Source organism: Mytilus californianus, unplaced genomic scaffold (assembly GCF_021869535.1).
Source record: "Mytilus californianus isolate M0D057914Y unplaced genomic scaffold, xbMytCali1.0.p SCAF_5, whole genome shotgun sequence".
NCBI lineage: Eukaryota > Metazoa > Mollusca > Bivalvia > Mytilida > Mytilidae > Mytilus > Mytilus californianus.
In genome coordinates this window covers 83912829-84057007 of record NW_026262701.1, presented here as the reverse complement: position 1 = coordinate 84057007, position 144179 = coordinate 83912829, and the positions used below count along the sequence as shown (strand labels likewise).

General features: G+C 32.2%; 3 protein-coding genes and 2 long non-coding RNA genes across 8 annotated transcripts; 2 read left to right on the top strand and 3 right to left on the bottom strand.

Moving 5' to 3' along the window:
* Positions 1-14143: 14143 nt before the first annotated feature.
* On the bottom strand, positions 14144-44493 carry LOC127703221 (NADH-ubiquinone oxidoreductase 49 kDa subunit-like). The gene is made up of 13 exons (XM_052207746.1): positions 44364-44493; positions 41857-41972; positions 38315-38427; positions 36893-36973; positions 32555-32675; positions 31461-31648; positions 26965-27128; positions 21749-21868; positions 21227-21356; positions 19594-19689; positions 18940-19023; positions 15761-15818; positions 14144-14249 (listed from the first exon to the last, which is right to left on the bottom strand). The coding sequence occupies exons 1-13, from the start codon at positions 44462-44464 to the stop codon at positions 14212-14214; spliced, it is 1410 nt and encodes a 469-aa protein (XP_052063706.1). The 5' UTR covers positions 44465-44493; the 3' UTR covers positions 14144-14211.
* An 11993-nt stretch (positions 44494-56486) lies between these two features.
* On the top strand, positions 56487-93035 carry LOC127703225 (tetraspanin-9-like). 4 transcript variants are annotated; one of them, XM_052207753.1, is made up of 8 exons: positions 56487-56649; positions 75809-75906; positions 78880-79218; positions 82179-82286; positions 84345-84518; positions 86534-86617; positions 88909-88983; positions 90319-93035. In XM_052207753.1, the coding sequence occupies exons 2-7, from the start codon at positions 75847-75849 to the stop codon at positions 88978-88980; spliced, it is 837 nt and encodes a 278-aa protein (XP_052063713.1). In that variant the 5' UTR covers positions 56487-56649; positions 75809-75846; the 3' UTR covers positions 88981-88983; positions 90319-93035. The 4 variants fall into 4 exon arrangements, with proteins under 4 accessions (XP_052063713.1, XP_052063716.1, XP_052063714.1 ...); XM_052207756.1 differs by lacking the exon at positions 56487-56649 and adding an exon at positions 61867-61890; XM_052207754.1 differs by lacking the exon at positions 56487-56649 and adding an exon at positions 70709-70940.
* A 5365-nt stretch (positions 93036-98400) lies between these two features.
* On the bottom strand, positions 98401-104934 carry LOC127703228 (uncharacterized). The gene is made up of 4 exons (XR_007982828.1): positions 104776-104934; positions 103037-103084; positions 101413-101637; positions 98401-100181 (listed from the first exon to the last, which is right to left on the bottom strand). It is a non-coding gene; the product is annotated as an uncharacterized LOC127703228 (long non-coding RNA).
* Positions 104935-110183: 5249 nt separating this feature from the next.
* On the top strand, positions 110184-132103 carry LOC127703216 (pseudouridylate synthase RPUSD2-like). The gene is made up of 11 exons (XM_052207741.1): positions 110184-110568; positions 111958-112075; positions 120207-120328; positions 120859-120959; positions 121663-121829; positions 122694-122835; positions 125907-126043; positions 127312-127365; positions 128153-128244; positions 129705-130289; positions 131996-132103. Exons 1-11 carry the CDS (start codon positions 110362-110364, stop codon positions 132068-132070), a joined length of 1800 nt encoding a protein of 599 aa, XP_052063701.1. The 5' UTR covers positions 110184-110361; the 3' UTR covers positions 132071-132103.
* A 7168-nt stretch (positions 132104-139271) lies between these two features.
* LOC127703233 (uncharacterized) lies at positions 139272-139747 on the bottom strand. The gene is made up of 2 exons (XR_007982833.1): positions 139451-139747; positions 139272-139303 (listed from the first exon to the last, which is right to left on the bottom strand). It is a non-coding gene; the product is annotated as an uncharacterized LOC127703233 (long non-coding RNA).
* Between the last annotated feature and the right edge of the window lie 4432 nt (positions 139748-144179).

The window sequence follows — 144179 nt, the reverse complement described above, 5'->3', positions numbered from 1 at the left end:
TTTTTAGTGAAAAACATGCATGCAATTTTAGTCTCAACAGGCTAATATTTGAACCACTTGCTATCCTACAGAAGAAAAGAAAGGTATTTTGTGACATAAAACAGGTACAAAAGACATTGTTAAGTGCTTTTTATACAAATTTAGTGAGGTCTTTATAATGGACTTCAACTTTTATGTTCCAAGCTCCTCACATTTAACTTGATCCAAACAGGGCGTTAGACGATGATCATATATACAACACATTTTGCGCATATTGTCTGAGATAATCTTCTTTTCTGTAGATTCAGAGTTCACAAATGAGTAATACAACTGGATTGAAACATAGAAACACAAATATTGACACATAAAAACCTGTCAGATAGAAAGTCAGAATGCCACTTATGCATCAAAATTGAAAAAGCTATGAAATGCTTATTTTGACCATAAAATGCCAAAATTGGTCATTTTTGCAGAAATTCTATCAAATAAAAGTTTAAATCCTTTAGTTTTATGCTATTTGATAAATTGACACCATCAAATCATTCAGGGAAGTTGCCAAAGTACAGATTCTATATTTCCTGATTTCACCTCTTAGGTCCGAGTACACAGTTATTTCGTAGTGCATTTCTTTTAGACAATAAATGGAAATTAAAAAAATCCCACCTGCGCTTTCTCAATAATATTTTTACAGTGTGTTGTACTACTTTTGGGACAAATTATATCAAAATTATAGAAAACTTCATCGGCTCTAACTCAAAATATGGACAATTTCATGCTAAGGGGGTCTTCAAATCTTTTGACAGCTTCCGATGTGCTAATTTTTAACATTTTTCAGCTGGACCAAATCACTACTTTACTTTAAAATTCATGACCCAAATTTTTTTACAGTGTCATTTCACCCCCCTACTTACTATTTGAGTCATAAAACATGGAGAAATAAATTCGGAAGGGGTATAAAAAAAATCGACAAGTAACACACTGTCCACACTAGGGACTATATTCGTGGACAACGAAAATCAAAGGACGATAACTGTGTACCCGGACCTAATAGGGTAGAAAAAGTTGACCAATCTTTATGAAACTTGGTATGACTAAAGCTTATTAAATTATAAGACTGCTTACAAAGTTTCATGGCAATAGGATATATATTATAGACAATATGACTAATTCTATATTGAACTTTGAGTGTTAAATTTAGACGTTAAAATTGAAAATTTTCAACTATCAACAATTGAGGCTTAAAAAATTAAAATATTGCAAAAAAATACTTTTGAAATGCCTTAATATATAATATATTATGTATTAAAAGCAATAGAGTACTCATTTGATTCATCAGACTTATCATAATTATTAAAAAGTCAAATTTATATGAGCCTGTGGCTAAAAATGGAGGTTTTCCAATGAAGGGGGGCCTTACATGAAGATGTAATATTTTCCAGCAATTTTAAATTTGTAAAGCTTTTTGGTTATAAATAATCCTTACATATGTATTTAATGTACTTTAAATGGAAAGAAAACTTACAAATAACATATCACATTAGCTTAAAAGGGTCTAAGGCCAAGTAAGACTGAAAATAATTTAGGGTCAATTTAGGCCGTATCACATATTTACATTTAAAAATGCATATTGAAGCTATATGAAATAAAATTTTGTGTCTTTTCTATCATTTCTATACTCAGGTGACATGATACAATAAATCTGAGCACAAAAAGACTCTTGCATTCAACTTTTTTTGCAGACAGTATGGTCTGATACAAAGATTTTTCACTTTTTAGTGAAAAACATGCATGCAATTTTAGTCTCAACAGGCTAATATTTGAACCACTTGCTATCCTACAGAAGAAAAGAAAGGTATTTTGTGACATAAAACAGGTACAAAAGACATTGTTAAGTGCTTTTTATACAAATTTAGTGAGGTCTTTATAATGGACTTCAACTTTTATGTTCCAAGCTCCTCACATTTAACTTGATCCAAACAGGGCGTTAGACGATGATCATATATACAACACATTTTGCGCATATTGTCTGAGATAATCTTCTTTTCTGTAGATTCAGAGTTCACAAATGAGTAATACAACTGGATTGAAACATAGAAACACAAATATTGACACATAAAAACCTGTCAGATAGAAAGTCAGAATGCCACTTATGCATCAAAATTGAAAAAGCTATGAAATGCTTATTTTGACCATAAAATGCCAAAATTGGTCATTTTTGCAGAAATTCTATCAAATAAAAGTTTAAATCCTTTAGTTTTATGCTATTTGATAAATTGACACCATCAAATCATTCAGGGAAGTTGCCAAAGTACAGATTCTATATTTCCTGATTTCACCTCTTAGGTCCGAGTACACAGTTATTTCGTAGTGCATTTCTTTTAGACAATAAATGGAAATTAAAAAAATCCCACCTGCGCTTTCTCAATAATATTTTTACAGTGTGTTGTACTACTTTTGGGACAAATTATATCAAAATTATAGAAAACTTCATCGGCTCTAACTCAAAATATGGACAATTTCATGCTAAGGGGGTCTTCAAATCTTTTGACAGCTTCCGATGTGCTAATTTTTAACATTTTTCAGCTGGACCAAATCACTACTTTACTTTAAAATTCATGACCCAAATTTTTTTACAGTGTCATTTCACCCCCCTACTTACTATTTGAGTCATAAAACATGGAGAAATAAATTCGGAAGGGGTATAAAAAAAATCGACAAGTAACACACTGTCCACACTAGGGACTATATTCGTGGACAACGAAAATCAAAGGACGATAACTGTGTACCCGGACCTAATAGGGTAGAAAAAGTTGACCAATCTTTATGAAACTTGGTATGACTAAAGCTTATTAAATTATAAGACTGCTTACAAAGTTTCATGGCAATAGGATATATATTATAGACAATATGACTAATTCTATATTGAACTTTGAGTGTTAAATTTAGACGTTAAAATTGAAAATTTTCAACTATCAACAATTGAGGCTTAAAAAATTAAAATATTGCAAAAAAATACTTTTGAAATGCCTTAATATATAATATATTATGTATTAAAAGCAATAGAGTACTCATTTGATTCATCAGACTTATCATAATTATTAAAAAGTCAAATTTATATGAGCCTGTGGCTAAAAATGGAGGTTTTCCAATGAAGGGGGGCCTTACATGAAGATGTAATATTTTCCAGCAATTTTAAATTTGTAAAGCTTTTTGGTTATAAATAATCCTTACATATGTATTTAATGTACTTTAAATGGAAAGAAAACTTACAAATAACATATCACATTAGCTTAAAAGGGTCTAAGGCCAAGTAAGACTGAAAATAATTTAGGGTCAATTTAGGCCGTATCACATATTTACATTTAAAAATGCATATTGAAGCTATATGAAATAAAATTTTGTGTCTTTTCTATCATTTCTATACTCAGGTGACATGATACAATAAATCTGAGCACAAAAAGACTCTTGCATTCAACTTTTTTTGCAGACAGTATGGTCTGATACAAAGATTTTTCACTTTTTAGTGAAAAACATGCATGCAATTTTAGTCTCAACAGGCTAATATTTGAACCACTTGCTATCCTACAGAAGAAAAGAAAGGTATTTTGTGACATAAAACAGGTACAAAAGACATTGTTAAGTGCTTTTTATACAAATTTAGTGAGGTCTTTATAATGGACTTCAACTTTTATGTTCCAAGCTCCTCACATTTAACTTGATCCAAACAGGGCGTTAGACGATGATCATATATACAACACATTTTGCGCATATTGTCTGAGATAATCTTCTTTTCTGTAGATTCAGAGTTCACAAATGAGTAATACAACTGGATTGAAACATAGAAACACAAATATTGACACATAAAAACCTGTCAGATAGAAAGTCAGAATGCCACTTATGCATCAAAATTGAAAAAGCTATGAAATGCTTATTTTGACCATAAAATGCCAAAATTGGTCATTTTTGCAGAAATTCTATCAAATAAAAGTTTAAATCCTTTAGTTTTATGCTATTTGATAAATTGACACCATCAAATCATTCAGGGAAGTTGCCAAAGTACAGATTCTATATTTCCTGATTTCACCTCTTAGGTCCGAGTACACAGTTATTTCGTAGTGCATTTCTTTTAGACAATAAATGGAAATTAAAAAAATCCCACCTGCGCTTTCTCAATAATATTTTTACAGTGTGTTGTACTACTTTTGGGACAAATTATATCAAAATTATAGAAAACTTCATCGGCTCTAACTCAAAATATGGACAATTTCATGCTAAGGGGGTCTTCAAATCTTTTGACAGCTTCCGATGTGCTAATTTTTAACATTTTTCAGCTGGACCAAATCACTACTTTACTTTAAAATTCATGACCCAAATTTTTTTACAGTGTCATTTCACCCCCCTACTTACTATTTGAGTCATAAAACATGGAGAAATAAATTCGGAAGGGGTATAAAAAAAATCGACAAGTAACACACTGTCCACACTAGGGACTATATTCGTGGACAACGAAAATCAAAGGACGATAACTGTGTACCCGGACCTAATAGGGTAGAAAAAGTTGACCAATCTTTATGAAACTTGGTATGACTAAAGCTTATTAAATTATAAGACTGCTTACAAAGTTTCATGGCAATAGGATATATATTATAGACAATATGACTAATTCTATATTGAACTTTGAGTGTTAAATTTAGACGTTAAAATTGAAAATTTTCAACTATCAACAATTGAGGCTTAAAAAATTAAAATATTGCAAAAAAATACTTTTGAAATGCCTTAATATATAATATATTATGTATTAAAAGCAATAGAGTACTCATTTGATTCATCAGACTTATCATAATTATTAAAAAGTCAAATTTATATGAGCCTGTGGCTAAAAATGGAGGTTTTCCAATGAAGGGGGGCCTTACATGAAGATGTAATATTTTCCAGCAATTTTAAATTTGTAAAGCTTTTTGGTTATAAATAATCCTTACATATGTATTTAATGTACTTTAAATGGAAAGAAAACTTACAAATAACATATCACATTAGCTTAAAAGGGTCTAAGGCCAAGTAAGACTGAAAATAATTTAGGGTCAATTTAGGCCGTATCACATATTTACATTTAAAAATGCATATTGAAGCTATATGAAATAAAATTTTGTGTCTTTTCTATCATTTCTATACTCAGGTGACATGATACAATAAATCTGAGCACAAAAAGACTCTTGCATTCAACTTTTTTTGCAGACAGTATGGTCTGATACAAAGATTTTTCACTTTTTAGTGAAAAACATGCATGCAATTTTAGTCTCAACAGGCTAATATTTGAACCACTTGCTATCCTACAGAAGAAAAGAAAGGTATTTTGTGACATAAAACAGGTACAAAAGACATTGTTAAGTGCTTTTTATACAAATTTAGTGAGGTCTTTATAATGGACTTCAACTTTTATGTTCCAAGCTCCTCACATTTAACTTGATCCAAACAGGGCGTTAGACGATGATCATATATACAACACATTTTGCGCATATTGTCTGAGATAATCTTCTTTTCTGTAGATTCAGAGTTCACAAATGAGTAATACAACTGGATTGAAACATAGAAACACAAATATTGACACATAAAAACCTGTCAGATAGAAAGTCAGAATGCCACTTATGCATCAAAATTGAAAAAGCTATGAAATGCTTATTTTGACCATAAAATGCCAAAATTGGTCATTTTTGCAGAAATTCTATCAAATAAAAGTTTAAATCCTTTAGTTTTATGCTATTTGATAAATTGACACCATCAAATCATTCAGGGAAGTTGCCAAAGTACAGATTCTATATTTCCTGATTTCACCTCTTAGGTCCGAGTACACAGTTATTTCGTAGTGCATTTCTTTTAGACAATAAATGGAAATTAAAAAAATCCCACCTGCGCTTTCTCAATAATATTTTTACAGTGTGTTGTACTACTTTTGGGACAAATTATATCAAAATTATAGAAAACTTCATCGGCTCTAACTCAAAATATGGACAATTTCATGCTAAGGGGGTCTTCAAATCTTTTGACAGCTTCCGATGTGCTAATTTTTAACATTTTTCAGCTGGACCAAATCACTACTTTACTTTAAAATTCATGACCCAAATTTTTTTACAGTGTCATTTCACCCCCCTACTTACTATTTGAGTCATAAAACATGGAGAAATAAATTCGGAAGGGGTATAAAAAAAATCGACAAGTAACACACTGTCCACACTAGGGACTATATTCGTGGACAACGAAAATCAAAGGACGATAACTGTGTACCCGGACCCCATTTGGACCAACTTGAAAACTGGGCCAAAAATCAAAAATCTAAATACATGTTTAGATTCAGCATATCAAAGAACCTCATATATTCAATTTTTGCTAAAATCAAACAAAGTTTAATTTTGGACCCTTTGGACATTAATGTAGACCAATTTGAAAACTGGACCCAAAATTAAAAATCTAAATACACTGTTAGATTCGGCATAACAAATAAATAAATGTGATCAAAGATTTTACAAATCTAATGCGCCATACTGTGCAATTAAAGATTACTTCTTGAAATTTTTCAATATTTGAAATTTGAAAAAAAAAAAATATTTGAAGAATAATTCTTTTTAATTTCTGAAATCTGAAATGAGAAAAAATTGGCCCCCCACAATTTCTTTTTATCCCCCCCCCTTTTTTCCCCAAAAAAATTCTTTCCCTCAAGATATGGTGATAATCTCAATTCAAATTTCCAATGGAGTTGGCAACCATAATTACCCATTTAAATTTACCATAGTGCTAACTTAATCTATTTTATAATAGAATTAATAAAAATATAGTGTCAAATCTTTCATATGAATTTTTTTGTAAAAAAAAAAGATGAAAACATTTGCAGATATTTTTACTGGTCTTCCTTTATAAATATGCATTTCTTTAAACATAATTTAAAAGCAGTGTAAGGGAAGTAACCAAAACGTTGTATTTGGATTACCTCCCTTACACTGTTTTAGATTATCTTTATTGTTCATTAACCATTACTTTATACATAATTTAAAAGCAGTGTAAGGGAGATAATTTCAATGATGTATTTGATTTATCTCCCTTACACTGCTTTAAATTATGTTTTGTACTAAAGTATTTGTCCATTAACCAGGACAACCTTGTTTTTCCCCCTTTTTTGCCCCTAATTCCTAAACAGTTTGAGCCATAACCCCCCAAAGCAAATCCTAACCATCCCTTTGTGGTATGGAAACTTGTAGTATAATTTCAGAGAGATCCATACACCGTTCCACAGTTATTGTCTGGAAACTAGAAAATGCTCATTTTTGGCCCCTTTTTGGCCCCTAATTCCTTAACTGTTGGTACCATAACCCCCAAAATCAATCCCAACCTTCCTTTTGTGGTATTTAACCTTATGGTCAAATTTCAAAAAGATCCATTCACTTAAACTAAAGTTAGAGTGCGAAAACCAATATGTATTCGGACGACGACGCCGGACGACGACGACGACGACGACGCCAACGTCATACCAATATACGACCACAAAATTTTTTTGCGGTCGTATAATAAAGCATCGTTTTCCTCCAATTAAACTTGAGTTCATAAAATTATTTTTTAATTGCATTCTATGAAATGTAGTTTATTGATGTCAGGGTTTTAACAAATCTACATGCTAGTATACATGTTATTAATCAATTACAAGAAAGAAAACATGAAATTTGAAAATTGGAATATTAATTAATTAATCCAAATTCATCAGGAGATATAAAAATTATAAAAATTATATTGGGGTGGAATTTTCTTAATCTAACATTTCAAATGAATTCCTATGTGTGTGGTTACGACCAACTGATACCATACTATGGGTTTTACAATGATATTTTTCGTTTCAAATTAGTAATGCTATCAGCTCAAATATATTAAGCATTTAACTGTGTTCATCATTTAATTTTATTTTCAATCAAATTCTAATTAGCAAAGTAGACATCTATAAACTTGTAATTCAGCCATTTTTGTTGAATAATAAAATTGAGAATATAAATGGAGAATATGTCAAAGAGAAACCAACCCGACCAAAGAGCAGAAAACATCCAGAATATTTACAAAATATACATTTGGTGTATGTTAACGAAACCATTACATTTCCATAATGCAGAAAAACAAACTCTTCATAATAATCAGACAACGGTTTCCTATAGCTAACTCCAGTCTAACATCTGATCAAGGGTATGAACAATTGAACCCTCTGACAATAATACAGGATCAACCACTTTTCCTTATAATTAAAACATTGTTGTGACGTCATTCTATTGTTGTACCCGTTCTTTATTTCAGTGATTGGAGTACTATCATTTACCTATAAGAAACCATTAAGTTACCTTTAACTGTCCAATATTTTTAAAAAATAGCCCTCCTCTTTCTTAAAAATATTGGACAGCTGTAGGTAGCATAACTGATTCTTACGGGTAAATGATAGTCCAATCACAGAAAAAAGAACTATCAATTCCGCAATTTTTTTTCTTTTTTTCTTCATGTGAAAAAAAAATTCAACCAGAGAACAAATGACAATTACAAAAAAAACATTTTATTAAAATCACCTTCCAATACAATAATTTTGTCACTCATCAAAAAGGTTTCTTGAGAAAAAAAATCCCTTTCAAATTGATTTTAACACTACCAATACTTATATCACAGCCATTTTTCTCATGTTTTGGGTTGTCTCCTTTAGCTATAATTCAATTGGTTGATAAAGCTCGTATAAGTCTTATTTTATGTTGCTTTTATGTATTTCTTTTTTCAAAAGATTTATCCTCGTCCGTCTTTGGTTTCAAAATTGACCTCTGGTGTTGCTCTTATTCTTCCTAACATCATTTTCAGCTACAATTAAAACGAAAAACAAATAAAGTAATGCTTCCAACGTTTGGTAGAAAATGTGGCAATACAAGGACCATAAACAACCTAAACCTCACCCTGTGTTCAAAGTGCAAATCTAGAACTTGCTTCATGAACTAGGGGACTTCAATAGTTTTTATAATTTTCAATTCGGCGTTGATTTACAAGTTGTTGTTTTTAAGTCTGATGTTATTGCTTGAATATGAATATAATGCAACAATTCGCTAATAAACGACAATAAATATTGGAAGCAGAATAAAGGAAGACGTTAAAGCAGGTTATCTGTTAAACAAATCAATCGTGTGTCCGATTAGCACTTTGTTCGTAGTGATCGTTTTATGTTATAAAAGAAAATAAGAGAGTTTTTTTTTTTTTTTTTTTGCAAAAGGAAATCGAGACAAAATTATGATTCGGTAACATTAATAAAAACCAAGGGGCATCAATACACAAATAAACGAAAAAAGCGCGACACGACCTTGCAGAAAAAAAAACAGAAAAAGGGGGATATTCAGGTGATACCCTTTTGGTAAACAATAACAGTCATTTGAAAATTTCGATGAACAACAAAAGAATTTAAAATGATTGCAAGTTTTTATTTCTTCATTTGTTCATATTAATTATATATTTGAAATAAAATCGACTGCGGTGCACTCGATATGGTTCAATGTGAACCTGTCTTCACATAATTTTCTTTTTTTCTCATTAACCTAGTAAGAAATAAAAACCCAAAAACAAGAAACTAATAGGAGAGGACTACATTTTGAAATATAATAAATATAAAACTTGCCATTATTAGCTGCTATAACTATATCCTCTTTGTAATTCACACTGAAATCGAATATATCTGAATACACAATTGATTTTAATCCAGTCTGAAACAACACAATCACTGATAACGACATCACTTTCTTCGTTTTTTACATTAAGAATATACTCTCATCGTCTTTTTGAAACACAAAACGCATGTAAAGGTATTCAAGGAAATTATTTAGAGAAGTCCTTGCGCACGCAAAAATCATGATACGCATACGCTGTGTCTTTATCGTCATGTAGCAATACATGTTGTTTACCTTCAGCTGTATTTTCTTTTTGTCTATTGTTTAATCTGAGCTACTGTTTAAAGGGGCCAACATGTAGGAAAAATTTTAATATAAAGAAAGTTTATTTACAAAACAATTTTCACACTTGATGGAAAAAAATCATACCAAAAGTTTGTATTTGCTTGCATTTTTTCACCTTTTTGACGTGTTAAGCAATGTTTTAAGTAAGATATAAGCCTCTAATAGTCCATTCTGTAATATATTGAACTGTCCAATATTTTAAAGAATGGACTGTTATCGGCTTATATCCTTTACATCATTTACAAAATTTGATTCAATATCAGCCTATAAAGGCTGATTTAAAAGAAGAAGACTATTAATTCAGTAGCAAATTGTTATGTCATTTTTATCACATTTTTTCTCACATTATCTCAAAAAGTCAGGATAATGTCCCTTTATAGGATTGCAGTAAACTAAGTAGATGACTGAAATTTTCTTGAAATTTTCTTAATTGTGGCATTTTTAAGTCCTACAATTTTAATAAGTTCAAAATAGGTCAAAAATAGCGATACATGATAAATCAAACTGTTGGCACAGCGATATATGTCAATTGTATTTAAATTCTTAATAGTATACACTAGTAAACCAATATAGAACGGACTGTTTTGAACGCATGAAATTTAAAACGTGTGGTTTTCATTTTTTACAAAACTTTGAATTGTTCGAAATACAAAGGATTTTCTACCAAAGGAAAAGATAAACTCAGCTGTATTTAGCAAAACCTTTCATACTTTTGGTTCTTTTGGTTCTCTTAATATTCGTACTTATTTTTGCATTTTACTTTTTTTATTTGAGCGTCACTATTGAGTCTTTTGAAGAAAAAACGACCGTTTGGTGTACAAAATTATACGCTTGGTATATTTAAGGAGTTTTTTTTATCTGAACAGAACAATTATTTCTAGACATGTTCAGTCTTTTAGTTACTTTTCTATTTATCCACTACGATACATTCAGTACTGTTTAGATATTTCGCTTGAGGTCAAAGAATATCTGTTCAGTCTATGTCCAGACTTTTCAGTCGCGGTTATTTACCTGTACAAAACAAAACTATACTGAATTTTCTGAAAAGGCACAAAACAATACTGGATTAACTGCATGAAAATATCGGGAAAATATCTTAAACTTTTAACAAGGGTTGACATTTTAGTTTCAGGCTTTTTAGTTGATCAAGATCAAATGCCCTTTTAAGACTTAAATTCATTTACTAATGACACTGCCAATGTTAAAATTTAAACAGCAACACTTCAACGTGTAAACAATGCAAAACTATAAAAGACAATGTGCCATGACTGAGAGGTCATGATAAATGACAAGACAGGAAATTAAATATGCACAACTACATACTAAATATCATCAACTTAAACAGACCTTATCACAAACTTTAACAAATCTTTAATGCCTTAAACATCATTCCTAACTTTCTCACTTTGACTTCTCATGGAAGACAAAATCTCAAATATGATGTAATAGTAAAATATATTATATAACCTCATGATCTTCAAGCAAGGATGACAAACGAGAAGAAAATTGTATCATTCAGGACTTAAAGTTAAATATTCAGAAATAGCTCGAGGATATGCTCATCAGAGCAGAACACTATGTAACCTGGAACTATTCTTCGTTCAATTTTAAACCAAACATCTACTCAATATCTTTAACAAGCAAGCACACGTTGAAATGTCTCGTCTGCTTTATTGACCATTGATTTTATATTGAAAGTCTTAAAGATAAAGGTTTTACTTTAAGTATCAAATAAACTTCATCATTTTTAAAGATCTATGACAATGAGGTCAAGGTCAGATAAATCCTGTCAGACAGACATGTACACCTTACAATTATTCCATACACCAAATATAGTTGACCTATTGCTTATGGTGATTGAAAAACAGACCAAAACACAAAAACTTAACATTGACCAATGAACCATGAAAATGAGGTTCAGGTCAGATGATACCTGCCAGACAGACATGTACACATTCCCATTGTTCCATACACCAAATATAGCTGACATATTGCTATTACTATATGAAAAACAGACCTTAACACAAAAACTTAAAATTGACCAATGAATCGTAAAAATGAGGTCAAGGTAAGATAATACCGGGAAAGCCAACATGTACACCTTACAATCATTCCATAAAGCAAATATAGTTGACCTATTGCTTACAGTACATGATATAAAACAGGCAAAAACACAAAAACTTAACATTGACCAATGACTATAAAAATGGACTCAAGGTCAGATGAAACCTGCCAGACTGACATGTACCTCGTACTATCATTCCATACACCACATATAATTGATGTACTGGTTATAATATCTGATAAACGGACCTAATCATGTAACATTAACCTTGATCACTAATCCATGAAATGAGGTCGAGGTCAGATGAACCCTGTCTGGCCGACATGTAGACCCTTTTGATGATCCTATATACCAAATATAGTTATCCTAATACTCATAATAAGTGAGAAATTCACAAAACAAAAAATAAAAAAAATTTCAACCAGTCGCTGAACCATGAAAATAAGGTCGAGGACAATGGACATATGACAGACAGAAAGTTTGTAACCTAAGGTATCTGCATACAAGGTATGAAGCATCCAGGTCTTCTACCTTCTTACAGGCGAGACAAAAATACAGGAAAAGAGACAAAACTCTTATACAATTGGATATTTTTTGGGTCAACTGGCAATACTGTGGTTAAAATAAAGTTAACAACAGTAATAAAGGCAACAGTATTATACCACTGTTCAATAATCATAAATTGATTAAGTGATTAACTTATGTTATATGTAACTAATCATTATACTGATTTAAACCAAAATATAATCTGAAAATCCCCTTCAAAAATTGAAAATGTAGTAGAAAACTGTTTTTCATATTCATTTTTTTTAAGTTCAATTGCCCTGATTAAGTCAACAGAAGACAACCAAGATTAATCTATGCAGTTTGAATGGAACTTTTAATTACACATCTAACAACAAGCTGTGAGATTGACAGCAAACCGGATCCCTGTATGACAATGATATTTGCAAATCTGGACCCCCAAACAGGATCAAGTAAAACAATAAATGAATTTTTGTAAGGTTCAGAAATGGAAAGGCCAAAATCAATCTAAGCATCTCTTTTCGCTACTTGAAGGTCTACAACTCAACAAGGATAAAAGTTAAAATCGTGAAAATCGAGTTTGACCTTCATTTAGTTACGGGAAACAACATATTTAGACTTGGAAAAGATTTCGTCAAATTATTTTCAAGTAATTGCATGGACAACTCTTTAAGTATCAATTTTCGCTACTTAAAGGTCTACAACTAAACAACGATAAAAGCTAATATTATGAAAATCGAAAAAAGATTTCGTCAAAGCGTTTTCAAGTTATTGCATGGACACTGCATGGAAGCTGCCCATCCAGCCGCCTGCTGTACATCACCAAATTAACCTTTGGAAATTCAATTAAAAGTTACACTTACATTAACAGGCTAGGAGTGACCCTGTGATTTCAGCAAGGATGTTTTTGAGATAGAGGGTTGCTGCTTACTAGGAAGCTAATAAACAAAGAGTTTCAAGTGGTGAAGTTATAATCATCACTTCCAAAATTTTACAGACACCCCCACACGTTAGACTGTTATTGACTGTAATGCAATACTGTTTCACAGAGAACCACAGATATCTTCCAATTGTCGTACCTACAATCATGTCCTCTTTTCCTCAAATGTGATCTACTGTATTAGACTTACCAGGTTTGTACTTTCCTGAGCAACACAACGGGTGCCACATATGGTACAGGATCTGTTTACCCTTTAGGAGCACCTGAGATTACCCCATTTTTTGATGGGGTTTCATTCTGCTCTGTCTGGTTTTCTATGTTGTGTTTTGTAAACTGCTGTTCGTCTTTTGATCATTTTTCGTTTTTGCCATTGCGTTGTAAGTTTATTGTCGACTTATGAGCTTGAATGTCCTTTGGTATTTTTTGCCCCCTTTTAGAAGAGAAAAAAATATTAATGAATAAGAGATGATAGTGATGGTAATAACAATGGATAATATGCTCCCTGCATTTAGCCATCAGAGCTTTCAAAAATGAAAACAACATGTTAAAAATTTCACGTGTCAAAGTCCTTTCTGGATTTACCTTCATCAGGAACACTAAAAGGTGATTATTTGACATTGGAAAAACACATAAATCATAAATATTTTATTTACAACATATCTTAATAAAGTCTTCAGAAAATGTCAGTATCTAAAAAGCTATCTGTCTACCTCTCCAAACACAATGTCGAGTGTTCCTGAAAATATAAGGAAACAACACATCAATTAACTGAAAATATTTTATAGAATTTTTTTGTATATCTAAAATTCTTGCGATAGGAGTTTTCAAGCCATTAAAATAGTAAAACAACTTAAATAAAGTTAAATTCATCAAATGGAAAAATCACTATTAAATACCGAATATCCTATGTGATTTTTTCGTCTAGACAGACAATGCAATGTGATTTTATAGGGAATACAAGATTCATAGTAGAGCAGTGAAAGAGACTTTTTCATTATTAAATATATTTTTGGTGGACACTTGTCATTATATCGATTCAAAAAACAAAGCTCAAAGCCTAAAAATGTATTCTTCATTTATTAAAGGGAGGTAATCAAAATTCTCTTTTCAAGCAATTTTATATAAAGTTCAGACAAATATTAAAGCCACAATCAAACCTGTATTAAGCAGTCACTTGTTGGAAGTATCAAAAGTGACCACTCAAGAGAGGTGAACTCTTAAATGAGTGTTTTCAATAGGTAGAGTTATCATTCTTGCTAGCAGATAAATATAAAATGAAGGATACCGGCACTCTTAATTTAAAGAAAACATTCTAAATAGTTAGTATTCATGGAGAAATAGGTCAATGATACAGTTTTCATTAGAAACTGAAAGGATTGGTTAGCAGCAGGTGACCACTGAAACAAGGTGACAGTAATGGCAGGTTTGAATGTATATGTTTTAAAATAAATCATAATATGCTTTAAAATGTCTTGTAATTAAATAAATATTTGTTGATATGAAATAGTTAACATGTTATTTTCTACAAATATCATTACAAACACTGAATAAAGTGAATAAATGTGTTTCTCAGTTACTCTTTCGAGTATTTTTCTATATTTGAATTCTTGGACTAGTTATTCTTTAATTATAAGTTCTGCCAATACTGAATTATAGGAAAACATGTTGTTTTAAGGAGTCAGGTAAAAGAATTATTTTATTAGGAAAAACTCCAGCATAAATTCAGGTCAAATTTGCTTCATACATAAAAAAAACAAAAGTTGTCTTTAATGTATGGTTCTATGTATAACTTTGTTACGAGGTGTCTCAGTTTTTACCTAGGGTGAGGTCACAACACATAAATTCAGATTTTGAGAGGAACTGTCTGATGAGTTTCTGCAAATTTGTATTTATTGGTCATATAAATTATAATATAAACAGTCATTCAAATTAAATGGCAAAAGAGGGTTTTAAAAATTTCAAAGGATATTTTATAAATCTATCATATATCTGCATTTGATTTTATTATCTAATAGCACTTGTTTCACTGAGCTCTACTTGAGATGATGTGTTCACAGAAGATATGGCTAACCCATGGTAAAATCTCATATACCTCATGGGCTTGCAAAAAAATTTCATAAAATAGTCCATGAGATCAAATATTTCTTCCAAGTTATAATTTGTTCTTCCATTATAAAATGTAGAAATGTAATGAAATTAAAGCTTTCTGAAAAATGAATTTCCCAAATATTTTTTCAAACATCTTACCAATAATAGCCACAATATCAGCCAACATATGTCTTTTTGATATATGGTCTAGACCAGCCTGAAATAAGAAAAAATAAATGTGGATAGTGTCCACATGTGGACACAGATGATGCCCCTGCTTGCATATAATATAGTGTAAAGGGACATAACTGACGAACGGTAAAAGTGACGCTTCCCAAATTTGAACTTGTTCTGAGTTTTGTGGTAATAAGCATTGTGTGTAAGTCTCATAACATTTGGTTGAGGTTAACTTAAGTAGAGACGAAACTAAAAATTCAGCAATTTTTCTATTTGTAAACACTCATAACTCTAGAACGGTTGTGTATAAGTTTTATAACATTTGGTTGAGACAAACTAAAGTTAGAGAACAAAATTCAGCAATTTTTATGTTTTTAAAGGGACATAACTCAAGAATGGTAAAAGTGTCGCCACCAAATTTCGTACTTAATCTGTATTATGTAGTAATAAGCATTGTGTATAAGTTTCATAACATTTGGTTGAGGCAAACTAAAGTTAGAAAACGGAAACAAAATATTTGTACTTGATCTTAGTTTTGTGGTAATGAATATTGTGTATAGGTTTCATAATGTTTGGTTGGGGCAAACTTAAGTTACAGAATGGAAACTAAAAAATTTGCAATCTTTCGATTTATAAAAGGGCAAAACTAAATAATGGTTAGAGTGACACTACCTAAATTCAACTTGATCTGTGTTTTATCAGTGGAAGTCAAAATTAAACATTCCATTGTATAAAGCATTGATTGTAGTTGATTCAACTATAATCATGGACAAAGGAAGATAACTTCAATTTAAAAAATTACTTGATATTTAGAAGAAAATAAGAAATTTTGCAATTTTTCCATTTATAAAGGGGCATAACTCTAGAACGGTTTAAGTGAGGCCACCAAAATTCATACTTGATCTGTGTTTTGTGGTAATAAGCATTGTGTATAAGTTTCATAACATTTGGTTGAGGCAAACTTAAGTTAGAGAACGGAAGCTTAAAATTTTGCAATTTTTCAGTTTAAAAGGGGCATAACTCTAGAACAGTTAAAGTGACTCCACCAAAATTCAAACTGGATCTGTGTTTTGTGGTAATAAGCATTGTGTATAAGTTTCATAACATTTGGTTGAGGCAAAGTTAAGTTAGAGAACTGAAACTAAAATTTTGCAATTTTTTCATTTATAAAGGGGCATAACTCTAGAATGGTTAAAGTGACGCCACCAAAATTCAAACTTGATCTGTGTTTTGTGGTAATAAGCATTGTGTATTAGTTTCATATTATCTGGTTGAGGCAAACTCAAGTAAGAGAATGCTCCCACCGCTACCGGTGGGGGGGGGGGGGGCATAAAAACTACGTACAGATGAACAAGGGTAAAACTTAATGCTCCCACCGCTACAGGGGGGGGGGGGGGGGGGGGGGGGCATAAAAAAAACATGTTATACTGGATCTTGAATGATAAAGTTTTCTGAATTTTTCCAGTTTTGTGAGAGTTTTCAAGGAGGAAAATATATACTATCTTCTCAGAGAAGTGAAATATAATAAAGATATTGGTAATAAGAACAAACTAATTTTAATGTCAGATCACAAATGCCCCCCCCCCCCCCCCCTCAAGCGATGCAATTTTCCAAGTAAAATAGGGGCATAACTCTAGAACGGTAAATGACTTGCTTCCCAAAATCTTACGCTGTCTGCAAGTTTTGGTTCTTAGCATTGTGTAAGAGTTTCATAAAATTTGGATGAGGAAATCTTAAGTTAGAGTGCGAAAACGAAAATGGACAGAAAGACGGACGATCAAGGGTAACCCCTAATGCCCCCATTGTCTACGGCAGGGGCATAAATATAGCTGGTATGCACTAAGACATTGAAAATATTGGTAAGGTGCCAAAATTGTAATTCAGATCATAAATTCTGACCTGCTAGTAGATATAAGTATGTCAAATATGAAACAGACATCAGCAACACTTTTGTTATTTTTCATACTGACTGTCACGGCTTATACAAAAGTATGTCAAATATTAAACACACAACGGCAACACTTTTGTTATTTTTCATACTGAATGTCACGGCTTATACAAATGTATGTCAAATATTAAACACACAACGGCAACACTTTTGTTATTTTTCATACTGAATGTCACGGCTTATACAAATGTATGTCAAATATTAAACACACAACGGCAACACTTTTGTTATTTTTCATACTGAATTTCACAGCTTATACAAAAGTATGTCAAATATTAAACAGAATCCATCAAAAACATATGGTGAACATTTTCTAAACACATAAAAACCTTATATTTTAACTTTTTATCAGTCCATAACTTTATAAGATAATCTTGTTATATCACAGTGACATGATATTCTAAAAAAATATTTATCATTTATTATTTACTCTCTCATTTACCAACCAAAGGTCTTTTGTGGAGTTTTGCTTTTTGTCCTTACTTACCTGTATGACAATCTTGAAATAGTTCTATTTTTTTGGCTTCCACTTCAATTAAATACTTGTGTGACAGCTTGATTTTTTTTAACAAGAAAGTGTCTGCTATATACAGGTTTCGATATGATGTTATTTCCCTTGGTGGCCATTTTGAAGGGGTAAACGGTTGATTTTCCTATTTGACTAACCAATTTGAAACATATTGTACAACCAAGTCTGATTTATAGAAATCCTTACCAAATTGTTGTGATAAAACAAGCAAGGCTAATAGAAATTAAAACTGTTCAGAAAATAAGTTTTTCTAATGTCTAGTGGGCAGTATAACAAGTTGAATTTCACTAATTTTTGAAGAAATTTGTGGGTTTAGACCTCCAACATGGTGATAAAAGGGAAGTAACTCTTGCTCAAATTGTGTCAATAGAAACATATTTTTAACCATAATTTTGAAAGGAATAAAGAGAAATTAGTTATTCAGCAATGACCGGCTATAATGAAATAGTAGACACAAGATACCTTTCATTTAAGTTTGCCTAATAAATTGTGGTCTGTTGAAATATCAAATGGATTCATCAAAGAAACCCACAGAAAATTGGAGGAAAAATGAACCAAAAATCAGAAATAAACTCTACCAATGTAACATAAAAAACCTAGCTGTGATGATATAAACTAAATACTCTTGTCAGGACTTACAGTAAAGAACCTTTCAATCACATATTAATTCTTTTAATTACTTACCAAATGAGCAAAGCCTGGAGCTTTAATTTTACATCTGTAAGGTTTGTTTGTTCCATCTGATACCAGATATACACCAAATTCCCCCTAGAAATAGCAAATACAACAAAATATATATCACCTTCTTCGAACACAATATGCCATGAGAAACTGCATACCTAAGTCTCCTTGTAACCCTGTCAAGGCGTGACAATAAAATTGGTCAAATATCCTAATTCAAGGGCAATCACTCCTATAAGGAGTTATCAGATAATTTAGGTGGATATCAAAGTAGGTAGATCTTGACATTCTATGCATTCAAAAAAAAAAAATTCAAGATTTTTCATATCATGGATTTCAAGACAATAACTTGCATTTTACCCTTATTTTTTATTTTCAGCCATGGTAACCAAATTGGAACAGGAACAAAAAACATCATACTACATACCCTAAGAATCATTCAATTCAAGTTTGGATGGAAATTTGTCAAGTGGTTTCAAAGGATTATATTTTTTCAAAGTTTACGATGGTAAATGATGGCCAAAGCTGAAATGGCCCCTCTGTCAGGTTTACTAAATTAATTACTTTTTAAAGGGTTTAATGTTAAATTCTTACAACTGCACTCGAAAAATTAAGAAATATATTTTTCAAACTTATGTTTTCATAGCTGTTCTTTACCTTTGGAGCCTCTATAGCTGTATATGTTGAACCTGGTGGGACATTATAACCTTCTGTAAACAGTTTAAAGTGGTGAATCAAAGCTTCCATAGAATTCTGAAAAGAAAGAATGATGTAAAATGTATAATTTAAAGAAAACAAGAGGTAAAAATTAAATAAAAACAGATTGTGTCTATGGAACAAAAATACCCCCACTTATAAAGATGAAGAGAAATCAGTCAACACAGATCTGTGTTATATGGTGCCCCAAAACATTTCCAAATTTCAATTGATTGGTGGAGGCCTACTCAAGTTCATGCCAGGAAACCAAAAATTGTCTATGTTCAGCTTAAAAAGGGGCATAATTCTTGAAAGACAAAGTGAAATGTGTCAAATTTGACACATATCAGTGTTTTATTCACATTTCAGACTTGTAGTTGTCTTACTCGTTTCATCCTCCTGAAACCAAAATAGAAAGCTAAAGGACATAGGTACAAGAGAAACACTATATCCTTGTTTTGTCACTTGGCCGGAGCATAAAAAGAATTATCTTGCCGGTAGCCTACTTATTTATCCTAAAACTGCAGGACATAACAGATGAATAAAAAGATGTGGATACAAGATTTAAGTGAAAAACTGTTTATCGAATTATCTTTGTAAAGAAACCATGTAAAATGTTTTTTTCTTCCCATAGGTATACGAAAACTAACAAAAAATCGTGAAAATCTGCTGAAAACATACTGTACAGTAACTCTTTCACCGATAGCCGCCCTGACAGAAGCTACTCTGAGACAATGGCTTCCATTACTATTGTGACACAAGTGAGAGATCTTCATATTAAATATCAATAAAAACTTGTCTGTCTGTATTTATGTCTTTATTTTTTTCACTTACACCATAGACACAGCTTGTTCATGTTTTGATAAATTTTTTGTCAGAAAAAATCAAAATTTGCAAATTTTCGGCTTTAAAACGTAAGAAATTCACGAAAATCGACTTTATGACCCAAAATCATAATTTTCTAACCCAATACGGCAATAGTTTGAAAATTTTAACGAGGTTGTACAAATTCCTTACACTGAACGATGTCCATTCCAAGTTTTTTGTAAATAAAACAGCATTTTATGTCAAAAAAGTATACTAGTCTGGCTTCAATTCTTCCAAATTCTTTAAGAAAATTTTTTCCTTCGTTTCAAATTCAAGTAAAATCCGTAAATTTCATCTGATTTTGACACGGTTTTCAACAAACGGAAGCACCATGTTTACACTTTCATCCGGGTATTAAACAAAGAAAGATAACTTGTGTTTGCAATATTTTTCAGCTGGAAATATAAAAGAGGTATTCCGATCCCTGTAAACCAGGACTCATTGTCAGCTGTCTGAAGCGTGAATCCCGGTAAACCGGGATTCGTCGGCGAAAGGGTTAAATCTAGTGAAACAATTTTTTAAAAATTTTCTTCAGTTATAAATATGGATAAAATCTTCCAAGTGAACAACAGACTGAGAAATTGCTTTTGGATTTGTCAAATAGAACAGAAAAATATTTGTCTATTAATTTTAATATAGATAATGACACTGATGAAAACCAAAATATCACAACATTATACCAGCACAAAAATATGCAGTCTTACAATAATTAATTTGACCTAATTACCTTCATTTCAGCTCTGTTTGGAGGACAAACTTTGTTATCATCTACTTTTATTTCTCCACTTGGCATTTTATTTAAACACTGGAGTATAATTCTCAAACTCTGCCTCATCTCTTCCATACGAATCAAATACCTAGTAAAGTGATATAATCATTGTGCAAATCATAGTTCATTCTTTATCAATTATAACATTATATCATTTATTTAAGATATATAGATCTATTAATTATGCTTTCTACGAATGACAGTCCATTACAACAAATATGTTACCATTTATTCTGTAAACCAACTTTATTTTCTTGGATACTACTTTAATGCCTTGACATGTCCAGCCATCTTTGCATATATTTATTTTCTGGTTTTCCTCACTATCTTATTTCAAAACAATAAAATGTTAACATTTTTCTTCTTTTTTCTAGTAAATAGTTAAGAACAGTAATATAATAGTGGTTTTTTTTCTCTCACAAAACAGTGATTTCCCAGCATTCCAATTTCTTTTCTACAGATTATTTTCTAAACAAATACCTGTCCCAGCAATCTCCTTTCCTTCCAATAGGTACATCAAATTCTACTTTATCATAAGCATCATAAGGTTGTACCTTTCTCAAATCCCATTCTATACCTGATCCTCTTAACATGACACCGCTGAAAAAACAAGACACAAATGTTAAACATTATTTTACATTATTTCATACTTTCTTTAAGCAATCCAAACAAGACTGTGTCCATAGTACATGGATGCCTCACTCGCACTATCATTTTCTATGTTCAGTGGACCCTGAAATTGGGGTCAAAACTCTAATTTGGCATTAAAATTAGAAAGTTTATATCATAGGGAACATGTGTACTAAGTTTGAAGTTGATTGCACTTCAACTTCATCAAAAACTACCTTGACCAAAAACTTTAACCTGAAGTGGGACAGACAGACAGACGAACAGAAGAACGGAGGCACAGACCGAAAAAGATAATGCCCCTAGGTGGGACATAAAAACAAATTTTCAACAGTAAGTTTCAAATCACAATCATGCCAGATTAGCATTCCTGCGTGTTGCATTCTTTGACAATAGTTAAAACAAATACTATCCATCAGTCCAACAGCTGGACATTTCATAAAAATCTTTTTTTTTATCTTTTATTTGTTTTCAATAGTCAGGATTTTACAATACTCCTACAATCACCACCTGACTATGGTTTTTGGGGCAAACATTGAAAGTTATATACAAGACTATACATTTTTTTTAAAATTTATATTCATTATCATAATTCAAGAATATAGTTATTAAAGGAAAAAAAAAATAAAAAAAAAAAAAAAAAAATATAGCTGCTCACACTCACACTTTCTCTCACTACTTACACACAGTCACTGCAATCTTACCATTAGTATGCATGTATGTCTATATATAAAGTAATAAAATGCTCCGCAGGGCGCAGCTTGATACGACCGCAGAGGTCGAACCCTGAACAGTTGGGGCAAGTATGGACACAACATTCAAGCTTGATACAGCTCTGAATTTGGATTGTGATTAAATATTTGACACAAAATAGCTTTCTGACACAGAATGAATGTGGTCTAAGAACTTAAAAATTTTAAATTGGACATTCACCTATTATGGTCCAATATCCAAAATCTAAATACATGGTTAGATTCAGTATATCAAAGAACCCCAAGAATTCAATTTTTGATGAAATCAAACAAAGTTTAATTTTGGACCCTTTTGACCTCAATGTGGACAAAGTTGATAACGGGGCCCAAAAATCAAAAATCTAAAAACATGGTTAAATTCAGCATATCAAAGAACCCCATATATTCAATTTTTGTTGAAATCAAACAAAGTTTAATTTTGGACCCTGATTTGGACCAACTTGAAAACTGGGCCCATAATCAAAAATCTAAATACATGTTTAGATTCAGCATATCAAAGAACCCTAAAAATTCAATTTTTGTTAAAATCAAACTAAGTTTTATTTTGGACCCTTTGGACCTTAATGTAGACCAATTTGAAAACGGAACCAAAAATTAAGAATCTAAATACACTGTTAGATTGGGCATATCAAACAACCCCAATAATTCAATTTTTGATGAAATCAAACAAAGTTAAATTTTGGACCCTTTGGACCTCAATGTGGACCAATTAAAAAACGGGTCCCAAAATCCAAAAACTTAATACACAGTTAGATTCAGCATATTAAAGAACCCCAAGAATTCAAGAATAAAACCCCATTGAAACTGATCAAGAAATAAGCAATTTATACGAAGTATCTTCTTTTGCACAATACTGTGCAATTGAATATTTCTTGCTATTGCGCAATACTGTACAATTGACAATTTCTTGCTATTGCGCAATATTGTGCTATTGGATATTTCTTGCTATTGCGCAATACTGTGCAATTGAAGATTTCTTGCTATTGCGCAATACTGTGCAATTGAAGATTTCTTGCTATTGTGCAATACTGTGCTATTGAAAAATACTTATTATATAATAATTTACACATCCTGTTTGGTGTGTATCTCCTACCATATCATTATTATTTGTTTTTAAATATAAATCAGAAATAACCAACTTAAAATGGAAAATTTTAAAAGAAAAAAAAAGGAAAAAAAGAAAAGAAAAAAAATGCCCCCCCCCCCAAATTTTTTGAACCCCCTTATGATTCATCGTCCCCAAACTCAATCCCAGCCTTCCCTTTGTGGTATGGTACCTTTCAGTACAATTTCAGAGAGATCCATACACTTGAACACAAGTTATTGTCTGGAAACTAGAAAAATGCTTATTTTTGGCCCCTTTTTGTCCCCCAATTCCTAAACGTTTCGGGCAATTACCCCCAAACTCAATTCCAGCTTTCCCTTTGTGATATGGAACCTTGTAGTACAATTTCAGAAATATCCAAACACTTACACACAAGTTATTGTCATGAAACTAGAAAAATGCTTGTTTTTTGCCCCTTTTTTGGCCCCTTATTCCTAAAATTTTGAAACAATTACCCCCAAAATCAATTACAGCCTTCCCTTTGTGTTATGGAACCTTGTGGTACAATGTCAGAGAGATCCATACACTTACACACAAGTTATTGTCTGGAAGTTACAAAAATGCTTATTTTTGGCCCCTTTTTGGCCCCTAATTCCTTAACTGTTGGTACCATAACCCCCAAAATCAATCCCAACCTTCCTTTTGTGGTATTGAACCTTATGATAAAATTTCATGGAGATCCATTTACTTAAACTAAAGTTAGAGTGCGAAAACCAATGTGTCTTCGGACGACGCCGGACGACGCCAGACGACGACGACGACGACGACGACGCCAACGTCATACCAATATACGACCAAAAAATTTTTAATTTTTGCGGTCGTATAAAAACCAAATATCAACTGCTCACTATAGTATAACTTAAAGTATAAACGATAATAAATCATGAAAAAATTGTATGTAGTGGGGACCAGAATCTTTCATAAGATGCTGCTCTATTACTTTTGTTTGCAATATAAAATTCATTTGATTGGTATTATTTTATTCTGGATTTAAGTCCTACAAAACTAGGAGCTATATTTAACAGGCTATTATTTAAACTTGGAATTATTTTTAATTATGGAATTTGCATAATTTCTTGTGTTTGAAATTTTTAATAAATTCCATGTTTATTTGGACTTTAATGTTCTGTGCTGCGCACAACACTTTCTATTACAAAGAAGATAGTACATTTTCAATAGAATGTACTGTGCCGCGCACAACACTATCTATACAAAATACATTGTATGAGAAGTGTTATGAACCGCTCAAAACATTATAATACCAAATAAACATGGAATTTATCAAAAATTTCAAGCACAAGAAATTATAATAATTGAAAATAATTCCAAGTTCAAATAATAGCCTGTTATTTCTTAACTTACATCTAAAGATGTAGTTTTTAGCTTAATAATTAACAAATTTATAAACAAAGTTTTAGTAATAAATCCCAGTAAAATTTCCATCTTACTGATGCTGAATTGCTCATCAAATAATTTGATTTTCTGTAAAAATGACAACCAAAAATTGTATGTAACATTAAAATCATAAAATAAATGTTCTATTGTTTCCTCTTCCTCATTACAGAAGGTACATAGACTTGTTTCCTTTTGCTTAATTTTATATAAAAATGTATTAGTAGGTATAATTCTATGTTATATTTTATATTGAAAATCCTTTAAATATGTATTACTACAACATCTTTTCAAAAGGGAAAAATACTTCGACCATTCTGAGATTTCCGAATTTGTTACATCCTCCCATTTCAAAAATTTCTCATATGGGAGTATGCATATTTTATCTACAAGATCTCTGTATACAAATTTTAACTTCTTATTTTCCAAGATCCTTTTAGAAAATGCATCAAAAGGAACAAAATTTTCTAAGTTCAAATCACAATAATCTTTGATGTATTTTTTTATATATTTTGGAATGTTAGATAATAAACTATAGTATTTCAAAAAATTTTCCAAATTAAGTTTTTGTCTTACTTGTTGAAATGTTAATAGTGATTTACTTTGACTATCTACAATGTCCCTTATAAACTGTATACCATATAACTTCCATTTCATATATACAGGATATTCAGATATTGGTATAAAGTTTAGAATATCCAATGACAAAATTTCTGGAACACATAACCTTGTATAAGGATTTGCCATGTGTAGACAATCAAATATGTCTTTCCAAAATGGATTTTTTAAGCAATTAGAAATATCTTTAATCTTATCCTTTTGTAATGTAAAGACTCTGTCACCACCTAACTGTTTTAGTTCTGCTTGTAATAAATTCTGCCAAGTACCATCTGGATTTGATAAAAATCTCTTTACCCAAGATAATTTAAGATATGTACAGAAAGACTGCAAATGCACCATATTTAATCCTCCCTGTGAAAAATCTGCAATAAGAGTACTACGCTTGACTCTATCAGTCTTACCATTCCAAATGAAATTAAAAAACATAGCACTCAGCTCATTTAATTGTGAGTGAGGTAAATTCGGCAGGGCAGTCAACAAATGAATCAGCCTCGGTAATGCCAGAGTCTTAATTACAGTAAAAATAAAAAATCTAACCATTGACAATTCATATGCAAACTATTTACGTTAAAAAATTTCATTCACTTTTTATCCATTCAAATTTTTCGTCTTAGGTCTAAACCTTGCTTTTGCTCTCATGAGATTTATCTGTCTTACTTCTTCGCGAATCCTTATCAAAGGGTTTACTTTTTGAGGAAGTCATCCAGGTAGTCTCAATTGTCTCACTTTATAGTGATTTTATGAAATATACATGATTTCTCTGTATCTTTTTAAGATGATTGTCATCTGTCATGTGACAACACATTAAATGAGGTCAAGAACTTTAGGTTACTAAAATAATTTTCCTTTCATCAAATTATAAATCTCATAAATATTTTGACACAAAAAAAGTTGATTTGATACAAACTTGAAGAAATATTTTTAACATGCAAAAAGCAAAACTCAGTTCAATAAACATGTTGACTTGTAAAGCTAATTACTGGTTGGAAAGAACCAAACTAAAAATGACCTTGCTGTACTGAATCCTCCTCCCCCTGCAATAAACCATATATTGGGTCTATGCAAATAGTATCCTAAAGCTGGGAAACCTGATCTTAAGTATATGTTGCTATCAAAATTATATGGCAACTAACAACTTTTCAGCGATAAGATTTAAAGGTTGTGAGAAACCCTTTCTTTTGATGTATTGTAAAAGTCACCTGAAGCCATAATTGAGGGCATCCTCAGATGAGACAATACCAACATCTATAGTTCTAGTTTTCCAGATCTGATTGTTTGTTAACAGCTGGTCTGTTTCATCAATACGCTGACCAAACTGTTGACACCACTGGTATATATCGTCCATCAGACCTAAAGGAAGATCCTGAAAGATAAATGTTAGGTTGTTTAAAAAAATGCTCTGTGTTTTAATTGTTGATCACTGGAATTGAACTGCTTTTTTTCTTACGTTTGCATTTTAAACATCACTCTTTATTAATACCATATCGCATATCGACTTATGTGAAGCCTGCCAATTAACCGTAGGATATATATTGTGTTCTAATGTATAGGCATTCACAGTACTGTTAATGTAGATTTAGAAATTATTGTGAGGTTTTTATCAATGTGAAAGGGTTAGGATCACAATAATAAGAGTGCACATGCTGAAATGTCTCGCCTGCTTTACTACTATTGATTTTATGTTGCATTGATAGCACTAAATATAAAGTTTTACTACAAGTATCACATTAACTTAAAATGATCTAAGAAAAAAAGTCAAGGTCAGATAAACCAAACCAGAAATACATCTGCACCTTACAATCATTCCATACATTGAATATAGTTGACCTATTGCTTATAGTATACAAAAAATTCTGCAATTTTTCATTTGTAAAGGGGCACAACTCTAGAACAGTAAAAGTGAGGCCACCAAAATTCAAACTTGATCTGTGTTTTGTAGTGATCAGCATTGCATATAAGTTTCATAACATTTGTTTGAGGCAAACAAAAGTTAGAGAACAGAAACGAAAGATTCAGCAATTTTTCCATTTGTAAAGGGGCATAACTGTAGAACGGCAAAAGTGACGCCACCAAAATTCAAACTTGATCTGTGTTTTGTGGTAATCAGCATTGTGTATTAGTTTCATAACATTTGGTTGAGGCAAACTAAAGTGAGAGAACAGAAACCAATTTTGGGATGTACGTACTGATGGACGGACAAGGGTAAAACTTAATGCCCCCTCCGCTACAGCATGGGCATAAAAACAGACCAAACCATGAAAACTTTATATTGACCAATGAACCATGAATATGAGGTCAAGGTCAAAGGAACCCTGCCAGACAGACATCTACACTTTACAATCATTCCATGGATCAAATATAGTTGACATATCAAATATAGTATTTAAGAAACAAACTTTATTAACCAGGAAAAACATAACATTGACCAAGGAACCATGAAAATGAGGTCAACGTCTGATGATACCTGCCAGACTGACATGTACAGGATTTCTGCTGGCGGTCGCCATTTTCGCTTTTTGCGATGATTAAAATTCATTATTGGCGAAAGAATTTGGCCAAAGAAATATAACGATTCGATTTCATCCATCTTGTTTACTTTTTTTCGGGTTTCTCTGACTTTACCTGATGAGACAATATTCATAATTCACCTTGAACTTGTTACGATTTTGACAGAAAATCAACAATCAGCTGATTGCATTTTATAGCTGTAGGCAACAATGGACTAATTAATAAAGGTGTTGATTGTATTCCTTGATGAAATGATGTGGTTAAATGGCGTCAGTTGTCACCTAAAGGATTTATTTACAACTTTGCAATGCACATGTTTGAAGCATAGTTTTACGTCTTCTCGTTTTCTCTTTAACGATGGTCTGGAAAAGAAAACTGTTGTTATGACCAAAACTAGTACTGTTCAAAAGCAAGAAAAATATCCGACTTTAAACTTTATCCTTTAACTTTGATAAAAATAATTGATTTGAAGTGGGTCCAGTACTTTTCAATCGTTTTGGCGTCGCACATGTTTCAAGCCTAGTTTTAAGATGGTCCGGAAAAGAAAACTGTTGCTACGAAGAAATATATTCATAAGTAAGAAAAATCCCTGACGTAAGCCTTTATTCTTCAACTAGACAGGACAATATACATCCGATAAACTTATGGAAGATGCATCTCGTGTTCCCAGAAGTCAAAAATTATGATTTAATGATCTATATTGCAATTTTACAGTATCTTTGGAAAAGTAAATGTTAATGTTTATTCATTACAATGTAGATTAAAATAAATGTGGATAGTGTCCACATGTGGACACAGATAGATGATGCCCCAGCTTGCATATCATATAGTTATAAAGGGACATAACTGAAGAACGGAAAAAGTGACATTACCCAAATTTGAACTTGATCTGAGTTTTATGGTAATAAGCATTGTGTGTAAGTCTCATAACATTTGGTTGAGGCTAACTTAAGTAGAGAACAGAAACTAAAAATTCAGCAATTTTTCTATTTGTAAATACGCATAACTCTAGAACGGTTGTGTATAAGTTTTATAACATTTGGTTGAGACAAACTAAAGTTAGAGAACGGAAACGAAAAATTCAGCAATTTTTATGTTTTTAAAAAGGAACATAACTCAAGAATGGTAAAAGTGTCGCCACCAAATTCTGTACTTAATCTGTATTATGTAGTAATAAGCATTGTGTATAAGTTTCATAACATTTGGTTGAGGCAAACTAAAGTTAGAAAACGGAAACAAAAAATTTGTACTTGATCTTAGTTTTGCGGTAATGAATATTGTGTATAGGTTTCATAATGTTTGGTTGGGGCAAACTTAAGTAACAGAATGGAAACTAAAAATTTTGCAATCTTTCGATTTAAAAAGGGGCATAACTCAATAAACGTTAAAGTGACACTACCAAAGTTCAACTTGATCTGTGTTTTATCAGTGGAAGTCAAAATTAAACATTGCATTGTATAAAGCATTGATGTAGTTGATTCAACTCTAATCATGGACAAAGGAAGATAACTCCAATTTTTAAAAAAATTACTTGATATTTAGAAGAAAATAAAAATTTTGCAATTTTTCCATTTATAAAGGGGCATACTTCTAGAACAGTTAAAGTGACGCCACCAAAATTCAAACTTGATCTGTGCTTTGTGGTAATAAGCATTGTGTATAAGTTTTATAACATTTGGATGAGGCAAACTCAAGTTAGAGAACGGAAACCAATTTTAGAACGTACGGACCGACTTACATACGTACGTACAGACGGACAAGGGTAAAACTTAATGCCCACTCTGCTAAGGCAGGGGCATTAAAAAAAATTGAAGAATTATCATAGACAAAAATGGGGCAAACAAAATTTTTTTGTTAGAAAGAAGGAAAATTTTAAAGAAAAATATGTTTATGTTAGTTGTTAGTTGGCGAAAAAGAATTGAAAGTGGCAAAAATAATATTGTTTTGGCTAAAGAGGTGGCGAAAATGAAAATTGACCCAGGGGAAACCCTGGACATGTAAATTGTAAAATATTTCCATACACCAAATATATCTGACCTATTGCATATAGTATTAGAAAAACAAACCAAAACACAAAAACTTCGCTTACACCACTGAACCATGAAAATGAGGTCAAGGTGAGATGACACCTGCCAGTTGGACATGTACACCTTACAATCATTCCATACACCAAATATAGTAGACTATTGCTTATGGTATCTGAGATATGGACTTGACCACGAAAACTTAACCTTCTCACTGATCCATGAAATGAGGTTGAGGTCAAGTGAAAACTATCTGACAGGCATGAGGACAGTACAAGATATGACCATACCAAATATAGTTATCCTATTACTCATAATAAGAGAGAAATTAACATTACAATAAAATCATTACTCTTTTTTTCAAGTAGTCACTGAACCATGAAAATGAGGTCAAGGACAATGGACAGATGGAAACTTCATAACATAAGTCTTTTATATACAAAGTATGAAGCATCCAGGTCATCTATATTCTGAAATATTAAGCTTTTAAGACGTTTGTTAATGTCCCTGCTGCCAGATCACTATCCCTATGTCGTGCTGTCGCAGGCTTGACAAAAATCAGAATTTGATTAGTGCTTTATATCAGATGTTCTGATTTTGACCACATGATGTGCAATTCAAAAATTGACATGACACCTGCTCACCTTGAGCTGAAATACATTTTAACCTCTTTCAACCTAGTCTTTTTTACTATATGAACAAGAAGTTTCAATTCTTTTCAATGTCAAATAATCCTCAAACAATAAGCTCAGCAGAAAATATCAAAATATTAATGTATCAATAACCTTGACTTTTAATTCATGAGTAAATAAATAACAATTATATGTATTAACAAGTCATTTCTTCTATCATGTCAATATTGATTTCTTATAGATGTTGAAAAAGAAGTTAGCACAAAATATGCTTTTATACATGGAGGTCAATTTTATGGTTTGTTGAAAATTCACTGGTTAATGAATTTGTTTCATTCTTGGTTTGAAAATAAAATTTACCTATAACACACCTCCAGATAAAAATAAACCATGTGATTCAAACTTGAGACACATCTCTTTGGACACGAATAAGTCACATGATACTAACCTGTGCTACACCCGCGGTCTGATGTAAGCTGCATGTAATCTAGCTCCTGACACTTGGATACGAATAAGTCACATGATACTTACCTGTGCTACACCCCCAGGTCTGACGTAAGCTGCATGTAATCTAGCTCCTGACACTCGTTCATAAAACTCCATTAATTTTTCTCTCTCTTCGAATAACCAGAAGAAGGGTGTCATGGCTCCAACATCCAATGCATGTGTACCAATACCCATAATGTGATTTAATATTCTTGTTATTTCACCAAACATGGCTGAAAGTAGAACAATATATACTTTATGATTAGAAACGTGTGCCTTTGGCTAGGGGCAAAAGTCTAGTCAAAACAATCGCCTAAATCTCAATTTTTTTCTTAATTATATTAATGTTCAGTCACCTATCAGCCATGCTAGAATGAAAGTCCAGAAAATATGTTTTTGAACCATTGGATTCAGTGAAAAATCCTGTTTGACTGTGATTTTTCACAGTAACTGTTGATAAGGGTGTTTTACTTTGACTGTATATAACAGGAATATATAGATATAAGAAGATGTGGTATGAGTGCCAATGAGACAACACTCCATCCATACCATTATATACAAAGGGATTGGTAATCCGACTGCAATCATTGCAACATCAGCAATCACCCTGTTTCACTGTGAATCAATCATCATTACCAATATTGATTTCTTACTGTATGCCTTACATGTAATGTATATGTTGTGTACAAGTTGTAATTTCATACAAATTATAATTTGTACAGGGTTTTTGTACAAGTTATCAGTATTTTGACACACACCTTCTATCACCAGGTGATACAAGTTAATCTTCAATAATTATCCAGTTCGATGTTTTACTCACACATTTATATACTTCAACCTAACATTAAGCACTGTCCTCTATGTCATAAAACTACAAAGAAGGACACCTGATTGGTTTAAATTATATTTTTATTTTTTGACTAATACCATATTCTATGTCCACAAAATATATTTTAGTGTTATTATATAAACTTTGTGTCAGTACTATGTGCAAGACTTTTCAACAATTAGGCCCCAAAGAGAACCTTCTCCTTATATAATTATGGTTCGGTCATTTATTAGATTTAGTTTAAAATTGAACATAAATAAAACTGATATTTATACAAATAATGTGTAACAAAAAATTTCATAGTTCTTACTTCTAATCCATTTGGCTCTCTCTGGTACCTCTATATTAAGAAGTTTCTCTACCGCCATTGAATAACATTGTTCACTACACATCATAGACACATAGTCTAACCTGTCAAAGTAGGGTAAGGCCTGAAAAAAATAACATTGCTCACTACACATCATAGACACATAATCTAACCTGTCAAAGTAGGGCAAGGCCTGAAAAATAACATTGCTCACTACACATCATAGACACATAATCTAACCTGTCAAAGTAGGGCAAGGCCTGAAAAATAACATTGCTCACTACACATCATAGACACATAGTCTAACCTGTCAAAGTAGGGTAAGGCCTGAAAAAAAAACATTACTCACTACACATCATAGACACATAGTCTAACCTGTCAAAGTATGGTAAGGCCTGAAAAAAATAACATTGCTCACTACACATCATAGACACATAGTCTAACCTGTCAAAGTAGGGCAAGGCCTAAAAAAAATAACATTGTTCACTACATATCATAGACACATAGTCTAACCTGTCAAAGTAGGGTAAGACCTGAAAAAAAAACATTACTCACTACACATCATAGACACATAGTCTAACCTGTCAAAGTATGGTAAGGCCTGAAAAAAATAACATTGCTCACTACACATCATAGACACATAGTCTAACCTGTCAAAGTAGGGCAAGGCCTAAAAAAAATAACATTGTTCACTACACATCATAGACACATAGTCTAACCTGTCAAAGTAGGGTAAAGCCTGAAAAAAATAACATTGTTCACTACACATCATAGACACATAGTCTAACCTGTCAAAGTATGGTAAGGCCTGAAAAAAATAACATTGCTCACTACACATCATAGACACATAGTCTAAACCTGTCAAAGCAGGGTAAAGCCTACAAAAAATAACATTGCTCACTACACATCATAGACACATAGTCTACCACCTGTCAAAGTAGGGTAAGGCCTGAAAAAAATAACATTAAATACTGTAAATCCATGTCCTTAAAAAATTCAAGAAGAGTGCTTATTAAAAAGTAAAATCACAAAAATACTGAACTCCGAGGAAAATTCAATAAAATGCTTCGCTGGGGCGCAGCTTGATACGACCGCAGAGGTCGAACCCTGAACAGTTGGGGCAAGTATGGACACAACATTCAAGCTTGATACAGCTCTGAATTTGGATTGTTATTAAATATTTGACACAGCATAGGTTTCTGACACAGAAAGAATGTGGTCTAAGAACTTGAATTTTTTTAATTTACCTATTATGGTCCAATGTCCAAAATCAAAATACATGGTTAGATTCAGCATATCAAAGAACCCCATATATTCAATTTTTGTTAAAATCAAACAAAGTTTAATTTTGGACCCCAACTTGGACAAACTTGAAAACTGGGCCCATAATCAAAAATCTAAACACATGTTTAGATTCAGCATATCAAAGAACCCCAAGATTTCAATTTTTGCTAAAATCAAACTAAGTTTAATTTTGGACCCTTTGGACCTTAATGTAGACCAATTTAAAAAACGGGACTTAAAATTAAAAATCTAAATACAAGGTCAGATTTGGAATATCAAAGAACCCCAATAATTCAATTTTTGATGAAATCAAACAAAGTTTAATTTTGGACCCTTTTGACCTCAATATGAACCAATTTGATAGCGGGGCCCACAAATAAAAATTCTAAATTCATGGTTAGATTCAGCATATCAAAGAACCCCATATATTCAATTTTTGTTGAAATCAAACAAAGTTTAATTTTGGACCCCAATTTGGACCAACTTGAAAACTGGGCCCATAATCAAAAATCTAAACACATGTTTAGATTCAGCATATTAAAGAACCCCAAGAATTCAATTTTTGTTAAAATCAAACTAAGTTTAATTTTGGACCCTTTGGACCTCAATGAAGACCAATTTAAAAAACGGGACCCAAATTAAAAATCTAAAAACACGGTTAGATTTGGCATATCAAAGAACCCCAATAATTCAATTTTCGATGAAATCAAACAAAGTTTAATTTTGGACCCTTTTGACCTCAATATGAACCAATTTGATAGCGGGGCCTACAAATAAAAAATCTAAATACATGGTTAGATTCAGCATATCAAAGAACCTCATATATTCAATTTTTGTTGAAATCAAACAAAGTTTAATTTTGGAACCCAATTTGGACCAACTTGAAAACTGGGCCCATAATCAAAAATCTAAATACATGTTTAGATTCAGCATATCAAAGAACCCCATATATTCAATTTTTGTTGAAATCAAACAAAGTTTAAATACTGGACCCTATCTTGGACCAACTTGAAAACTGGGCCCATAATCAAAAATCTAAACACATGTTTAGATTCAGCATATCAAAGAACCCCAATAATTCAATTTTTGTTAAAATCAAACTAAGTTTAATTTTGGACCCTTTGGACCTCAATGTAGACCAATTTAAAAAACAGGACCCAAAATTAAAAACCTAAATACACGGTTAGATTTGGAATATCAAAGAACCCCAATAATTCAATTTTAGATGAAATCAAACAAAGTTTAATTTTGGACCCTTTTGACCTCAATATGAACCAATTAGATAACGGGGTCCACAAATAAAAAATCTAAATACATGGTTAGATTCAGCATATCAAAGAACCCCATATATTCAATTTTTGTTGAAATCAAACAAAGTTTAATTTTGGACCCCAATTTGGACCAACTTGAAAACTGGGCCAAAAATCAAAAATCTAATTACATGTTTAGATTCAGCATATCAAAGAACCTCATATATTCAATTTTTGCTAAAATCAAACAAAGTTTAATTTTGGACCCTTTGGACATTAATGTAGACCAATTTGAAAACTGGACCCAAAATTAAAAATCTAAATACACTGTTAGATTCGGCATAACAAATAAATAAATGTGATCAAAGATTTTACAAATCTAATGCGCCATGCTGTGCAATTAAAGATTACTTCTTGAAATTTTTCAATATTTGAAATTTGAAAAAAAAATAATATTTGAAGAATAATTCTTTTTAATTTCTGAAATCTGAAATGAGAAAAAATTGGCCCCCCCCCTTTTTCCCCCAAAAAAATTCTTTCCCTCAAGATATGGTCATAATCTCAATTCAAATTTCCAATGGAGTTGGCAACCATAATTACCCATTTAAATTTACCATAGTGCTAACTTAATCTATTTTATAATAGAATTAATAAAAATATAGTGTCAAATCTTTCATATGGATTTTTTTGTAAAAAAAAAAGATGAAAACATTTGCAGATATTTTTACTGGTCTTCCTTTATAAATATGCATTTCTTTAAACATAATTTAAAAGCAGTGTAAGGGAAGTAACCAAAACGTTGTATTTGGATTACCTCCCTTACACTGTTTTAGATTATCTTTATTGTTCATTAACCATTACTTTATACATAATTTAAAAGCAGTGTAAGGGAGATAATTTCAATGATGTATTTGATTTATCTCCCTTACACTGCTTTAAATTATGTTTTGTACTAAAGTATTTGTCCATTAACCAGGACAACCTTGTTTTTCCCCCTTTTTTGCCCCTAATTCCTAAACGGTTTGAGCCATAACCCCCCAAAGCAAATCCTAACCATCCCTTTGTGGTATGGAAACTTGTAGTATAATATCTGAGAGATCCATACACCATTCCACAGTTATTGTCTGGAAACTAGAAAATGCTCATTTTTGGCCCCTTTTTGGCCCCTAATTCCTTAACTGTTGGTACCATAACCCCCAAAATCAATCCCAACCTTCCTTTTGTGGTATTTAACCTTATGGTCAAATTTCAAAAAGATCCATTCACTTAAACTAAAGTTAGAGTGCGAAAACCAATATGTATTCGGACGACGACGCTGGACGACGACGACGACGACGACACCAACGTCATACCAATATACGACCACAAAATTTTTTTGCGGTCGTATAAAAAGGAAAGTCCTTAATCACTCACAAACAGAACTGTCATCTTCAGTCACTAGGCATGCTAGGGACAAAGTTTTCACTTGACATATTTAATGACAATAAGAAATCAGATATGGTCACAAGAGTTGAAATTACAAGTTTGTAGTTCCTCATAATGACTGTTGTAGTTTTGTCTACTATGGCCATCTTGCTATGCTACCCTCGTAGCAGAGGAAGATCAACATTGCATGATGCAGAGATGCTGAAAGACACAGGTCAATCCCACATATTTTGGAGAGTATATATACGAAGAAATATTTACGGTCCAGATATAAATACATGGTGCAGTGATCACATTTGTGCATTAGATGAATATCTAAATAATTTTGTTTGAACATATATATCTTATATGTGACTATATTACATCTATAAGTAGTAATTACCTGTGTGTATGTTTTATATTCTATGAGTTTTTCTGTACCTCTGTGTAAAAGTCCTATATGTGGATCACATCTTTCAACAGTCTGAAAATAAAATGTAATGAACTTAAGTAGCCCTCATAAATAAATGTTATCCTGAACATGCATGTAATATTTGTCTCTAGACTTTGCCATAAGACAATACCACAAGACCGTGCCACTAGACGTTTAGCAAACAACAATCTACCAGTATTTTAAGCTCTTTAGACATGTTAGAGATGCCCATCAGAATTTCTTTTGGCCATAAATATTATATATAAATGTAACTATGTTTCAAAATGTTACTGTGCTAAGCAAAAGGCTCAAGATTTTTTAATTGCATATAGACATAATACTTTTTAATGCCCATTGCACCACAAAGGTTATAGTTATAAAATAATTTTAAAAATCAATTATTTTATCTAAACAAATTAAAGCGCTAAAAAATGTACTTCTGACAGTCAGTCAGAGCTCAGACATAAACAAGTTGTTTTTTGTTTTTGACCTACAGAAGTAAAAAAATGTATTTATTATAAAAATGTGTTTGCATTTTCAGATTTATTTAAGTCAGAAAATGACAGACTTGTTTAGGTCTATTTATGTTTATGAAAAAAAGACTTAATTTTAATTGGTGGCCAAAGTGCACCACTTATGACATCATAAACCTGTCTAAGAGTTCACAAGGACCTGAGCTATCTACATTGTATATTTAATTATCTAATTGATCATTTTTACTTAACATAAGATTATTTTCCTCATTTTGTGTGGTTATAGATGGTTGCATTGTAAAGTAAATAAACATTATCTCCGTTTTTTTAGGCTCTTATGCATATTTTTCTTTAGAAGACAAAGCATTGTCCTTCAATGTTGTCATAATTTCATGTAGATGCATGACCTTTTTATAAATATGCTTGGGTCTTGAAGTTGACCAATTTTGGTAACTTATCGACTTGTAGGAGTCAATATTTGCAACTTTTTAATTCTGGTCAAATATTTCTTGCTTAACACTAATTGACTTATTGAAGTCATAATTTGTCTTAAATTAAAGGGAGACAAATCTTGAAACCTACAAATTTAGACCTCTATGAGTCAAAAGCAGATTTAGACTTATTTATGTCTGAGCTCTGACTGACAGTGGGTGTTGTTTGTTGCTACATCTATCATATTTCTTTTTTGTTAATTGTTTTGTACATAAATCATTGTATGTCAGGCCATTAGTAAAGGAAAACTATACTAGAGAATGCAGGGTTGCATAAGAAATTTTAGACAAATTCATGGCATTTTCAGGACAATCTCCTTTTCTGCCCCTTTTTAAAATGAAAAAAATATCGCCATGATAACAATATCATTCATATTTTATAATCATTGACCACTGTTGACAGTCGTCAAATAAAAAAAAAAACTCACTTCTCCATCTAAAACCATAATCATTCTCAATACACCATGAGCTGCTGGATGCTGAGGTCCAAAGTTCATTGTTATGTTTTGTACTTGTTTCTCCAAGGGATGTTCATCCATTACTGATAAAAACATAATAATATGCAAGGTCAATAGGTTAATGGAAAGTTTGTATGGTATAGTACCTGCCACTAATTGTGTAAGTCTATTGTTCTTGTATTGAATCATATTATTAGTAATACCCATACAATATAATCAAAAACAAGCATTCTGAGAGTATTGCATGGCAATACATAGTCCCCCACCGGTTAAGAATTCATTGTACTGGAACAAAATCCTAACTTGATCTATAACTTTGCATGGTGTAAACTAAATACATGTAACAAATATCAAGTCAATATCTTCAAGCATGACGAAAAAAAAGCATTTGAGTGAATTTTCTAAGTCCAAGGACCATAACTCTGCACAACTTGATCTGTAACTTGTCATGATAAAACTATATACCAATTATTAAATCAATATCTTCAAGCATGACAACAAAAAGTGTGGAAAACTGATTATTTGAGTGAATCTTCTAAGTCCAATTAATGACCATAACTCTGCACAAAATCATCAGACCAGAACACAATTTGAACTTGATCTGTAACTTGTCATGATAAAAGTATATACCATATTTCAAATCAATATCTTCATGCACCAAGAAAATAAAATGCTTCGCTGGGGCGCAGCTTGATACGACCGCAGAGGTCGAACCCTGAACAGTTGGGGCAAGTATGGACACAACATTCAAGCTTGATACAGCTCTGAATTTGGATTGTTATTAAATATTTGAAACAGCATAGGTTTCTGACACAGAAAGAATGTGGTCTAAGAACTTGTATTTTTTTAATTTACCTATTATGGTCCAATGTCCAAAATCAAAATACATGGTTAGATTCAGCATATCAAAGAACCCCATATATTCAATTTTTGTTAAAATCAAACAAAGTTTAATTTTGGACCCCAACTTAGACAAACTTGAAAACTGGGCCCATAATCAAAAATCTAAACACATGTTTAGATTCAGCATATCAAAGAACCCCAAGAATTCAATTTTTGCTAAAATCAAACTAAGTTTAATTTTGGACCCTTTGGACCTTAATGTAGACCAATTTAAAAAACGGGACTTTAAATTAAAAATCTAAATACACGGTTAGATTTGGAATATCAAAGAACCCCAATAATTCAATTTTTGATGAAATCAAACAAAGTTTAATTTTGGACCCTTTTGACCTCAATATGAACCAATTTGATAGCGGGGCCCACAAATAAAAAATCTAAATTCATGGTTAGATTCAGCATATCAAAGAACCCCATATATTCAATTTTTGTTGAAATCAAAAAAAGTTTAATTTTGGACCCCAACTTGGACCAACTTGAAAACTGGGCCCATAATCAAAAATCTAAACACATGTTTAGATTCAGCATATCAAAGAACCCCAAGAATTCAATTTTTGTTAAAATCAAACTAAGTTTAATTTTGGACCCTTGGACCTCAATGAAGACCAATTTAAAAAACGGGACCCAAATTAAACATCTAAAAACACGGTTAGATTTGGCATATCAAAGAACCCCAATAATTCAATTTTTGATGAAATCAAACAAAGTTTAATTTTGGACCCTTTTGACCTCAATATGAACCAATTTGATAACGGGGTCCACAAATAAAAAATCTAAATACATGGTTAGATTCAGCATATCAAAGAACCCCATATATTCAATTTTTGTTGAAATCAAACAAAGTTTAATTTTGGACCCCAATTTGAACCAACTTGAAAACTGGGCCAAAAATCAAAAATCTAAATACATGTTTAGATTCAGCATATCAAAGAACCTCATATATTCAATTTTTGCTAAAATCAAACAAAGTTTAATTTTGGACCCATTGGACCTTAATGTAGACTATTTTGAAAACTGGACCCAAAATTAAAAATCTAAATACACTGTTAGATTCGGCACAACAAATAAATAAATGTGATCAAAGATTTAACAAATCTAATGCGCCATACTGTGCAATTAAAGATTACTTCTTGAAATTTTTCAATATTTGAAATTTGAAAAAAAAAATAATATTTGAAGAATAATTCTTTTTAATTTCTGAAATCTGAAATGAGAAAAAATTGACCCCCCACAATTTCTTTTTACCCCCCCCCCCCTTTTTCCCCAAAAAAATTCTTTCCCTCAAGATATGGTGATAATCTCAATTCAAATTTCCAATGGAGTTGGCAACCATAATTACCCATTTAAATTTACTATAGTGCTAACTTAATCTATTTTATAATAGAATTAAAAATATATATAGTGTCAAATCTTTCATATGGATTTTTTGGTAAAAAAAAATGATGCAACATTTGCAGATATTTTTACTGGTCTTCCTTTATAAATATGCATTTCTTTAAACATAATTTAAAAGCAGTGTAAGGGAAGTAACCAAAACGTTGTATTTGGATTACCTCCCTTACACTGTTTTAAATTATCTTTATTGTTCATTAACCATTACTTTATACATAATTAAAAGCAGTGTAAGGGAGATAATTTCAATGATGTATTTGATTTATCTCCCTTACACTGCTTTAAATTATGTTTTGTACTAAAGTATTTGTCCATTAACCAGGACAACCGTGTTTTTCCCCCTTTTTTGCCCCTAATTCCTAAACGGTTTGAGCCATAACCCCCCAAAGCAAATCCTAACCATCCCTTTGTGGTATGGAAACTTGTAGTATAATTTCAGAGAGATCCATACACCGTTCCACAGTTATTGTCTGGAAACTAGAAAATGCTTATTTTTGGCCCCTTATTCCTTAACTGTTGGTACCATAACCCCCAAATTCAATCCCAACCTTCCTTTTGTGGTATTTAACCTTATGGTAAAATTTCAAAAAGATCCATTCACTTAAACTAAAGTTAGAGTGCGAAAACCAATGTGTCTTCGGACGACGACGACGCCAACTTCATACCAATATACGAACACAAAACTTTTTTGCGGTCGTATAAAAAGTGAGAAAAACTGATTTGCCAGACTGATGGATGGACCGAACGACAGACAGACGGAGTACAAACCTAAAGTCCCCTTCGACTTTGCCGGTAGGGGACTAATAAATGTGAAGTACTCAATGGTAATATAAAACAATATAATTAAAATTTGAAAATGTTGTCAATGCTATTACAAACCTTGTTTTTGTCATTTAGAAAGTTTTACCATGTATAGAAAAATCTTTAATAATTATTTGTGAATATGATCCCTTGTAGAAAGGAAATTGCACTAACGTGACTTGCAAGATGATGCAGTTTAATTTTCTACTAAGAATAATATTCACTCATATAAGTGAACTTATTGCTCTTATACTGGTGAATGTAATTCCTTGCAAAATTACATATTTTGGAAACTCCATAAAATATTTGAAATTTTTCTCATACAGATCTTTAAAAAAATAATTAAACCAAAAGATGTTTTTCATACATGTATGTGGTTTTATCTGTTATTTTTTTGTACATTAAATTAATTTGCAAACCTGTAATTTCTGGATATACCCAGTCAGTCTGTTTCTCATTAGGAAAAGCAACTGGACAAAGATATTTTTCTAGATAATCCTTATCTGGTGTCCATACTTTTCCCCCTCTTTCTTGTCTGGAAAAAAATGAAAGAAAAATATAAGAATACATTTGTATTAATCTCACTGAAAAGGACATGTCATGCAATAGTATTTCTGAAGACACATAACATATGATTTATACTTCTAAACAACTCCATTGTATTAAAAGTGATGTTAGTGTGGAATTAGTGTTAACTCTATTGTATTAAAAGTTATGTTAGTGTGGAATTAGTGGTAACTCTATTGTATTAAAAGCGATGTTAGTGTGGAATTAGTGTTAACTCCACTGTATTAAAAGTGATGTCAGTGTGGGATTAGCGTTTCAGGAGGAATACCTCTGAGTAATTATATTTAAAAAAAAAACAGATGTCTGAGAAAATTTGTTAAAGCCAATAAAATCTGTATGAATGGACACCTTTGTTAATTTTATTTACAAAAGTAACTTATATAAGAAATAGTTTTAATAAGCCTCATTTTCAACATTCAATGCAACTTGTATAGGTAATTTTGAAATTTATTTGTTTAAGTAATGCCTGACTGTGTATTTGACTGTTTATTGGTCATCTTACTGTCTCTTAAATCCTATAGAAATATCATAGACTAAGCAACAGTTTAGGAATATGACAGTTGTTTTCACTCATTCTGTTGGTTGATAACGTTCGATTTCATCAGTTTTTATTGACTTCCCCCTGTTTTTAAATACCTTGGAGTTCGATACTTTTGTTATACTTTTTTAAAAACAGAACATTCAAATCTTGAGAAGGAAGGAGCTTAAGTGATGCAGAAAATTAGTATGCAGAAGACTTGAAGCTATGCTAATTTTGTTACTATGGTCACGTTTTGGCTGCAAAATTTGAAAATGAATTACCTTTTCATATTTGGCATGTTTAGTAATGAATTGAAAGAATAAAATATTTTTCATAAGATAAGCACATTAAGGCATAAGATAATACTTGATTAGTTCTGGAAGGTTATTGTTGCAAGATTTTTTACATTTATCATCAAACTTTTAAGTAATCAGATTTTACAAATTTTCATGAAATAGAATGCTCTTTTAGATGTTTTATGAAAAATTCTTGATAGGAGTGTAAAACCAGAATCAACAGCTATGTGGTTGAATTTCTTAGATGACAAAAATCAAACCTTCTACCATTTATGCTCCCATTGGATGCATATTTAAGCAGTTATCAAATTTAAGCTGTAGTCTGACATCCCAGGCTTGTGATACATTCCATTGAAAATATATATTTGTTCAAAGTTTGTTTTGAAGACTGTTAAAGTACTGAATGTGCAATACCAAGTGTATCATAAAATTGAGAATGGAAATGGGGAATGTGTCAAAGAGACAACAACCGGACCATAGAGCAGACAACATAATGACTTTACTATAAATAAATTATTTATAATAAACAAATAATTTAAAAATTGTATGTTTTCGAATATTATAAATATAGTTGTGAAAATAAATAATCAGTCCTTTGCTTTATTAAAAATGAAAATGAAAAATCTTGCTTCAATAGTGCAGAAAATAGATAATCTGTCCTCTTAGTTTACAAAAATAAATAACCGATCCAAAACAAATCCTCCTGGCCCCCCCTCCCCCAGAATATCAAATGGTTGTCCCCTCATAGACAGTCGGTGAGATCCGATCTATTTTAGAATTTGATTAGTCAAGAGACTTTTTTCAATCAGCCAATTAAATTACATGTATTATCAATTACATATGTAAATGTCTGGATATTGTACATGTAAACATTGTTTCATTGTATGTAACAAAGTACAGACACATCTTCATGACCTTGTTAAAATCTCTCAGGGAATTTTTTCCTACAAGATTGGGTCATTCAGGTTGTTTGAGCGTAGTTAAAATACAACCTGATTCCAGTTTATCAGAAAAATTTCAAGAAGTTTCAGACACTTTGATTTCTTAACATTTGTTTCTAGAAACAATTAAATTTTCCTCCCTTTATCATGTTTATAACAACATGAACAATAAAAACCATGGCTGAAACGACTTTACAAAGTCATGAAAGTATAGCAAACTGGCAGAATGGCCAAACGACTGTGGTCGAACTGGCAGCGTGGCCTTCACGTCCTCCATCGATCAGAAATTCTGCAAGATAAAATACAAAATGGCAATTGGTGCAGCTAAGTCAGTAAGTGTGATTTTTGGGTCAAGATTTGCAGTTTAAAATTATAAAGAAATCAGACAAGCACCCCAAGACATGTTGTGTTATGTTTGACTTATGGTTATGAAAATTACCAGCCCACCTCGACAGATGTGTGACAATCTCTCAGTAAGTTTCAAGATGCCTACTATTTTAATGCAAGTTTTGTTATGAAATATGTGATTCAAGGACAAACGTTATAACGTCATGATACTTGTAACTGCATGCAAGAACTGAGTTAAAATAACAGCAAATTACTGTGCATAATAAAGAGGACTTGTTCTTGTCAGCAAGGGCTTCCGACATGCATTGATAACTGCTGGAGAAGCCTTTCGTAACAAGCTTCCCAGCGCTGCCATTTCGGGTTTTGTAATTCCGGAAGTTGTGTGTCTAATAGTAAAGTGTAGATTACGTGACTTTTACTACAGTGAAGTGCTCATTATAGTTTACATCCCTGTCTTTCACCTGTTATATTTTCTTTTCACGGAAAACAAATATAATTCAACAGACAATTGTTATATCACATTACTAAAATTATTATATCAGTCTTTAATATGTTGTATTTTGTATAAGGGATCATTTTTTTCCTGGATCCTAGTTTCACATGTTTCAGGACACATTAATTAATATTAGAGGGTCGAAATGGGGGTACCTTCATAACGAATAACGGTTAAAATTCTTGCCAAATGACGTTAACGGTAATTTGTGGTGCATGACGGTAAAATGTACTCTTTCTTTTAGACGATAAAACAATCGACTGATTTTGACGAATCACGTTAAATTTTCGGTCCAAAAATAACGGTAACGACCTCTGACGAATCACGATAATGATATTTTGACGAATCACGGTAAAATTATAACCAATTTGACGCTAACGGTAGCCGAAAATGACCGTTTGACGCATGACGGTAAAGGGCATTACTACCCTCATATTATGATGTTCATTTTACTACCATCATGTAACATACTGGTTGTACTGTAGATGTTTGATATATAGCCTGGTTCCACAGATTAGTAAGGGTCATATTATTATATATGTCATTTAATTTGAGTTCGATCATAGAATGCTATAGTGAATAATTAGTTACCAGGTTTTATGAATATTGACACTCGTTTATGAAGTACGATACAATACGCTTGGTTGATTATAATGATTTACTATTTGATACGACTTATCAAATGCATGTATTTGTATTTAGTAATATATAATTGCAAGTTTATATATATTATGATCATGATGAACGGTAACTGCATTCTTGATACTCAGTATAGTTTATTGTATACGGAATAGAATATAATATACGATCTTTACGAACAGTATTTATATTCAGTGTTCTAGTATAAGAGTTTAATAAGACTGCATGTGATATTGATAAATGTTATAATCATATATATGCTATTGTTATTGCAGGGTTATTTTCCTACGTTAAATTGTATATGTATATAACAAAGTGATGTCAAAGAACCCTAGACTTGTCGTTTATGGAATCCCCGTAAAACAAGATTATTATATAATTATAATTACATTACATTTCATTATAATACGTTATTTTGATTGGCTAACAGCAATCTCGCGACATTCTGAAATTAATCTTCATTTAAGAATTGGATGCTTATTTTTGTAAATTTATTGGGGTGTAAAAGCATTGACCGAAGTACATTTTGTATGAAGCGCGGAAGCGCTTCATTCTAAAAATGTGCGCACGGTCAACGCTTTTACAACCCTATAAAATAACTAAAAGAAGCATTCAATACCTATAATTAAATTTGTTTGCTAGGATCATGAAAACACGAGTTTTTCATTTGTTTACCTGTGCACTTCATTGTGGAAGCTCGTGTCGTCGTGAATTTTACATTTCATTTTGAAATGAAGGTTGATTTTAGAATGACGCGAGATTGCTGTTAGCCAATCGAAATAACGTATTTTAATGAAACATACATGTAATGTAATTATTTCAACATGAAATGTAACATTCATGATGACACGAGCTTCCACAATTAAGTGCACAGGTAAACAAAAGAAAAACTTGATAAAAATCGTGTTTTGATGATCCTAGCATAAAAATGTAATTATAAGTATTGAATGCGTCTTTTAGTAATTTTATAGGGTTGTAAAAGCGTTGACCGTGCACACATTTTTAGAATGAAGCGCTACCGTGCTTCATACAAAATGTACTTCGGTCAACGCTTTTACATCCCAATAAATTTACAAAAAGAAGCATTAAATTCTTAAATAGAGTTATCTCTCTTTATTCGTTAATTTAAGCCGCAATCTTTCGTCTTTCGTCTTTCTGAATCTTATGTATCCTCCCATCCCCTGAAATCGGCCATTACCTCAAAAAGGCCACCATTTGGAATCCCTAATACGTTTTCACGCTTTCATGGGTTCATTGGATATTTGTTGTCGAGGACGTAACCATGATCTGCTAATTTGCCACCCCCAGTTTTTGTTGGGGTTCGTGTTGCTTAGTCTTTAGTTTTCTATGTTGTGTCATCTGTACTAATATTTGTCTATATTTGTCTTTTTATTTTAGGCCATGGCGTTGTCAGTTTGTTTTCGATCTATGAGTTTGACTGTCACTCTGGTATCTTTCGTCCCTCTTTTGCAGATACAGAAATAGAACGTCTACCATTCTGTTTGCATTGCACAGCGATATCATTCTAATTTGAATGAGATTTAAGCAGACAACTGATATGGAGTTTTTAGTTACAACCTCTTTAATTACTAGTAACTTCTGACAGCCAATTATTTCACGATCAAAACACTGCAGATGGGATAGCTTTTCACAGTACGCTTGTTTAGTTTCTTTGCATGCCATCGTGGGTTTTTTTGCGCAATATAGTACGTAGACCAGTAAAAATATGTTTTATCCTTCGAAAGTGTTACATTCCTTACATATCGTTTTAGGTTACGTGGATCTAGCGCAATTGAAAAATACAAATGAATGAGCAATCGCAACGTGTCGGTACTACATTGGGCATATATATTTTTTTCGGCAATTTATTCATTTTGGGGGTTTGATTTCTTAAAAAATAATAATCTGCTATAAATCATGATAAGTGTGCTCATTATTCTGTATGTTCCCAGTGGCGCAGCTATGCGGAAGCTCGGAAGCCAAGGCTTCATCATCGTTTTGTCAAAAACAAAAAATCATAATAAAAAAAAATAAAAAATAAAAACGAGCTAGAGGTATGAGAGAGAGGGAGAAAGTGAAGGGGGAAATAAATTGGCACTGTGCGGTTAAATAAACAATTTCTTTGAGGAACAATATATATTTTTTCACAAAATAATCCGACTTGTATCAAACAAAAATGCTTTTGACTACACCTTAACATTCAATATTTTTAGTTAAATTTGTGGGTCTAAAACCCTAAAGTCCAGGAGCTTCCGGGGGCTTCGCCCCCTGACCCCCTACCAGGACTTTGCCCTGGACCCACTGGGGGCCTTGAGCTGCCTCCAGACCCCCTGCCGATTTGGGCTTCACCTTCAACATTTGTCTAGCTACGCCACTGGTTCCTGTCCCAAGTCAGGGGCCAGTAATTAAGTAGTTATGATTGGCTGCTGTATATCAATTTTTAAGTGTTTTTCGTTTATTTTTCTGTACATAAATCAGGCCAATGTTGTTTTTTTCTTGTTTGAATTGTCTTGTATTCTGTCGTTGTTGAATGATCGTACGATGAACGTTATAGTTACTTAAATCTACGTCATTTGGTCTATTGAAGATAGTTGTAAAAGAATTTGCGAAAGATACCAAAAGGACATCCAAACTCATAAGTCGAAAATAAACTGACAACGCCATGGCTAAAAAAGAAAAAGACAAACAACAGTACACAAAACACAACATAGAAATCCAAAGACTTAGCAAAACGAACTCCACAAAAAAACTGTGGGTGATCTCAGGTGTTTCGGAAGGGTAAGCAGATCCTTCTCCACATGTAGCACCCGTCGTGTTGCTCATATCAGTACAAACCCGGTGACAAGTCTATTTCGGTAGATCACATTCGGGGAAAAGGGGATGGGATTGTAGTTACGATAATTTGAACATATCCGTCATCGCCAGTGAAACAGATATTCCATAGCGGTCAACCAACTTGTGATGGCGTCCGTATAGAGACGAAGGGATGATTCCAACTTCACCACTTGGAACTCTTGGTTTTAAAGCTTCCTTGTGAGCAGCAACCCTCTATCAAAGAAATCATGATAGGAAATACAAGCCTTGGAATATCGTATCAACTGGAAGACATACGCAAACGCTGCTGGAATGTTGCTACATAGAAATAGAAAGTTCACAATTGGGAAGCTGAAATGATCTCTTTTGTCGTAAAGTTTTATTTTCAACCGACCCTCATTGTCAATTTCTATATGTTAGTCAAGATATGAGGCAGACTTAACTGTATCTGTTGTATCCTTTATCTCAAGTTCGATGGGTAGATGCGTTCAACACAGTCACCAAGTTTTTGTTTGAATCAAAGTTATTTTTTACAAAGTACTATTCATCCCTCCCTAAGACAAGATACTTGTATCTACTTTGGCCATTCTTTTTTATGAAACAAAGCAGAACCAACTCTTTCAATTTGTCTTTTAGTTCAGTGGCTGTCGCATGTTACTGTATATCTTATTTGTTTTTCATTTATTTATTCGTTTGTACATGAATAAGGCCGTTGATATTTTCGTTTGAACTGTTTGACATTTTGTCATGTTTAGGCCTTTTATAGCTTGCTATGCGGCATGGGACTTGCACATTGTTGAAGGCCGTACGGTGACCATTAGTTGCTAACATCCGGCGTTTGGTCTCTGCATAGGTGTCTCATTGTCAATCATACCACATCTCCTTACTATACGTAGATAACAGGCCACAACCATAAGAGAAAAAATATATATATATATATGGTCATGCGACAAAAAATGAAAAAAAGTCTTATTTAATTTGAGAGTAATGGAAATGTAATATAAGATGCGTAAAAAAAGTAATACTAATGTCGAAAGTCTCGACGTCTCTTATGTAAATCATAGCTTTACTTTGAATACTTTAGAAATTTGGTTTTTGTTCAGATGTGTGTGTCCTTCCTATAAATATACAAAATTTACCACTTCAATTGAGATTGTCCTTTCAAGTCATCTTTTAACTAATCATTTATAATTTTTGTATAAATCGGAATAAAACATAATGTTGCTAGAATTTCCAAGTCATACATAAAGTTGCGATACTGTGACTTATATTCGACAAAAAGCTCGTCAGAGCTTGTGTTTGAAATGTTTGTCAATATGCCGAATCAAAATTAAGTTTTACTTTCTTGCGTATACTAGTGAATATGAAATACTTTTTAATAATGATTCTGGTGTGAAATACAATCAGGATAAATTGGCCTTTGACCTCTTGACGGTAACAGAGAATATCAAAAGTCAACAGTAAATACCATTATATAGTTTTAAATTTTTGTTTAGAATAAATTAAATTTAATTGGTTCATTTAAATCAAATCAAAAAGCTTCACTAACATTTAACAACTATTCTTAAGTGGAAAGTTCTTTTAAATTGGTTGAACAGGATGCTTTGATTTAACACTGATAGTCGTTAAATAAAATGGATTTATTTTATTGATGACATCTATCCTACAGTATGTATCCCTCAATCCAAGGAATAAAATGTTCACCACTTTGATAATTATAAATAGAGTGCGTATTTTGCTTTAGGGATACCTCATTAAACACTCGACTCTCTTATTTCAAAATATGCGAATTCGGGAATGAGAAACCAGTTACACGATACTTTTGGTTAGTATATTACTTAGAAATGTAAATTTAATATCATTTCCGGTAATACTTACAACTTCTTTGTGCAATTAAAGGAAGTACGACTAATGTATGGTCATACATATATATATAGTCAATAGGTTTACCAAAATAAACATCTGCAAAGATCTAAATTCAGTAATACATATAACAAAGGAGTCTCTATAAAATGGCCGAGCATGCATGAGGAGAGAATTGATTATTAATTGCAGGAGATGTGGGAAATACGTTAATGCGACAGCAACTTAACGACACAAAACACAAAAGTCGTCTAAAGGTCAACTTAGTTCTTCAATAGACAATTGTCTATAAAAAGTGTTAAGCTCTAAGTCGTTCCAAAAGTTTGGAAACTTTGTTAACAAAGACGATTTGCCATCAACAAACCAAACCCCTATAGAACAGAATTAAAGGGAAAAGGGAATAAAATTGAAAGGATAAAAGTAAAGACAACTACTGACGAGTTTCTGACCTGAAACAAATATAACATATTCCAAGGTTTATCTTTATTTACCAACAACATACCCTCCCTAATTGCATCGATTTCCTTCCCATACTTTTGGAGTTTTTGCAAAAAGTACTCCTCAAAATTTGTGAATTTTGAATAAATTTTTCCACAATTATATTGCAACAAAATGGTATGCACATCAACATATTATGTACAACAGCTGTGTAATATTTCGTTGGTTTCTGTATCCAAACTCTTGAGTAATTGCGTTAGCAAAAATTGTTGACGGACAGATGGACGGACGGACGGACGGAACAGATGGACGGACGGACGGACAGAACAGATGGACGGACAGACGGAACAGATGGACAGACGGACGCGGATCCTTAATTTTGTAAACAATACACTAACTGCAGTTGCAGCTTATTGATGAAATGTTAACCTAAAAGAGTTTTGGTGTTTATTTTAAGTTTTATCAGATCTACAAGCGTCAATGTATTTTTTCCCTTTTGCCACCATAATGATATCCTTTGAATGCCCCCTGTTGATGGCACATACCGAAAAGCAGTAATCACAATATACGTTTTACCTTTTGCATAAACATATGTAACATTTTATGTGTTATTGAAACAATCGAGTTAGGCCCTCGAGCAGACCTTGACATGGGAAAACAAACCATCGAGTTCGATTACAGTTTCTGAATAGAGAATTTTGTTTTACCTTACGAAAATATTACCGCTACATCATGCAAGATGATAAGTATGGCATGGTATTGGTTGCAAAAATTTGATATTTTTCATTTAAATGCAATATTTTTTATCTAATTGGTATAATTCTTCATTTAAATGCAATATTTTTTTTATTTAAATGGTATATTTCTTCATTTAAATGCAATATTTTTTATTCAAATGGTATAATTTTTCATTTAAATGGTATATTTTGTTATTTAGATGCAATATTTTTTATTCAAATGGTATAATTTGTCATTCAAATGCAATATTTTTTATTCAATTGGTATAACTTGTCATTTTAGTGCAATATTTTTTATTCAATTGGTATAGTAGTTTTTTTATTTATATGCAATAATTGCATTATGGGAAATTCTTTGACGTCACAAGCTCAAATTTGCAACAACGTTTGTGATTGGTCGGTAATTGTTTGGATTTCTTCCCTTTCTTTCTAAACATGGGGTCAAACATGAGTGACCAAGAATTAAAAAAACGCGTCGGAATATCACCCCTCTAACTAAATCTGGCGTTCGTGCGAGTTCGTGCACTGGCTGTTAATGCCAATAATGGCCAGGTCGAGCAAAAAATGCGAGTGACAAGTAATAATAATTAATTTGACAAACAACTTGTTCATGGATAGAAACAGATACCTGCGTGCATGGCAAAAACGCCTCCAATGAAAACCCTTTCTGAAGAAACTCCCCTACAGTCTACACATTGAAATAAAAAAAAAATACACAGACAATTCGGGATAAATTGGAACCAGTTACTAACCCATGTTACAACACTAGTCCTATGAAGGCGTGAACTTCATATTAAGCGCTCACATGAGGGTCTATAATATGGGTTTTCAGATTAGAGAATATAATAGACAAAAAAGCATAGAGAATAATGGTGTGCTACAATATAAAGATATAGAGAGTAATATAAACAAAATAAAGAATAGTGAAAAATGGTAAACAAAAATAATATATAGAAATTTTGTGCATAATTTTAGGAGAAATTATTTCTTGAAAAGATCTTCAAATAAATGTCATAAGTCATGATATGATATGTCAATAGTTTCAATACATGAATTGATTTATTATTTTGGAACCTATTGATTTCGTTAATGTATTAACATCAAACATTAGCTATTTACGTATGTACATGTCTTTCGGCCATTAAGGAGGTTAAAAACTAATACCGTATAAATTGACAAAAAGGAATGTTCAAGATCATGTATATATTTATCTCATTTACCATTTAATTTTTACAAAGCTTGTGTAACGTTACGTTCGTCATATACAATTTATCGAAACAAAACAGTTCTTTGAAAACATTTTTTTTCCACGGAGCAGCATGTAGGATTGGTCTATCAGTCAAGAAGTAAAATTATTTTTGTATAAATATTTTTTTATACAAAATAACCCACCTGTGAATTGATAAGTATCAATTAGTTTATCAATATAATATACGTCATACAAAATAATGTTAATTAGGGGAAAGATACATGGAAGTCATTTAAAACCCACAAGTCAAAGAAAGGATCACCACATTATTGCGAACTAATACAAAGACGAAGATTGAGCAACACGAACCCCACTAAACTTAATCCGGAGTGAACAGAGGGTTCTCTGGCCCAGAAGTACAAGAAGTTCCTGTTCTACTAGTGACATCTGTCGTGCTTCTTAAGGCAATTGAACACATCCGCTGATAAGTTGGACGAGGTGAGAAAAAGAGCCAAATAAGTGGAACATATACGTTTTTATCGGTGACACATATATTTTATAACGGCCGACCAAATCATGATTGTATCTGTAAAACTTTCAAAGTGATGACTAAATATGTACACAAGTGAAAATAAATAAGCGAGACTTGGAAAGGTGAAGTTGAATATCCCGTCATAAAAAAAATCTTACTGGCCCCCACCAGAATATCAAATTGTCGTCCTCTAACACAATATATGCTACTTTGCGGTTTGTGCTTACATCTTGCAGTTAACATGAAAAGTGTTCCTATGATAACATTCCTCTGCAATGATTGAGACTATACGTTTAAGAAGCAAACATTATACAACTTTTTCCAGCATTTAAACTAGAAAGTTTAAAACAGGACAGACAAAAAAAAATCTAAGATCACATTTCATGCAATCTTTAGCTTATCACATAAAAAAAACTACTGTCAAAATGTATCTTTGGCGAAGGTCTTATCGGTAATAATTTTCTTCGGTAGAGTTTTAAAATGAGTTATAATACCTTCTGTAAGAATGTTCTGAAACGATAAAATTTCTTTATTTTGAGTTAAATTAAGCTATTTCGAGAAAACGTACTATTGCCTTGCGGACAATACTGCTGTTGTCAGTATTATGCATTTGACCTGTCAATCACGTGTTATAACTAAGGAAGCACGGACGCATTTTAGTCAAAAATATTGTCCTCTTTGGGAAATAGGTGTCATTTTATCACAGGTTCCCATTGCATATAATAACAATTTCATTAATTACGCATTAATTTAGGGTAATTTATTGATAAAATTTGCTGTCTTTTTTTGTTGTTTTTGTCTATTATCTTGAGAACTATACTAGATGGAGTCAACTCTGAATAACAACAAATATCAATAAGACAATATCTGCAGCCAAATGGTCGAACTTGTCAGTCGCCTTATTTATTCTTATAGGAATTATTGCCTTTACATGACGATTTTCTTCATTTTGCCTATTATCTAGAAACTATAGAGAAATGCTTAACAGCAATAAGGACCAGCAAGACATGATCTATTAATTATTAAGCCAACATTGCCGAAATCATCAGTCAACTTCTTTATTGTGTTATTATTGGCCGCCTTCAGTGCCGATTTGTATCTGTTTTGTTTTTGTTTTTTGTTTTGTTTTTGGCCAACTATATATAGTAGCTAAAGTGAAACCTCAAAAAGAAAGCATTATCAATAAGACAAGATCTAGTAATAGGTCTCATAGCTGAAATTGTCAGTCCACTTCTCATAGAGTCATTGCCCTTAAATGATGATTGTTTACGTATTTATTGTATTTTTTTGGGAAAACTATAGTAGAGAGAAACTGTAAAACAAATATGATCAGCAATAAAAGAGAACTTTTGTCATGAATTATATTCTGGTCTTTAATGTTGGAGAGTGGCCTTTAAAGATGCACATAGATCCAGGCGAGCGACACATGCTCTTAAGAGTCTCTAGTTTACTGTTGTGTTACATATACTATCAATTAAATTTCTTTATTATTTCATTTTCTCAATTGTTCTAATTAACTACCAACAACACAATCCAACACTGGATGCTATAACTGTGTCAACCTTCTTCTTGATATAAGAGTAGAGTAGCTGCACATATTAAAGATCAGAGTACCGAAGGGCACATATAAAAGAGAAGAGTAGTGAGCGGCACATATAAAAGAGAAGAGTAGTGAGCGGCACATATGAAAGAGAAGAGTAGTGAGCGGCACATATAAAAGAGAAGAGTAGTGAGCGGCACATATAAAAGAGAAGAGTAGTGAGCGGCACATATGAAAGAGAAGAGTAGTGAGCGGCACATATAAAAGAGAAGAGTAGTGAGCGGCACATATAAAAGAGAAGAGTAGTGAGCGGCACATATAAAAGAGAAGAGTAGTGAGCGGCACATATGAAATAGAAGAGTAGTGAGCGGCACATATAAAAGAGAAGAGTAGTGAGTGGCACATATAAAAGAGAAGAGTAGTGAGCGGCACATATAAAAGAGTAGAGGGGTGGCACATATAAACTGTTTCCTGCGTGATATTGTCTTTGTAATAGCGACTGAAAATAAAATAATGGAGGTCACAAAATATTTAGTAGCCGTACTGCATCTCCAAGTTTACTTTTAATATATTGAGTGAGTTTGGCTAAGTCAAACAAAACATTATATTTAAACTGTGCACATGTTGATGCACTTGAAACACAATCATTTAAAATTAGGTGTTTAATATCGAATTGCCTGAACTAACGTTTATTAATCTTCACTATTTAAACGCGTTGGGCTCATATTTTATGTTAAAATGTTTATTTAAATTTTTAATAAAATGTATATACCAGATATTTTGTCATTCTATACCTATAAAAGTGATTTTAAGTGGGTATTTGGTAGAAGGTATGGTACACACATTTTCGATCATACATTGTATAACGCCGTCTTATACTATATTATAATAGATTATCTTTTAATACAACAATAGGATTTCCTTCATAATATTTGATATTGTGTAATTGTGTACATCCACATATAATTGGGTCTGGATGGGGGTTCCTCGCATCTGTATTCTTTATTTTTTTAGGTAATCTTTTTCTCGATTTTTTAAATGTTTTGCCCATTTTTCTCTATTCTTTATCCCTAATTTTTTCTTTTCTTTCTTCTTTTTTTGCCCATTATTCTCTAATTTGTAAACCCCATCCAGACCCTCTTCTATATAAAATGACGCACTCGAACTATTATAATGACGACTCACATAAGAAATCAAACCATAGTTAGGCCCCAATTGAAAATTGTATTAAATGTAGTATATTAATATCTTAATTCAAAATCTATTTATAAGATCACTATATAGTACGGGATGTTTATTATATGATTGAATGTCAACATTAGCAAACCCTCCTGTGACTCAAGGGGATGGTACTAATTACGTTACTTAAAGCACATGCATGTAGGTTTTAAACTACGAAATAAAGATTTAATCTCGGATTTTTGCTATATCAAAAAACCAAATACTGCGGAGTAATAACATATAGCGTTATATCTAATACATAACACAAATAAAGAAAGATATAGTTACTTTCCATAACACATTTTTTGATAATAAAAAAGAAACTGACATTATATTTGATATATGTAACGGTATATACTAGTCTAGTATATTAATACGAAGCACTCGTAATTGTAGATCGCACGGCTGTCAATTTTGACCCCTCCTTACACAAAGACAGTAAAATAAAGTTGAAAAACTAGGTACAAAAAAGGAATGTAATGAACTTTATCTTTTTAGCAACTATAAGCTAGGAAAATAATTTGGAACACGCGTTTCCAAAACCGGACCCGGATGATGAACATGATGAACCGTCCTCAGATATATATATACACACACAAACAAAAAGATATCATTAAAACCAAAAATAGGAATGCATTACATCCCCTAAAAATATTAATTTAAAGGATGCTGGAGGTTTTAAAATTTGCTTTGGCTAAAGTCACAATCTTTTTACTCTGACACTGCGTTTCGTAATTATTTATATAAATGTACTGATAAGTATGTGAGCTTGCATTTAAAATTGAAATTAAATGTAAATATACAAGGAAAATAAAAGCAAATATAAACTCTGAAGATATTGATTTCTGATTGAAGAATACTGACCCATTGTGACAGGTACGTATTTTAAATAAAAGTGATCGGTATAGTTTCATGACGTAGCCACTGAACTGAAGAGGGAAGATATATTGATCTTTCGTGGTAAACGTCACTCTTGCATATCCTGATTTATCAATCCGTGAGATTATTGACTGCGGAATTAATAACATTCATTGAAGGATATACACATATAAAGAAGAAAACAATCAAATTAAGGTAAAATAAAATCATATTTTCATATGTACATGTATTTACTAGATATTTTTCTCTGTTAAACATGTTAAATGATATCAAGGATGGTTTTTTTCTTCAAAATGTCTAATTAAGATAAAGGACGATGATAGCTTTAGATTTAAAGTGAAATAAAAATCTATAACGAAGATCACTGATAGTTATGGCTAACGGCATGGGTCATGTGATACAGGTGTTTATCCACATATGAGGAAAAATAAAGAAAAGAAAAAGGTTATTCAACGGTATATATTGTTCAGGCTTTTCCCCTCATTTTAATATAAACGTAACATAATATAACATTTTCATTACGAATGACGAACGTTTCTGAAAAACTCTCTAACAGGTACCATTATTCCAGACCAAACATATGCCCGGGGAGCCAAATACTGATAGGAGTTTTTTAGACAACAAAAGAACCTTTACAAAACAGCTAAAAAAAGATTAAGACCCAAGTCAGGAGCCGGTAATTCAGTGGTTGTCGTTGGTTCAAGTCTGTCATATTTGTTTTTCATTAATCGTTTTGTAATAAATCAGGTAGTTTAATTTCCCATTTGAATTGTTTCCCATTTTGTCATATCGAGGCCTTATACAGTGGAGTATACAGTACGGTTTTGTCATATCGAGGCCTTATACAGTGGAGTATACAGTACGGTTTTGTCATATCGAGGCCTTATACAGTGGAGTATACAGTACGGTTTTGTCATATCGAGGCCTTATACAGTGGAGTATACAGTACGGTTTTGTCATATCGAGGCCTTATACAGTGGAGTATACAGTACGGTTTTGTCATATCGAGGCTTTATACAGTACGGTTTTGTCATATCGAGGCCTTATACAGTGGAGTATACAGTACGGTTTTGTCATATCGAGGCCTTATACAGTGGAGTATACAGTCACGTGACGGTTTTGACCACTGCATGGCCGTCTCAGAATCTAAAGGACTAAGGGAAAGGGTAATTTTATTGTTCGTACCCCAAACTGAAATCAATGTTAACCCATTGGTTGAATATCCACTGAATATGACATTATTAACTAATTACAACGTTTAGATGTACAATTTTGAAAATATTACCCAGAATGCAGTAGATTCTGAAACAGCGAATTGTTGTCAGAAGACCTCACTGTGACGTGCTTGTCATTTTGACACTAGTGGGTAGGTGTTTCATTGGCAAACACACCACATCTTCTTGTTTTTACGTTTTTATGTATTATTAACCACTGAAATGTACGGTTTTCCAGAGTCCATTTTCAAATTATCGATAGTTTTACCAATTAAAGATTATTTTTGCAAGAGAAACAACTCCTAGGTAGAACAAACTGTATCTATGGCTATACAAACCTTATGAAAAGGGCATGTTTTGATGTGTACATGTTTTTTTATTATCAATTATTCTACCATTCTTTTTTTTTACCATGAATGTGTAATGCGCTTCCGTAGAAAAAAGTATTGTGTCAATTCCGCACAATTGGTGCTTGGCCAGTATAGACAGGGATTTGGATTGACCTTCCTTGATTGTTTCCACTTACCCTTGAAAATCTTCCGTTGGAAACACAATCGGTAATTAGAAAATTGCAAATTAAACGTTGGAAATTGTGTTTGTTTTACATTTTCCTCCGAAGCAGTATTATGAAGATAAAAATAATTTCAAACAGACACCTATATCAGTCAAAATTAAAATCACGAACATGAATATTAGAAATGATTAAAGTTCAAATGTATATAAATTAAAGTATATTTATCGAAACTTGAGATATTAAATGCTAAATTTTGAAATTAAATTAAAACTTGCATGTTGAAACTTATTAGATTTTTTTAACATCAATATTTATATACATGCGTTTTGAATTGTAACTTTGATAAATGAGTTAAGTACCACGTGATTGACTTCTCAAAGGGCGAACTCTGTCTAACTGGGATGTTTTGATCGGATCGTTTAAATTCTTCTCACAATAATTCAATTAACTCTTATATTTAGTTTAAATTACCATTTAGAAAACGGCCTGAATCTAAAGAGTCCATAGAAATTGATTGAAAAGGTACACTCTAAAGAATCACTTTATATTGACAACAATCTGAATGCACAGGTTAATAATTCAAGTTCGATTTGTTGCAATTGGAAAGTATTTTATATTCAGACGTCATTTGCAAATAATTGTAAAAGTATTGTAACCATCTGAACAGTTAATTTTGCATAATAATGATAAATTAGATCACAAATGAGGGCCTGGATGGGTTTACAGAATAGATAATAATGGTCCAAAGGTGCAGAATAAAGCACAAAAAAAGAATAGAGAAAAATAGGTCAAAAGAATAGATAATAATAGGATAAAAGAAAATGGTATAAAAGTTAAAGAAAAAAGAAATTTAGTTGACGTCGGCCGATGCAAAGTATTTCAATTTTGCGCGTAGAACTACTAAGCACCACCGAATCACATTTTGGCCAAAAAGCCACATCCGGTTGTCTTACTGATTACAAGGTGATGCTTTGTATCTAGAGTTTTGTGTATATGTACATGTTGATTGGTTCTTTATTTTGAGTTTTGACTGTATGCATATAAAATTTAAATCCGTTAGCTGACAATCTTTATACACAGGTCTGGTCTTGACGACAATCCCTCTGCAACTAAATTTTAAAAACATATATGCCCTTCATTGTCAGCGCGGGTACAGTTAAGTCCTACACCGCCTCGGTGGTGTCGTGGTAGTGTGTTCGCCTGAAGTCGAGTGCGGGAGGTCGTGCGTTCGAACCCCGGCCGGGTCAAACCAAAGACTTAAAAATTGGTATTTGCTGCTTCTCCGCTAATTTAAGCACGTGGCAATGAAGAGTAAGAGCAAAGACTGGTCGCCGGGCTCGGAGTCAGAATAAAGTGTCCAGGTAAGGTGACATGTCTTCCTGCGGACTGTTACCTTGTGAACTAGCACGTTTTAGATTTTCAAAAATGGCCTTCAAACTACATGTTATAAAATTATGAATAGAAAAGTAGTTAGATTTTTAATGCCATTTTATAGATAAAACCAGAGGATTCCGAATACAAAAAAGTCAAAACCAAGCCACACACGACATATTCAGAACAAGAAAACGTTGATGTTGTATCTTATTGAAACCTGCAAGTGTGATATACGTTTTACGTGTCATTTCAAGCTGAAATCACAGGTCAACCCCACCCAGACACAGTATTCTGATTCCGAGCTGACCGTGCCACTAGTCTTCGCTCGTATTCCAAGGCTTATTATCTCTTGAGACTACTATCACACATTATAGTAGTATCATTCATCTCGTGGTTAAAATCAGCAAATACACATTAGAACCCTGTGAGTAATTGAACCTAAACGACACTTCCTACTCTGGTAGAGGACAATACCACGTGATCACAGAGGAACGGTGCCAGTTTCAAGAGTATTGAATTTGAGCTAAACATTAATTTGGTAATTGAATTCTTGAGAAAAGAAGACACATGACATATTGATGATTATAAGTAGAAAAGCTATTTCAATTGAGACTTGTAAGGACTATTCATATATTAATATATATGTACATGCATGTATACATATTTGTGTGTCACGTGCAGTTATACCGTGACGGTTATTTTGCTGTGTAGTACTCTGCGTAGTACTAGTGCACTCGTGTCACAATCATATAGAAAACAACATAATTTGACATTTATTGTGTTAGAGTCGTCAACCAGTGAATTTATTTCATTGAAATATAAAATATTGCCAAATACAATTATAAACCGTGACAAAACCATATAAAATTGATAAAATAAGAATGCAGGGCTCTGAGTTGTTTACACCTACGCGATGATAGTCAGACCATTTCCCTAAAAGTTACTGTTTATAACAAAATACCTATAGTTGGAAAAATGATAATAATAGATGTAAAAAAGACGAAGTAATAAATACTATTAGTAACCGAAGGAGGAACTATATATCTAGACTTTTTCCTTTCACATTTGTTTCATATTATCGACACTTCATATTTTAAGATTATTCGTATTCTTTCTCGTTATCGTGGGTTTAACATTTGACCTGTATAAAAATATTTCATCGCTGTATTGTCGTAAAATTTATTCACCTATTTGAAGCTCAGCCTTTATAATGGTTCATTATTCTGCTTCCTTGTTTTGCTTGAAATTTGATTATATTCTATAAATATATATAATACAAATATTTGACCCTAGTTTTTGAGAATAATAGTTTCCTTGTTGCAGAATGATTTAGGCGTTTTTACCGTTCATACATGTACCTTATAATACCTTTATTTTGGCAATGTTCTTTCTTTCATCTTTATTTCATATCTTTCGAGTTGAAATATTACCCCTGTGACTTAGTTTTGGGGTAATTATTTTTGGAGCTATATTGTTGATTGCCATCTCATTAAAGTCATTTTTTTTTAATAACCAAAACATTTTTATTCTTCTCTTTCTCTTCCAAGTGAAATGATTTATTTTAGTCTTAAAGATTTTGATTCAACAAACAAAAACAAAACAAAAACAAAGTAAACCTACAAGACAGAATAGTATATTGTTCAGACTATAACAAAGGGGGTTACTCTCTGGTTAAATCCACACAAAATGTTTATAGTAATATATGAAATTATGCACGCAGAAAATTGAAAATTGAAATGAACTGGGTAAAGGTCAAAGAATTAAGACATTCTTACAGTTAAGAATTTGTATCTATTTAGATTTATCAAATTAAGTTCAATGAACATGAATTCTATTCCATTGTTTTATTATAATGCTAAGACAGCTCTTTCTTATTTACGGGCTAAATATACATCGTTGAGCCCAATACATATTTAGCACATATTTACAACTCCTTGTCTAATCAAATTGCCTGAATTAACCTTCTAAGTTTCATAGTATTTACTTTTTCCGTGTACTAAGTAACTAAGTAACTATACACGAATAACCACAAGGACAGCCCCTCTCACTAAATTTCATAGCATATACCTTTCTATTGACTAGCCGTTACTTAGAAATTATCGAGGTTCATTCATTTTGTAACAGTGAAGTAACATTTAAAAAAGGAATCAGTTTTTTGTTTAAATCATTGTGATCTAATGACATTTGGATATTTTTTTAATTGTGTTTCGTCACAGACTAATTTAAGAACTGTGGTGTTATAAATGTGATTTATTGGTAGACAGACAAAATTGAACTTCAGAATACTCAACAATAAAAGCTGTTATTCCGACTTCTGGTAACATATCCTTAAAGGTAATGGAACTATCTAATCTGTGGATCTTAAACGGTTTTCACTATTCTGTTTTTTTTTTTGTTGTTTTTTTTTTATTGTTGCTTTCAAAGCTTTTCTGGAGTGTATAGCTAATGAAGACTACTCCAGAAACATGCGCCTTGCCAACGGAAATCGGTATAATGAGACGTGACTTTAGCTCACCTGGCTTATAGGTTTCCCCACCGTCTTTGATTACCCAGACCTTCAGAATAGTTGGTTACAAATAATTTTCAGTCTGTTAATATGTCACCCCGTTGGTAAAAGGGCGGACATATTGTTATTCTACGATTTTACATTCCACAATTTTTTGTCCAGCTTAGTTCTCGGAGATGACTTGACAAACATTGGTAATATGCACCATAATTTGCATCCCCATGTGCAGATGTGCATTTAGGGTTTGAAATTTTCAAGATGGCCACTGTTACCATGGAAACGGCAAAAATTAAAAAAAAATCGAAAAGTGTTCCAAATTTAATGAAATTTTCAGAAAAAAATAATTCGTCATTCTAAGGGGGAGACATCCATCTTTAGAACTTTCAAAATGGCCACCGTTACCATGGAAACAGTCCAAATGTGAAAAAAGTAAAAAAATCCTTAATTAATTCAAAGTTAATCAACCGTTACAGATACGACTCCAAAACACATAACCCTGAATTGAAAGTATGCACTGTAGAATTGGTTGCCGTTGGAATTTTTAAGATTGCTGCTGCCGTTACAATGAAGATAAGGCTAAAAGTGTTATATTGACCCATATGGGATAAAACGTCAAAGTAACATTTTCTTACAAATTGTAAGATCAAACCCGGTTGAATGTTATTGAAATGTCACCTGTCTTTGAAATTTTAAAAATGGCCGCCGTTGCCATGGAAACAGCAACGACGTGACACTTCGAAAATGCATAAAAACACCTCGTAAATTTCAGTCAAAGTTCAGTAATCAAGTGTATGTGCATACGATCGCCTACGACCAAATACAAATCTGTACTGCTAACATCTTCTAGAATATGGTAGAAGAAAAAAAATATCACAAAATTTGATTTTACTCTATTCAAAAATCGTGCTTTGAAAAAAATCGTCACCAATCTACCTTAAATGAATGAAAACTGAATCGAGTAACAATTACTAAACACGTGCGTCCCGCTTGATGTTCTGACCTAGAAAGGGAGAGATACAAGCGTGCACTTGCATTAAAGTACACATCCGGGATTCAAAATACCTGCTAAAATATACGTGTAATTAATTGGAAATGATAAAGTACATATCAAATGCATGTATCGTGTGATCCGCGATCAACCATCCGTTACCTTTTAAAGAAAAAAATGAACAGTTAGTAATGTATACACATGTTGTCTATTCAAAGTTCCCCTCTAAAAAGAATATAAAAGTCCACGGTAATATACTCGAGCATCACGCGACGCCACGTTCTTCCTCGCACGCTGGTCCTTTTTTTAGATTCAAAAGATTTCCCAAACGATATTAAGGTCTCAAACTTTAGGAGATAATTGCTTTTTTTCTACGGGAAGAAAAAAAAGGGGGAGGGGGAGTTCTGGCATGTATAGATGTGCTATTTGACTTTGGTATATTCAAAATGGTTGCTGCTACTGTGACAATGTCTAGTACGGTATGACATCATCCGCTATTGCTTGCGATAGCAATTTCTAGTTAAAATTATCATTGCAACTTGCTGTTTAAACACTTAAGAATATATTGTGAAATTAGGGAATGTATCTCCCTCATTGTGAAATTAGGGAATGTATCTCCCTCATTGTGAAATAAGGGAATGTATCTCCCTCATTGTGAAATTAGGGAATGTATCTCCCTCATTGTGAAATTAGGGAATGTATCTCCCTCATTGTGAAATTAGGGAATGTATCTCCCTCATTGTGAAATAAGAATGTATCTCCCTCATTGTGAAATTAGGGAATGTATCTCCCTCATTGTGAAATTAGGGAATGTATCTCCCTCATTGTGAAATAAGGGAATGCATCTCCCTCATTGTGAAATTAGGGAATGCATCTCCCTCATTGTGAAATTAGGGAATGCATCTCCCTCATTGTGAAACTAGGGAATGTATCTCCCTCATTGACATTGCTCTGTTTCCTTGTCCATGTCTGACTATACTTTTGGTCCTTTTCTCTTAAATCAGCTAATGGGCGGATATAAAAAGTCCTTGGGGAGGGGCTTTAGAAAAAAAATAATTTTACAACGTTTGTTTTAGGTTTTTTTTCAAATATTTTTGCCTTGATCATCACCACAGAGATTTAACTGCGATATATTATTTAATGTTATTAAACATCTTTAACCATGTGAAACACGAAAAAGACAATATGTAACCGTTCACCGTGTGGTAAAAACACTCAGACATTCGTGGGAAAAGATGGTTATCGATGATTATGTAATGTTATTGATAAAGTATTTATAATAACGGCTACGCATTAACGAAGTTTGGTAGATTTTAATTAATTGATGGAGAAAACATTATTTAACAAATGAAATAAAAAATAGTTAGGTAACGTTTCAAAAGATTGATAACGACCGACGTCTATATATATTTTAAAACGCAATATCCATGCATGATCTATTTTCTCGTTAGAGAAAGGGGACCATTAGAATAAGTGATTCAAATGGAATAATAATTTTTAAAAAAACCAATCTCAAATTCGAAAGTAAGCTTTTTTTGTATCACAAGACTTTACCCTCAATGCTCTTCAAATTCGTACTTTATTTGTCATTTCAACTTTTTTTATTCGAGCGTCACTGATGAGTTTTTTGTGGACGAAACGCGCGTCTGGCGTACAGAATTATAAGTCTGGTATCTTTGATGAGTTTATTTACATATTTGGAGAAGAATGAATCTGTTACTGTGGATGTCTGTGATTTCAGTGTTATGTAAGATGTGGAATATATTTCTCGCCTGTTCAGCTCAGTTTTAATCCGAACATTATGATTTCAAGATAGAATGAAATGAATGTATTGTACCAATCAACAATATTTTAATTACCACCATTCGAGCAAACCTTTCAAGTATACTAATAATCACAATCTTCAAGTTTTGAGTATTTTATTCACAAAATGCTTCAATATAATATAACATCCTTGTAATAAGAGTGGGATATACTGGCGTTAAGGGAAAAGCAAATGTACATGTACATGTACTAAATTTCACTGAAAGAATCTATTATAAATCATAGAAACTCAGCCAAACCTCATTCGTAAATGCGAAATCAGGTACATGCAGTACTTTAACCCCCTCCATAATATATCCATATCTTAATTATCTGGTTCCCTGTACCAAATTGAAAGAAGAAAAAAATTGAAAAACATATATGAAGCAGACGTCGATCTATACTATCCTCAATTAAAAATTCTGAGAGGTTATATTTAATTAAACTTAATAATAAACACAGTTAAAACGATATTAAATACACCAGGATGATTTCTGAGCAATTTGCTCAACTTGTCCTATTCAAGGATTTGTATAGTATCATATTAAACTAAATAATATGGACAGTTTAAATGTCTTTAAATATCCCAGGATGATTTCTAAGCAATTTGCTCAACTTGTTCCATTCAAGAATATTAAACTTAATAATACGTAAAAGTCATTAAATATCCCAGGATGATTTCTTAGCAATTTGCTCAACTTATTCCATTCATGGACTTGTATCATAGGCGGATCCAGGGGGGCCCTGGGGGGCCCGGCCCCCCCCTCCTTTCGTGGGAAAAATTTGGTTGATTATATAGGGGATCACTGAAGCGTGACTGGAGCGGGCCTTCCTTAGGTCAGTCAGCGCTCCCCCCCCCCCCCCCCCCCTTACAGAAAGTTCTGGATCCGCTACTGACAGTATAGTAATTGTAATCTCGTTATACAAATCCTCGTTCTAATGAATAAATAGCAATACTATCTCAAATTCGTAGTTGCATGTATTATATGTTATATTCAGTTTTTTAAGCTTCATTGTGAGATATAATTAAAATGCAATTGATCTGTTCATAACCAACATGAGGGTCTGGATGGGGTTAACAGAATAGAGAATAATGAACAAAAAGTGCGGAATGAAGGGCATAAAATATAAAGAATAGAGAAAAAATAGGAGGGAAAATAAAAAAAATAGAGAATAATGAGGTGTTAAATATAAATAACGGAGACTATTGGGCAAAATCTATAAAGTATAGTGAAAAACGGCTGAAAAATTAAAGAATACAGAATTGAAGGACCCTCCCTCCAAACCCTCCAACATTGATCGTCTTTACCATGTAAAGATGTTTGTTAGTATTGCTATAAACACACTCACCTGACGAAAGATAATTGATTATGTCTCAAGATTCTGTATATTTCATTTTCTGAAGTCTTGTACATTTCTAGAAGAGATCTCAAAGGAGATTGATTTTTGCGGTTTAATGAGGACATTTAGATAGCTTGACTGGTTTTGTGTTCTATAAGATAACAATAAATATCAAATGGGAGTTGACCAGAGAGAGAGAGAGAGAGGGAGATAAAAGATATGGCGGTGTATTGTTAGGTGTCAGACCACCAATTCAAAATCCCTATCTATTCAACCAAATTTTGCAATTTTCACAGCTTACTTAATATTTTACCTTATTAATAAGTGTAACTTCATAGAAACCAGGTATATCCTGAATTGTACATGTATCACCTTTGTACATGCCAATTTTCAACCCATATTTAAAGTCTTCTAAGAAAGAACTGCCTTTCAGAAGCCAAGTACTACTGGAAATAACCCCTGGTTTTCTGGAAATCTTTAATTAGTATGTTATGGAGAGCAATAATCCTCAATTTTTAAAACAAACTCATAGACAAGTAAATTTTGGCTCAAAATGGTCTAAATATATTTCTCTTTCACCAAAAGTTTTATTTCTGCAAATTTGTTGGTTAGGTTAAGTAAACAATGACATCAAAATCACTATTTTTTGTCAGAGTAGGGCTACTTTTACATACGTTCTAAATTGGAGGGAAGAAATTGGTGGTCTGACACCTAATATTTTAGTCTATTAACATGATGGTTTATTTGTTAGTTGAAATTGGGCTTTAAACTAACGTAGCTTTCTGTATTTGCGAGCACTCTCATATCGACACGTTGTTTCTTTGTGGTTTTTTTTCTTTCTTTTTTTTTGCTTTTGTGCTTAGTTCAAATATGATGAGTTAAGACTTTTTGGACTGAATTTTACAGATTGTTATTATGTTGTGTGGTTACACCATTGTGATAGGTAAGGGAGGGTAAAGCTCTAACAAGCATGTTTAATCTTGTCACTTTTTTGTGTGTTCCTGCTCAAAACCAAGAGCCTGTAATCCCAGCATTTGATGTTGCTTGCTGTCTGTCATAGTTGTTTTTTCGTTTATTGTTGTCGAGCCTGCGACTTTTGTCGCAAAAGCGAGACATATCGATCCTACATATTCCGTCGTCGGCGTCGTCGGCGGCGTCCACAAGTATTCACTCTGTTGTTCTATAAATTTCAAATTTTAATAACTTTCTTAAACTATCCTAGATTTCTACCAAACTTGGACAGAAGCTTGTTTATGATCATAAGATAGTATCCATAAGTAAATTTTGTAAAAAAAAATCCTGTTTATCCGTATTTTACTCATAAATGAACTTAGTTTTTCTGCCAGTTAACATTACATTCACTCTGTGGTTAAAGTTTTTCAAATTTTAATAACTTTCTTAAACTATCCTGGATTTGTACCAACTTTGGACAGAAGCTTGTTTATGATCATAAGATAGTATCCAGAAGTAAATTTTGTAAAAAAAAAATCCTATTTATCTGTATTTTACTTATAACTGGACTTAGTTTTTCTTCCAGTTAACATTACATTCACTCTGTGGTTAAAGTTTTCAAAATTTTAATAACTTTCTTAAACTATCCTGAATTTGTACCAAACTTGGACAGAAGCTTGTTTATGATCAAAAGCTAGTATCTAGAAGGAAATTTTGTAAAAAAAAATTCCTGTTTTTCCGTATATTACTTATAAATGGACTAAGTTTTTCTTCCAGTTAACATTACATACAGTCTGCAATTAAAGTTTTTAAAACATTTATTAGATTCATAAACCATCCTGGATTCTTACCAAACTTGAACAGAAGCTTCTTACAATCAAAAGATAGTATCGAGGAAAGTTTTTAATAATTATTTCCTATTTTTGTTGAGCCTGCGACTAACAGCAAAAGTAGGCGAGACACTGGGTTCCGCGGAACCCTTACGAATTTTTTTAGTATAAATCAAGCCGTTAGTTTTTTCTCTTTTTAATTGTTTCATATGTTATCATTCTGTGCTTTTTATAGCTTACAATACGATAGGGATTTGCTCGTTGTTGAAAGTCGCATGGTGACCTGCAACTATTCACACATTTTGTGTGTCTTTGATCTTTAATGGCCAGTTGTCTTATTTGCAAAAATAACATTATCAGTTCAAACTTTATAGCTATAGAAATCAACCTATATGATTTGTGACTAAAACAAACAAAACATAGCAGAAATATTTAAAGTATAAATGACGAGAAAAAAGCATGTACAATAATAATAAACAAACTAATTAATACATATATATGGTATAATAGTTTATTATTCAATCGTGAACCCCTTAATATTAATGACTGCTTCATAAAGAAACCTATGATTTCTACTTGTGTTGATGGGCAGAGAATAAATTTCAGATTAGCATCATTATTTAGGTCATTCAATTTTTATGCCCCCGCCTAAACGGAGGGGGCATTAAGTTTTACCCTTGTCCGTCTGTCCGTACGTCCCAAAATTGGTTTCCGTTCTCTAACTTAAGTTTGCCTCAACCAAATGTTATCAAACTTATACACAATGCTTATTACTACCAAACACATATCAAGTTTGAATTTTGGTGGCGTCACTTTAACCGTTCTAGAGTTATGCTCCTTTATAAATGGCAAAATTTTTCATTTCCGTTCTCTAACTTAAGTTTGCCTCAACCAAATGCTATGAAACTTATACACAATGCTCATTACCACAATACACAGATCAATATTGAATTTTGGTGGCATCACTTTTACTGTTCTAGAGTTATGCCCCTTTACAAATGGGAAAATTGCTAAATTTTTCATTTTTTTTCTAAAAATATCAATGATGTCATTGTTCAAGTAATTTTTAAAATTGGAGTTATCTTCCTTTGTCCATGATTATAGTTGAATCAACTACAATCAATGCTTTTATACAATGCAATGTTTAATTTTGCCTTCCACTGATAAAACACAGATCAAGTTGAATTTGGGTAGTGTCACAAAACATTATTGAGTTATGCCCCTTTATAAATCGAAAAATTGCTAAATTTTTAGTTTCCGTTCTGTAACTTAAGTTTGCCCCAACCAAACATGAAACCTATACACAATACTTATTACCACAAAACTAAGATCAAATACAAATTTGGGTAGCGTCACTTTTATTGTTCTTGAGTTATGTCCCTTTATAATGTTGTATGCAAGCGGGGGCATCATCTGTGTCCATGGGGACACATTCTCCATTTATTTAATACAATTTGCGTCATTTAATTTTTTAATAAAAGCTGGTTTTATGGTTGAGTTCCTGCAATACAAAAAAAACTCAAATACATTGCAGGACTGACACAACCGGTTTTCCGTTGGAATTTTCAGGTTGACATTGAAATAAGTTCCCCTGAACTCTTCCATCCAAAATTAAGACTGATGTTAAACAGGAGGTATATTTGGCTGTGCGGAATATATGAATACACAGTCACGTTCGTTAGGAATGGGGACGTGTTGTAAAGCAAAAAAAAAACACCTCTTTTCCAATGGCAGTCTAAACCCAATTTTCATCCCTGTCGACCTACTTTGCAGATTCCCCCAATTTTATTTATTGTTATATTGTTCTCGTTTTGAATATGCATGAAATATATTCCACAAAACTTTCAGGAAACACCAATCAATTCCTTCAACGTCCTGAAGAGTACTCCAAGTTTCTTCTCAATTTTTCTGACATATAGATAAGCTGTTCGGATCAATTTAGAAAAATGAACATTTGCGTGGAATATACTATATATATCTATACTTTTACTGCCATTATAAGTTTAAGATTTAACTCGTGAATGTATGTAAAATTTTCGCATTGATCTTATATAAACATACTAATTTGACACAACAGTTCTGCTAATTAACTTAAAAACGTCTAAGCTTTCTCATTTCATTTTGCACATTCAAAATTATATTACGAAAAAACTAGCAAGATTTTCATGCCTGATAAAATGTGTTTAAATAAAGTGTTATTATTATATTCACCGTTATTGATAATAAATATTGCCAGAGTTAATTTTTTCAAACACCATGCTGATTTTTTATGTATGTATTTGTTGGCATACCGCATTTATATTTCATTTAGATATTTAATTTGATACAGTTCAACTGCAGTATACCATTTACTCAATTTCAATAGAGTTATATGTGGGAATTTATAGTACATTTAGAATTTTAAATAATATAAATTGATGTTTCGTAATAATATTAAGACTAGCTGAAAGACCGTATCAGTGGAATATAATCTTCATGATAAAATAAAACCGTTCACCAAGTAAGCAGACGAGTCTTTTCATCTTTTAAGTATGCACTCTTAAGTGTAAACTTTTAATAAAAATAACCCAGGACCTTCAGTGGAGGTATAACTTTCTTTTCACCTTTCTCACGGAGTACAAATATTAAAATAACTTTTATAATTTCCAATTAGTACCGTTTTCCGTATAAAATTCTTGATTAGTTGACATGTTATTACATGTTATAAACATGATATATAATTTTTTAACAAAGGTGGTGTTGACGTCTCCCTTACGTAAGGAAGTGTTTTCAATGAAAAGATATATGAACCGTTTTATCTACAATATACTTTAAAAAGAAATTTTGAATATTTTTTTTCTAAAGAGACACAATTAAATTTTGAAATAACTAATGTAGTGATAACATCTACGGTGTGTGTTAAAACAAAAACAAAATATATATGTTTAGAGGAAAAGTATTTCAGAGATCGTTGGATACATATAATGTAAGTAATTTTTTTATATATATATCTGTTATATTTTTCGTTAATTGTGATATTTTGTTTGAGTTGATTACGACATATTATTTTATAACATTGTATGCTTGAATCGTAGGGGTTAGTTCTTTAAATTCGTGTATGTAAGTATGAAAGCAGAACGTTCTATTAAAACAAAACTCCGTCTTAGGGTTTCTATTGAAAATTTTACCACTTCATTTAAGAACGAATTTTGAATTAGACGTGTGTGGTGGTGTTGTGTTAACATTTTCATGTTAACTACCAAACGGTTTTAATAAAAAATACAGTCCATGCAACTGCAGTTTACCGTTTTTAACACTAATTAAAAGACTGCTCTTAAAAACATATAGACGTACAAACAAAGGCGTACAACAACGAACAACACATGGTTCAGATAGCCTGATTTGGTACAGGCACACAATCTGGTTGAGACCATTTAGATGTATAAACTTAACAAATTCCCTTTTGGGTATCTAGACCTTATGTCGTAAAAGTAAACCCCACAATACAATAAAAAAAACAACCTGCATAGCGCAGCTACCAACAAGATGATCACAAATTTAAGTATAGTTGTGGGTATTTTTCTTCTTCTTGTTGACAATTTCACAGATATGTGAGCTATTGCCATCACCAGTTATCTGACCTCGTCGTTGTCATCGACAATTATATTACACTCCAGACTACTAGTACAATCTTTACGGTCTTTTTGAATGATCTGAAAACTTTTACAGAACTTTTCTGGGAACCAGAACTCAACATTTTTGTTGTCAAAATATCATCTCCAAAAATATCATAGTATCAATAATTTTTGTGCCCCCCCCCCCCTCAACCCCATCCCCAACCCCCCCCCCCCCCCCCCCCCCCAAAAAAAAAAGAAGTAAAATACTGGATTACCGGATACATATAATAAGCTACAGGAGGTTTTTGAACAGAGAATATTTATCTTTGTTGAAATATTGAAATATTTTATCACAAGTTTCGTTTCTATACTGGGGCGTTACTACAAACATATACAAACTAATAAATATATCGAAACAAATGGAGTTAGCGATAAACATATCCGTGCTTGTCCACCAAATGTCAAATCTATGCAGCTCAATCAAACATGCACAATCTTATGTCACATAATTATGAAAAAAATATTTTGAAGATATAATATTTTCTCTGTCTAAATCTAACCAAATGTGCTAAACGTTTATGTTAAGAAAGCGCGTTCTCATATTTGACACAAGAAACAATTTAAATGTTTCTTTAATCTGGCGAGTAGAAGTACTTTAAGAGTATGGGTATTGGTTTTCTTGTCCTTTGTTTCTGTATGTATATCATCGATTGATAATGAATGATCATCTTGCCTACGTATTAAATCATGTGACCACTGGAAAATACAAATATTAGCACAAACTAAAGAATATGACATATTTATTGAAACTAATCATAATAAAGACTCATTTTGTAAGTTCTGGATTGTTTGCTCGATTGATAAACTACGAATTTATTGCTTTTATGATATAATACATCGTGTCCTTGTTTGCAATTTAGAACATTTGAGACACTTTGAAGAAGAAAAAAGAAACTAGATTTCTTGAAATTTAATTGTAACAAACTGTTTTCAATAGGACACGAATGGCGATAAGGAGTCAAGTTAAATATTTTGTTTAATATATACCATCATAATCTAAAAGAACGTAATTGGCTGCGCTGCTGGTGTATAAAAAGGGGGGACCGGGGTGACATTCAATCTTGTTCAAAATATAACTGACTCTTACACCAATATCATACATTTGATCCTTTATGATATAAAGGTAACACTAAGGGTACTAGAAAGTGCAGATCAATTTATTTAAAGTTTTATGGATGCAAATATCATTAAGGACAACACAATTTTTATTTGATTGATTTGAATTGCCATTTTTCGAAGTTCGATCAGATTCCATGGAAATGTGAATGAGAATTAAAATATATCGTCGATCATGCTGTTGTGTTTCAATTCATGTCAAATGCAATGTCAAGTAGTACATGCTGTGTGGTAGAAAGCGACATTAAACGCGGTGTACTGAATGCTAAAGCGTATTAGCCACAACGTTGTCAACTCATTACGTTTGACGTTTCCATTGCATATAAATCGTACATTTATGAAACCGTGTAAACATAACACGATGGTCGTTCATTTTGTCCCGAAAGTAAAATTGAAAAGATAATATTTTTAAAATCACATTATAGTCGTTCGTCAACTTGTGTCAACATAACATACGTAAAACCCGCTACAATCTATTTGTTTATATACTATAATCAAACACGAAAATATTTTTAATTCATATTTTTAGCTATTTTGATTTATCAGACGTCCATTTCGTATAAATACTTTAAAAAAAAACAAAAGAAAAACAAGGAAATGAAATATATATATAAAAAAAAATCCGTTACAAGTATAGACTGACAAACAAACATTTTGTAAACATATATTTCAAAACAAGGCCAAACATGTTGGGTAGTGGTTAAGTTAGTTAAATTTAAATTCATTTGGTAAAATAGAATATTTAGAAATCTAAAAACAAAAATTGGATAAAAAGATGAAAAAAATAACAGAAAAAAATAGAAAAAAAAACATGCATTGTTTTATCCGACGGATGTATGGAATTAAACATAGCAAGAAGCAAGGGCGTAACAGAACGTATGTTTTCTCAATGTTTTGTTTTGGTGATTGAAATAAAGCAGTATGTTTGTTGGATAATATGATCATTATCATTGAAAATGTGGTTCACTTACAATTTAATAATAATAATACAAATGTACCTGTATATATCAAAACGATATGTTATCCTTTATAATCTTATCAACAGTTTTCTAAATATGAGTATGAAGTTAACACAACTGAACTATCTCGCAACAATAATTCCAACGCTAAACGATTGACGATTTTTCTAAACCATGATATAAGAACATCAAGATAAAAGTTTCAATATAAATATCTATGTGTCTAGTAACAGACTGTTTTCCTTCCTTATATTATATAATGTTAATCCTTATTGCTTTTTCATGTGGAGTCAAAACTTTTAATTACTTATACCAAACATATTGGAACTTATTTTGGAAGTAATATTTGCAAACGAGTTTCAGATATGTCATTTTAATCGTTTTTTTTTTTTTGCTTAATAACTTTGATATTGATGGATATAACGAATTGACTTCTTACACTCGATGACATTTTATGAATTCATTTACAACTGCTCTTTGCTTTGTTGATTCGATATTTTGTCTCTGCTAGATTAATTTTCATATTTTGCAATGTGCAATGTATGTCTGTCTATCATAAGACTCCTTTTGTTAACCTATAAATGTCTTTTTGATTGTCGCTGAAAGAAACAACCATCTCTGCCCTTAAATAAACAACAAGAAACACCTGATAAGTACCTCATCCCACTTACAAAAAAAACCACACGAACAAAAACAACAAATAAACAGAAATCAACATACACACAAACCAAAACAACAAATGTACAGAAACAAATCAACAAACACCAAACAAATAATCAAATAGAAAACAAACAAATGCGACAACAAAATGCCGCGAAAACTAACAAATACCAAAGAAACAAAACAATGTAAAACTTCCTGGTGTTAATTAATAGTATACAGTATATGTGTTCAATCAAGTTCATCGGGAAGTGAAATAGGACCATGCTGTCTAGATTTATCTGATCGTGAATACACATTAACCATTGATTAATCCTGGGAACAGTATATCTATATATGTCAATATATATGTTCCTGATTAATCCAAACAAAGTCAAAATAAGGCTTTAATAGATCTGCGGAATATTGCAAGGTTTAGTTAATTAAAACGATAAATAATAAATTAAAAGTATATTGGTAATTTGATTTGTATGCGTATCGTGGGTTGAACTATGACATATGGCAGGTACAAAATATCTAGAATCTTCATTCGTGTCAAATAAAAAAGTATGCTACAAGACAAATGGAAGTTTTTAACGACCTTGACTACAAGGGGCAATTAGTCTTACATATATTCTGATGCCGGAAGTTAACAAAAATCGGTACAACCAATCAACGATGATGATTAAAATCTATCGAACATGTATGTCGTAAATGGGATCTTACACTTTTCATTCTATCAAATACCAATAAAGTATCTTTATGATTAGATATCACGAAATATAATTTTTGATTCCAAGTAGTCTGTCCATAAATAAATTTGTCTTTTCATAAAACCACAATTGAGGTAAAGTCAAGTGCCGGATGTCATGATTTTAATGAGATCTCTTATAAAATTAAAACTTTAAATGTATTTTGTAATATCTGTACTTTTTTTAGACATAACCGTCATCACAGATGGTAATATAATTTTACTTTTACATTAAATTTCTCTTTATCAGATATTATGTCAATGATTATGAAATCGACATCGATTTGTTAATGTTGTTAATGTAACTATATCTTTTGTTGTACACCTGTAATTGGTATTGAACAATTAATTTTCCACAGAAATCAATTTTTCCAAAGTTGGCAAATATTCTATTGATTTACCATTTTATTTGTTCGTCTATCTGGAACTAGACCAGAGTAACACTCGATATTTTTAAGGCAATTCAGAAAGACCGACAGCTAGTGCAAAAAAGAATCAGACGCGTAAGATTAGATTGAATTTGTTGGATGTAATTGCAGCAAGGCGATAGCGATAAACTCGGTTTCACGCTTTATGGACGACTAGGCTATAAAGATAAATTGACATGCTGAAAATAATAGTGAACGTTCTGCATTTGATAATTTCTAAATGTGGATGTAGTTTTTCATTATTGGGAACCTAAGTAACTGTAATTTACATGTTATTTTTTCAGAAATAATAAAAAACAGACAATACGCTTAGACGAAGACGATGGGTTGTTTACTTACAGTCGGTAGAATATTTTGTGTTGTCGTCAATTTATTGTTTTTGGTAAGTAATTGTATTTACTTTTGGAATTAAGATTTTCACTAACGTAGTTACAACACTAACATATTAACGTTTAAATTATACTGTTTTTTGTCGAGCCTGCGACTTTTGTCGCAGAAAGCTTGACATAAGGATAGTGATCCGGCGGCGGCGGCGGCGGCGGCGGCGGCGTTTGCTAACTTCTTAAAAGCTTTATATTTTAGAAGGTGGAAGACCTGGATGCTTCATACTTTGTGTATAGATGCCTTATGTTACGAAGTTTCCATCTGTCACGACCTGGTTTCATGGATCAGTGAACAAGGTTAAGTTTTGGTGGTCAAGTCCATATCTCAGATACTAGAAGCAATAGGTCTAGCATATTCGGTGTATGGAAGGACTGTAAGGTATACATGTCCAACTGGCAGGTGTCATCTGACCTTGACCTCAATTTCATGGTTCAGTGGTTATAGATAAGTTTATGTGTTTTGGTCTGTTTTATGCAACAGGTCTACTATATTTGGTGTATGGAATGATTGTAAGGTGTACATGTCTAGCTGGCAGCTGTCTTCTGACCTTGACCTCATTTTCATGGTTCAGTGGTCAAATTTAAGTTTTTTGAGTTTTGGTCTTTTTTTTCTAATACTATATGCAATAGGTCAACTATATTTGGTGTATGGAAATATTTTATGATGTACATGTCAGTCTTGCAGGTTTTATTTGACCTTGAACTCATTTTCACGGTTCATTGCTCAGTGTTAAGTTTTTGTGTTTTGGTCTGTTTTTCTAATACTATAAGCAATAGATCAACTATATTTGTTGTATGGAAGGATTGCAAGCTGTACATGTCTGCCTGGCATGGTTCATCTGACCTTGACCTCATTTTCATGGTTTATTGGTCAATGTTTAGTTTTCTTGGTTAAATCTGTTTCTTGTATACTATAAGCAATAAGTCAACTATATTTGGTGTATGGAATGATTGTAAGGTGTACATGTATATCTGGCTTGATTTATCTGACCTTGACCTCATTTTCTTGGATCATGTTAAGTTTATGTGACAGTTGTAATATAGCTTTATATTTAGGACTATCAACATAATATCAGTGATTAGTAAGGAAGGCGAGACATTTCAGCGTATGCACTCTTGTTTAGTGTAAAAATAATCATTCACGACACGAGTTAAACTTTTTTGTGAACTTGTTTATGTCTGAACTTCAGAATGATGACGGGCTTTCAATAAATTCAATCACTGTAGAGAGGAGTTTGCTAATATGCCGAAATTTGTCAATGGCATCCGATTCCGGAAGTTTACTTATTAATTGATTGATTGACTAATGTTTTTTTAACGTCCAGTGGCACTTATTTAATGTGTATTCATAATGAAGGGCGGGAAACCTGGAGTTTTACTCGCAAAACAAGGGTCTGCTGGATAGGGGTAGAAATTTTGCTTTGCAGCAGGTAACCTTCGGATTCCTCAAAAAGTCGTTGCCAGGTTTCGTTAAATACATCAAATACAGTTGACGAAGTACTTATAGCACATTGTATCTGAGACACTCAACTAAACATGAAACTTAAAAGTTTACCAATGAACCATGCAAAATTTATGTCGAGTCCAACAAACCTTGTCAGAAGATCGATATGTACACTTTACAGTCATTCTATATACCCAATATAATTGACATATATTGCTAATAAAACAGGCACATTCACGTGATATTAAAACTATGCAGTATTATGCCGTCATTGATCTGTGATAGGGATAATTTGTGTAAATTGTGCATCTTTATTTGAAACTATTTAAAAGGATTAGTTTTCTTAAATCTGATATCTTTATTATCGTTTTATCTAAATCATTTTATTTGCAATATTTGTCCGTCAAAGTAATTTTATTAACATGTAACGATTTTTCTTTATAATTCTATTTGTAAATAATAGATAAAGTCACAGCTTTGTATAGTTCTTAAGTTTTCTTATGTAAAGAATAAATTATCCTTAAGTCGTTTCAATTAGCGCTATTAAGTCTTAAACTCAAACGACAGATTTTTGTAATATTCTTTTGTTAATCTTTCAAGTGCTAATTGTATTATTTCATTGTCATTCGGTAATCTCATTTCTATTATTGTAACCATGTAAATGTATTCCATCCTGAATCAATAAATTGTTAACTACTGCATAGGACTTGTGTCTAATTCTACAAGTGGAGTTCAAGCGAGTATTCACAGTCAAGTGACTAGATCCTAGTCTATATCGTTGGCATCGCCAACATCTGCAACCGATCGTGGGTTGAAGCTCGTTATCATCATCAATCTAGTAGCCAGTCTCCCGGTTACAGATCAATGAAAATGAGGTCAAGGACATCGGACTTCTGCGGGATCAAACATCTCAGACCATAAGGCATCTACAATAGTAACATGTGCAAGATATGGATTATTTAGCTCTTCTACCTTCTGAAATAAAAAGCTTTAAACACTTTTGACTGCAAGTTTTTACTGGTGGAGGATGCCGGAGTACCCGGAGAAAACCACCATCGGCAGGATAACTGGAAATCCTAATCAATTAAATTTGGAGCCGAACGCACCTTGCCACGAGCAGTGTTCGAACTCACATCCTCAGTGTTGACAGGCTATAGTGATAACTGCAGGTGACTACTTAGAACACGTTGTCACCAGGGCCCCTTGATACGTTGTATAAACGTCACTGAAACAACAGCAAACACAACCAACCTAAGACATGTATATATACGTCAACATTTGATTTCTTATGTTACACATGAGTCAATACCATATGCCAGGCTCTTAATTTTTAATTAAATTTGTGAAATTTTGAAGTTTAATGAAGTTTCAAACAATTTTGAAAGGAATGCGCATTATGAGTATTCCATATACTGATTACCGTATTTAGAATAAGCATTAATTATTGTCAAAAATATTAGGTGCAGTCAATATTTTTACAAGTAAATAAATGTTATCTTGATATGAAAGCATTTTTTTAATTCTTCAGATAATTGGACTAATTCTATTTGCTGTTGGACTTATTGTAAAGTTTGGGGACAGTTTACTCAAATCATATTATCAACCAATCATAGACTCTCTTGAGAAGTCATTGCAAGATGCAGGATATTCAAATGCCACCCTCGACTTCAGTTTATCTGACATAGTTGGAAACCTGGCTCTTGCTTTCATCCTCACTGGATTATTTTTATTGATATTGACTATATTCGGACTTGGTGGGGCATGCTGTAAAGTAAAGTGTATGCTGATTATTTACGTTGTGATGCTGTCAACCGTACTTGCAGGACAAATTGTATTCATCATAATCTTTTACGCTAAACAAGAATTGGTAAGTATTTTAATCATACAGCTTAAAGAGCTATTGTTGCTGCTTCAAAAAGCAAAAGCTATTGTTGCAGCTTCAAAAGCTGTTGTAGCAGCTTTCGATAGATAGATTGGTTAATATTGGGAAAAATCAACATTTATCCATTTACATCAATCCTTACATTTGCATCATCGAAAGACTTTATTTGCACAGTATATCTATCTCTGAATCTAAATATATATATATTTTGTTTTAATACCGACCGTACGAGGGTTTTATAGCCGGTCAAGGTCGTGTTACACTCCTGTAGACGTAGTTGTTTTAAGGTAGATAGGGTGTCTTCCTCCATCTTGGATTTTGTAATACCTGAAAACAATCGGTCTAGATCTTTAATAGAATGTGCAAATTTTGAGAGTAGTAGGTAATTCATGTGTAAGAATTTTCATTTCAATATAGAAAATGACATGTTTTATCATATTTATGGTTGTATTTTACAAAAAACAGAAAACTTTTGTTTGATTCAATTTTTTCCAACTTTGCCACATAAGGGGAGGCAACTCAAATGTAAGGGCAGATAATTCAGATAAAGGTACTTTTACAATAGAATGTGTTAGGAATTTACCTATTTTATTATACATGTAGCAAGAAAACGGGTCCGGTGACCCCATTTTTTCTTTTTCTTATCTGAAAGCATACTATTAAAGCTATCTTCTCATATTTTATCTCAAAATTCTATGGTGTAGTTTTCGTTTTATGGCAGAAAATTGGGTTTTCCATGCATAATCTATACAAAATCTGTTAATTTTGAACAACCTGTAGCGTGAAAATAAGCCCCGTGACCCATTCTTTTTATCATTTTTTTTTTAAAAGCTTGATATAAACTACATTTTGGCAAATTATTAAAAAAATCTATGGATTATAATTTAGACACCCCATCTACCTTAATCGATGTAAGGGCAATTGAATTTTAACTGGAAACGGGGGCTTATGATTGGTTAAAATCAGTTTTAATTGAAATCAATCACTGATATCAAATACGGTATATAATTCTAAGTTTTATAAATCAAGTTACAGACATTTGATTATATTTTTAGTTTTTTTTTTTATATAAAATTGTAATCCCTTCTCACATCTCATATCTATAATAATGCATAAGCCCCAGCTTTCCATTAGTGATCTTGAATTTACATAACTTTTAATGACATTTAATGATAAATCTATTCATTATAAAAATAAGATTCCATCAAAAGTATAACGCTATTATGGGAAGCTTATTTTTTAATATATATTGTCTTCGAAATTACGCGCAGTATACATTTCAGCAACTTGCATTGTCATTAGCGTACTGCTTTTATAGTCATATCATTTGATTCTAGTATTTTCAATGAATTCGCACTTAACACATTTCTTATGCAACAACAGTCGTTTTAGATAGAAATTATGCGACAATCAATTAAGTCATAGTCTAATGCAAAAAGAATAAGCAAAGATCGTTTAAGAATGATTTCCCCACAGACCGTTGTCTCTGAATTTTTTTTACATATATACTTAATAGGCAGTTGCTATTTGTCCGGCTAGCCGGACGAATAGTACCAGGACGTTTTGTCCTGGCCAATACAATGCGCAAGTCACTATTTGTGTGTGCGTGAAATATAATCTTCAGCAGCACCAGGGGGTCGCAAATTATATATATGGACATTAAAAAGCAATGTTTTGCAATCCTAAATTGTTAGGCCCCAATCTTGTAATTGGTAATTGAAATTTTTGTTTTCTTCATATATAGTCCAATGTGGACAACGTATATAATTAGAAAAAAAATCATATATATTCCATATTAATTTCTTTATCTATGGCTTCAAACTGTAAGAGGGAAGAAATTACTCCGGTAAAACAAACTTGGGTCGTGATTGACTCATGCATTTTAAGTTAACGTAAGGATATGGTCTAGTTGTAAAAGGTACAAATTATTATGTCTGAAGCTTTCAAACAGAATTATAGACCTCCTCAACAAAAAGTTATCCATATTTAGAGTTAGAGGTGGGAGATTTTTTTTATAATGTCCCCCCACAAAAGTAAACAACACTGTAAAAATCTTATTAAGAAATTCCAGGTAGGATTTTATTCTATTTACGTGAGGGGATAGGGTGCTTCTTTTCCCAAATCCCTCTTTCTTTTTTTTCACCAAATCCCACCTTTATTGTCCCCTCTATTTCATATCCCCACTTTTTATAATTCTATATCTCACATCCCCACTTTTTGTAACCCCCCCCTAATATCCCACTTCCAAAAAGCCGTATAATTCCTCTCCACTGAGTTCGCGGGCTATTTGCAAGATTCATTTTCGGAATATAATTAAATTTTATTAAGTTAGACATGCCTTTGTAAAGGCCTTTCTCAATTACTCTTGCTCTTCCACCATTTATACAGCTATCATGAGCGAGTCGCATAATTTGATAAATTTATAGTTCTCTGACCAATAAACTTTTATTTTCCCTTTTCCTTGTGATTTCAATTATTTTTGAGTCCTCTTTATAAAATTATATCATTCTTTGAAGTTCATACTATCATATTCGCTTGTCAAATTCTGAAAACTGGAAAATTTATCACAAATATTGATATCGTCGTTTTCTGCCATGATCTAAAAATTGAAAATCAGTGATCAGATTACATGCAACCCCCTGGTGCTGTTGAAGATAATATTACATGCGATTCCGTTCGTACATAAAATGACATGCGCATTGCAATGGCCAGACAAATAGCACTAGCACATTCGTCCGGCTAGCCGGACAAATAGCCACTCCGTACTTAATATTATATTATGTTATAGAATTAGATGTATAGTTAATATTGTTTTCCATTCGTTCCATTGGTTGATATAGTCTAACGTTTGCTTTAATAAGTATTAATGGACTTCCCCTTTTTGAATTTTCCTCTAGGAGTTCGTTTTTGTTTTGTTAATACCTTTTTTATTCATATGATTTCAGATATCTGATAAAATAAAGGACAATTTGAAACCCGCTATCCAGACAGATTTCCAGGGTTTGAATGGAACCAATGTCGTATCTCTAAGTTGGAACTTTGTTAATCAGCAGGTATGAATATGTACTGCATATTTAATCTCGGAATGGGAAACATAATATTCATCTCAGTTCATCCAGTAATTGTATAAAAACGTCAACTGTTCGATTTAATGTCGCTAAATTATTTTTCCAAATTTAAAAAAAAATGCACTTCTGATCAGTTTAAAATTAAATTAAAACACCAATAATGAAAAAAGATTTATTGGTAAATACCTAGTTGTAAAATGTGAAATCTAAGTATTCAAGGTAAATTTACTTTATTGATTATTCAACATGAAATCTTCCCGTTGGTCTTAATAACATTTATAGCAATTGAATTACGTTACTCCATTCTTTTGATTGCTATAATGATTCAATATTTTATATATTACGTTCGTTAATCAAAAGGTTTTTCTGAATACCATATTTTATTTACTTCTAATATACATTGTGACATTTTGGAAAAAAAAAGAGAGAAGGAGGTGCAAAAGACAATAAAATAAATCCAACATAAATCGAAGACAAACAGATGTGTGTAAATAAAGTCGACCATGCTAGACCCTCATGGGTAGTCAGGGTCGTTAAACACTCCCGAGTAGTATGCAAATGAATGATATCCGGGTGCGTCTTTCACCCTGTCGACACTCTTATATTTTAGCATGGAAAATGGTCTTGCCTTTCTCGGACTGCATTTGACGTCTTGGAGATGTACTGATAGACATTTTAGTCTGGGCATACATGGGTTATTTATAAGTTGCAATGGAAATTTGAACTAGATTTCAGTAACTGCGAGTACTATTACTGTTATTTGATTTGGGCTTAGAACCGATGCAATCAGTCAAACCCTTTCGCACTGATCTGATTTTTACATTTGTTCTTATGCTGTGTTGTTATGTTATGTTATACATGTTATACTACTGTCCTTGGTTTGGGGGTGTTCACAAACATGTTGAACCCAACTACATATTTTATGCTTCTGTCCGATTCGAGTGGTTGTCTTTGGTGTGCTATTGTTGTTTTTCGTTTATTTTTTAAGTATAATTCAGGCCCTTAAGGTAGATGGGGTGTCTAAATTATAATCCATAGAATTTTTTAATAATTTGCCAAAATGTAGTTTATATCAAGCTTTTTAAAAAAAAATGATAAAAAGAATGGGTCACGGGGCTTATTTTCACGCTACAGGTTGTTCAAAATTAACAGATTTTGTATAGATTATGCATGGAAAATCCAATTTTCTGCCATAAAACGAAAACTACACCATAGAATTTTGAGATAAACTATGAGAAGATGGCTTTAATAGTAAGCTTTCAGATAAGAAGAAGAAAAAATGGGGTCACCGGACCCGTTTTCTTGCTACATAATAAAATAGGTAAATTCCTAACACATTCTATTGTAAAAGTACCTTTATCTGAATTATCTGCCCTTACATTTGAGTTGCCTCCCCTTATGTGGCAAAGTTGGACAAAATTGAATCAAACAAAAGTTTTCTGTTTTTTTGTAAAATACAACCATAAATATGATAAAACATGTCATTTTCTACATTGAAATGAAAATTCTTACACATGAATTACCTACTACTCTCAAAATTTGCACATTCTATTAAAGATCTAGACCGATTGTTTTCAGGTATTTCAAAATCCAAGATGGAGGAAGACACCCTATCTACCTTAATTGGTTTTGTCGTTTGAATGATTCACAATTTTGTCACTCCGTGGCCTTTTATAGCTAACTGTTAGGTATTGATTTTGCTGATTGTTAAAAGCCGTAGAATGACGTTTAGATTGCTCGAATGTACTTCCTGTGGGTTTGATGGATAGTTGTCTCATAAGCATTCATACCACATCTCCTTATTTTTTTATAAAGCAAGGGTCAAAATAAGACCGACGAAAAGACAAACAACAGTCCACAAAACATTACTCAGAAAACTAAAGATTAAACAACAAGAACCTCATAAAAACCTGGAGGTGAACTCAGCTGTTCCGGAAAGGTAAACAGTTCCTGCTTTACTGGTGGTACCCGTCCTATTTTGTTTAAAAAAGAGAAGATATATTTTTTTACTGAAAAAAAATAACATTATTCATTATATTTTAGGTGAAGTGTTGCGGAGTTGATAGCTACAGTGATTTTACTGGCGCTTCTCAGTGGATTATAAATTATTCCGGTTATACATTACAGACCCCGCTAAGCTGCTGTAAAGAACTTCCATCTTCTGGTGATTTCTCGTGCGCATCGTCACCTACAGACGCTACTAATTATTGGAAAACGGTATTCTTTTCTTATACGTGCATTGGTATACGTTTGAAATATCTAAACAAATACAGATTATATAAACGTGTAGCGATTATGTTGTCAAGAAGATATAACTTCGAATAAGAGTTTTATATATATTTTAGAAAGATTTGTAATAAATCATGTCAGTACTGACTATTCGGTACTGAATACTGAACTGCTGATATCCTTGGGGATACAACACTTTATAAATTATGCGTTCAAAGAGCTTTTATTGATTTACCTTCATCAGTAACGCTCAAAGCAGAATATTTGAAAGCCAAGGATGTATAAGAACCGAAAAAGTTGAAAATGTAATTGTCTTATCTTATTACACTGCTTAGGTTAAAAGGACGAAATTATTGTTAGAATATGCTTCATCAGGTTTTTAAAGTACCACTGAGTTGCTACATCTCATTGACATATTCCTCAACTATGTTTACATTCATTGACATACACCTCAACTATATTTACATTCATTGACATATATTTCAACTATTTTTACATTCATATATCATATACAATCTTTTGTCTACCATGGTCTCAAAATTTATCCCACGTGACTCACCAACATCAAGCTTTTAACAGATCTATTTAGATTTTGTTTTTTCCCGTTCGCCAAACTTTACATTGTCCCTCAATATTCAAAGTATCAAACATTTTGTCTTTTGATCTAATTTAATGTAATTTTAAATCGCCTCTAAAAAGTCACAATCCGAGGAAGCAATTCGGTTAATCATTTTTGTCGAGCCTTCGACTTTTATCTAAAAAGCGAGACATAGCGATCCTACATTCCGTCGGCGTCGTCGTCGTCGTTGTCGTCGGCGGCGTCCACAAATATTCACTCTGGTTAAAGTTTTTGAAATTTTAATAACTTTCTTAAACTACCCTGGATTTCTACCAAACTTGGACAGAAGCTTGTTTATGATCATAACATAATATTCAAAAGTAAATTTTGTAAAAAAAAAATTCAATTTTTTCCGTATTTTACTTATAAATGGACTTAGTTTTTCTGCCAGGAAACATTACATTCACTCTGTGGTTAAAGGTTTTGAAATTTTAATAACTTTCTTAAACTATCCTGGATTTGTACCAAACTTGGAAAGAAGCTTGTTTGTGATCATAAGATAGTATCCAGAAGTAAATTTTGTAAAAAAAAAATTCCACTTTTTCCGTATTTTACTTATAAATGGACTTAGTTTTTCTGCCAGGAAACATTACATTCACTCTGTGGTTAAAGTTTTTGAAATTTTAATAACTTTCTTAAACTATCCTGGATTTGTACCAAACTTGGAAAGAAGCTTGTTTGTGATCATAAAATAGTATCTAGAAGTAAATTTTGTAAAAAAAAAATCCATTTTTTTCGTATTTTACTTATAAATGGACTTAGCTTTTCTGCCAGGAAACATTACATTCACTCTGTGGTTAAAGTTTTTAAAATTTTAATAACTTTCTTAAACTATCCTGGATTTGTACCAAACTTGGACAGAAACTTGTTTATGATTAAAAGCTAGTATCTAAAAGGAAATTTTGTTAAAATTTTGTTCCATTTTTTCCGTATTTTACTTATAAATGGACTTCGTTTTTCTTCCAGTTAACATTACATAACAGTCTGCAGTTTAAGTTTTTATTTTAAAACATTTATTAGATTCATAAACTATCCTGGCTTTTTACCAAACTTGGACAGAAGCTACTTACAATCAAAAGATAGTATAGAGAGGAATATTTTTATTCATTTTTTTCCTCATTTTTGTTGAGCCTGTGATTAACAGCAGAAGTAGGCGAGACACTGGGTTCCGCGGAACCCTTACGAATTTTTTTCGAATGTGTTTAGATCAACACTTAAGTGACTATTATCATTAGAGATTTACAATAAAACAATGGACAACCTTATAAACTTATACTTCTAGTTACACATTTAACAACAATTTTACTATATCCTATTATTTTTCATGACAAAGAAAATATTTTAGGATTTGATTATATTTAACAGTAATCTTTTATGTTTTCAGAGTTGTTTTGACGAACTGTGGAATAAAGTAATAGGCAATGTTGCCATTACAGCAACGGTGTTGGCAGTTGGGGCGGCAATTCAGGTAACTAAATACCATATATTTGAAGAATCGTATATCGTCGTGTTTGTTGTAACACCCAGAGGATTTTCTGGAATAAAGGAATATGGTCCTCCATTGGTCTTTTTCCTACCGGCAGTAAAACCTTAGTTAAAAGAAAACGTCTGTTTGGTTGTGCTGGATACATAAATACGTTTTATTCACCTCCTGGCAGAATAGGGACAATGCACCGTGTAGATAGAGTGTTACGATCTTTGCACGTTAAAACCCTCGCAACGGTTACAACTCTTTTATGGGTCCAAAGGTGGCCTGTTGCAAGGTTTAATTTCTGTCCCTATTCACCTATACCATCATTTTCCAGTGGCGTTTCAAATGTCCCGTCCATCATCCAGGTCAACCCCTTTTTGCAAGACCTACCTATTGAATTTATTATAAATTTGTTCTCGTCCTGAGCATGCATGAAATATTTGCTACTGGACGTTAAGCAAACAACAAACAATCGATGTTGTTACTAGTTAACATCAATGTGCGTGTATACTAGACTATATACAAACACCAACAGAGCGAAAAACAACATTACCAGTACAATCAAGGACGCCCGAGGTCAACTTTGTCAACACATTAAGTATAATGAATTTCGGTCGATAAAAATTGTATGGTTAATGTCATAAAAAATTGATAGGTACACCAACAGCTAAATCACATAAATCTGCTTTCAAATCAATATATCAAGCTCTGCGTTTAAAACGTGCTGTAGGCCTTCTATGACCTTTAAAATCTAAAACATCATGATTCCTGCGGAAAACTACCTTACAGTAGTAAATGAATTTTATTTCTTATTGGTCATTTTGATCTTAACATCATCTGAAAAGTCTGAACAATAAATTATTCAGTCGTGCTCAGTCTGTCAGTCAATTTTTAGACTTCAGTACTGTTCAAAAAAGTCTCTTACAGTCAATTCAGTACTGTTAAAACAAGTCTTTTATAGTCAATTCAGTACTGTTCAAACAAGTCTCTTACAGTCAATTCAGTACTATTCAAACAAGTCTCTTACAGTCAATTCAGTACTGTTCAAATAAGTCTCTTACAGTCAATTCAGTACTGTTCAAACAAGTCTCTTACAGTCAATTCAGTACTGTTCAAACAAGTCTCTTACAGTCAATTCAGTACTGTTCAAACAAGTCTCTTACAGTCAATTCAGTACTGTTCAAATAAGTCTCTTACAGTCAATTCAGTACTGTTCAAACAAGTATCTTGCAGTCAATTCAGTACTGTTCAGTAACTTTTTAGATAAATCAGTATGATGTTGATGTGTACACGTAAATAACAACTACTGAACAGTGTAAACAGAGCATGAACATATCTAAATTGACTGCGAGCGAAGTGTCTGAACAGTACCGAACTAACCGTAGTGGATAAGTCTGAAAATTGTCTGGAAGACTGAAAAATTACTTGATAATTTATTGTTCAGTCTTTTAAAAGACCTAATAATTGGCCTTTTTGATTTGGAATATAAAGTGCAACTAGCAAGCAGAAGGTATACCAGAGGAACACTACGACTTAAAACAATTGCACGTTTCCATTTGCGCTTAAAGGTGTTCCCAAAATTTACGTATTCTTTTTTAACTGATGTGCCAACCATATTATAATGTTTTAACCATGAAAATATCATTCTGATCTTGAAATTAACTATCTTAATTGAGACAAATTAAAATTAGTAAAATTTCATTTGAAACTTTTCTGATATGGGTGAAATGGTGGTGCATCACAATAATATTTCTTTTTTTTGGGGGGAGGGGGGGGGGTTCCACAATGGGGACAAAATTACCTTCCTCTTTTCGAATTTACTACATAAATTACATAAAAGAGATTCAAAATTATCCATAGCTGAGTGTTGGATGGGTCCTTCAAATATGCATTCTTTAATAATTGTTTGAGCCATTTTTCTCTTTTCTTTATTAATTTTGCCCATTATTATCTGTTTTTTATATTTTGGCACCCCATTATTCTTTATTCTTTATTATTATTTTTAGCCTGTTTTTCTCTATTCTTGATATCTTTTTACCCTTTATTCTGCAGCTTTTGACCATTATTCTCTCTTCTGTAAACCCTACCTAGACCCTCATAGCTATCAAGTTCTTCCATATTATGACTTTATAATGAATAAAATGAGATGTTGAAGAATTCCTTTTTTGTTAGTACATTCATTAAGGACAAATTTTAGCTCTGTATTTCTTTATATAGTAATACCTAATATGCGTTGACCGATTCTATGTAGCTTCAGTTTCATATTTATTTTTATTATTCATTTACAGCTTCTATTAATTATAGTAGAATTTGTGATGTTTATGGATGTAAGAAAAAACAAAGTAGACATGAAAGGATGATAGGTAAGTCAAATAAATTATCTTATTTTGATCAATTATATACTTACAATCACCAATAAGGAGTATGTCAATGCCTTGTAAATTTTATTAGAAATTACCTAGATTTACAACACCATACTAGTTCAGAATAGACACGTCTTGTATCCGACATTGATAACTCCATAAATGCGAGCCGACTGGTTCATACTGTGTAATAGGACTCCAAATATCGTTAAAAAGGGCCTTTGTTAAGTGAAGCGAATTTAAGGAGCGACAAACATATTTTTACCGCATGAGCTTAAAAGACATTTGAATATTCAATTAAAACTTCGACCTGATAAAAATGTAACTTTTCCCTTTATTTTTGTTTATAAAAAATGTACACCAATAAAAACATAAATTCAAGGGTAGGTTTAGGGAGGGGGCTCACCGGGCATGCGCCTATATATGTATACCCTCTTAAATCGAAATATAGCATTTGTTTACATAAAAAATGTCAAAAGAATTTTCGTTAATTGACAAAAATAAAACTGTTGTATTGTATTGTATCGTATGACAATGAATGACAAACAAAGTTCTGAATTGTCAGTTTCCGATAGAGAACATGAAATGGAACATATAAAAGTAAACACTAAAAAAGATATAATAACATAAATACCGAGCTCTAAGGTTAATTCAAAAAGTGACAAAGACAAATGCTCGACTATTTCAACCAACGGAACGACTCAAAAACAGCTATCAAATTCCTGACTTGGAACATAATCTTGGGTGTTGTTCAATGTCAGGATTTCCTTGATAGAGGACTGTTGCTTACAGGGAAGCTTTTGAACCAAGGGCTAGTATAGTTAAAGACATTAATCTTCGAACGTGGATTTGGCGCCATCATGATTTAGTTGATTGTTATGAATTATCTGTGTCACTTATTATCTTAATATGTTCCTATTATCGTGACCACCATCCAAAATCACCGATTGCTACTAAGGAACGGGTTTTTACTAGTCATGACCAAAATTACAGGTACAACTTGTTGATAAGGAACTGCTTACGGCCGATCTGACCTCATTGGTTCGTTTTAGTGGGCTCTTAATTGTTGCTTAACCTTTAATATTCTATGGATTATGATTTTGGTCAGTAGTTTCTTTACATCTTTTTTTCATTTAGGATTTTGGTATTGATGACAGATCTTTGATGAATAGACTTTTTAGGACTTTAGTATATGGAATGAACATGCACTTGCATATCATTGAAAGTCGTAACATTGACCTCTAAATGTCTTTTTGGGTTATTGTGTTTATGAGGTGTTGTCTCATTGCTCTTATCAGCACATAATTTATTCATGATCTGTATTTTATATTTCAGAGCTTTATCAACCAACGATAAGAAGAAAAGCTGTGATATACAGATTATATACAGTTCATTTTTGTATTTGTGACATAATAGCTAGGTTCATTTCTCATCAAATTATGATTCAAGGATTCTTGAATGCCTGTATATAGTTTTCAAAAAAATGCAATTAAGACGATCCCTGTTCTCGGGTGATGTTATCATGCATGTGTTTGCATAATCTAAATTATAAGATGTCTTACAGTGAAAAGAAGAAAAATGTTTACCTCTAAACCTTTTATGCATATATAAATGTAAGTTTTGTCCTTCATTTTTATGTCATTATTCACTCAACCTACAAAACTCATAAATGCAGGTTTACAAATTATTTTCTGCATTAATTGACATAAACACAAGTATGTAACAACTAAAAAGTTGAATCTAAAATGGTATACATACCTGTCCTACTAAGATTGTAGGAAAGACCATTTTATGGACGTCAGGATTTGACCTTATTTTTACGGAAATTCGGGATTTACACACTTATCAGGACTCAGGAATCAATTAATATTTTTCGGAACCCAGTGAAAGAATGCTTTATTTTTGGAGAATTCAGGATTCAGCATTATTTTTTTCTGGACTTCGTGATGAAATCCCCTTCTATCCACCCTAACCGAATTTAGAGACTGGTGTTGATGTCTGAAACTACAAAATGGCATATTTGTTTGATACATTGTTCTTTTATTTTGTTTTATAATAATTAATTTTGCTTACCTAACCGAGTCTTTATCACTTTAAATGGACTTTTCGTACCAAGGGTTATATCCACTCAGCAGTAAGTAACAATATCATTGTTAGAAAACAACACGTTGATTCGATTCAATCTGTCATAATTAGGATTAAAAATAGTTACTTTGTTTTTAAAATGATATTTGAGCACAGTTGTAGAAACTTTTGAAATTGTCGCGAGAAGGGCACTAAATATACATTCTAACCCTAACTTTAGTGTTCATGGGTTGATTTTTATAATTTAATTTGAAGTCTTACGGCATTTAGACTGTTGCAGGAATTTATTATTTGCTGAAAAATTATGTTAGTTTTACAAAACATTAAGATGCCTACTTTCGCATGCTACATTGACCCCCGTATGTCTATTTTGTTAGGTACATTGAAGGTAACCCCCAAAAATGCTGAAATTATAGAAAAGTTATCTGACCTAATAGTGGTCGTTCTGTTATAAATTTGATTCCTGATGTCTCCAGTTTGTATAAATTTATGCTACCAAAAACAATTGATTTCCCCAGTGACTGTTGTGAAAAAAATTCCTTTATATATATAGTATTACTTTTTGAAAGTTACCCTTTAGATAAATGCTTTTTCTAACGATACATTGCTGCAATATTGTGTTACAAGTTTTAGTTATTATAATATATTATGATCTTTTAACATTACTGTACATCATTATTTAATTTGTATATATTATATAGTTTTTTTTATCTGTAAAAACAAAGTTTCAAATAATTACGCATAAGTTGATTTTGTTTTAAGCATCATTTTTTTTTATTGTTGACACTGTCTGATATTGTTACATTTCAATGTTTGTAATTCGTGCATTGTCTGCTGGCAGACATCATATATAATACTGTTGTGACTCTCTCATCCATTGTTACAATTATTAGCCTTTAAAAATATTTTGTTCTATAAATGTTGCTTTGTTACTAACTTGTTTTACCTTGAATTAGAGCTAATGATGAATGATACTACATTCATGCATTTTATTTACACATGTTTTTCACATATAGCTGTTTTTGATAATGCTTTTTTCACATGTAGCTGCTTTTTATAATGCGAGAACATTGAAAATGTTTTTAGTTTTTGAACAATTGATTTACTAAGTCCTTTTGTCTAGTAGTCAGCACTTCTTTGTTGACATGAACTATCATTGATATGGTCATAATTACAAATTAACTCTATACAAAACAAGAACTTTTCGAAATACTAAGAATAATCTACCACAGAAATAGATTACCTTAGTTGTATTTTTCAAAACCTTTCGGAATTTGGATCCACAATGCTCTTCAACTTCGTTCTTTATTTGGCCTTTTTCTTCATTCGAGTGTCAATGATGAATCTTTTGTAGACGCAACGCGCGTCTTTAGTACAAAATTTTGAGCCTGATATCTATGACGAGATGACGATATCCATGATAGAAAATGAATTGCAGATATATGTTAAGTATTCGCTTTCACTTTGTTAGATCCTTCGTGGATAGTTGTCTCATTTTCACTAATACCTCATCTTATTATAGAAAGACTGATGCACATCCATTTTAGTGTACTACGAATTGATGTTTGTTTTCACGAACATCCTACAAAATCGGGTTCATATCAGTTTAGCATATTCTTTAAACATGTTAAATCTTGTTTGTTTAATTTCTACTTAAAGCAAATTTCATTCAATTTAACCTTGTTAAAGTTCCAGTCTACTTTGTGTTTTTGAAAATAGATGTTTTATATGGTCAATACATATTTTTATGGACAATAGGTGATGTGATGTTTGCGTCAGTGAGACACCAACTAAACAACGCAAAGAAATAAAGGACATTTGGAGGTACAATGCTGTCTTTAGCAATAAGTGTCTTTACAACATCTAAATCGCTCCGAATATGGCCAGTTTATTAATATTGGAAGGATGATAAAAGATCTGCCATCATGATACTATAATAAAGTATGGATTTACAGTTTTTAAATTTGCTTTAGAGTTCGGTATTTTTGTTATATTTTATACTTTATTATTGTCTTTGGTGAGTCTTTACATTATAACAATAAGCCAAAATAATTCAAAACGACAACCACTGGCTTGAGCCATACACATACGGAATGTGTGGGGATAAACATGTTTGTGAGTGCTCTAAGCTCACAATAACAATGGATAGTTCTAGGTGAAACAGCACGGTACTGTAAATCCAGTCGGAAAGAGCTTATCGCATTACTAATAGATAGATACTGAAGCACAAAAACAAACACAACTGTAATTAAGACAAAAGACACAAAGTGCGGATCTTAATGTAATCGCAGCTACTGAAAGCTATCAACAATTCATCTCCCTTTGCCAAGTTCGAGTTTAAACTGTCGATAAAATTCAAACATGCGATATATTGATCGACTTGAATTTATCAACATACTGTATATTAATGGTGGCATTTTATTGTTATTCTTACTTTTGATCATCTCTGCATACATTTTGGGATAACCGGTATATATAGTTAAATAGGAGGTACTTCCATCTTATGATAACATCTTTTAAGAATATTATCTATACAAAAAGCTAACAAATACTTTTGTAAAATTACTGACAAGCAAAACCTAGGATCAATAAAATGTTAAGACAACCCAAGGGCACATCGAGATAAATGTTTGATAATATGGCATCGAAAAATGTTGGCTATGACATGTATTTCGGGTGATCTACGTAACACTCTCGATATATATTCTGACTGAACAAGGAGAAAAATTAGTATTTCAAAGTTAATTACACCTTATATAAGAATGCTGGATTTTGATTGGTTGGTAGCCAGTGTATTTTTCGCATATTCTAACCTTTTTTACTCATTTCAAACGAATTTGCATGTTTTTCACCACTGCCGGTGAATTTGCCTCAAATTCCCCTCTATGCCGTGGTATTTGCCATTTTGGATATTTTTTTTTACCCTCGCGGGCTTCTTCCCGCCAAAATCATTAGAATATGACGTTACATCAAGACAGCGCTAACGCGTATAAGTACATGTATAATTCCCACGGTATTATGATAGTCTCTACTTATCCTCAAAATTATGCATAAACATGTTTATGGGTTTCAGCTGACTAGTAAAAAAATATTTCCTTTCACCAGTACAGAGAGTTTCAATCAAAATCTATTCGGTGTAATTAAACAGATATATCATGTTAAAGAGGGGTATTTGCGAAAAATACCAGTCTTGGGACCAAATTTCCCTTGCCTAGCGGTTCGGGAAATTTAACAGTCCCTCGACTGGTATTTTTCGCAAATACCCCTCCATAACATGATATATCTGTTCAAAATATACTATGACTTAAGATCAGTTTATGTTTGTTGTCCTATTCCAATGACTTTCTGGTTAAGCTTTATACGAATACGAAGTGTTAATTGACATTTGCAGACTAGAAAAATTTGAATAGTTTATCATATCATTCTTATAAACATACAAATAGAAAACTCGTATCATCTGAGGCTATCACATTTCTTATATTTGGAAGAATTCAGGCAGGAGTCACCAATGTTCATTGATCAGTAAAGAAGACATTAATAACATTGATATTATAATCAACAGAGCTAATACCATTGAACGTTATGTATTTTGTGGCCTTAATCGTTGTGAGAGGTCGTAATATGTCATCTTTTAACGTATGTGAAATTGTTAGTTGTAGTGGTAATGGAAAGTTTAAGGTCATTGCTATTTTTTTTTAGATTTAAAGTCAACTACATCTGCCAGTGTAAGATCAGCTGATCCAAAAATTTTCTAATTTATATTTATGGTCATTTTATGTAAATGTTATCTTGATACAATTTTGAATTTTTCGAAACACTAAGGTTTATCTACCAGCAAACAAAGATCGCCTTAATTAATGGTATTTGGCACTTTATCTACCAGCAAACAAAGATCGCCTTAATTAATGGTATTTGGCACTTTATCTACCAGCAAACAAAGATCGCCTTAATTAATGGTATTTGGCACTTTTTCTGAACATTTTGGTTAGCAATGCTCTTCCACTTTGTGTTTAATTAAGCTTTCTAACTTGTTCTGTTCGAACGCCTCTAATGAGTCTTGTGTAGACGAGACGCCCATTTGGCGTAACAAATTATTACAAGCCTGGTATCTTTAATGAATGTGTGCTGATGCTATAGTTCCTTTTATCTGATATTCGTATTTTCCTCCACCAAGCTATACTGAGATGGAACATTAACACAACATTAGGAAATATTCGTATTTTCCTCCACCAAGCTATACTGAGATGGAACATTAACACAACATTTGGAAATACGATTCAAACTGTTGATCGGGATGCTTCAATTCTTCGAAATCTACATGAAGGATTATAAAATCAAAAAAACAAATTCTAAGGTAAATTGTTATCCTAACTTGATTGAAATTATAGAGATTTAATCTGACCCTATGTATTACATATGTTATGGTAGCAGCAAAATAATTTATAATCGTAAAGTAATTTATTGTTCATTTATTTATAATATTGTTGACAACAGTTGTTAGTTGCAACAGTAGAATGTTCCGTGAAACTTTACATAGAAATATGAAATTGACTTCCCATAAAAATAAACAATCTTTCTTTCCTAATCATCACGTAACAAACAGTTCAAACCAAATTCAATAGCACATACCCCATCCGTTTAGAAACTAGGAAAACAAGATTTCGTCGTAGTAGTAATTGTCAATGTGTAAAAGAAGACAGTAACATCGTATGGCACTGGCTTTTGTTTTCAATCGAACGTCGTCGTCTTTCTCAACGGACACTACTGATTTTAAGGCAGTGCATCAAAACAGATGTTTCGGGTCATCTTTTTCATGGTACTGAGCCTGAAGTCCAAATTTGGGTTTTCTCCAGTTCAATTTCTAAAAGGCAGTCTCATAAGTATCACGATCAATGTACCCAAAAGATTATTTGTCTGATTTCGCTAATTTGTCGAAATTGTTTAATACTGATGGGTCATCGAATGAAACGCTTTCTGAACTATTTTCAGCTATGATGACAAAAAATTGGAATTCTTCCACCCTTTTGCTAACTGTAGAATTAAAGTTTTACATAATAGTACGTTTTTGGCTTTCGAGTACATATATTTGAAGACTTCAATGCTGAAGTGCCGATTACGTTTAATTGAATTAGATGTTTGCTTTTTGCATTTGAGAAATCTTTCTAGTTATTATCTGAAATTTTCTAGTGCAAGGATGGCGTTGAGTGTTTTTAAATATCGTAACATGAATCAAGTAGATTTGACTTCCTATTTTAGATTTTTATGATGAATACATAACTGCTGATTTATTTTCATATATCGGTAATATATGTGTGAAACTAATGGTATGAAAGAATAGCGGCTTATACTTGAAATGATCGATGGATCTTGCCTACAAAGCGTATAATGTAAAACTGTCTTGAAAATCTTTATCTCAGTAAAAACGATTTCGATTATCACCAAATATTGATAATACCATATCTAAATATGTTTGTAAATATGAAAAGATTAGAAGTGTTTTATATTACAGAAAATCGAAATAAACAAATTCATGCCGATGGTTACCGCAAATCTAAAAGGAAAGTAAGGGCTTTGAACAACTTTATGAAATTGATAGCCGAATGTCAAAATATCAACTACAATCGACTTAAATGGAGAAGTTATTTTAATTTGTTTATCAATCTCACTAGCAGGTATAAACACATCTTTTATAGAAGAGTATACTGGAGTCCAAATAGCATAACATTTACCGGTATAAAAAGTATACAAATTGTCGATTTTACTAGATCAACATTTTACGACTGTAACTACACAAATAAATAGGTTACAGAATGTGAAAATATTGTATATATGTCAGATTTCAAATGTGAAATTTTGAAGTATAAAATTCTTCATTCTTGTGAAAACTTGGTCAATTAGTAATGCAAAGTTCTTTACTTGGTGTTGGTTTAAAATATGATACCAGCGGTTTATTTCACAGAGGATGAAAAGTTACAACATATACACTTTACAGGAACATCTTTTCGACAAAAATTTTATATTTTTACATTTTAAAATTGTTTAAAAGGCTTGTATGCTTTATTTTCTTTCCTCCTATACATTTCTAGGAATATGATTGGTTAAAAGCGACCGCGTGGAGACCGTGTATAATCCATATGGGGTTAGTAGGTGTGGTTTATTTTAATACACGGTTAGTAATGGTGTAACGTCCTTTCACGGCGTTGAAGAAAAATCTGAAACGCTTCGCCCGGATACTAGATGAAGAAATTGATGATGAACGAGTGAAAGGAAAACACATTAAAAGCTAACAAGTTGTTATTGTTGGCATTTGTTTTTGTATAGACCAATGGAAGTAGGTTCTTTATATTGAAGACTTGATCACTTTGAATAGCCACTAGTCTAAATGCCACATGTTAAGAAAGTCGATAAGATAAATTCGTTACATAGTTTGCAGTTTACTGACCCCATATATATTGTATTAAGTCACTAGCACACTATGTTACTATTAAAATAAGAAGGAAATTTGTTCAAGAGTATTCCAATGAAGATTTCGATATTTGAAAAATCAATTTGCTAAATCTTAAAACAAATGAAATATCTTACATGAAAAATACAGAAATCAGTGATATTGAACGATATAACAAAAAGTCCAGAATTAGTAATACATGTACATGGAAACCCGTTTGTATGTAACTTTAATTCTTCAAAATTTGTTGAATGGCTATTTATCACTTTATTACAAGTAGTTTAAAACGGTAATCATTATTGTGTCTATGTTACAGACAATTTCAAGAGTTACAAATTCACTGTACTAATGCTTAAATATGCTTATGTATTGGAATTCTATATCCAGTCAACCGTGACCAAAACGATAAACTACTAGAATATAATGCTCATGTAGAATACAAGTACATCGATTACAAAAGGGTTGTTGGTCCTTTGCAGTAAATTTCGAAAGGTAAGAGAATTGTTAAGCTTATATTATGTCCAATGGCTTTCCTAAACGACATTAGGTCAGTTCGAGCTTGATAGGGTATCGAATATTAAAGAGTAAGAAAAGTTGCTATTAAACATAAATATCTGTAGAAGTAGGGAAAATGCCGAATTGTTTACGACTTATATGGTATAAGCTTATTACTCTCGATGCAAATGATACTATTCGATATACAAAAGCATCAAAATTAAAAGAAACGCATGTTTTCTGGAAAAGGGTGAAGAAAGCTATGAGGCGTTGATACTTCTTTGTTAAGTTATTTTTTGTAATTGTAATATCTTTTTCCCCTGAAAATAAAAACTATCAATGCATATAATTTGTAAGGAAACCAATATTTTCGAGTACATTTAACTCAGTAATTCGGTTTTTGACTGTTTAGATTTTAATTGAATCAATTTAATATACATGAAATAAATAAAACGGAATACAAACAAAACATGATACATAATTATTTACATATGACAGTAATATAGGTATTACATGAACTGTGCATTAATACTGTTAATACTGAGATAAAGTTCATGTATATCGTTCCTTTTGTCATCCCTACATAACGATGAATAAATGTCATGAAACAGAAGTTCCTTTATAATACAAAATCCAGCTAGAATAAATATTCTGGAGTGTTATTTCCCCTGGAATAAATATAACAGTAATTGTTCCTAACAGAATAAAGAGTATGGAATATTTGTTCCAACAGGAACATATATTATGGCATTGTTTATAACAGTTTCCAGGAGAAATTATGTTAGGCGGAACACTATACATTGACACCCTAACTATTGTAATGCATATATCGTATAAATATGCTTATATCCGTAATATTACTTTAAACGTAAAGAGGGAAGTTGATACAGTTTTAAATACAAGTGTCAGTTTTGTAATTACGAGATACTAGTATTGTGTGTGTGACGATTCGATAATTTCATTGAAATTGTCTTTCGTCTTCTGATGTTTAAAAGATGGCATTTTTGGTAATAAATATCCAAATTAGTTTTATCATAAAGCTCGGATAAATGCGCATTAGGGAACAATAAAATTAACTGTCAGCAATATTAATTCGTTCAATACAAAAATTTACGCATTTCATTGAAACCTGGTAACTTTGCCAACCATAAGTGAGCAAATTTACAGTGTTGTTGTATTTTCCTTGAAAAAGGGAATGTTGCTTAATAGTTAAGACTAATAGTATAAGATGTTGAAACTATACTTTTTCCAATTATTCAGACTTGTTGCGAATTGTTTATGTACAATAAGTTTACAGACGTTGGACGGCGGAGACCAGTACAGGAAAAATATTATAATGACAATTTCCACATTCCACAAGTAATGAATTTGTTTTTCGCTTTGAGTTCACAACATTACCCGTATTTGAAATAAATTTTTCGATCCATTATAGTCTAAAGAATTCCTTTGTTGAGGTAGTGTAGGGAGAGACAATATACTAACCTTATCTTAATGATATCCTTTAACGATACGAATTTGAAGAATATTGTACAAATTGTCATTTCAATGTCTGCTGATTTTGTATCTCAGAGCAAATAAAATGTTTAATTGTCGATTTAGAAGAAAACATTACACCCATATTGAAAGAATTAACATTTATTCTTCTCTCTTAAAATGAAAAACGTCAGTTCTCTAACTACTTTTAAAAGGATTTTATTTAAATATGGATCACATAAATATGATTATAAATTATGTCCTGTTTGAGAGAAGACTGTAAATAAATGATTTACTTTCATGTTGAGGGTTCGTCGGACATTTTGACGAAATTTGATCACTTCATAACTTGTGTTTCTTGCCACTTTGATACTTAGAGACTTATATATTTGAATGCATGTACTTCACCGCTATACGTAATTTACGACTGTGGAATAATGGTATTATGGAAACTGTGAAAAGTGTACAGTCCAGATACATAGTATGGCTATCCTATATTTTAAATGGAAGTACAATATCCCATGATAGTTCGCAATACAAATGACTCTCGTATTTTATCAATCTCCGCCAATAAACATGCACACACCACCAAGCAAGACAAAGGAAATCAATCCTAAACTGCACATGGCCAATGCAAATTTCCAAACAACATCGAGACACTCTGTAGAATTCTTATCTGCCGAAGCACCATATACCAACCCTGAAAATAAGAAATGACACATTACTTACAATTTTTTATTCATCTCATGGATACACAGCTATTATGTATTGTTCTATCATTGATGTTGTCTTTAGGTTGTTTTTTTTAAATTTAAATGCAGTTGGGGGAGGGGTAGTCATTTGTCTATTCTAATCCTGTCTGTTCAGTCATTTTCATCAAAAAGCATGGTCGCATCTCTCTTACTTTACATTTAAGCCACACTTCTCCAAAAACAAAAAGTAAACTAGCTCTGATACATTCCAAGGGATATATTTATTTCATTTGATTCTACATCATTCACATGTTCCAAAAAGCATGGAAATTAAAATTATTTGTAATGTGGGAAAGTGTATCATGAAATTATATATATATATAAATATATTACTAAAAGCAAATTTGTATGTATGATTTATTTATAATTCAGTCCAAGATGTTCTCAGTATAAACAAATGTGGCGTTTATTTATTGATATATTCAAGAAAATCGACCAATTTTTACTGAAAGGAATATTTTTTTAGACCCTCGCTGAACAATCATTACTAAAGACCTTGCAAATGTTAAACAGCAATTGAAATGAAAGGTTCGTTGATAAATGTCTTACTTTTTACTTTTTTTATATACAGTTTTACTATATGCGTTCTTTTACCAATTTCATTTTATGCATTGAAAAACAATCTTATATTTTATCCGGTTTCTTTAGTTATAATATCTTAATGTTCTGTTCTTTTATGGAACTTCTAGATCGTGGCATCTTCTCCCTTGAATCACGTGTGTCTTGAATCACTTGCGTTGATGGCAGATTTATGAAAGTTGCTGTTAAAATTAATTTTTTTTAAACCAATCAATTAAAATATTGACACTTGGCAATTGTTGAAGATCTCTAGATGACTTTTTGATTTTGATTTTTTTGCATTTGTGTTGCTTTCTCGTTGAAGTATACCCCGTGTCTTCTTTTATTCATATTTCTGAAATTAATATGATTTCATTTAGAGGGTAGTTTTCAATTGAAGCAATTGTTCTGGCAATGAAAATATTCATATTTTGTAAGTTGTTCATATTCTAATCGTGATTCAATGTTTTCTTCATGCACTTTCATTACGTTAAAGTGGTGGAATTTCTCACAGCTGTATTAAAATTTTCATTTGAAAAAAAGCGCTTCCACATTTTCAGAGAATACCTGGTAGTGTACTCCAAACAGCATTATAATATAATATTTTTCTTATTAACATACCAACAAAGACAAAAACGAAAAACACAAAGGACAAAGCTCCAGTGATTCCATTGACACACTTGACTGTTTCCTTGCTCCCTTCACACCGAAAACTTTTGTAACTACTCCAGAGTGTGTTTGAGAAGAAAATCATGACAGCATCAAACAAGCCAACCAGTCCGGCAGCTAACAGAAAGAACGGTAGTCTATAGCCTTCGTGGGGACAATCCGAAGCATATACTTAAGCTAAATATCAAAAAATGAAAGATTATCTTTTTTCTTCTTTTTCATAAAACCTTACTGCATGTCAATGAATATGTTTTAATTTGTGTGGTTTCAAATCTATTTATTAGGGAATTTACAATTTCAGATTATTGATTATTTTTTTAATGTGTTTTTACTTTCAATTCTTTTCTTTTTAATTGTGCTTGCTGAATACACACATGTCGTTCCTAACTTGAAACCACAAACATATATACATACTTCAGTGGTTGTCGTTTGTTGATGTGATTCATAAATGTTTCTCGTTTCTCGTTTTTTATATAGATTAGACCGTTGGTTTTCCTGTTTGAATGGTTTTACACTAGTATTTTTATGTTATGCTGTCATAGATATAAGAAGATGTGGTATGAGTGCCAATGAGACAACTCTCCATCCCAGTCACAATTTGTAAAAGTAAACCATTATAGGTCAAAGTACGGCCTTCAACACGGAGCCTAGGCTCACACCGAACAGCAAGCTATAAAGGGCCCCACAAATGACTAGTGTAAAAAATTCAAACAGAAAAACCAACGGTCTAATCTATATAAAAAACGAGAAACGAGAAACAATATGAACAACATCAACAAACGACAACCACAAAACATCAGGTTCTGACTTAGGACACGTGCAAACAAATGCAGCGGGTTTAAACATTTTAATAGGCGCCAACCTTCACCCTACCTGAAAAAATAGTGTAACAAAAACAAGAGAACATACACTGAACGAATAAATTTGATCTATGACACAATGTAAATACAAAATAAATAAAACAAGGGGGTAAGTTATAAAACAATATCAGAAAGACAACCTTATAAAAATAATATACTCGTATATCATCATATTTAAAACAAAGTATAAGAAGCCATTTCTTTAATTGAAGTGTAAAGAACTTGAAGTAAATGGGTCGAATAAAACTGAAATAACACAACATTTGCATGTAAATTTTATCATTTCGGTTACCTTCTTTCATTTATAAGTCGAATTAAGACAATCGAGCTGAATATGCAATCAATTTCATCTCGTTTTTACTACATTTTGATTTTGTTTTCTTATTTGAAGCTGTAACTAGCTAGACATTCATTAAGTCAAATCGGAAAAAAGTCTTACCTATTCAATGTGGAAAGAGGTGCTTGAAATATAATTGAAATATCGGACATGTAGCTATAGGGTTGAAACCCGCGACTCTTATAATGCGTTGATTAAAATATGTCATACAAATGTGCACAAAAGTTAGAGGATGAATTTGAAGACCTTTCCTGGAAAATAAGTCAAAAGATTCAATCGAAAATAAAAAGTAAGATGGAATAGTCCGTCATCGTAAAGAATTGTGGTATCCTGTTAGAGGAACAAAGGCTCCGTTCCGTGTAGATCTTTGATACCTTACCCACAGCTATACTGGATACAGAAAAACAAAACAGCACCAGAGCTTGAACTAAAACGAAATATGAAGTATTAATAGTAAATATGTAACCATTTACACGAAGATATAAAATATGTGTTACATGAGGACAAATGACAAATCAAACAAAACAAATGACAGAATAGACAAGAAACTAATAACAAAAATATACATTTTATAGGTAACAAAATGGTTATTATGTGTCAATAAAATATGATCGAGTTGACAGTGCATGAACTTCAAATTTCAATTTTATCATTTATTAAAATCGATTTCCTTTATACCCGGTATTACATATTACATTCTCGATATTTAATATGACGGAAAGTAAATTAGGTTTTTCCAGATTTCCATGGAGATACCTTTTTATTTTCTTCTGATTACTTTATTTTCTTCGGCTACTTTTTTTCTGAAATGTCGCTTTTGTTTTGCAACACGTCGAGCGATGTGTTTTCATTCGAATATCGATCTTTCGAAATTGTGTATTTACTTGTAAACACTTTGTTTTAAAACTCACTTTTTGTGATATTTTGATATACATGTATTTCTAGTTTACAAGTTTACAAGTATCCTGAAGAATTGAATATTATAAAAAAAAAATCTGTCTTGATCACCATGATTGTTCGACTTTTTGTTGAATATTTTGTCTTAGATCAAGGCGACAGTATTTAGCCGGTGTTCAAATCTCGTAAATCAATGAAGAAGAGACAAATCAAGGGAACAAACAAACTCTGAGGGATTCTCATAAACTCCAAAGGGAGAGAGACTGAGTGCGTCGAGAGGGTAATCCACCCTCAGTCATAAAATGTCACACTTGACAATTGAGAATAGGACACAGGCAGTAAAATCAAAGATCAGACGACTATACTGGCATCTAAAGATTTAAGAACACGTAAACTTGTGTCTAGTGAGACATGTAACACAAGCCCAGGTTGGTCAGGCAAAACAGTAAAACAACAACAATAATCATTGTTTTACATGAAAGTATACCCTCCATTAGTTATGTTGGTATCAATAAAACATTTAAGAATTGAATGCGTATTTTTATAATTTTATTGTGACGACCATACTATAAATGTGAGCACGAAAAACGCTTTTACAACCATATAAAATCTAAAAAAGACGAATTCAATTCTTATAATTACGTTATTTTTTAATTAATGTCATTAGCCTAAATCTGGCCGTTAGTTTAGTTCAATTGTACGTTTTCACATTTGTTCATACGGGGACTTTTTAGCTTTCCGCTATACGGTTTGGGTTTTGCTAAATGTCACAGGCTAGCGAGATTGATATAAAGATATAAGGCCAAGATGTGTAACACAACTATCCACCAGAACCCAAATGAAAAGGATGTAAACACAGTACAGTTCATAGTACGACGGACTATACGGCTTTCAACATTTAGCAAAACCCAAACCGTACAGAGGAAAGCTAAAAAGTCCCCGTATAATAAAATGTGAAAACGTACAATTGAACGCTAGACTCAAGCTTGCAGCCACTCGCTAGCAGCCACTCCGGTAGCAGCCAGCTTTCAGATATTATAGACATATCTGAAAACTGGCTGCTAGCGGAGTGGCTGCTAGCGAGTGGCTGCTAGCTTGAGCCTAGCATCAATCTCATGTATTTTTGTGTGATTAACATAAATAGCTCTTAACAAAAAAAAAAATGTTTTTTATATACTGTATCATTTATTGTTGAAAAAGATATCCACAAATTCTACCCACCAAACAAAGCTTTCCTCCAACATTCTCCAAACTGACAGTAGTCCGCCATACTACATTCAGTTCAATAACTGACCGTCAATCTTATATACTTCCTAGTTAAAGTGAATTCTCCGAAGTAAACATTGGTTCCAAAGAATGCATTTAAACAAACTTTATAGATTTAAATAACTATAACCATTAAAATTCAAATACCGTTCTAAATGTACTCATATGATATCGATTGGTATACATACACTATAATTAAGTATATTTTAACATTGTATGGGTGATAAAGAGGGTTCATTAGGAGGGGATTTATTCAAAATGAAAGAACAAATGAAGAATGATGTTGTGAAAATATATATAGACAATTAACTGTTAGAGAATTTTGATGGAGTTTTAAAACAAAGAGCATAATAAATAATTAAGTTCATAATATTGAAATATTTGATGCCTGCAAATTAAATACAAACAAAAAGTCAATCATTATGGCTTCATAAAAACAGCGGTATAAAAAATGACAAACGCTTATAGACTGACATGTGTCAAATCTATTGAACTTGTTTGAATAGGTCAACTGTTCTGCATTTCAAGATTACTAGGTACGGGTCAATAAATGGCCCAATGAATTTCCAAGTTTTGAAGAGGATGAGAACTGAAGGAAGTTTGCACTAGAGCCTACATTATTGTGTATTATATGTGTCTGCTTGCACTGGCCAAAAATAAATGTATGTATAACTGGAAAAAATCGAATCATGAAATAAGAAACATAATATAATTGTTATTATTATATTGATTCTGAAACAATAAACTGGCCATAGAAAATGACAAAAAAATCCTCATTCTCATAATTCTACTGGCTACAAGAATCATAAAATTATAATTTCACTAGACAATACAGAAATCTTTCTATTTTCGTTTCCCTTCTCCAACTTTAGTTTGCCTCAACCAAATATTATGAAACTTATACACAGTGCTAATTACCATAAAACACAGATCAAGTTTGAATTTGGGTGGCGTCACTTTTACAGTTCTGTAGTTATAAAATTGAGAATGGAAATGGGGAATGTGTCAAAGAGACAACAACCCGACCATAGAGCAGACAACAGCCGAAGGCCACCAATGGGTCTTCAATGCAGCGAGAAACTCCCGCACCCGGAGGCGTCCTTTAATGTCCATTTATAACGTTATGTGCAATGGGGGCATCATCTTCGTCCCGTGGACACATTCTCCATTTATCTTATCATAATTTGGAGAGATCAACTTTGTACTTCCAATTTCAATATAAAAAACTGAGCAACACAAACCCCAGCAAACTGGGATGATCTCCGGTGCTCCAAAAGGGTAAGCAGATCCTGCTCCACATGTGGCACCCGTCGTGTTGCAGCACCCGGTAATATGTCTAATTATCTGCCCTTAATTTTAAAAGGAATTTTTTTTCTGAAAATTGTAATACACTTATTGACACTTAATTTTTTGATAGTTTAATCTTTTAATTTCAAGTTTTAGATGATTCTGTTGTATATTGAATGATACTTGCAAAATGTTTTTAAACTAAAAAAGTTTTTTTTTGCAACATACCCATAAGGTATTCTCAGAAAAAGCAACCCGATCTACCTTAAGGGTAGTCTTAGGTGAGTTACGCCACTGTGTAAAGAAAAATATTGTCCTATGAAATATTGTCCCCCAAGACAATATTTCATGACTATATATCATCAAATATTGTCCTCATCTATGAAAAAATGTCCAGAGAAGGACAAATTTCCATTATGAAATTTTGTCTGTGTATAGACAATATTTCATAGATGAATACTATGAAATTTTGTCCTTTTAAAGGGAGGTTATATTTTGTGTATATTGAGACAATATTTCATAGACAGATTGACATGAAATTTTGTCTTCACGAAAGGGAGGTATTATAGAAAAGGATATTACAGTTACTCCTGTACCCCAAAAACGCCGTTGCAAAACGATTCGTCAATCTAGTATTTACGAATACTACTATTAGAACATTCAATTTTGAACATATATAAAGTGATTGTCAGTACATAACTTATATCTATACAGTATAATGTAGTACAATGGAACATAGGTAAGACAATTCTTTAATATATTTAAAACCATTTATAAAGTATCTATGCAAATTTGAAACTAGCTTATGTCTAAAATAAATATTTGTTTGAAATATAAAATATATACTTGCTTTACAAAATAATTTCAGTTATAAGTCTAAATATGTGCATGCTTCATGCTTGTGAACTGTTTTTAATTTTGTAATAATTTGATTAAGAAATATTTTCATGGACAGTATTTCACAGTGAAATCATGATTGTCATCAGAGACATATAATACAATTGTATTATATGTCTCTGTTGTCATGGACAGAATTTCACAGTGAAATAATATCATATAGACAGTATTTCATAGTGAAATATAGTCATGGACAGAATTTCATAGTAAAATATTGTCCTGAAGGAAATGACAAAATTTCATGGACAAGGACACTATTTCATAATGAAATATTATCCTGGACAGTATTTCATTATGAAATAATGTCTACGGACAATATTTTATATGAGGGGGCGGACAGGGTAAAGGGAGACAGGGAGAGAGGGTGGGAGAAAGGAGAGAGGGGGCGGGAGAAAGGAGAGAAGGGGGGGAAGGAGAGAAGGGGCGGGAGAAAGGAGAAAAGGGGGTAGAAAAGGGAGACAAAAATGTATATGAAATCTATTAAAATTTGGCTGGAAAACAATTATTTTATTAAATTAGTTAATAAAAAGCTTCAAGAAAGTGCTATAATAAAACGTAAATTAACAAAAATACCTAACTAGGAGGAAAATTAAAAACGAAAAGCCAAATGGCAAAATCAAAAGCTCTTACACATCAAACGAATGGATAACAACTGTCATATTCCTGACTTGGTACAGGCATTTTCTTATGTAGAAAATGCTGGATTAAACCTGTTCAGTTTTATAGCTAGTCAAACCTCTCACTTGTATGACAGTCCCATAAAATTCCATTAAATATTATAGTAACGGAAACGACCTATTGTCACTAATTCATAACGATCTCTTATATACCAAGATGGTATAAATACTAACAATTTCCAGGATTTTATAGTGAGTCCGATCATTATAGAGTCACATGTCATCATCCTTGTTTTTTTAGATAAATTGCTTCAAAGTTGACCGATATGCATAGAATTTGGCAGAAAAAAGATGACGTTACTGAATATAAAGTAACGTTATTTTTACTCGGAGGTATTAAAAAAAATATGTAACGGGATCTGTATGGTGTTTGTTATTTTGTTTTCATTTCCCCTATCTGGTTTCCTAAATTTCCTATTTATTCTACTAGAAAAAAAATCTTAATCCTACCAAACTAGACAAAGGTAATGCCACCGCTACTTCCATGCATGGATAAAGTGCTTCAAAAATTTGATTAAGTAAACAGTGATTTTCAAGTACAATTTGAATTGATTGATTTGAGGCTGCAAAATGTCCGGTGGCAAATATTTCAGGCATGTTCAGGACGACACAATACAATTTGAAAACTGTATTCAAAAATACAAGTTCAACATTCTGTCATTCTGTCATTTTTGGAAAATTATACAATAAAAAAATCCTGAGAATATACATGCATTCTCTACAAGTAAAACACTAGGCGCATTATAAAAGTCCCACTTTGAAATTGTACACCGTAGAAGCAGTAAGTCGGACTATGTGCTTTACGTGCCTTTATATATTTTCAAAATGCCAAATTTAGCAACCTGTCGTTTAAAAATAAAACTGACAATATGCGCACTTTTGGTATATATATATACTAACACTGTGTACATAATGTAAAGTTGAAGCTAAAATAGAAATATAGCACTAAGAAATAAGTTGTGTAAACCCTAAAGCTATATACGAAGTGAGAGACGGGCGGTCAAATGGACACGGGTAAAACAGTATGCTCCCGGCATTTTGTCGAGGGACCGAAATATGTATTAAGCGTATTAAGATTATGTTCTATTTTACAAGGCATTTGGTGACAAAATATATTTTTGAATAGTTCATAATGGAATGTAATTGGGAAATCTCTAGTGTACATCAAGTCCAACGCAAACAAAAAAACACACTCATCCCTTCATACACACAAGTGTAAATCAACATATGAATCTAAATCGAGAGAAATAACATTCCTGTACACAATCGGCGCAAATGAAAGAAAAAATCGGCGCAAGTGAAAGAAAAAATCGGCGCTAGTGAAAGAAAAAATCGGCGCAAATGAAATGCAGATCGGCGCAAATGCAAAACGACACTTTTGTGGGTTTACCTTCATCAAAGCACCGATTATTCATTTATTGTTGGCCGCTGTTTTTTTAATGAATCGTGTGATTGTAAATATCGAGAAATAATTTGTTTTGAAATCGGAATTGAAAGAAAAATATATAATGGGATCTGAATGATCTAATTTTATTTCGTCCCAATGGGTGCACATTAAGTGTTGACATCCCAAAATGTCAAGCCTTTGTTAACTTTTTCCACAATCCGAAGTTGCTGTCCCGTGTAAAATGCGCTTATACGATTACAGTGTTGGCAATTTATTTTTTACAAGCTTTACATAGCATAGGGAAAGTTGTGCGGCAAAATAACCAAATTCAAAGACAATTTAATTATTCTTCTTTGTTTATCATTCCATTCTAACAAACAATTTTATCATTAGCTGCTTGTACTATGCATTTTAGCTAAATTATATCTATTTTGCAAGCAGCGTTTTTCGGCAAATATTTTCAAACGAATGGGTTTCTTAACGAAATTGCACAAATAGTGACACAAAATTCCTCGTATTTTCACACATTATCCTGCGTTTCTATAATTTGGATTTATACTTTAAAAAAAATCATCAGGAAACGGCGTGCATCAGACTAACAAATTCAATGCAAACAGACAGCTTAACAGTCAGTGAAAAAGTTATTGAGGTTTCTTGAAGCAGAAGAAACAACACTTCTGTCTTGTGGAAGGACAAGACGGGGACGAGCCATATAAAACAAGACATTTGATCGATTTATTTTAAAATGAGCTTCCTATACATAAGTTTTTCATGTTTTAGGGCGGGAGACAAGAAAAAGGGGACTGGAGAAAGGAGAAGAGGGGCGGAAGAAAGGAGAGGGGGCGGGAGAAAGGAGAGAAGGGGCGGGAGAAGGGAGAAAGGTACCCCCCTGTCCGCCCCCTCTTATATGAAATGTTGTCCGACAAATATTTCATGTTACAACTATTTATCCGTTTCAATATTGTTAAGATCAGTGATATAAAATCCATGTATTTGATTTCTTTTCTCGTTCTATGTAGGGTCAGACCGTCTCCTGATCATGATGAAGATTTGTAAATTCTTGCTATTCCGTGATGAAAGGATTCTGTGCCGAAAAAGGTACGGGCCGAGTTGGTATCTAAGTTATGTCCCTTCCAAAATGGATGCGCCCATCACAATTTCATAGAGTTTCAGATTTTAAAATATTTAAGCACATATTGCTGAATAGTGATTTATAACCACAAGCACAACAAGGCTGGGTTATTTTAAACTAACACAGACGACTGAATGTTTAGGCTCTTTCAACTAACGTGAATGAAACTTGTATTTTCTTTATGCACATTCATAAATGGAAAGAGGAATACTTCAACTGTATTGTTAAATTGCATAAGAAATCTTAAACAGTCAGACACATTTATATCAACAATGTCAGATTTAACAGCATCTAAGCAAACCACAGATGAAGATGGTGCTATCCCAGAACCTGTTCTCTCCAAAAGAGCACAAAGAAAGCAGAAGAGGGTAAACAGATGTTTATGTTAAACAATCTGATCAGGGGACAACAATTTAATATTCTGGGGCGGGTCAGGAGGATTTTTGTGGTTTGGTTGAATATTCATTTTCATCTGCTGCTAAGACTGCTTATTTTTTTCCAAGGCTTCGTTGCTTGATAATTTATTTTCACTTTTGTACACAATTATTTCCTGCATTTTGTGTTGTAGAATATTCGTTTTTATCCTGTCTTGGGCAAGATCATTTATGTTCAGTTGTTACCAAGCCAGGATATTAATTTTATAAATCTTTATTGCCTCTATCAGCAAATCAAATGGTCCTTCCCTTAAGTCAGCATGACTGTTAGTATAAAATTGAGAATGGAAATGGGGAATGTGTCAAAGAGACAACAACCCGACCATAGAACAGACAACAGCAGAAGGTCACCAACAGGTCTTCAATGCAGCGAGAAATTCCTGCACCCGGAGGCGTCCTTCAGCTGGCCCCTAAACAAATATATATACTAGTTCAGTGATAATGAACGCCATACTAAACTCCAAATTGTACACAAGAAACTAAAATTAAAAATAATACAAGATACATGTATTAATGTAGTAAAAAATATTATAAAAATAAAATTGATTACATAAAGGTTTATTATCATTTTTAGAGTGTTTTAAGTATGGTAATGTATAATGGGGATTTTGTTGCATTTGAGAGATTAAGGCAATTTGAGGTTCCTAGGTGTTTATTGATGTACACCCTCAATAAAGTCCATCTCTTTTGTCTTGATTCCAATATCCTGAGTATAAAATATATTAAAATTGCTTGTCATCAGTGGTTGTAGTTTGTTGCTGTATATCATAATTGTTTTTACACTTATTGTTAAGTTCTGAAATCAGGCTGTAAGGTTTCTCATTTGAATTGTTTTACTTTATATTTGTCATTTTGGGGCCTTTTCAAATACTGGTTATATTAATGGTGATAATCATGAAATTATAATGTTACTTTTAGTGTCAAATGTACATCTTTTGGAATATCATTCAAGCGAAACTGAAAAAAAAAATATCCCTACAACTATCATGACTATGACAACATACACATAATACACTTTCACAAGTGATGCATACGAGTAGAGATGTATATCATCATGTTGATGATACACTTTCACAAGTGATGCATATGAGTAGAGATGCATATCATGTAAATAGGACAGTAACTTGTAAAATTTGAATTTACCAAAAGAGATCAGACAGCACAATAGTCCAATCATCCTCTTTGCAAGTGATCATTTCTAACATTAAATTATACATGTATCATTGATTTTTTTTCTTTTTATACATGTGTATTTTTAATATACATGTATGTATGTAGTGACGTTGTACATAAAACAATTTTCTCATTATTATATATTTTTAGCTTTTTGCCAAAGAAAGAAGAAAAGAGATGAAAAAACTAACAAAAGGATTAACAAATAATAAAGATCCAGGATTTGACAAAAGCCTGTTTGATGCTGCAGAGTATTATTTTGAAAATGGTAATAAATTCATACCTATATATATAATATACTTGTGTACAAAACAGATTTCCACATTCATCAGTGTTCACCAAAGAATGAAAATCAATGGTGGGGATAGATGTCAACAATTCACAGAGGATGTGTCCTGTTTGTTCACATTCCTCCTTGGGCATGTTGGGCGTAAATTTGTCTTTAGAAATTTTAAATACATCTTTATCAAATTGCAAAATATGTATATTTATATCAAGGATAATAAAACATAACAACACAGTAAACACAATTGTCATTTTGAGGTTAAAGTACTCAAAAATATGTCTAAGATGTGGTGTTTAAATGTTTCTACTGTCTATGTCTTCATTCAGCTCACCATGGTCTTGTCTTCTGTTGGTAATGTTGTACCCGCAGTGGAAATTGGAATAACAAACAATATGGTAGGGTTCATGTTACTGAGTCTTTAGTTTTCTTATTTGTGGTACATATACTATTATTTGTCTTTTGATCGTTTTTTTTTTCTTGGCAGTTTTTTTCGTCTATAAAGGGATCATAGATTTATTCTAATGAGCAAGCATGCTCAGAGCTTGCTGGGAGCTTTTTAACATGTTTAAGTAGGCTCTTCTCAGCAGTTAATGTGACAATAATTATCATGATCCATTAAGATGTCAATCAAATCTACACCACTTCTATGATAAGGAAAGTAGAGCATTATAGAGGAAGCTCCATAAACACCATAGGCGGATCCAGGGGGGGGGGGCTTGGGGCCCCCCCTTTGTGGGAAAAATTTGGTTGATTATACAGGGAATCACTGAAGCATGACTGGAGCGGGCCCCCCCCTTAGGTCAGTCAGCTGGCCCCCCCTTATGAAAAGTTCTGGATCCGCCACTGAACACCTGTGTAAACATCTGGTCTATTCAAATACATTTTGCATGAAATTTTACAAAACTATAAAATAGATTAGAAATTCTTCAACAGTGCTGTGTAATGCTTGGAAAGAAATCTCAAGTCTCCACAAAAGTAAAAGTCAATTAAATATTTTCTTATTATATTTAATAATCATTCCTTTTTTTATAATAACAAATTCTCAAATTTTATAATTAGATGATATGATTTAAAAATAGTTTATATTATATAATATGCTACATAAAAGTTATCAAGACACAGACAACAGTCAGGTGGCGATACCAAACAAGTAATTTTTTTTAGTCACTTTTATCAGTATTTTTTGTTTTTAACAAGAGTGCACACGCTGAAATGTCTCGCCTACTATACTAACCACTGATTTTATGTTGATAGTCCTACATTTAAAGTTTTACTACAAGTATCACATTAAGATTTATGATCCAAAAAAATGAGGTCAAAGTCAGATAAACCAAGCCAGAAATACCAGGGGCGGATCCAGCCATTTATAAAAGGGGGGTTCCTAACCCAGGATAAAGGGGGGTTCCAACTATATGTCCCCATTCAAATACATTGATCGTAAAAAAAAAAAGGGGGGTTCCAACCCCTGGAACCCCCCTCCTGGATCTGCCACTGAATACATGTACACCTTTAATACAATCATTCCATACACATAATATAGATAACCTATTGCTTATAGTATAAAAGAAACAAACCAAACCATGGAAATTCTATAGTGACCAATGAACCATGAAAATGAAGTCAAGGTCAGATGAACCCTGCCAGACAGACGTGTACACCTTAAAATCATTTCATGCATCAAACATAGTTGACCAATTCCTTATAGTATCTAAGAAACAAAGTTAACCAGGAAAACTGAACATTGACCAATGAACCATGAAAATGAGGTGAAGGTCAGATGATACCTGCCAGACAGACATATACACCTTACTATCATTCCATACACCAAATAAAGTTGACCTATTGCTTAAAGTTTAAGAAAAACAGATCAAAACACAACAACTTAACATTGAGCAATGAACCTTTAAAATGAGGTCAAGGTCAAATAAAACCTGCCAGACTGAAATGTACATCGTAAAATATTTCCATACACCAAATATAGTTGACCTATTGCTTAAAGTTTAAGAAAAACAGACCAAAACACAAAAACTTAAAATTGAGCAATGAACCGTGAAAATGAGGTCAAGGTCAAATAAAACCTGCCAAACTGACTTGTACATCGTAATATATTTCCATACACCAAGTATAGTTGACCTACTGCATACAGTATTAGAAAAACAGACCAAACACAAAAACTTAATATTGAGCAATGAACCTTGAAAATGAGGTCAAGGTCAAATAAAACCTGCCAGACTGATATGAACACCGTAAAATATTTCCTTACACCAAATATAGTTTACCTATTGCATACAGCAATAGAAAATCAGACCAAAACACAAAAACTAAACTAAAACCACTCAACCATGAAAACGAGGTCAAGGTCAGATGCCCCTGCCAGTTGGACATGTATACATTACAATCATTACATACACCAAATATAGTAGACCTATTGCTTATAGTATCTGAGATATAGACTTGACCACGAAAACTTAACCTTGTTCACAGATCCATGAAATGAGGTAGAGGTCAAGTGAAAACTGTCTGACAGGCATGAGGACCTTGCATGGTACGCATATACCAAATATAGTTATCCTAATACTCTTGATAAGAGAGAAATTAACATTACAAAAAATCTGAACTTTTTTTTTAAGTAGTCACTGAACCATGAAAATGAGGTCGAGGACAATGGACATATGACAGACGGAAACTTCATATCATAAGGCATCTATATACAAAGTATGAAGCATCCAGGTCTTCTACCTTCTGAAATATTAAGCTTTTAAGAAGTTAGTTAACGCCGCCGCCGCCGGATCACTATCCCTATGTTGAGCTTTCTGCGACAAAAGTCGCAGGCCTGACAAAAATTATTTAATAACTCAATAGTTATTTAAAATGTCAAATAAATCATGGACTAAATGTAGTTTTTAAGAATTTATATAGCATTTCATGAAATAAAATTAAGTATTTATCCAATTTTAGATGAGTATAGAGAGGTTACTTTAAAAAATAATGACAAAAATATTACTTTAATAAATTATTTTATACAACTTCAAAAAACTTTGTACTTAAAATTATTTAAGGAATATATGTAATTGCTTTTGATTAAGATTCAAATTATAAATAACTTCAAGTCTTAATTAAAGGTTCCATATCTAGTTATAACTGTCTATCTCTAAGATTTTAAGGGGAAATGATATTTTAAAAGCCCCAAGAGGCCAATCTTTGACCAAGAAGTGTGACATCAGAAAAGTAATTAGTGCTCGTTGAGGATTTAAATAGTTTTACCAGTATATTTCATGGGGAAAATAACCAGATGTCTGTGAAAATTTGTTAAAGCTAGTAAAACCTGTATGAATGGACATCTATAAAAATAATATTAACAGAAGTTACTTATTCATGATATAGAAGTAATATTTGAAACAGCCTCGTTTTCAACATAACTTGAATAGGTAATTTTGAAAATTACTTGTTTAAGTAATGCCCCTAACTAAACAATGGTAGTATGTTTTTTTTAAATAGCAAACTAAGTTCTTTTATAGAAAATTATGGCTACTTTAAGAAAAGTTGTAATTCATTAGTGGAAGCCTGGTTTGAGGGGGTAATACCACCATTGTTTTCCCTCTAGTGCGTCTCTCTTTACTTGACCTTTTTTTTAATTGTGCAGATTTAGCTTTGTTTTTACTGTAGAATATAGTATATTTTTATTGCTTTGAAACACCCAAGAAACATGTTTACAACTAAAAAAAACTTTTCTGCAATGAAATGGAGGGTTAATTTCAAACAAATGTCAAATTAAATGAAATATAAAAAAAGATCAACCCTTTTTCGCATGAAACTGAATGTACTATGTTTTGGTAGTATGGTTGTAAATCAATAACCATAGTTTGTGTCTTTGATGACTTTTATGTTTCATTTTATATAGTATAAATTTAAAATATATTTATATTTTAAATATAAAATTTGAGTGTTTTTTTGTATCATGTGTATTGAAAAAAGAATGATAATTATTAAGAAAATGTTTTAAAATCATTTTCTTTCTGTGAAGACTTGATACCAAGCATTGTACAGTAATATTGAAGAATTTCTCATCTATTTTATAGTTTTGTAAAATTAATGCAAGATTTGTTTGAATAGACCAGATGTTTACACAGGTGTTAATGGAGCTTCCTCTATAATGCTCTACTTTCCCTATGCTATAGATTTGATTGACATCTTAATGGATCATTATAATTATTGTCACATAAACTGCTGAGAAGAGCCTACTTAAAAAGCTCGGAGCATCCTCCGAGCATGCTAGAAGCTTCCTCGTTAGAATAAATCTATGATCCCTTATGAGTTTGAATATCCCTTTGGTATCTTTCGTCTCTCTTTTGAGTGGTCTTAATCTTATTGTAAGATGTGAGTTATATCATAACTGATTGAAGACCATTCCATTGATTGTTAAGATGAAGGACAACAATAACAGACTACTCCTTTCATACATTTGTACATTAATGTTAAAAAATAGAATTATACCTCATCTTTTTAACCAGATTTTCGAAGGAAATATCTGTTATTAAAATGTTGATGTACGGCGGGCGGGTGGGCGGATCTACGGCCGGCTGCCAAACAGTGTCAGCACAATAACATGAAAACACTTTAACAAATTTTTTTCAAATTTAAATATGTTGTTTCCAGGGACTTAATGAAGGTCTAGTTCAATTTTCAAGATATTAGTATATCTCCTTTGTGAGTTATCGCCATTTTTAAAATCCAAAAGTGGAATTTTAAAATATTTTACTCTTGTTATCTTTTTTATGACTAAGCATAATGTCTTATCTCACAATAAAAATTGGAGTGACAGATTTATTTGAAAATTATCTATTTCCTAAGTGGTAATGATTATAAGCTATACTATTTGACATTTTGAAGTTAATTACATTATTAATTATTAATTAGATCTGGGTTATATCTTAGCATATAATATCATTGGAGTGACAGATTTATTTGAAAATTTTCTGTTTCCTGATAAGATCTGTAGGACTGTATATATAAAGTTTGAAATTTACTAGTAGGACTGTATAAATGAAATTTGAAATTTACTGTTCATTATTAGACATTTTGTAGATAATTAAGTCTCCCTAAACCATATATATTCTTACCCCCACCCCTTTTTCAATTTGAGAATGTGCTTCTATCTTGTAAACGGTTGAGATCCCCACCCATAAACCTGATATATTCTTGTATGGGACAATAAAACAAATCAAATGCAATATTTGGGGAGTCCCCTGGTTCACCACCACCCCCCTACTTTTTGAAAACTTGTAAACGGTCAAGATCCCAACCCTGAAACCATATACATTCTTGTATGGGACCATAAAACAAATCAAATGGTCACCCCCACCCCCTCCTGTTTAAGAACTTGTAAACGGTCAAGATCCCTACCCCTAAACCATATAAATTCCTGTTCGTAATTTCAAGAAGATTTGAATGACATACAGGGTCAATCCATAGGCGTCACTAATGCATATCATAAACCAATTTGTACTGGACATTGCCCAATGTCAAGCGACAATGGGAATGACGAATTATTGGAGCTTTGTTTGGGAGACTTCGTAACAGCATTCTGTTACAATTATTTCTTGTTACTGATATGTTTTGTATATTTTGAAATGACATTGTATTAATGATAAATAAAATTTTGGATTTTTTTCTTCTTTTCTTTGTCAAATTGTTTGTAGAATTTTGTGGCAAGTTTGTTTGTTATTCTGTAAAAACTAATTTTCTGAATGCTATATATATATATATATATTTTTTGATGAAGTAAACTCCTTTAAAAACTAAGCTTATATTGTCTATTAATAAACATATATTTAGATTTCTGATTTTGGGCCCAGTTTTCAAGTTGGTCCAAATTTGGGTCCAAAATTAAACTGTGTTTGATTTCAACATAAATTGAATATATATAGGGTTCTTTGAAATGCTTAATCTAAACCTGTATTTCTTTTCATTATTAATAAGATAATACCACATTGAGGTCCAAAGGGTCCTAAATTACACTTTTGATTAATTTCATAAAAAATTGAATTTTTTGGTTCTTTGATATGCTGATTCTAGCAATGTTTGAGTGTTAAATCATATCTAATTTTAGAGAACTTAGTCATCACTGGTTGTTGTTATTATATTATTGATTATAATTTGAAAAATTGCATCATATCTTATTTTAGAGAACTATTTATCCAGTTTGAGTTATTTCCCTTTGCACAGAAAATATTATGGATAAAATTAACCTGTGTTTCATTTCAACACAAATTAAATATATATAGGGTTCTTTCAAATGCTGAATCTAAACCTGTATTTAAATATTAGATTTTTGGGCCCAGTTTTCAAGTTGGTCCAAATCAGGGTCCAAAATTAAACTTTGTTTGATTCAACAAAAAAATTATTTATGGGGTTCTTTGAAATGCTGAATCTAACCATGTATTGAGAGATTTTGGATTGTGGGCTCCTTTATCAAATTGGTCCACATTGAGGTCCAAAGGGTCTTAAATTAAACTTTTGTCTGATTTCATCAAAAATTGAATTCTTGGGGTTCTTTGATATCCTGATTCGAATATGTACTTAGATTTTCGATATTGGACCATAATAGGTATTTAAATATTTCAGTTCTTAAACCACATTCATTTTGTGTCACAAACCTATGCTGTGTCAAATATTCAATCACAATCCAAATTCAGAGCTTTTTTAAGCTTAAATGTAGTGTCCATACTTGCTCAACTGTTCAGGGTTCGACCTCTGCAGGAAAATCCGGTTTGCTGTCACTCTGACAGCCTCTTGTTATTTTTATATTACAAAAAAGGTCATGACAACAGTCAAAATCATGTTTCATTAGCACTTGAAGAGAGTTCACCAGTACTGTAAATTTTAGAAGAAAAAAATTCTAAATTCTAGTCAACATGCATATTTAAAGTGCTGACTTATTGGATAGATATGATGAATCTAGGACAAGCATTCAACAGGGGTGTGGAAATGCTATGCCTGATTCGCCCGACTCATTTATTTGAACAATCAGACAAGTAAATTTTTTGATCTAGGTTGCCTGTGGACAAGTAAAAAAAATACACTGGACAAAATTCAATTTAATCAAAAATATAGAATTATTTATTAAGATGTAATAATTTATGTAAAAGAAACCAATGATCAACACGTGAAAAACATATATTTAAGTCAAAACATCAATGTTCATGAAGACAAGTATTAAAAAACCTGGAAATAGATCGATAACCAAATTAAAAAAGATAAGTATGCGAAACCAGGTCTAGTAAATATTGAGTTATTTTTCTCCATTGACCAGTGATTGTTGATTAGCTTTTATCCACCATCTAACGGAATTTTTCATGGTTGAGTTTTATTGAGATGGATTAATACTAGCAGCGCACAAACTAGACCTAATCACAAACTAATACATTGTTGATGCCGCCGACGCCGGAAACAGCATACCTATGTCTCGCTTTTGGACTCCATCAAGCGAGACAAAAAAAGGAAAACACAGGTGGAGAAAGACCAGGAATACGGCAACGAGAATTCCATATGTCGTAGCTTACAAATTTCACCAGGCTTTCCAGTGAAGAAACCTCTGAAAATAAATTAAATTGTTGCACAATTTGTAGGAAACACTAACAACTTGCTGATCAAAGTCTTACTCAATTGTTGGCAAATTAATAGATAGAAGCTTAAGGGACACTTTGGTGGCCATCAATGTTCTGTAAAACACCAAGCTTGTCAGATGAAAGAAAACAGTAAAAAAAAAAACAGGTGTCTGGAGAAATGGATAAAACATTAGTTGCCTTCTAGATTTTTTTTAGTTGTTTTGCTTTTGGGTGCGGTCACTTTGATGTTAACCCCATACCTCATTTTATTTATATACATGAAAAAATATCAGAAACGTCATTTATATTGCGATACAAAACAGTAAAAGATTCATAAAAGCTTTGTAAAAAACTTCAATATTTATTGTGAAATTTAGGGCTAGTAATGTTAACATTTTTCCGGACAAGTCAAATTTACAGTTTAACCTGCCTAGGGACAAATGTTTCCACACCCCTGTTCAGCATGTTCAATTGATATAATATATTAGATAAATTTTATATTTTAGGTTTGAGAAAAGTGTACCCATACTATTTTACATTTTCATCATATTGCAAACAGCGATGGAATGGTAAAACAGTACTAGATATCTTTACTAACGACTTTCATGGAACAGAAACAGAGGAATACGTAAGACTTCATAAAAACAGATGTACTTCTAATTTAGATTTATACTTTAATCTTCATGTACTTTTGTAACATAAGGGAGTAAAAATCTTTTTTTTATACTAATGACTCACATAAATTAACATCATTCATCCTTATAGTTACCAATTTCAGGTAACACAATATGCATTTTTTATTGCATAAACTTTATTATTGCCAACCAGAACAAGTTTCTTGTATAATAACAACTTTGGTATAAGGCGAGTCTATAAATAAATCAAAGATAAATCTTCTTGACCAAGTCATATTTGTATACTGTAAATTCCGAAATTATTGCGTGCATTTATTATTGTGATTTTGTCATTTTAGACTGAAATTTGATTTTAATTTTTACGATATTGAGAAAAATCCCGTTTAATTCGTATAAAAAATTCAAAATGCGAGTTTAAATTATTGCGATTATAACCCTGTCGCATTTTTCGCAATAATAAAAACATCGCAATAATTTCTGAATTTACAGTATTGTAATTTACTATGTTATTATTATCTTAAAGATTGATGCTATTGAGAGTGGCAGAGTAAAAGTAAATGGTAAACCAGTATCAATAGATTACAAAGTTAAAAATCATGATTTTCTGGAACATACTCTTCATAGGTAAATTATAATAAGAATGTTTTTAGTTGAATTAATACTTTCTGATCACAGTTAGAGAAGTTAGAATGATCAGGAATTGACACATGGAAAACACAATTTATTCAATTTAAACCTCAAGCATGAGTACCATATGTTTTACAAGAATTAGAACATAGCTTTCTTTACAAAGCAGGAAAAATATTGAAACTTTAGAATCTATGATAAATATAAGATAGGGACCTTATTTCAAAGATTCAAAGACAAGTTTTCAAAATTGCTTTTTATCATCTACAATACTGCATGAATTTCTTCTGAAATTAGTTAAAAATTGAACTTCAAGATGAATTGGTCATAAACCAAAAGTATACCTTACTGGAAAACTAAGTTTTCACTCTGTCTTGTCAGTAATAATTACTTCCTATTACAGAGACTATCCATGGCCTTAGATAAACAAAATCAAATTGAGAATGGAAATGGGGAATGTGTCAAAGAGTTGGGACAGGCGCAAACATGCGGTGGGGTTAAACATGTTTTGTGAGATCTCAACCCTCCCCCTATACCTCTAGCATATATATACAAAACTACATATAAAATGCCATTAATTGCCAAACAATGAATGTTATAATTGCATATTGTCATTGTATAACAAACATAACAGCAGGCTATGGTACTACATCATATCTATAAAAGTTGATAGGTTTAATCATAACTCTATTATTTTCAGACATGAAAACCCTGTTAGTGGAAGTCCACTGAAGATTATACATGATGATAAAGATGTTGTAGTTATCAATAAGCCACCTTCCATTCCATGCCATCCCTGTGGAAGATATAGATTTAATTCTATAGCCTTTATATTAGGCAAAGAATATGGATATCCTAATCTTAGAAGTAAGTTTTTGTATGTTCATGAAGTCATGTCACATAAATATTGCACTGTACTTTTCAATACAGAAAAAAAGAAATAGACTATGGGATGCTCCAGATTTAAACACTTGGGGTAGGGGGTGGGAGGCACTTTTTTAGACCCCAACCACCATAATATAAAATTTTCATGTTATTTATGATTCTTACATAATTCTAAAGAAAATGTAACCACCAACAATTTACTAATTGGAGTGCCTCCCATCCCCCCATATGTTTAAAACTGGAACAGCTATAAAAAATAAGCATGTCTTAATTTAAATTTAAGATAGTAATCCTCTTATTTCAATTAGATTCAATTATATTTGTTGGTATCAAAATTTGTGGATTGAGAAAAAAATAAATTTCAGTGGATGTTTAATTTCATGGTTTTGACAAATTCAGTACAAAATTGAAACCTAATATTTTAATGAAAGCATAAATGTGTATATCACATTTACACACAAAAATTAGAACCCAACTATAATAATGAATTCACAGTACATTATGTACTATATTTTATTTGTAACAGCTCAATTGTTGTAACATAACAAAGAAAAAAATAATCTTATCATGCTTGCTTGTGCCACAATAAAATGAAAATAATGTTATGATAAATACTTAAAAAAGAAAAAAGAGATAAGCAACAGAAGAAATGAGTTAAAAAAAATAAAAAAAATGGAAAGTTTGGACCTAAAATTTCATCAATTTCTTACCATGGTGTACAGGGGACCCAAAACACTTATATTTTTACTATTGATATGACTGAATATAGAGAAGTTTCTTTTATAAAAACAGCTTGCATAATTATTTATCAGTGGATTAACTATATGATTAATTATCTTGTTTCAGATATTTATAGATTAGATCGCCTAACGTCAGGTGTTTTAATTTTAGCCAAAACACCAGAAAAAACGAGGCAACTTGAAGATGAAATATTTGGTAAACATGTACAAAAGGAATATGTTTGTCGTGTGGTGGGAGAATTTCCACAGTAAGTATAATGTTTTGGAAATGAAAATGAAGATGCATTGTAAATAATTTTGATGGAACATTCCTACTTCCCAGTAGTTAGTGTCTTTCCTGTTTGAATTAAAAATGGAAAATCTGAAATTAACAAATATGAAAGTCCTCAGTTATATGTAAAAGCTCGTTTCGAGCCCATAAAGTCACATTTGTTATATATTGCTCTCTCATTCATATCTTTGTATATTAATGGTCAAGTTAATTCACATTTTCTACATGGATTTTTTAATCAAATATAATTGGTCTACATCATCCCTAGGTTATGAACAAAAGAAGATGTAAAGTAAACTTCAATAAACAGCAACCTAGTGACAAAGATAAAAAAAACTTAATTTCCTTTTGATTTCTTTCAATTTTTCCTCTATTCAAAAACATTGGTATCTACAAAAATAAATCCACAGTAGCATTAGAAATAAGAAAATGAGGTATGTCCTATGATTGCCAATGAGACAACTCTCTGCCAGAGACCAAATGCAGTAGAGGTGTAATACCACCAAATCATAGTACATCACATCCGGTTGCATACGAAAATAGGTCGAAAAAAAATATTCCCTTGAATTTGACAGTTGTAGGTAATTGATCCTACATTTCATTGCAGTAAAACGTTTTTGAATGTTACATGGTTACTAAAGCTTGTACACAGGTTAAAAAAGGGGAAAAATTTGATTGGTTAACTTCCAGTGATGGTTATTTTCTTATATGCAATGAAATGTTATGTGAAAACCTTAATATAAGGTGTAATACCACCATTGATTTTCCCCTATTAGTCTTTGTTAAATTTGCACTTTTCAAAAAATTGTGCAGAATTTATCTTTGTTTCAAATAAAGTAATACTTGGCATGAGTAAAGATTTATCCTGTCCAGTACTATAGAAAAAATTTCACATAACATTTCATTGCATATAAGAAAATAACCATCACTGGAAGTTAACCAATCAAATTTTTCACCTTTTTTAACCTGTGTACAAGCTTTAGTAACCATGTAACCTCAAGTTTCCAAAATATTCTATAGAAACCCCAAATAAAGAAAAAATGGTGCTTTGAAATACCCAAGATATATGTTTATGACTCAGAAATGTTTTACTGCAATGAAATGTAGGATCAATTACCTACAACTGTCAAATTCAAGGGAATATTTTTTTTTGACCTATTTTCGTATGCAACCGGATGTGACGTACTATGAATTGGTGGTATTACACCTAAAGAAGACTTTTTTGTTAAATAAACTGATTGTGACTTTTTTCCTTTGTAATACTGGTTATTTCAAGCATTCCTGTCAAGTTTTGTCATAATCAGTTCAATAGTTTGAGAAAAATCTAGTATAATGTAAGACGACATCTACAGCGATTCGAGCAAAATTTCTTCGAAAAATCCAAACCAAGCCGCATCATGATAGAATATAGTGTGGACCAATAAATGATCAAATATTTATCTCATCTGCCTACAAACAGTTGAATATGGTACAACAGATGACTTTAGGATGATAAATACTACTAATGGACCTCTTTGTCTTCCTTATAAGGTCTCTTTTGGTCCATTTATACCTCTCATTTCCTCAAAATTTCTACTTTTTAGGCCAATAAATAAAAATTTTGGGGTAACTTTCACTCATTTATGATAGAAATGTTATTATAAATGATTAATTGAAGTATTCAAGCTGAATGAACTATCCGTATAAAAGTTTACTGTCTCCAAGGAGGTTTCAATAAGTCCTTACGTAAAACTTAAATTTACGCCGCGTTCCAGAGAGGGACATAAAAAACTTCTCTTTTGGTGAATAATTTGTTGTTACTGCTTTAAAAATAATTTCATTTACTTAAAACTATATATTTATGAAAGTATTTCTTATGAAAAATTTTCTAGTATAGCAGAATATAAGAAATAAGGAGAAAAAGCTCCCCAAAACTCTAAATATGGCTTGTTCTGTCAACTAATATTCATGGTAAAGTCCTATTTCAAGGAAATTTTCTCATAAAATGTATTTTGGAGACTCAATCCACTCAGAATATTTCATTATTTGTAATATTTCACTTAAATAGCAAGAAATTTTAACACATGAGAGTACTCACAAGGTCAAAGGTGCATGTACAGCTTCCCATAGAAGTAAGCAACACGTTATAAGAACATTCTTCAAATTATATCAAATGATCAATCCTGCTGTAAGTTCTAAATATTATACTTCAAATAAAATACAATCCAATTTAATATACATGTAGCTTTTTTGCATAAATGAGATAAAAGATAATGGTGAACAAACTTTTTAACTCATTGTAAGTTCTGTAAATGGTCTGATCTGAATGGAATTTTTCATTTTGTTCTATTAAATAAAACAATCATCAGACATATATGTAATGATTTCATGTCACTGTTTAGATCCCTATCAGATTGATACATGCATTTATGAATATAAATAAGAAGATGTGGTATGAGTGCAAATGAGACAACTCTCCATCCAAGTCAAAATGTGTAAAAAGTAAACAATTATAGGTCAAAGTACTGCCTTCAACACCAAAAGTCTGTGTTACCCTTATTCAAAACTGTAGAGTTCTTACCGTCTGCCAAACAAGGCCAAATAAAATACCCATATTATTTTTTATCTGCCTGCATCAATGATTTTATAGTCATTTCAATTAAGACAAGAAAAAAAAAAAATTCAAATCTATATATAATGAACAAAATGTTGTACAATCCAAATTCATACATTTGAGAGATTTTAAATAACACAAACTTTAAAAAAAAATGCCTCGCCCTGTTTTTTTTGCCAACAAGATAAAAAAAATGTGCCACCTGTTTAAAGAATATGTTCTTAGATTATTTTTGTGTGGCCTAGTATGGCTACATTCATTTTAAAAGCTATAGCAAATAGAAATCAAGGGTGGATCCAGCCATTTATAAAAGGGGGGTTACTAAATAACCCAGGATAAAGGGGGGTTCCAACTATATGTCCCCATTCAAATGCATTGATGGTAAAAAAAAAAGGGGGGTTCCCTGGAAATTCACTGTATTTTTTTTGTAATTTTAAATGCATATTTCTTTTCAGAGAAGAAATAATTTGTGATCAGCCACTTGACTTAATCAGCCACAAAATTTCCATGATGAGGGTAAAATCTCCTGGCAAACCAAGTAAAACTGTCTTCCAGAGATTAAGTTATAATGGAAAATCCAGTGTTGTCAGATGTTAGTTCAGGTTTAGTTGATGTACAATGTATTAATTTGTGGTGATCATTTTGTTTCATTAGATAAGAAATGGATCCATACTACATGTATTTGACTAGACAATTATGCCAGTCTCATCAAGTGCTCCTGGGGCAGGCATGGATATCATCAAAACAAGATGAAATTACATCTACTATTTTATGCTCACATATATATAGCATTAACAAATTATTGTGTTCATTAAATATTGTGAATATTGAAGAATGAACAAATGTGCAAGATCAGTTATTGCGATTTCAGGAAAATCTGCATGCAGATATACATGTATGTATCAGATATCTGAATGTGAGTTCTAAGTATTGCGATACTCAACTAGCCGCATTATTTGCATTAATAAAAGCCTCACAATCATTTTTGAATTTACAGTACATGCATGACATGTTTGAGGTTCTACTTCTTAGCATGATGCAATCTTAATAAGTTTGACTATAGTCTGGTAGTGATAAGTTTTGACTTTTAAAAAGGATAGATATTTTCTGTCAGTTGAAATGAAATGGAACCCATTTAGGGACCACATCAAAAGTTCAATGTAGGATAAAAATCTTAATTCACATAGATTTTTCCTGGATCCCCCACCCCCCTTGTAACTTAATCTGGAAAATATTGATTAACCAGTAAAGGCGAATTTTAGTGTTGTTTCCTAAACAATGATTGATTGTTGCTAAATGTCCAGTGGCAAATATTTTTTATACTTCTGGATGAGAACAAATTATCAATACATGAAATACGTAGGTCCTGTAATAGGGGACGAATTATAATCCTAGTATTTTTTATGAGTTCCCCGCCCCTTCCCCTTAAATGACTATCCTGTATAATTTATTACCTTTTATTTTCATGAAAGGTCCAAACACATTTAAGATTGAACTTTCAAGCAACCACCAATAAATCAAATCAATCATGTGTATTTCTTTAACCTGAAAAATCAATGAAGGATAACAAAACCCCCTAACTATGTGAATTAAGTTTTTTATCCTACATAGATCTTTTGATGTAACTGTATTATCAAAACACAGGTTGTAAGTTATCACCAATATGCATACATTGTCGGAAGATTTAAATATATATGGACAAGCTTTAGAAACAGGAAGAACAGATTATATGGTAAATAAAATAGTTAAGAATAAGGGTTTATATTGCTGACATTGCATTCATCAGGCATATTTTGAACATTTGGATAAGTATTTTAGGATTTATTAATCCTTTTTTTCTAATTAAAGCATTTATTTCAGGTTTACCTTATACAGGAAGGACACATCAGATAAGAGTACATCTGCAATACCTAGGTAATACTCATAGCAGAAATTCGTTCATCAGTTGAAACAAATCATTTTTCTCATAACAGAATACAAAGTAAATGTCTCATTTTAACTGAATACATTTTGAATGCTTCCCGCCATTATCAATTACAATCATGATAAGCGTAAATCCTGAATTCCTGTAAAAATAAAGGCAGACGTTCTGTAGAAGGTACTTCTGCCTCTCTATAGTTATTTGACTGTCTGCACACACACAGATTACATGTCTATCCTAAGTCAATTGTGAATATAACAGCTAAATAAGTAAATGAATGGATTCCATACAACATTTAGTCTGTTAGATGGTATTGTGTACCTGTCTCATGAATTATTCATTAATCAAAAAGTAATATGCAACAATCATTGTTTTTGAAAAATCTTTAGAATACCGAATTCATTTGTGGGCAAAATTTGGAATTTCAAGTTTACTGTAAAATCCAAATTTAATCCTGTTCCAACAAACAAGGCATGTAATTTTGATACAGGAACAACTGATTTCTATTTTCATCTTAGAAAAATACTTAGAATTATTTTTTAATATGAACTACACATGTAGAGAACTTGTGCGGTAATTTCTGTAAGATATTTTAACAGTTTTCAACAGCACATTACCTTTCCATAGAATTGCATAGAGAATCTTGTATAATATATAAATTATCCTCACTAGATTTTTTAGCTCTAAATATCACAATTAAAGTTAAACAGGAAATGTTGTTTCAAAATTACTAAATATTCATTATGGAACAAGATCATAATGTTACTATTTTATTTTCAGGATATCCCATAGTAAATGACCCTTTATATAATAGCCCAGCATTTGGACCTAATAGAGGAAAATGTGGTGAATTCTGGAAATCTGATACAGAGGTTAGGTCTGATGTGAAAACAAGCTAGTTACAGACCTATCAAATATCAATGTGCAGCATTAAGGGCCTATATTTTATTATCTCAAATGATAGAATTGGAGAACTTCACATTGCTTAAGAAAGCTTAATTCCAGAATTTTTTTTCTGCGTTTTTGAAATTGTGATAACCAGAATTTGCTTTCAAATTTATCTTTTTTCAAATCTGAATAGATTACATGTACTGAATTCAAATTCAAGATATGTATACACTGTAAAATTGGGCCTTAAATTACTGAATTTGCTATCATTATCTCAAATATTTACTGCACTTTGGAATCTGTGAGCATCAATTTTTAATTCATATTTTAAAGGTTATGTTTGATAGGTTTCCTTCAAATTCCTATGTAATGGAATGAAAGCAATCATGTAATAGGCTCCCTCTTTACTGCTTGAACTAGATGTTAAACCTCTAAATCTGTATTTGATATAATAATTCCTTATTGATACTCAGTGTTCTCCCCAGGGCCTGTTAGCATCATGGTAATGTGATGCTATATTTCTTGAATGTGATGCTACATGTATCTGAAGTGGTTTTCTTATAGATTGTGTTATGGATGTGATGCTATAATTTTTAGAAACAAGATGGTATTTACAAATTTCCCTGTTTACCAGGATGCTATATGACATATCTGGGGAGAACAGTGATTGATACAATGTATGATTTTCATATTAGTATGTTCACTTTTATGAAGTGTTCTTGTTTAAGAAAATGTGTGCTTAGAGAAATCATACAAATATCTGAATAAACTCAGAAGTCTTTTATTGTCGATGATTTCGTCTTTTGTATCTTATGCACATACAAGAAAAAGTTTGTAAATTGTACAAGTTTCACGGGTGCACTTGGCCCTCAATCGCCTGAAGTTGTCAAAATATATATAAATTCTAGAATTTGTCCAGAAAAAGGTGTAAATAAAGACTGTAGATTACAAAAAGTTTGCACCTTACTTGAGACAAGATACCTGGGCATTGACCTCCTCATTCACCTATTTTCTAAACGAGTTGCTCTTGTTAGAATGAGTAACAGTCCAAATCTGAGGAACTACATGTACGTAAGAAACATATGACACATGGTATTTGTATAAAAGTAATGAAGGATCTAGACTGGTTCAGTTAATACCTGAAACGTAGTCCCGGGAACCAGGATATGAAGGATCTAAAAATAATTATATTATCTCAACCTGTATTTGATACATATAAACCTCTTATGAAATTTTGCCTGAAAAATAAAAAAAAAAAACAACAACATACTAATTGTTAGAGAAAACTCATTGCTTTGTTCAAAAGATTTATGTTATTTGTAAATGTCTTCACAACTTCATTGCTTCATATAAAATAGAATAGTTAGAAAAGCAAGTTGTCACATTCGGAGTGCTCATGTTCTTACTTGGATAACAAATAAAATTGGATATGACTTTTTTACAGATTACAGATGAAATACAGAATTTACATAGTGTTGGTTTATGGTATGATGGAGAAAACCCACTATATCATAAACGATTAAATGAAATAAAAGAAAGTCAAGGTAATCAAGAGTCCAAAGAAAAAATAGAATGTATAGACGGTGATGTTAGATGTACAGTGTCAGAGGTGAAATCTGGAATGGGAAGTTCAGAAAGTGAAACAAGAAACGATTCTATTAATAGTAATACAGAGGTGGATAGTTCAGAACCTCGGGAAAAGAAAGCTAGAATTGATCATACAGAGACAGAAAAAAAAAGTAGAAACAGTGATGAAGTAACAATCCAAGAAAAATCTAATGGTTCAGAGTTCATATCAGAATCTGGATTAGATGATGATAAAAATAGAGGTGATAATTCTGAGTCACTTGACTGTAATAGAGAGATGTCATGTACAGCAGCTAAGGATGATGTGGAGAAAACAATTGTTTATCAGACTTTTGATGAATCAAAATGGATTCCTAATGAACACTGTAGTAGCTGTAAGAGGAATTATATAGATCCTGGACCAAAGGATCTAGTCATGTATCTTCATGCATTGAGTTATAAGGTAAACTGTTTAAATAATTTCTAATTATACCCCTGCTCCGAATAAGGGGGTTTACTATTATACCCATGTCTGTCTGTATGAGCGTTTGTCTGTCATATTTTTCTCTACAAATAATTAATTCCTGAAATTTGCTATCCAGCTTCATGTAAGATTCATCACTCATCAACTTCCATTTAACCAAATACCTATATTTCCTAAGCACAGTGGCCATATATGAAATATTTTATGAGGATAAATTACCTGAATACCTGCCATAAAATTTTCGGATTTTAGAAGTTTGACATGTCCCAGTCTAACGATGATCGTATAAGACTGAACCAAGGCTTCCAAAACGGTCATATATTCCGGACATTTGTATAATGTCCGGTAAAAGTCCGGCTGGGCAAAGCACGAAACGGTCATCTACTTTTTATTTTTCAAGGCTTTCTTAAGAGACGGTCATTTTAACATAATTCGCGATCTTTTTGACCCAACCTTTTGCCTTTAACAGCCACACATTTCCGGTCATAAAAGTGACATGATCATTAAGTACTATCAAAACAACCCCTACTTAATACCTTCTCATTTTAATCAAGGCTAATTAGTTGTCGAACAGCTGAAATTTACCTGTTCAGGTGCCAGGTAAACTATTTTGAACCGGACATTGATCGGTCTATTCAAAGTTATTTTCTTACATTTCACCGGTTTGCATCTAATTAATTTAGTCAAAAAGATTTAAATTATCAGAAATACATTTACAAATAAGATTTGATGAAAAAATTAAAGAGGTGAAAATGAAAAATCGTCATAACTACGTTGTTTGAACCAGAGACATGTCTCTGTTTGAACTAGTACACGTGTGCGCATGTGCATGTGCGCAGGTGTAAAATTTAATTATGCATCCTAATTTCTTTAAAAAATGCTTAAATTGTCATTGATACCTTTATCTCACGTTTATTTCGAATATTTTCTTGAAGAAATAACGTAGAATGAGCTACATACACTCATTCATGCTTCGCAAACGTACACAGAATTTACTTATCCGTCTCTGGTCCATGTTTTACCATTGTCAAGATAACATCCGGTTTCAGATTTAAAAACGAAAGTAAAGTTTTTGACAACGTTATTTTGCACAAATAAAGAGTCTAAGGCAGATATAAGTACGCTGATGTTGCACACTTCGGATGATGCACTGCCAATTTAACAGTTTACGTCAGAACTTCGAATTTCAATCAAAGAAAGTTTAATATAGTTTTTTTTTAAATATCAATCATTGGGAAGGCCAAAGCGGCAACTGATTACCATAATTGCCTTTTGTTTATTTAGTCTTAAGGGATTAAAATCGGGATAATATATAAAATGTCCGGCTGGCTAAAAATAATTTTGGAAGCCCTGGACTGAACCTGTATTGTACGTTGATCTTTACATTCTTTAGATATCTTCTGTGTTTTTTTGTGTCATTGGATTGCTGTCTCATTCATGCTCTTATTGACACATATACATAAAAACATCTCCTTTTACTCATGATATTTGATTTGTAATCAGTAATCAAGAACAAAATATTCTTTTAATGCATATAAACCATAAGTTGTGATATAATTATTATCTATACCCTAAAACAGTAAAAAGAAGTAAAGCTTTACCTATGTACATTTGTACAGTGACATTCATACTATTTATTAAGGAACTAATTACTAAAATTTGTATTTTGGTGGTTTTTATTTCAGGGATCAGACTGGGCGTATTGTACAGCATTACCAGAATGGGCTAAAGAGGACTGGGTTGATGACACTTCTTTATAACATATGCTATTTTAGAATAAAAGAAATCTTCTATACAAATTTTATTTATAACCCTTATGCAGTTTTCTCCTTTTTATAATTCTGTCCAACATGTCCAAATGATGGGGATATTGTTTTTTTTTTCTGTCTGTCTGTGTGCCCATCGATCCATGCCTCTGTCTGTATCATATTTCTGTCACATTTTACTCAGCAATTACAAGTTATAGCTTTTTCAAATTGATATAAGATCAATAAGCTTCATCTGGTTATGAGATATACACCATGGGGAATATTTCAGTACCTTCAATGTTCTACTTCCTGATGACGTAACATATAAAGAACACATCTTTTTGCAGATCAGTGAAAAAGTTTGTCTACATATTGTCTAAAAATCATTAGAGGAACAAATTCCACCACAGAATCTTATGCAATACGATATTTCTCCACTCTCAACAGTTTAATCTACAACATTTGAACAGATCAGCAAGCCTCATATTTTTAAATTGAAAAATTTAAATATAGTATCACACTTGATGTAGGAGAATCTATAAATATTTTAAAATGTCATGTACACATATGAAATTTTTGTACAATTCATAGCTTCTTGATGTTAAAATGAAACCAAGCTTCATCAGGTTGTGCCATACCATGTGACATGTTTTCAGTTTCTTCATTGTTGTACATCCTGTTTCCTGAAATATTGTACATGTATCTTAATGTCAGTATTTATTGCAAAACAGAGTCAGCAATATTGAGTGGGGGTATAATTAGTGAGCAATATCTCGAAGTTTATCTTGTTATCTTTGCCTCACTTTTACAAAAATCTTCTCCTCTGAAACTACTGGGCCAAATTCAACCAAACTTAGCCACAATCATCATTGGGGTATCTAGTTTAAAAAATGTGTCCAATGACCCGGCTCGCCAACCAAGATAGCTGCCATGGCTAAAAATAGAACATAGGGGTAAAATATAGATTTTGGCTTATATATCTGAAACCAAAGCATTTAGAGCAAATCTGACGAGGGTAAAACTGTTAATCAGGTCAAGATCTACATGCCCTTTTGGCTTATATCTCTGTAACTAAAGCATTGCGAGCAAATCTGATGGGGTAAAATTGTTCAGCAGGTTAAGATCTATTTGCCCTGAAATTTTCAGACAAATCAGAAAACCTGTTGTTGGGTTGCTGCCCCTGAATTGGTAATTTTAAGGAAATTTTGCAGTTTTTTTGTTGAGCCTGCGACTTTTGTCGCAGAAAGCTCGACATAGGGATAGTGATCTGGCGGCGGCGTTAGCTAACTTCTTAAAAGCTTTATATTTTAGAAGCTAGAAGACCTGGATGCTTCATATTTTGTATATAGATGCCTTATGTTACGAAGTTTCTGTCTGTCATATGTCCATTGTCCTTGACCTCATTTTCATGGTTCAGTGACTACTTGAAAAAAAAGTCAACTTTTTTGTTATGTTAATTTCTTTCTTATTATGAGTAATAGGATAACTATATTTAGTATGTGCTTACCTTGAAAGGTCCTCATGCCCGTCAGACAATTTTCATTTGACCTCGACCTCATTTCATGGATCAGTGAACAAGGTTAAGTTTTCGTGGTCAAGTCCATATATCAGATACTATAAGCAGTAGGTCTACTATATTTGGTATATGGAATGATAATAAGGTGAACATGTCCAACTGGTAGGTGTCATCTGACCTTGACCTCATTTTCATGGTTCAGTGGTCAAAGTTATGTTTTTGAGTTTTGGTCTTTTTTTCTAATACTATATGCAATAGGTCAACTATAAATGGTGTATGGAAATATTTTATGATGTACATGTCAGTCTCACAGGTTTTATTTGACCTTGACCTCATTTTCACAGTTCATTTCTCAGTGTTAAGTTTTTGTGTTTTGGTCTGTTTTTCTTCAACTATAAGCAATAGATCAACTATATTTGATGTATGGAAGGATTGTAAGATGTACATGTCAGTCTGGCAGGTATCATCTGACCTTGACCTCATTTTCATGGTTCATTGGTCAATGTTAAGTTTTCATGGTTAAGTTTGTTTCTTAGATACTATAAGCAATAGGTCAACTATATTTAATGCCTAAATTGATTGTAAGGTGAACATGTCTGTCTGGCATGGTTCATCTTACCTTGACCTCATTTTCATGGTTCATTGGTCAATGTTAAGTTTTCATGTTTATTAACGACTGTTTCTTAGAAGCAATAAGCAATACGTCAACTATGTTTGGTTTATTGAATTATTGTAAGGTGTACATGTCCTAAGTATGAAATCATTCAAATTATAATGGCATATTGTTATTCTAAACTGTTTCCCAAAATTGATCGCCCTGAAGATCATAAAAACAGTTTATTAAAATAAAGTATGTCAATAAAGGTTTTGATTTTGTAAATATTGCCGGTATTTTTAACGACCATTCTGTTAAAGAACAAATTCCGGGATATTTTGATAATACTGAGCTCCCTCTTATTTGTTATATTTACAAGAAATCTACCCGGAAATTTGTGTTTAATTATAGCCAATTGTGTAAAGATGTTAATATCAGTGAAAATACACCTACTTCATGTAATTGCAGTAATTCCGAATACATTTATGGACCCATTTCCCATGTTATAACAGGAGATCTTAACATCGTTCAAGACCGAGAGTTGAAATCATTCCTCAGTAAAGGACCTAAATATCGTCTCCCGTCAATTATTAATTGGAATGAGTGTCGTAATATCATCCACGACTCACTCCATACTTACTGTTGTATAAAACGGGAAAAAGCTGACAAAAAATCTTTGGACTCTTTTTTTAATTCAGTAATGAACATAGTTGATATACGTATTCAACATTTTAAAGAACATTTTACTCTTAACAATAATCACAATAAACCTATTTCTCGTATCAAACATAAACTAAAAGAACTAGCCAAGGAATTTGTTTTTGTCCCGGCCGATAAAGCTGCTAATAATATTATTATTGTTTGACGTAAATTTTACATTGAGGTTCTGAAAAAAGAAATCACCAATTCACCAACATTCCAACTGACTCCATTTTCAGAAAACGACATCTGTAACAAACATAAACTTTTAGCTACCGCTTTACAAGCAGAACCAAATACAATGAAAGTCCCAACTATGTATTGGCTTCCGAAGCTACACAAAACACCTTACAAATATAGATTTATTTCGTCTTCAAGCCATTGTTCCACTACTAAATTGTCTATTCTTCTTACCAGTACACTTGGTACAATCAAAAACCTGATAATAAATTGTTCAAATAAGGCCTTCGAAAATAGTGGAATTAATTACTTTTGGAGTGTCAAGAACTCGTTGGAAGTACTTGATAAATTACATGCATATATTGGTGATTTTGAATCTGTTCAAAGTTTTGATTTTTCTACCCTATATACCACATTGCCTCACATTCTCATTAAGAAAAAATTCACACACCTAATTAAATGGGCATTTAAAAAGTCAGAATGTGAATATATATGTTCAAACTCTTTTAGGTCATTTTTTAGTAGCAATAAACAAAAAAACTATGTCAATTGGACATGCTTTGATACTATATATGCCCTTGAATTTTTACTAGATAACATTTTTGTTCGCTTTGGAGATTCCGTATATCGTCAGGTTATCGGAATTCCAATGGGGACTAACTGTGCACCACTTATTGCGGACCTTTTTTTGTATTGCTACGAGTTACAATTTATGACAAAAATCAGCAAAGACCCATCGAAACAACATCTGATACACAAATTTAATAATACTTTTAGATATTTGGATGATATTTTGGCTCTCAATAATGACGACTTCGGTATGTATACTAAAGAAATTTATCCTGTTGAACTTACTTTAAATAAAGCTAATACTAACAATGACCACTGCCCTTTCCTCGATCTTGATATCTATATCATTTATGGAAAGCTTAATACTGAAATATATGATAAAAGAGATGATTTTTCATTTCCTATCGTTAATTATCCATTTTTAGATGGTGACGTTCCCTTGTCACCATCTTACGGTGTTTATATATCTCAACTTGTACGATTCGCTCGTGTATGTAACAATGTTTTAGATTTTAACGAGAGAAATTTATGTATTACTGAAAAATTATTACACCAGGGTTTTCGATATCACAAACTAGTCAAAACATTTACTAAATTTTATCATCGGTATAAGGACATCATTCGTAAATATAGCTCAACATGCAGACTTCTTATACGTTCAGGTATTTCACATCCAATTTTTTATGGAAATATTCTTTATAAAGCACAAAAATGTCAGTATTCACCTCTGAAGCTAACAAAACCTTTAAATAGACTTATTAAGAAGGGATATAGTTACGATACTGTTGTCAGGTCATTAAAGATTGCATATTTTGGCGTTAATATTGATTCACTTATAGGGTCTTTGCATCGGCACTAAACACATTTATTTAAAAACCAGTTGTTGGCATGACACGGGTTATGTTCTTCTCATATATGTTATGATGGTATGATACTAAACCCCTAACGGGAAGGATTGTGCCTGATATTCATATGATGAAGACATAATCTTTCAATCAGTTTAATTGAAGTCTGGAGCTGGCATGTCAGTTAACTGCTAGTAGTCTGTTGTTATTTATGTGTTATTGTCATTTTGTTTATTTTCTTTGGTTACATCTTCTGACATCAGACTCGGACTTCTCTTGAACTGAATTTTAATGTGCGTATTGTTATGCGTTTACTTTTCTACATTGGCTAGAGGTATAGGGGGAGGGTTGAGATCTCATAAACATGTTTAACCCCGCCGCATTTTTGCGCCTGTCCCAAGTCAGGAGCCTCTAGCCTTTGTTAGTCTTGTATTATTTTTAATTTTAGTTTCTTGTGTACAATTTGGAGTTTAGTATGGCGTTCATTATCACTGAACTAGTATATATATTTGTTTAGGGGCCAGCTGAAGGACGCCTCCGGGTGCGGGAATTTCTCGCTGCATTGAAGACCTGTTGGTGACCTTCTGCTGTTGTCTGTTCTATGGTCGGGTTGTTGTCTCTTTGACACATTCCCCATTTCCATTCTCAATTTTACATGTATTTCTCGTTTGGTTTATCTGATCTTGACCTCATTTTCTTGGATCATGTTAAGTTTATGTGTTACTTGTAGTAAAGCTTTGTATTTAGGACTATCAACATAAAATCAATGGTTAGTAAAGAAGGCGAGACATTTCAGCATGTGCACTCTTGTGGTTATTATCTTGAATATTATTATAGATAGAGATAAACTGTAAACAGCAAAAATGTTCAGCAAAGTAAGATATACAAATAAGTCAACATGACCAAAATTGTCAATTGACCCCTTAAGGAGTTATTGCCCTTTAAAGTCAATTTTTAACAATTTTTCGTAATTTTTTGTTATCTTTTACAAAAATCTTCTCCTCTGTAACTACTGAGACAAATTTAACCAAACTTGGCCAAAAACATCATTTGGGTATCTAGTTTTAAAAATGTGCCGATGACACCTCCTGCCAACTAACATGGCCGACATGGCTAAAAATAGAACATAGGGGTAAAATGCAGTTTTTGACTTATATCTCTGAAACTAAAGCAAAAGTATAATGGTTGCATTATTTCATGCATCAATTGTAAACAAAAATATCAGGTGAGCGACACAGCTCCTTGGAGCCTCTAGTTATTTTTTCCTGTCCCCAATTAGGAGGCAAAACTCCTACATTTGCTTTGAATTTACCCCATAAGATTAATGTCCTTCAGATTAGATCAAAATCTTGTTCCTTGAATCAAAATTAAATCCAAAATTTTCCACCAAAATGTTAAATATCTGTATATTATAAATATCCATAAACAACATGATAAAAGTTATGTTTATTTTAAAGCTACTTAAAGTTAAAACATCTGAGCACAAAATAAACATGATACAAGTCACTTAAAGCCATAAATTATATTTTTTTAAACAATAAATCTTTAAACAAAATTTATAATAATAATACATGCATCTAATGTTATCAATTTGAATGACATGTTTGTTCAGTGATTAGACAAATAATTTGTAAGAATAAGAAGTTTTGTCTGAAAGAAGGTTGTTATTAAAAATATACTACAAAGAAAAGTAATTTGGAAGGCAGAGGCAGAGTTAGGGGGCCCAGGGTGCCCGGCCCCCTCCCTTTTGTGGGAAAAATTTGGTTATTTAGGAAATCACTGAAGCATGACTAAGGGGGCCCCCTCTTATGGCAGTCAGTGGAACCCCCTTATGAAAATTTCTGGATCCGCCACTGGTAGGAGGAGGTATTCCTACTAACCTCTTGTGCATAGATAGGTACTCACTTTGAATTATATCAGATAATACTAATGCCAAGGTGTTTGTGATTACTTTTAAAAAAGAATACCTGGTATTTGCATCCAAAGTTGTTGTTTTTCATATGAATAATTTAATGACTGACTATAATAACTCAGATGTCTTACTTACCACTTACATTTTTGTCGAGCCTGCGACTTTTGTCGCAGAAAGCTCGACATAGGGATAGTGATCCGGCGGCGGCGGCGTTAGCTAACTTCTTAAAAGCTTTATATTTTAGAAGGTGGAAGACCTGGATGCTTCATACTTTGTATATGGATGCCTCATGTTACAAAGTTTCCGTCAGTCACATGTCCAATGTCCTTGACCTCATTTTCATGGTTCAGTGACTACTTGAAAAAAAAGTTAAGATTTTTTGTAATGTTAAATTCTCTCTTATTATAAGTAATAGGATAACTATATTTGGTATGTGCGTACCTTGCAAGGTCCGCATGCCCGTCAGACAGTTTTCACTTGACCTCGACCTCATTTCATGGATCAGTGAACAAGGTTAAGTTTTGGTGGTCAAGTCCATATCTCAGATACTATAAGCAATAGGTCTTGTATATTCAGTGTATGGAAGGACTGTAAGGTGTACATGTCCAACTGGCAGTTGTCATCTGACCTTGACCTCATTTTCATGGTTCAGTGGTTATAGTTAAGTTTTTGTGTTTTGGTCTGTTTTTCTTATACTGTATGCAATAGGTCTACTATATTTGGTGTATGGAATGATTGTAAGGTGTACATGTCTAGCTGGCAGGTGTCATCTGACCTTGACCTCATTTTCATGGTTCAGTGGTTATAGTTAAGTTTTTGTGTTTTGGTCTGTTTTTCTTATACTGTATGCAATAGGTCTACTATATTTGGTGTATGGAATGATTGTAAGGTGTACATGTCTAGCTGGCAGGTGTCATCTGACCTTGACCTCATTTTCATGGTTCAGTGGTCAAAGTTAAGTTTTTGAGTTTTGGTCTTTTTTTCTAATACTGTATGCAATAGGTCTACTATATTTGGTGTATGGAATGATTGTAAGGTGTACATGTCTAGCTGGCAGGTGTCATCTGACCTTGACCTCATTTTCATGGTTCAGTGGTCAAAGTTAAGTGTTTGAGTTTTGGTCTTTTTTTCTAATACTATATGCAATAGGTCAACTATATTTGTTGTATGGAAGAATTGTTAGCTGTACATGCCTGCCTAGCATGGTTCATCTGACCTTGACCTCATTTTCATGGTTCATTGGTCAATGTTTAGTTTACTTGGTTAATGTTAAGTTTATGTGACAGTTGTAATAAAGCTTTATATTTAGGACTATCAACATAGTATCAATGATTAGTAAAGAAGGCGAGACATTTCAGTGTGTGCACTCTTGTTCTAGCTAGTTAGTGTGTTTGTCCAAAACACTTCTGTAGGCACTGATGAGTTGTCCTTCAAGCATGGTAGAGCCTTTAGAGCTTCACTCTTGCAACACATATTCATCTAACACCATTCAGGGAATTTTCAAGGGGAGCACTTTAACCTTATTTCAATGTTAGAGATTAAAGTTGAAGACCACAATATGACTTGAGATATTACACATTTCCGGCACCATAAAACACCACTTTAGATTTCACCCTTCATCAAACTTTTATCATGGCAAGGGCATGATGATTACTTGAATCAGATAGAGGCTTAGTATCAGAAGTCACAACAATACTGATAAGATAAAGGGTTATAGATACCATAAAGGTCCTGTCTAGCATACGTGTACAATATTTTTTAATTTTATTTGATTTGGAGATGATATACTTGTTTGTAGAACAACTGGTAGCACTAAAGAAAACCAGACATGATTTCACCATGTCACATTTAAATATGCACGTCCCAAGTCATGAGCCTGTTTTTCAGTGGTTGTTGTTGGTTGCTGTCTGTCATATTTGACTTTCGTTTATTATTTTGTCAGGCCATTGTATTTTTGGTTTGAATTGTTTTGCATTTTGTCATGTTTGGGCCTTTAATGAATAGCTGGTTTTATAGAATGGGTTTTGCTAATTGTTGAAGGCCATATGTTGACTTAAAGTTGCTTAACCCTTACTATGCCGTAAAGGGTAAAGCCTATATTTAGGCTTTCTGTACTCCTTTCAAATGCCAACGGTCTTTATTTAGGCTTAGCAACGGTTGCCTATGTCGTCTGTTTTGTAACAATACACATTGCGTCACAGATGGGTAAGGACAATACATTGAGGCTCGACACGGGGTTTCAATGCAGGAAGATTTCTGTTTATTGCAGGGGACAGACTTGCCATTGCTGTCGTCATATGTTTTTAACGTAATGCTAAAATATGACGTCATAACTGTAGACAGCATCGTAAACTGTAGACAACATCGTAAAATAATGGCCGTCTCATGCCGAGAAAAATGTGACAGAAGCAAACAGGACAACTATTCATAACTATTAAAGCAATGTAGAGGAGGGGTTTAAATAATAAAAAAAAGATACAATGTATTCTTACTTTGATTAAATGAAGACTCGTGTGGTTTTCAAAACTATACCCTTATAAAAAGTGAGGTCACGGAGATAATTATCAAGCTGCAGGTTTTGCATTTTTTTTTAAATAATCGGAATAATACAATAAAACAATCAACTACAATTATCTTCAGTTAGATGAAAAGTCTTATAAATGAATTGCATTCCTCATTTAAAATACATATTATTTCATTAAAGATCTAGACCGATTGTTTTCTAGTATTTTACAATCCGAGATGGTGGAAGATACCAGATATCTACTTTTAAATTTTATATCTTCAAATTTAACAGCCTCCAAACCCATTGATACCCGTATTTTTCAATCAAAGAATTTTTAAAATGGATCTCTAAATATTTGGCGAGTTATTATTGACAGGATGAGATAAATCCTGAAAGTCCGCAATCGCAGTCCATCAAACTGTTTTATCATGGTGATTCATGTTAACTGTATGATATATGTTCAATAGAATTATTCTACCACGGTTTAAACTAAATGTTGTACATGTCGTGTATTCGAAATAATTTATTTCAATTTCTGCCGGGTCAATCTTACTTTCAAAATGTTCATACTGTGAATCCGATGACCAACTGTTGAAACTAACGAACTTTTAAGAGTTCACAGATTTGCATAAAATAATCGTTCTTTCTGAATGTACACAAGAGATAAAAATTAGAAGATGTGGTATGACTATCAATTACCCATAAATGCAACAACTCCCCACAAGAAACCAAATGACGTAGAAGTAAGCAACTAAAGGTCACCGTTTGGCCTTCAATAATGAGCATAACCCATACCGTGAAATGACAAATGCAAACAATTACAACGAGAAATCTAACGGCCGGATTTATGCACAAAACAATAGACGACAAAAAAAAATATAACAAACAGCAACAAACGCCAACCACTCAATTGCATGTAGGCTCCTGAATTAGGACAGGCAAATATAGAATGAAAAGGGGTAAAACATGTTTGTGGGTACCAACCCTCCTCTAACCTGTGACAGTGGTGTATTAACATCACACCATAAGAACAAATTATAAAAATCACTTGGTTTAAACCGTAGTTATTATTGGAAATTTGTAACCCTGCAGTTACTGTAGTACAATTTTACATAAAATTCAAATATGGGATTCGGAAAAGTTGAAAAAACTTTTATAATATAAAAAAGAAGATGTGGTATGATTGCCAATGAGACAACTCTTCACAAGAGACCAAATGACACAGAAATTAACAACTATAGGTCACCGTACGGCCTTCAACAATGAGCAAAGCCCATACCGCATATATTAGTCAGCTATAAAAGGCCCCGAAATGACAGGCACATACATACATACAGAATGTGGCGAGGTTAAACATGTTAGCGGGATTTTATAAATCTGTCTCCCGTATCACTTGAAAAGAGGTCGATACCAAGCACAAAAACGACTATCAAAAACACAAAAGGTATAGACATGAGAGTACTCGCACGCCGGTACAGAAAGCTAATTCATTAATAGGTTGAATTGACATACTCAATAAATGTTCGATTTTCAATATTTAAGTTTAAATGATATACTTTTACTAGGTTAAATTTGAAAACATTTCAAATCATAAATATCATAAATGTATCGCTTAAAATTACTACGGAACCCCCCAAAAATACGTAGGACTCGCATTTCATCTGCTGCGCTTCGGATCAAAATCTTAAAAAACCCCAAATACTTGATGTTCTGTGCACACCTCATGCATCTGTGCCCCTCTCCGTGACGTTCCTTCATTGTGGACGTCATATGCGGTACAGTTGTTTTTTGTATACCCAAAATATGCCGTGGCAAAGTATTGAATCAGTGTGGCAGTGAAAGGGTTAAATCAATGTCGTTTTGGAATTTGATGGACAGTCTCTCATTGGCATTCTGGTATACATCTTTTTAAATGCCGCCTTTTGCCAACAATATACAGTAAAACATTTAATAAATTAAAAGGGTTTGGAATACAGTAAAACAAAAAAATGAGAGGTATTAAACAGGGATATAAACTTTTATCCCCGGCTTAGTATATTTCTAGGAGTTTGATTGGTTAACGCACGTCGTTACAAAACCCATAGCCCCTGGGTGTTGCTAACCCATATCCCCGGACGTTGCTACCCATTACATCGGGGAATTTCACGCGCGTTTTCCTTAGTTCCATGGTTGTTCCTTATGAAATATCGAATTCTGTAGATTTTCCATGATGTCTGTACAATTAAATACTTAACCCACTAACGATTTTATCTTATTATATCGATTATTTGCACTCATTTTAGTAAATGCATCACTATGCAGCCACATTGTCAATGAATGTACTACTGACCTAGCTATGCAAATGACCCACACGTTGACGTCACACCGTTTATGATGTAACTCTCACAACATTGCGCGCCAAATTCGACCCATTTCAGTTTCTCTGTCTCTAGTTTAAAAACGTCTTATATTTGTCTGCATGTAGGGTTCTACCAAAGGTAGTACCCTACACCCCGTTAAAAATATGTCAAATTCCCAAATTTCAATAAAAGATATTTAAAAAATGAAAAAAACGTTGCTTTCACGATAAACTTTGTGGTCGAATTTCTCTAAAATCGCCAGATTTAGACTAAGACCGGGGATACATTCGTTATCTACGTTCATATCCGTAGATATGGATATTTTAACACCCTTCAGCTACGTTCATATCCGTAGATATGGATATTTTAACACCCTTCAGTACCCTATACACCCTTCGACTGCGCCTCAGGGTGTACTTGGATACTTCAGGGTGTTAAAATATCCATATCTACGGATATGAACGTAGATAACTTATAATGTCATTTATAATAATGCTGATAGTCATATAAGTCAATTAGTAGTCATATCTGACACAATTTTAACATATCCACCCAAAAAGATAATTGTGGCCACATTTGATGATTACAGGCCCAATGGTTTCAGAGAGTTTTTACAAACTCCATAATGGTAGCCCTATTGGATAAGTAGTGGGATCATTGGGTCATTTATAAAAGAGAACTAGTATTGACCATTGTACTAATTATCATTCAAATTAGAATAGCTAATGCAATTTATAAAAACTTTTTTAAGCATTATCTATTTTTAGCAACGGCAGCCATCTTGGTTGGCTAGCAAGCTTAAGGGCATTGGTAGTAGTTCTGTACTGATAGGGGATTATTTCAACAAAATTCCATTCATTTTAGCAGGTTAACTTAAGAATAAATGATAAATAATTATGTAACCCTTATTTTCTATCTATTATAATATAGTAACGTCATCCGTGTTGGTCTATTGACAG

Excerpts from the sequence above, each read along its gene's own strand:
- LOC127703221 (XM_052207746.1), bottom strand. The coding sequence starts at position 44,464 with ATGGCAGCGCTGGGAAGCTTGTTACGAAAGGCTTCTCCAGCAGTTATC. Across the intron at positions 32,676-36,892 it reads AATATAAAACATACACACAG|GCCTTACCCTACTTTGACAG; the intron begins GTAATTACTACT and ends TATTTTTTTCAG. Across the intron at positions 21,357-21,748 it reads AAAGGAGATTGCTGGGACAG|GTATTTGATTCGTATGGAAG; the intron begins GTATTTGTTTAG and ends TCACTTTACTAG.
- LOC127703225 (XM_052207753.1), top strand. The coding sequence starts at position 75,847 with ATGGGTTGTTTACTTACAGTCGGTAGAATATTTTGTGTTGTCGTCAAT. Across the intron at positions 75,907-78,879 it reads TCGTCAATTTATTGTTTTTG|ATAATTGGACTAATTCTATT; the intron begins GTAAGTAATTGT and ends TTAATTCTTCAG. Across the intron at positions 79,219-82,178 it reads TTTACGCTAAACAAGAATTG|ATATCTGATAAAATAAAGGA; the intron begins GTAAGTATTTTA and ends ATATGATTTCAG.
- LOC127703216 (XM_052207741.1), top strand. The coding sequence starts at position 110,362 with ATGAAACTTGTATTTTCTTTATGCACATTCATAAATGGAAAGAGGAAT. Across the intron at positions 110,569-111,957 it reads CACAAAGAAAGCAGAAGAGG|CTTTTTGCCAAAGAAAGAAG; the intron begins GTAAACAGATGT and ends ATATATTTTTAG. Across the intron at positions 127,366-128,152 it reads AGTACATCTGCAATACCTAG|GATATCCCATAGTAAATGAC; the intron begins GTAATACTCATA and ends TTTTATTTTCAG.